The sequence below is a fragment of the Anguilla rostrata genome, chromosome 7 (assembly GCF_018555375.3).
Source record: "Anguilla rostrata isolate EN2019 chromosome 7, ASM1855537v3, whole genome shotgun sequence".
NCBI classification, from domain to species: Eukaryota; Metazoa; Chordata; class Actinopteri; order Anguilliformes; family Anguillidae; genus Anguilla; species Anguilla rostrata.
In genome coordinates, this window is record NC_057939.1 from 18,031,798 (window position 1) to 18,139,297 (window position 107,500).

General features: G+C 47.4%; 4 protein-coding genes across 12 annotated transcripts in view; 1 reads left to right on the forward strand and 3 right to left on the reverse strand.

The window, feature by feature from the left end:
• The window catches only part of adipor2 (adiponectin receptor 2), a 38,391-nt gene extending 31,177 nt beyond the window's left edge, over positions 1-7,214 (reverse strand). Inside the window, exon 1 of the mRNA XM_064343378.1 lies at positions 7,073-7,214. The gene's annotated coding sequence lies outside the window, so the exon portion shown is untranslated. The remainder of the gene's footprint in view (positions 1-7,072) is intronic.
• A 3,534-nt stretch (positions 7,215-10,748) lies between these two features.
• Positions 10,749-81,822, reverse strand: wnt5b (wingless-type MMTV integration site family, member 5b). 2 transcript variants are annotated; one of them, XM_064343382.1, is made up of 5 exons: positions 80,498-81,822; positions 23,874-24,025; positions 22,600-22,847; positions 20,055-20,347; positions 10,749-12,885 (listed from the first exon to the last, which is right to left on the reverse strand). In XM_064343382.1, the coding sequence occupies exons 2-5, from the start codon at positions 23,984-23,986 to the stop codon at positions 12,427-12,429; spliced, it is 1,113 nt and encodes a 370-aa protein (XP_064199452.1). In that variant the 5' UTR covers positions 23,987-24,025; positions 80,498-81,822; the 3' UTR covers positions 10,749-12,426. The 2 variants fall into 2 exon arrangements, with proteins under 2 accessions (XP_064199452.1, XP_064199450.1); XM_064343380.1 differs by having other exon boundaries at positions 80,464-81,821.
• On the forward strand, positions 40,606-43,408 carry LOC135259247 (F-box/LRR-repeat protein 14). The gene has a single exon (XM_064343379.1). The coding sequence runs from the start codon at positions 41,115-41,117 to the stop codon at positions 42,315-42,317; it is 1,203 nt and encodes a 400-aa protein (XP_064199449.1). The 5' UTR covers positions 40,606-41,114; the 3' UTR covers positions 42,318-43,408.
• A 4,616-nt stretch (positions 81,823-86,438) lies between the features above and the next one.
• The window catches only part of LOC135259249 (ELKS/Rab6-interacting/CAST family member 1-like), a 218,688-nt gene continuing 197,626 nt past the window's right edge, over positions 86,439-107,500 (reverse strand). For 7 of the 8 annotated variants that reach the window (XM_064343384.1, XM_064343386.1, XM_064343385.1 and 4 more), the window contains one exon: positions 87,343-94,400. In XM_064343384.1, the coding sequence (XP_064199454.1) occupies positions 94,263-94,400 (138 nt within the window). In that variant the 3' untranslated portion in view covers positions 87,343-94,262. Of the gene's footprint in view, positions 94,401-107,500 lie in introns of all 8 variants that reach the window. The other variant, XM_064343383.1, reaches the window with a different exon arrangement.

Consider the following 107,500-nt stretch of genomic DNA (forward strand, 5'->3'; position numbering starts at 1 on the left):
GAGGCGGGGTTGGGCGCAGGCAGAGTTCCGCTCCATACATCTCCCCAGAAAGGCAGGGGGCCGGGGGTCACCGCGTGCCGCTCGGCTGGCAGGTTTATTTACTGCGCAGGGCGGGAGTCCTCCTCCTGTTACTCCGTCGCTCGGGTTACAGCCCGGCGCGCCGCTCCTGTCCCTCTCCCTCACACTGTACACCCCCGGAGCACGGGCCACACCCACACAGCCACACACACTTTCCTTCACAACAGCTGGACTGGGGCAGGGCGACATATCACACCCATAATTGGGATGGGATAACGGTCACAGCCACCGTGAGGCGTACAGCCTTTCTTTTCGTCTTTTCCTCTCTAATTAGACCCGATGCGGTCGTAAACAACACTTCAGGGGCCGCGTGAAATGCTTCTGGAAAAAAACGTCACCGCCGTTACCTATTGTTGTGACGATAAGACGGCCAATCAGGAGCAAGGCCTGGCAGCTCCATGCGACTGGGAAAAACACATCGCATGATCGCATGGAAGCTGCACAAACTTGGTGCTGATTGGCTGTCTTATCAGCGCCCAATAGATTTTCTTCTCTCCGGAAGCATTATACCCAGCCTCTTTAGTTAGACTGTTCACTAACCGCTCTGGGTATAATTAAACAGAACAAGACGTAAGGAACGGTAATGGACCATATGGTGGATATGACCGTTAGTGCATTCCATAATTATCCTCGCGATACATCCTACATCTCTAAGCAGGATCCACACGGGAGGGCCTGGGGGTCGATCCCCATTGTTGTACCCCCTCCTCCAATTCTGACTCCCGCAGAGAAACCTATTCCCGGGCCTTTCATGCCGGATTCTTCTCAAAGAGCGAAAGGGTGCGGGAAATGTCACCGGACATCGATTATTTCCCCCTGGCGTCTGAACAGGCGGGACCGGAGACGAGAAGGAGCTGATATCCGGCGGAGGGGGGGGGGGGTTGTTTACACGGACCCCGGCCCCCGGGGGCCCGGCTGCCGCACGGAGCGAGCGGCGTTTATCGGAGACGGGGCCACACGCCTGGTAGCGCCCGGCCGCGCCACTGGCCTGCCGCGGTGAATCTGGGCCGAGCGGCGCTGGAAGGCTCACGCGCTGAACTGCCACAGAGAGAGAAAGAGAGAGGCTGCCACTGCGCTGCAGACGCCCAGAGCCAATACCCAGAATGCCCGTCTGGCCCTGGAAACCTGCCGAAGCGTCTCGCGTCACACCAGTCCTGAGCCCTGACCTGGACATTTACATGCTTCAACCCCACGACTCAGCAAAGACCCTGGCAACCTCTCTTCACACTGGATACCCAGTCAGTTAAAAGACATTACAAAGCTCTCCAACACAGTATAAGTGTCCAGTAATAATTCAACTCTACCAGTGTCTACATTCCAGGGAGGGACCAAATGTTAGCCTATCTGTTAAGAACTGATGCTGTTAGAGTTGAATTAACACTGGATATTTTACTGGTGCAGCGATGGACCCCAAACCCTGCCGTAGCCACACCAGTACGACCTGCCGCAGAGACTCATCCAGGGCGGCGTACGAATCCCCGCCTCACCGCAAACTGATGGGGGTTGTCATAGCGGCAGGATTGGCCTGCAAACATAACTGGGTGCTCCAAATAGAGAGAAGAAAAAAGATTTTTCAACAAAATAAAAATTGACATAACAGCAGAAGGGCTTGTGTAACTTGATTTCTGAAACACACTTGAAGAGTTACGTTTCTGAGGCTCAGCAGAACGTCCCAGAATGCAATGGGACAACAGCGTCAGAGGGAACTCAGCAATCAGGACCTGCGCAGACAGCTGTTTTAGTGCCACCCATTCAGACGGAAGCAAAGCCTCACTCAAGCGTCCCCTGCACACACAGCAGACGCTGCTAATTACCAGGGCAGCACTGGGACAGGTAAATCACTGTTCAGATGCTCACAATAAACAAGCACGTCAGCTGAAAAACTACCAAACCAGGCTCCTTTTCTCCAAGTGAGGAATATAGCTCTGTCAATACCCTGTGACTGCCATTCAGCTCCGAGAGATAGCACTGACGCACAAAAGGCAAGGAAAGGCCGACACGTGCACACACACACACACACACACACACACACACACACACACGTGCACACAAACACACCCACACACACACACGTGCACACGTGCACGCACACACACACACAAACACACACACACACGTGCACGCACACACAGGCGCTCACTTTCTTGCTGCTCTATATTCTCTTTGTTCCACAGATGGCCCCCGAGATTCTGCCTGGAACAGAGTTCAACACAGAAGCCCTGGAGGATTATTAATCTGTATAAGGGTGTAAACAGCACGGGCCCCTCTGAACAAGCTGCACATTCTCCCTGAAAGAGCACTTCCACCATGCACTCCAACCCTGCAGACCTGCTCCGAGACAACCTAGCGGTCTGTTCGCTGAGCGTCAATAGAAGGCCTCGCAGCTCTGGACTCTGCGCAGCATGTGACCCCGTCAGCATCTGTGCATTATAGAACACTGCTGACCCACTTCTGGGACGATCAATCAGAACTGCAGCCAGCTATCGGCCCCAGACAGGCACTTTGCCCCATGAAGATGTGCGGGGGCGATTGGTGAAGCACGGAGATAAGCAGCTGGGAAGAACTGCTGAGGGACAGTTGCCCCCCCCCCCCTACCCAGGTGCTGTATTGGGGGGGAAACAGCGCAATGGTCCTGGTGCGCAGCCCACCTGTCAGTGAGGCAACAAGCAGCCCACTGCCAACCTCAGATAAAAGCTGTACCTCCCACAAACCCCATGGTTCCAAAATACATGCAAACAGGACAACCCCCCAATGGCCTTCCAGGGGAATTTAATGGCAGAGCCTGTGACACACCCCCCCACACACACCTGAAACAGGTCATACCTGCACCAGCAAGTCACTCTGTGCCAAATGTGCCAGATGACATGCCCATCTCACTCACATGCTGAGTCTCATATGTAGCATATGGCTCAAATGATATACTAAATAAAAGCTTCAAGGATGTCCAATTAAACCAATGTAACAAAGTAAACGCTGGAAGTGCACTGTGCAACAACAGCTCAACTTGGCAAAAACATTCAGTTCTTCGAGATTCTGTCCAATAAAACTGCATGAGCTCAATTCCTGAAATTCTTCTGAAAGCCTTCTCGTGCAAGTGCGCAGAGTGGCTTGCTCCCTGGCCATTCCTCACCATTTCTCATTTAGCAACACAAATATTAGCCCACACTATAAAAAAAAAACCAAACAAAAAATACTTGTGCGTAGGACGACACAAAGGCCATTCTCAGCGGGGCACGCAGGTCATGTGACTGGTTCTGAGATGTGTGTTGTGCATGGCTGGATGCGCCCTCCAAAAACACTGGGCTCTTTGTGCCCCCGTCACATGACCTGGCGAGGCTCCAATGGGCCGTGCTGGGTCAGTCGGGCACGGACTGTGCGGAGGTCATGTGGGATGCTGTCACTGCATTACCTTACAGGCATGGAGCAGACCCTCGCATCCAGAGAGACGTACGCAGCTTCAGCATGTTTCACATGGTGTCCATTTATAAATATGGATCCACAGTACACTGACGCAATGCATGTTGCGTGCCTTGGAAGGAGGAAGTTTTCCATCTTAAAGCAAATGCACTTTTCGGAACGTACCTGGCCCCAAGCACATCCTAAACGTTTAACACGAGCAGGAATCGACAGCTTAAAAACACAAATGAAAGGAAAATGCAGACCGCCCCTACGGCCTGAGCCGGCAGACCCAGCGGCGTATACGAGGTGGTCGCACCGTACGAGAGCCGTCCCCTGTGGAGTACTTTCCTTGATTGGCGGAATTGTGCGATCCAGACCCAGCCAGTACCCGAGCCAACCGGCGACTCCCTCACCTGAAGGTGCAGGGCAGACCTGCCCGCTCGTTACGCTCAACAGGTGAGATCCACCCACCCGTCACCGCAATCTGAGAACGCAACAGTGATTCTTAATCTGATAATAAAAGCAAGATCCAACCGTCATATAACCGCTAAGACACTAACACACCCAAAAGTGTCCTTCAACCTGAAAGGACCGGTGAGACCTGTCCACCTGCCTCGTGGTGCATGGTGCAAAGAGCAAGGACTACGAGAGCATGAGTACAGTTTGCTTAAACCGTGTCAACCCACAGCAGCGACATAGCCCCATACACTGCCTGTCTGACCCACTTTAGACCTGGTGTGCACGCTAACACGCACACACACACATACTCACATGCACAGACACGCGCACACGCACGCACACACGCACGCGCACACACACAAATAAAAAGGACCTTCCAACCACTCTTGTGCTTTCATATTGGTCTCCTAATTCATCCGAAGCAACCAATTCAACAACTGCTATCATCCGCTCAAGCCTCAGGGGCAATAACTGAAACTGTTAGCACTGAAGAGATTCATTGAAGTGACTCTGATGCGGGGAATGTGAGGCAAAATCAAAATAATAAAAACTGCTCCCGCTGACATTTATTGTCCGGTAAGAGATTTTCGCAGCAGACGTGGAAATGCAGATGAAGACCCTGCAGGCCATATGCTCATGAAATGCACATCGCTGCCCCAACTATGACATCATGTTATAAATATTACATCACATTTACTTTAGTCAGTATTCATCCCAGCCTGGTCCTTTTTGTCTTCTTTACAACTGACATCTGGAGCACTTCATCTATCAGTTAAAATGCGCAAAGACAGGGGGGCCAGAATTGGGCCCAACAGACTTCAGGGATATCGGCTTCCTGAATCTACATAAAAAGTGTCACATCAACTGGACACGGCGACAGCTTCGCCTGGATGCTTCCATTTTCAGCAGCAAGGCTTCTGGTTAAGACGCTTACCCATAGGTGGTGTATCCGCTCTATTTTTAGGCAGTATTGCAGCACTGTTCACAAAGCACAGGGCAACAAGAACATGCTAACGCACATGTTCGGGAAAATCATCAGAATTAACATGGAAGCACGGCCAGAGAACAATGTTTGATGGCTGCGTGCACGCTGTTTCTGTCAAGGCTGTTTTCTAATATTTGCAAACATTGTTTGCATACATTTCTTTTGCCACTTTGTTAAAAAAAATTAATGAGGCCTTCCTTATGTTCCCACTCTCAAGGCCAATGACGCATTTAATCAGAAAATTTCCTTGAGCATTTTCATTTGTTCAACTAAATTTCTGAGGACATATGCAAAGTTTGCATGCAACAAGGTTCTTTGAATTTCAGCAAATGCCCCATCCCAATTGTAACTATAGATCAGCAATTCAGTTAAGGAACACTTATCAATAGGTCTGAGAGATCCATGGAACATTGTAAAGCATAACAGCTTTTAGTGATGTCAGAAATCTAAAATGCTGCCATATGCATTTGGAAATAGCTCTTGTTTAGCATAATAAAATGTGAGTAAGTATAAGAGATGTCCAACGAATTGATAGATGAATGTTATATTATGCAGTTGGCCTCGTCAAAAGAATGTTTTGTTCACTATCAGGCAAAGAAGCAATACTTTAGTTCTCATACTTCACTCTACTCAGATAACTTGGCAAGTAAAGGGCTTGAGAGCCCTTTGTTCCGCTCGACAAATGTTAGGGAGGTTCGATACTCCCCTAAATTAATGAGGTACACCTTTTGGTTAAAGTTTTTTCGAGAATCAAATTATATTTCAGGCACAAGACAATTTGTACTGGCACTCAAATTCTACAAGGTTGCTTTGGTGAGTGCGGAAGTCGTCTGGCGCTGATGTCATGTAACGACAACGCTAGACAGGAGGTAGCTTGCGTCAACCAGCTATTAAGCCAGTTAGTTACGTGAAACAAGTTCACTTCGCCAATATTATCTACGTGCAAGCTAAAAAGCGACAACTCATTTTTTTTTTACTGGATTCAGCTTAACTGTTAACGGTTAGCCAGCGTTAACTACGACAATATTCTCAACTATAACATCCAGTCAATCGAGCAATCCAATACACTGCAACACCAAATAAAAACAGCTCAAATACTAATCAGATGGCAAGCTATAAACTGATATTCACTGTGTTCTTGGTAGAACGCGGAAATAGTTTGACATTCCAATTGTGTGTTTAAATATAAATTAATGCGATCGCTCTTCTAATACCACGAACAGGCGACTGTTTAGTGAGCAAGCCAACATCACATCCAGACAAAGAAATTGACACGCAATTCCAACATAGCTTGCTAGCAGACTGATCATCACGCTAACGAAATTTCTAGGTACCATAAAGTAACGAAAAATGATCGAGCTCGTTCTATGTTGTTAAAATTAGCTAAATAGCAAATAATCAAATGAAGAGAATAGCTTTTGAAGAGAATGGTTTGAAAACCTTAAAATGTAAAAGCTGTAGGTAATTAGCTAGAAGTAGCCAGAATCGATCGCCAAGTGCATGGTTGGTGTTTTGCAGACTGTTCGTAGCATGGTTCGTAGGATTAACGTTAGAATACATAGGGACTGACAACCTAACCCTACCTACCAGACAGCTAGGTAGAGTGAGAGAAAATTATGAATTGTTCACTAGCTAGCAAACGTTAACTTGCTGCTAGCTAAGCTACTTTATTTCCAGTATCACTAGGTAATATAACTCAGTGTTAGCTTGCTGTGTAGCCAGACAACGGTTGCTGATTATTATGTGTTGTTTTTTCAGTCTGTTTAACGTGCCTAGCAAGTTAGCTACCAAAAAAAAAACAGTTTATAAAACAATGGTTTCTTGCTAAGGTTAGTTAGCTGTTCTTGCTGTCAGACAACTATGCTTATAACTAGTTCGTTAAGACACGTAACGTTAGCTACATTATGATGACGGTAATATTGATGTCCACTATTCAACTGATATTCAGCTAACTAACCTTAGCCTACAACTGCTGGCTTGGCTGGTTATGTAGTCTAGCTCGTGCTAGCCACGCTAGACATATTATTTGTAGCAACTAGCAAGCAAACTAGAAACGGGGGGATATTATATGGCGAGTATATATGCCCAATTCTAGTTTTCTACAATACAAAAACTATAAATGTATTTCAAAAATAGTTCAACTTAAATTACCTTAACGTGTGGCAGGAAAATGCTGTCCTTTAAATGTGACGTAGAGCCGAAGAGCTGTTAGCGTCGAGGCGAGATCTTCGAGTCTCGGGGCTGTATCATCGCGCTCCTGCAAACTGACTTGACTTGACATGACTCCTTGATGCCGTAGCGCTGCGTGTGACGCCCCTCGCGTGAGCGCAGCACAACCAATCATCATGCTTCAGCTGGGACAGGTGGCTCGCGGTTGAAGGTCACTAGCAGAAAGGCCGGCCTGTGGTCTTAGTTGATTTTATGGTATTTGTAGTTCTTTCGTTGGCCTTATTGTCTCTTATGTCTTACTGCATTTCATATTGTTTCCACTATTGTTGCCATTCAGTGTTTTTTAAAAACTCATTAAAAAACGGAGTTGGAGTATAAACTTGACACATGGTGATCAGGGGACATATTTTTGTCATGGTCCATTTATGTAAAGACTTTTCTACGGTCTATGGGACGAGCATGGAAATATCACGACCATCAAAACTTGAGGAAAAGAATCGTTACCAAGACCAAATCTTTTTTTAAAATTATTATTGATTAATTAATCAAGCCATTTAAAAAAATAGATTATTAAAGCACATCTATGAAACACTCATATTAGTACATTAAGAATGCAGTCAAATAATTTCTGGCATCTGTCAACAGTGCCTTTTTAGTCAGTCCCTTATGAACTACAATGGCACCTTATAACTGTGTCCCAATTCATGCTTATATACTGAATTTTTAATTTTATTTTATTAATATTTTCATGCTAGAACAGTTTTTAAAGGAACAATAAAGCAAATAAAATCTAGGTTCTGATTCTTTGGGTGAGAATCATAGGGAAGCAGGCATGGTACAAGGTAACGTTGAAATCCAAGGGCAAGGTTACACACGCCCAGACTAATTGACAGCAGCTTCTCCTTAGCCAGAGGCATCTTGCCAGTGTGCACACCCATCATTGAGAAAGGATCAGCAGTTGCCAGTATTGTCATGCGAGGGGTGAAAGGTTTGTGATTTCAGCAGAGGGCTCAAGCTCTTGGAATGAGACCAAGACAAAGAACACATCCCCCCTGTCACCCCACCCCCTAAATTTCATTTGTTGCTGAAATACATACCTGGGAGACCAGAGAGTTCGTAGCCAAGTAGTGCAGAATGTACACGTGTGTACTTTGGGACAGACTGTTCACAAACTGAATGTTAACCCTGACAATCACCCGGGCAAAGTCTAGCATTTCAGCGGTTCTAATCAATATGACACTTTAACGATTGAAATCCCACACGTTTTATTTTTAAGATTTTCTTTATCAGACATCTTACACTGGCTGTGGTTGACAAGTCAGCAAGCACATGGAAGGTGGTTGTATGGAAAAAACCACTCACACATACTCTCACCTCTTCACTTGAGTCAGCCAGCAGGTGGAAACCTGTGGGAGATTCCACATCCAGTGAGTCTAGTGAGGCCAATGTGGTTGCCAGGGCCCTTGTCATAAGCCCAAATCACCAGCATTCAATTCACTCCCAAACTGAGGATTCCAAATGACCTCTCTTTCCAATGGGTGACTACTGTTTACAATTGTCACAGTAAACATTTTATTTGCAACATGTAGGTAAACCTGGTAATTTGGCATGTCCCTCCTTACAATTTATGCCTGGGAGAGGTTAAGCTGTCTTAATTTGATGAACACCATGTGTTTCCTTTTGTGGCAGTTTTTCAGAAGTTAGTTTGTTAGAATGGTGTGAGTTCCTCTTTGGGAGCACCATGGCGTGAGTCAGTGAAGGGTGTCCTGAAGATCACCTGCTCAGGTATCCAGTTGTTTTAGGTCATCGCATTATCTCAGACATGCTTGACCAGGTCATAACTGGGAGCCAGGCAGTATCTATAAACCAGTGAACAATATTTTCATATACCACTGTGCATTTGGAAAAAAACACAGGTCCTTTAAGCCATATTAGATCATACAGTGTAAGACTAATGTTTTATTTGTGTGTGTGTGTGTGTGTGTGTGTGTGTGCGCGCACATGTGTCTATTTGTGAGAATCACACCCCAACAGCTCTCATGTAGAGCAGAAATGCACGTATGCCTTGAGGTGAGTGAATCAACAGGAGCAAGCAGGAACACAACTGTTCTATTTTCGGATGGCCTAAATGACAGAAAATAATTGTTTAAAGACCACTGTAGTGGGACGAGGGCACAAACAAGATGTCCCAAACTGAGACAGGGGCAGCAATGGGCAGTAGCAGTAGAGGGGAGAATGGGTCATTGTTGGGGAGAGAACGGACTGATCCAGAGGCCAAAAAACACAAACAAGTGGAGGGCTGTGTAACAGGATTAGCAGAAGAAATCCACAGGGGAAAGCAAAGATCATTGCAATTAACCAAGCACTGAAACTTCTAAGCTATTTCAGAGAACTATTTACAACAACTCTTTGTTCCACCATGTTTTTGTTCTAGTGGGAGAACATTTTGCCCCAGAACACATCGTCACTGGTGCGCCATCATCATTGCATTCACTGAGGTCGTGATAGCAACCTGAGACAGTGCTGAAACATCTAGTTAGAAACCATCCCCGTAGAGACAAGGGCAACCAATCAGCACGTGAATACTTTAGACATGAATGTGAATAACGAGATAGCTATTTGCCCATACAATATGGTGAATAATAATGCCCCAGAAACAGGTTTTCAAGGAGCAGTACCAACAGAGAGCAATTGAAACCAGTTCCTGAACTGAAACCAGTCTTACCAAACTCAGTCTTTCTTCTGTCACTCATTATTCTAAAATAGGGATATATGAATATAGTAAAATACAAGTACTTTTAGCATATGGGTATATTCATGACACAAAATTCTTTAGAGTGATATAAGTACTGTATTCATTCATATTACAATATAGTTTTTTGCTTACTTTTAACTTATTTTAGGAAAAAGGATAAAATCAGGGAGAGTTCAGACCTGTTTGGATGCTGAAACATGTGACACACTCCTTATATAACAGCTTCTGGTTAAATCCTTTAACAGTGTGATAGAAGTAGCACACAGTATACTCCCTCATATACAGTAGTGTATACTATTGGTGTAGCACCAAAAACCATTGCAATACCATAATATCAGAGTACTCCTGTGACAGCGTTTTAGTAGAGAGATACAATACTTGCCCACAGCAGTGGTTAGGCTGCGCATGAACTGTGAACAGGATTAGCCAACAGCACGCTCTCCTTTACACAGCTCTTAATCACTATGACAATACAATACCCTCCCAGGCAAGACGCTTTGCACGGTCTGCATCATTTCACCATTGGCTTTGTTAATTTTACACAACACGCTCTCCACTCTTCCAAGGGAAATGTACCAGGGCCCAGGCTGGGGTACTGAGATGTGCTTATTGACCGATGGTCTTGACATAAATGCAAAGCAGAAGTGTGGTTAATCTAACCACTAAGCAGAACAGCTGCAGGGACAGGGAAATATATAACAGCCTCAATGCAGTTTCTTTAACTTATCAAATGATGCAATTTGATTTTAGTTTAAAGACCTTCAGTCATACGACATAAAGAATATATCCATGAATGGCCATATAATCATTGCAGACCTTTCATTGTTTGACTGATAGGTCCGCTACTTTTCACACTTGAGAGATAATAAGAAATCTAGTGGAATAATTCAAAAGAAGGGTACATTTTTCAAAGGAATACAATAATTATTGTTTTAATGTTACTGGATTGAAGAGGAAAAAGAGATACATATACACACTGAGGATATAATCATGAGACAGTAGTTGTTTGAGATAATATAAAAATCTGCAGATGGCTTTTTGTCTGTTTAATTGGGATTACCTAATAGGACAATTATTTACAGGTTTTTTCAAAAACACTCATCAAAGGACAGGTTAGGTTGGGATTGGTCTCAATGCAGGAGGATTAAATGGGAACCAAAGAACCACTTTGTGGTAAAAAAATTTTTTAAACTGTGGATACTGATAAACAAAACAATATATAAAATGTATAACAGGAAAAGCAAGTAATACAATGTTCTTTTTTGCCAGTTTTCTCCCACTATAAATGTGCACCAATTTCCCTTTCACACTTTCCATACACACTAATACATTTCTCACACCATTTGCACCTTCTTATCAAGGCTGCTCATTTTTTAAATTTTAATCTCAGACTGAATAGCACAAGCAACTGTACTGTCACACCTGTGAGCTTGAACAATTTCCTGGATTTTTCAGCAGAAGAAATCCTTGACAGGATAAGTTTCTGACAAAAAGCCAGTATCCTTCAATGATCAGTATCTCATGTGGGTGGGTAACATTTTTTTTAACCAGCCCAAACTATGAAGCTGTTTTTGTCATGTGACTTGCAGTAAACCCATTTACTCTGTCAGTGCTCTCTGAAAGACATGAAACACATTGCGAGGCCTAGAGGTGAGAGGTGAGTATTTGGCGTGTTTTTTTGTGCTTTTCTGAGGTGTCCTAATTTATTAGGCAGTGTCTCCAGACCAGTCCAGGGGTTCAGTTCCACCCCCCTGTTTAACGATGTCCATGGGCATCTTGTCAATCATCTTATCTCCTGCACTTTCTTCTTTAGGATAAGGCCCCCTGGGCACTCCGTAATGGATCCATACAACCTGACAGCACAGGCAGGTCCCCTGCTCACCATCTGCTACAAAATGCAGGATGGCAGGGGCACCAGTAGGGGGCTCTGGGTCTGTGTCTGCACTGTGGAATGGGAGGGCAGTTTGATGTGGTGACACACATGCACTCAAGCACATGCTGTGGCCAAATGTGATAGTAAGTGTGCAAGATGCGCGTTGTCACATCCAAACATCTCAGAGCTATATGAGGGGCAGGGCAAGGGGTGGCCAGGGGTGGGGTGTCAGAACTATAGTCTGGTGGGGGGAGGGAGGGACTGAGAAAAACACCTAAAAGCAGTTTCTGAGATGACTGGGTGGAGGTCTCCCCTTTGTCCCCCACTTTCTGTCTCTGTGTGGAGCCTGCGAGAGGAGATTCTTCCAAGGGCATGTCCCACAGCCCACCAGAGAGGTCACGGTCTGCCCCCTGGAAATTCGGAGGGAGCCAACCAAGATGTAAGAAACAAGGAAAGAAAACGGCACCTTATTATCCTTGTGTCCTGCCATTCAAAGTTCCCCTCCCTTTTCTCGTGCGCTCGAACCAAGATACAAAGTCTTATTAAATTATTATCTTCTGTTTGTTTACTAAATTATATACTTTATTATTTATTATTATTATTTAAGTTCATGTACTCTGCTTCTCCTCTTCCTTGCCTATTGTCTCCTCAGCCCACCCCACCCCAGCACAGCCCCACGCCCTTCTGTCCGTCCAGCCCGCCACGCCCCTACTTGCAGACGAACTGGTCCACGAGGGAGGTGCAGCGCTTGCACTTGACGTAGCAGCACCAGTGGAACTTGCAGTGGCAGCGCTCGTGCTTGTAGGTCTTGAACTGGTCGTAGCCCCGCCCGCAGCACATGAGCTCGCAGCCGTCCATGCCCTCCGAGGTCTTGTTGCAGAGGCGGCCCTGGGTCCCCAGGGAGCCCGTGGTCTCGTTGCGGAGGCAGTAGTCCGGGCTGGGGTCGATGTAGACCAGGTCCTCCGGCGTGGGGGTGTTGAAGCGGTTGTTGACCAGCTCCAGCTTGCCCTTGCGCCCGATGCGCATGGCCGCCGCGCTGTCGTACTTCTCCTTCAGGAAGTCGCCCACGCGCCGGAAGTCGGCCAGCTGCAGCCAGCAGGTCTTCAGGCTGCAGGAGCCGGACACGCCGTGGCACTTGCAGGCCACGTTGGCCATGTTATACGCAGCCTGTCAGACAGAGAGAGAGAGGGCGGGAGGGAGAGAGAAACATTGAGATTCCATTTAAGTCATTTTGAGGAAATGGTAAATTAATATTATAGCACTCAACTGATGGCTCTCAACTAACTCAACTGCAATCACCGAAACATCTTCAAAGCACTTGCTAAGATACAGTCAATCACTGTGTTTAATGAGAGGGCATCTGAAATGGCCACACTAAAAAGCATTTAAAAGAATTAGGTAGAGAGAGAGAGAGAGAGAGGCTGGGAAGGAATGAGAGAGTGAATCATGTAAGAGACACTGTGTTCCTGGAGCAGTGTGGTTCCTTCAATGATTATTGATGCAATGCTGACCCCTTCTGGCTGATTCAATGAACTGCAGCCTAAAGGTGTGCATTTCAACAGTCAGCTACTTCCTCTTTGAGAGGATAGTCACTGTCCACAGACTGGTCTCTTTACATACCACTGAATGAGACCAGCAGATTGACCACTTAAGAAACAAAGGAGTGAATGGCCAAACGTCCCCACAATACACACAATGCTGCAATCAGCTGAGACTCCAGACAGACCACCTGCTGATATATTCACTAATACCCCCAGCTGTTCCAACACAGAAAAACGACTCTAAATAAACTTTACTCTTACATTTAACAATATACATGTACATATTTAAATACACATACATATATATATATATATATATACCCAACTCAATTTCTTCAGCATTGGTATTCAACCATTTTTGTTTAGGAATGAGCTCATTTTGCCATTACACCTGTAGAGAGAGACGGATCTTTCATATTGTTGAGACCAGCTATCAGTGAGTCCAGACAAGACACTGGTGAGCTGTCCAGACTTGCAGAAGAACAAACAGTTCAGACCCCAGACCAAAGACCGGAGACCCTGGCCTTCAAGTAGCAGGGAGAGAGACAGCGAGAGGAGAATCACAAGCACTGCAGGGGTCGCATGAGTGCAGGTCAGCACCACTGAAGCTCCACCAGCACCTCATCACATTCACACACCAGGACTTCATCACATTCACACACACTGAGCCTGGACAGTCTGGAGAGGCATTTTGAAACCAGAAGGTTGAGGTTTCAATACCCAAGCAGGGCAATGTTGCTGTTGTAGGCACCAGGCCATGTAGCACCCAACCTGCTACATTAAGATCCAGCAGCATGACTGGAGAACGTTAAAGCAATGGAACATTGCTCCAGAGAAAAAAAAACGTTTCCCAAACCCGCCATCTTAAAACTACCAACTACTGAACAACATTTGTGCTCCCAACTGTGGGAGGAGGAAGAGACAGTACGGCTATATTCTCTGACTCTCATAAGTGCTCTTTCCTTGTCCTTCCCCAAAATTCGCAATGTGAACCTCGTTAAAATCTCCATAGTGAAACAGACTGTTACAGCAAATGGACCTCAGAAGATCTTTAAATCCAGTGACAATAATGGATTCCGTTTGTTAAGTTGAATAAAGATAAGCATCTGCAACAGATTCCTGGTAAAGTAAGCGAACCGGTCCTGCTCAGTGGAAGTGGCGGTCTGGTCTCCATTCACAGCGGCGCGCGTTGTTAGCGGCAGCGGGGCCGCGGCAGTGGCCCGTAAACGCACATTCAGACCCCACAAAGAGAGCGCTGAACAGACTGCGCTGGAGCCTGACGGAGGACAAACGACGCTAACGCATCAACGCGTGTTTGCGGAGGCTGGAGCCACAACAGCGCATCCCAACCATATCTGAAAAGGAAACTAACACACCCTAACACACACAGACACACACACACACACACAAATCCAAGCGTCTTATCACTGCTTTCTCCTTTCTTCTCTGATTTAAGGGTGGGTCAAGCAGCCAATAACCCCCCCCCCCCCCCCACACACACACACGCAAACACACACACTTACAGCACATACACACACCTACAGACACACACACACTCTCCCAACTCTAAACCCTGAGTTCTGAGCAGATGAGTCTGAGTTTTAACTCCTGCTTTTCTCTTGTTGTTTTAGTTGATTAGGGGGGGACCCCACACCTCCCACCCCCCCAGCCTCGCCTCCCCCCCACATCCCAACTGCAGACAGATATGCGCTCCCTGTCTGTGCTCAGCCTTTTAAAAGGTCCCGCGGTGTCCTTTGTGTCTGTGTCCGGAGGGCCTTTTTCGCCCGTGCGCTTGGCATGGCCACATCAAAGGGGCCGCTCTGCCTTCACGAGGGGCCCTCGGTGGCTTCGGCCTCACACCTCACCGGCCCCCATTTAACAAGCCCGCTGCTGAGGGGCTTAAGGGCCGCCACAGGGCTTTCAAGTATGAGACCCCTCCCCTCCCCTCCCCCAACCCCCCTACCCCGAAGGCCCCCAGGGCTCGTCCACAGCTGCCCGAGTCCAAGCACTCCTCTGCTTACCTGTACCTGCACACAGAGCTCTCACACCTTCAGCTCACGCCCTGTCAGCAGCCTCACCTGCACACCTGCACACCTGGCTAGCCCACTAGGAAAGTGGTGGGGTGATGACTGATGTCAATACACTTCCTCTGCTCCTGGATTTCTCATGCTTTCTCTCTCTCTCTCTCTCTGTCTCTCTCTCTCTCTCTCTCTTTCTTTCTCTCTCACTCAGGGTAATGCCACCCACTATCTCCTCATAGCATCTCCTGATAACCTGAGACACTTCCTGTAGCAAACCCTTCTACCCCCCTTCTGCTCCCCTCCCCCAAACAAGCACACACACACACACACACAGGGACACACACACACGTACACAGGGTATCCACTCAGCGCCTAGCACACCAGATTTTGACCTCCCGACCCCCCTGGAACTCTGGAGAGTCCTGATGCCGTTGTAAATAAAAACCATGGGAAGCATTAGGTCTCACCCCAACCTATCAGCGTGTCAGAAAACAAAGCCGTATTCATCTTTCTTTTTTCAAGTTTTCCACATCACAAAGCAAAATGATAGAACGCGTTCCCTAATAAACCGTAAAACCGCAAGGTGACGCCACGCTGCAGTGAGGTCCTCCCTCCCCGTGAGAGAGCGCCTGATCGCGGGGCGGGAGAGCGGAACCGGGCTCCTTTTAAACGGCCAGCCCTGCCGGGCGTTCGGCCCTACCCGCCGGGCGCAGCGACACCGGAGCTCGCCGCAGGGTCCATCCATCTCTCTCAGGGACAAACCCCCGGGAGCTGGAACAATAAGAGCTGCCGCAACAGGCGAACAGAGAGGAGGCTGGGTAAACAAGAGCCCGAGAGGAGGGGGGACTGCGGAGCGGAGGAATCACCAAATACCTATACAAATTCATACAAAAAAAACTCCATCGTGGAGAAAACCACGGATTCATAAGAAAAGGCTCAACGTGATACATTAGTACTGAGCATGTGCTGCTGAGTTATAGGACTGCTTTGCTCTGCTCGGGGTCTTACTGATGAATAGACTCACAATCCTATACTGTCAGACCAGTAAGAGACTATATTTTAGCACGTCAGAAAAGCAGCGTCCAGATGGCTTTTATTTTAAGTTTCAGAAAGGATGAAACAGGAACGCTTTGGTGAAATGTGTCCGACGTTTCCCCTTTTCAATTCTCCTCACATTCCTGTCAGTTTCGACATCTGTATATGCGTGTCTGCATCTGTGCGCGCATCTGCGGGTGTGTGGTTCGTGTTGCATATTTTCCGTGTGTGTTTTTATCCGTATGTGTTGTGTGTGGTGAAGTATGTGGTGTGTGTAGTATAGTGCGTGTGTCAGGGGGATGAGGTGGGTGCTATATGTGTGTGTGTCTGTGTGTGTGTATGAGAGAGAGAGAGAGAGAGAGAAAGAGAGAGAAGGAGAGAGAAAGAGAGAGGGAGAAAGCGAGAGAGCGAGATAGAGAGGTAGAGACAGAGAGAGAAAGAGAGAGAGTGGGGGAGAGAGAGAGAGAGAGTTGGGGAGAGAGAGATAGTAGGGGAGAGAGAGAGAGAGAGATAGTCGGGGAGAGAGAGAGTGGGGGGAGAGAGAGAGAGTGGGGGAGAGAGAGAGAGAGAAAGAGATAGTCAGGGAGAGAGAGAGTGGGGGGAGAGAGAGAGAGAGAGAGAGAGAGAGGAAGCTCCCTGCAGTTTGCTTTGTGTGGCTGAGACGCTGAGCTGCAGCCGTCTCCGCTGAGCTCCTCTGTGCAGACAGCCGTGGGAGGGGGAGCCATTGTGACCCACAGAACCGGAACCTTGTAAGGTCCCTCCCCGTCGCCGGGGCTCACGCCTCTAAGCTGAGACGCTTCAGGGGCCGCGCTCGGCCCTCCGATACGCTCCTGACTCCACCACAAAGGGCCCGGCCCCGCCAAGAACGACAAATCCCCCGCAAACAAGCCCAAAAGAAAGGGCCCCGCTGCCTGCGGGGCCAAACAAACCAGTGAAACGACCCCCTACCCCCCACACACACACACCCGTCTTCACAGAGCCCAGCTTCCGTCCAGCATGAGCAACAAAAAAAAAAAAAAAAAAAAATCCAGCTGTCGAGCACTGATCTCCGGCTGTGATCTACCAAGCTCGAAATGGGGGGGGGAGGCTCGAAGTCCCCTGCTGGGGGACAGGTATCTGAAGCCGGCTGCGCCTCATTGGCCTCCGCAAACCGAAACTCTGATCTGATGCTAAAGATGTAATCTCCTCCATCTCAGCCCCGCCCCCGCCCCCGCCGGGACCATCCAGCCAGCACCGTCCAATCCAGGCCTTGACCTCTTTAACCTCTCGGAACTCCGGACAGGAACGCAACTCTGGAAGTTTCTTTAATGAGAGGGGAACGCTCTCCTCTGTAAACACCCTGAGTAAACGCACTTACTGGAAAACACATGCTGGAGGTATTAGAGCTGAAGATGGCCCATTGAAAACAAATGGGATTCCTGAGCACTGGTAAGAATACGAAGCTACTTTGGCGATGATGCTTCCTCGGGGTGGCTCTGTCGCTTATTTTGGGGGAAGAGCACGGACATTCCTGCGTCCTGCGCTATCGCCCTGGATTGACTGACATGTTCCAGCGCTTTCCGGGGAGCAATAAGCCGCCCGTCACAGGGACGGCCCATCTGGACGTGTCAAGAGGCCAAGCCTCACTCCCGTCTCTGTGCGGTGGGGGATGGGCACGGGTGCAAAACTGAGGTCCAGGACATGAGGCTAGAGATCTCACCAGCTACCAACTGGACCTGGCCCGCTATTCCGCCGACCTCAGACAGCCAGCTGCTGCCGGCCTGAAAGAAGGAAAGGAGTCCTGCGCACAGACAATAGCCGAAACGGCGAGCTAGTGAACCCGACGGGGGTTAGCCAGCATCATTTCAAAGGGCTCTTATATCCAAGTTCCCTTGGATTTTCTATCTCAGTGACCCTATTTAAGAGGACCTTAAACTCGGGAGTAATTCCAACGAAAGAGAGATTACTCCTTTGCACCCCCGCCCCACCCCACCCCACCCCATGAAAGCGTCTTTTAACACAGAGCTGCAAGTCCAGGGCTTTAGCCCCCATTCCGAAAGGAATGTGCTTTGACCCTCTGACCTCCCGGACTCCAAGGGCATTAGCCTCAATGCGTGGCCATTTGGTCACTTCCAATCAATTATCAATCCCCCACCCTGGCAATTAAGAGCGCCTTTCCCGCACACAAACATTCTGCCGTGTGTCTGTTTATTGATTTTTATTGTGCTTGGTTTGGGCGGACGCTGGGCTACAAGGCTTCAGTCACAGTCCCCCTTGTTAGTCAGCTACGTTGTTTGTTTAAGTGAGGCACTGGTTCCTACTCTGATGTCATTCAGATGTCGACCTCAAATAAAAATAAACCTGACAATTAAGAAGCTCAATAAAGTTAATTGATATCTTAGAAGTCGCCAATATTGTTGCCTCTGCTGACCATATGTGGTTGGATCCTGGGCCTCAACCCACTTAGAATGGAAGACGAAGAAAAAAACGACAAACCCAGCCACTCCCAACCCCTACTCCCCACTCCCTCTGTCTCTGTCTCCCTCTCTCTCATTGTCTGCTAAACCTATTCACAGAGAAAGGGAGAATTCATTTCAAGTTCTGTCTTTCCTTGGCCTAGCTGCACAGCAGCCAGTACCCTTCCCCACTTAGTTCAGAAGTCCAGCTAAAGGCCCAGACTGTGCCACAGCCTCAAACATCAAACCCATCACCTCAAAGCCCCTTACAGTCACCGCAGCACCCAGGCCTTTACAGTAGGACTGTCAGTATCCTGGACCAGAAATAACACTCAGCACCCTCAGCCAGAAAAACTAGACCCACATGCCAGCCCCAAATCTCCAAAATCAAAATCCAACTGAGCTCCTCCAGTTAAAATGCAGAATATGTGCAGGGCTGAAATTCCCATAAGTGCCCAACGTGGAAGACAAATTGTTTTTACCTTAAAACTGGCAATAAATGTCTGAGGTAACCATGTGAGTTAACGGTGCAATGAACTGCTTGAGTTAATGAATTCATGGTTCAGTAACGCAATGAAAATCAGCAGACCCTGTACACCTCAAAAGACCTTAAATGTGAACGGGGGGCTGCTGGGTAGCTCACTCGACAAAAGCTGCACTTGCGGCGCATGAGTGAACACCACGGTATCGGATCGAACCCAACCCAGTGCTGACTGTACCGACAGCCCCACAGTGGCGGCACATAATTAGCTTTGCATCACTCAGGGATATGAGAGGGATACGGTCAGTAGGCATATAGCATTGCTCATTGCTAGAGCGACTCCTGCTGGCCGTGGCGTATGTGCGGCCTGGGGTGTGAAAAGAAGCTGCTGGCTGGCAGGCGCGTGTTTCGGAAGAGAACCATGGTATTCCAAATTCGAGCGGGATTGAAAAGATGAAAGGAGAAGGTGGGACTCTCAGCTGACACATCCTGTCAAAGCAGTATCTCCCTGGGCAGTGCGCCCCACAGCTCAGGTTAAATCCTGTTACACTGTTACAGCAGTCAGCAGGGTACTCTCCACCTCACTGCACAATAGCGACTCCTCTGGTCAAGTTGGGTGCCTGCGGGAATGCAATCTTCCAGCGTAATATCTAACCAGCTTAGCTGGGACGCACATGCCGCTGTTTATTGCATGGGGATTCAGAAGCAATTGGACAGGCTTAGACGTGCGATTAGCAACAAAAATGGGAGAAGAAACAGAAGCAGATGTGGAGGGTTATTTGACAAAAGGAGAGGGAGGCCGCAGAGGCGCGGGTGGACTCACCTGCCGTCCGGCCTCGTTGTTCTGCAGGTTCATGAGGGTGCGCGCGTGCTCCTCGGAGCCCTTCGGGTAGTTCTTCTCCCGCTCGCGGGCGTCCACGAACTCCCGGGCGAAGCGGTAGCCGTAGTTGACGTTGTCGCCGCAGCCGCCCCACAGCCAATCGCGGGGCAGGTCACGGGGTCGCGCGGCCCGACTGCACCCGCAGGTGGACAGCTCCCCCTCGCGGCACGCCCGGCTGACCGCGTTCACCACGCCCGCCGCGCTGATGGCGTAGGTGAAGGCGGTCTCTCTGCTCCCTGACAGAGGCAAACAGGGGGGAGAAACGGGCCTGAATACGCCGATAAAACTGTCAGGCTCCATCCGTTTCCGTTTCCACAAAAACACCACCTCCTCAAACCACAAGGCATTCATTTTATGAGTGAAAAGTAGCCATGGAATTTGTTTTTCAAAGTAAAAGCCACAAAATGTCAAGATACAATGTGTAAATATAGCACGTGTCCTTAAAAAGCGCAGACAAAAACAAGCAAACCCAGAAGGTTACAGGTTTGATTCTGTCACTGCTACAGTGCCCATGAGCAAGATATTTATTCTGAATGGCTTGTGCAAATATCCAGTTGGATAAATGGATAAAGTGCAAGATGCATAAACCACCGTGGATAATGGGGTCAGTAAATGAGTGTTTTAGGGGAGTGCTGAGATGGTCTGCTTTCTATCCCAGCCCAATGCATTCCGTAGAAGAACAAAGGTTTAAGATTTAACATAATTTTGCTTAAGCATGTAGAAAATGCCAACTATCAATCTGTATGAGTCTCCCTGTGCGGCCAGGTGTTCGATGCTCCACCATGGCACTGTCCGTACCGTTATACCATCTTTATGTGTTACCCTCTCTGTTTTCTGCCAGACTAAATAAAAAACTAAAAATACATAAGGAAGGCAGAATGACTGCCAACCCTTTTTATATATATAAAAAAAGATTTGCAGAACAAAGCTGTAATGTTTTGATGCTTTTAAACAGAACTATGAATTAAAAATAGATGGTTGTTTTATAAATGTATATGTTTGAAAATGTGTCACGACTTTAGTTAATAAGTAAAGATGATCATATCTAATACAGCAAATTAACCCAATAACACTACATCCCAATAAGTACTTGATAATGCATGAAAACAGTGTTAGTATACAATTCGACACAATGAAACAAGGTGACCTTATTATTGGGATTACAAAAAGAAAAATGCATACAGTTTTCTAAAAAGACAAAAATTGCTTTAACCCACGTTTAAAAAAATAGCAAAGCAAGGGAGAAATATAGCAACAGAACAGTGATGTTGAACCTCTCTTGACATATTTGTTCCTTCATTAACAAAAATTAATAAAAAGGTAGTAACTACTTTGACGAATCAACCTATGAGTGTATTTTGATGTCAAGTGAAAATGTTCCTAATCGTTGGATATTGTGAGTAAGAAACTCGGGAATTCTTTAGAGTGCTGGCTGTCAAAACATAAAGATAAGTATGTACCAATGTATGGCTCCTCAAACACTTTCCATCTGCTTTACATATGTTACCTGGAATATTTGTTTTCAGAATAAGTCATCTGGAATGCAGAACCCATAGTTCATAAATACTTTCCCCATTTAAGAATTTAACCCGCGTACACTGCCGTCTGGATAATATTATTAATTTGGTCGTGTTTACTACTTATTAAGGTGTGAATCTGACCACTAAAGGACTGATAAGTCTTGATTGAAACTATGTAGAATATTGCTTAGAGGCGGCCAGTATCAGCCGAAGCCACACTCTCGAAAACTCACATGAAACGTCATCTTGCTCGGTTACGTACGCTCATAAAACGTGCACTGGTTACATATTCTGCCAGCGCGTCTGCGGCCTTAGGGCATTTTATTGGCCATTGGACCGAGACTTCAAATAGAACCCCGGATCTCCCGACTTCGTGTCATCGTGTAATTGCATTTCAAAAGGGGCTGCAGACAATGGCGGGCTAACACCTCAATATAAACCTCGCGATTGACTGCAAATAACTCCTTTGCTATTTAGAACGAGAAAGGAGGGGGTCGCTTGGTTCGCCCACCTCATCCGCATTGGACTTAAAGACACCTTACACCCCGTTTCCCTGCCGAACGGAACTAACACCCAGCTGTCGAAAGCGAAAACTTTTTGTCGATGGTTTATCAAGGTCGACAGAAGCAGTTACCGCATTTCCACAATAATACCGTCTCAACTTTTGACTGCCCAATCTAACATAACTTATAAAATAAATAAAGAAGGCAAAATATCACAAACGAAACACAGAAAAACAAGTAGGCTAGTTATTCTGTGTACTAATAAATGTATACTGAAGGTAGATACCCTAATATTAAATTGGCCCCTGTAAATATGCTCACATTACGTGGCTAATTGAGGACAACGCAACATAAAATCAACATGTCAAAACGGAAAGGGGAAAAAATTAATCATTGTAGACAAGTGTCGAAATATGAATAAATTAGCGAAATGTTAAACGAACAAGTAAACTTTGCGCTGTTTACCTATTTGCATAACTCGTCCAAACACGGACGTGTTGTCCACTGTACTGCAGTTCCATCGCCTCTGTTTGAACTGGTACTGACATTCCTTAATGCCGGTCTTGGCCCCCTCGCCTATATACACCATATGGTCCTGATACAGCTGACACAGTTTTCTCTGTCCTTGGGAAAGTCCGCTCAACTGACTACAGAGCGGTTGAGCGCCGATGATGTACATCTCCGGCCTCTGAATAGGGTTCATTGCTAAAGACCTGCAAAATAAAAGCGAAACGACAGAGAGAGAGAAAGAGAGAAAGGGAGCGAGAGAGAGATTTGATATTTTTTTAATGTGACAAACGAAATAGCCTCAATCGAATGGTAGCTATACAATACATGGCTTTTACAAATGAGAACTAAAATGCTTGGAAGCACAGTTGACGAAAAACACAATGACATCACTGTAAAATGTAATCGTTGCACAGGTAATATTTCGGTGTAATTTTAGGCATGGGTCGAGGTAACTGACACACGTGGTACCAAAACAACACACAGCTACTCTGTTTGTGTCAAACTTGTTTTCACGAAAAATATATCCGTGCACAGAGGTTACACCATGTTAGTGAATAAATATGAAGAATATTCGAAACACAGTCGTCTACATTTAACTGACACCGTGTTTACATAAGTTTTAATGAACTGGAATTAAGGTATATATAAGGTATATAGCCTACATACCGACTTGAAAATACAAGGTAAATCTCAAAGAATAGGAACGATGAGTGGCCACTTTAATAATTATGAATACCTTATCGTATGACGGCGAGTCTGTGATTTTTGCGATTAAATTCCGCACATTAATTACATTCAACAGCCTTCAGAGTGCTAAGGCTATTGAGTGAAGTGCGCTTTTTCGGATGGAACATCAAGAGCACTAAATATACTGTGATACAGTATAACAGGTCAAAGCAGCCACTTAAAAACAAAAAGAAATAAAATGTTTTTTTTATTTGTATTTTTGTTAAACGTTAATTTTCTTTCCTTCCAAATCCTGACCATTTGTGCCCCGGCGCTGCAAGGTAAATATTTTGACAAAGCCTCACATTTGTCTTGGGCTTCTCTGTTGCATTCGGCGCCTCGAGACTCTAGCACAGATGCAATACGTCACTGAATCGTACCTGCATGCCTATATGTCACCACAGCCAATCTCAGTGCATGAAAAACTCAGGACAATCAATGTATTAAGCAATCTTTTTCTGTCGTTCAGTTATGTAACGTTTATTAAGAAAATTCTGACTTACCACCAAGAGTTCGCATCCACCAGCACTTGTGAGCTACAGGCAATGAGTGCGACGACCAATAGTAAGTGTATCCCAACACTGGTACACTGCCCCTCGGTCATCCTGGTATTCATGTCCCCTTGAACCAGAGGTAGAAACGTAGCACTCCTCTTCTGAAACCGCCAGAGAAAAAAGGTAAAATTGTAATTTTCCTTTTGCTTGGTAAAAAAAAAAAAAAAAAAAAAAAATTAGAAACCAAGTGCCACTGGCAAACACTGCCTCTCCGTGCTATCAGGATGAGCGGTTGTACTGTTTGTCTAAGTTTTTACTCGTTTTGCATTTATGCATTAACTCGATTTTAAGTCCTAATTTTAAGCCTTCCTAACGCAAGCCCGTCTCTACATAAATCTTAATTCCACCAAAAATCTCATCCAGTGCTGTCTAGAGGAGAGTCCATGTCAGAGAAATATAAATTCGGACATCAGGGGAAAAAATCTTCATAAGTGGTTATGAACCAATTCTGAAATTATGGGAATGATCTAATCGAGGAACGAGAGGTGACAAAAATACTTGTTAGAGTCATAAAATAAGGCAACTATCACTTATTCCGTACGGTACGACCGTCCTTCCTCCTACTGACTCAGATCACTTTCTCAATTACACTCCGATATCCTCAACTCGCTCTCTTTTCTCAACTCTCCCTTCTTTCTCCTCCCTCCCCTTGTCCCCTTTTTGCTTAGCATAAAATAGGCAATGGGAGGGACGATGTAGAAGAACACGAACCGTCTCTGTCATTTCACAAAGCACGGGGACCACCGGAGTGTTAAGAAAACATTGAAAAACGCCAAATGGGCAGAGACAGTGGTCCGTTATAACGTTTGCAACAGGGCCAAGGGAAGCAATCTAGTCACCAATATTGGATTTGTTCCCTGGACTTCTGGAGCAGCCCATATCACTTACACACCCACGCGAGCGCGCGCGCGGACACACAGGGTTCAGTGACATAGGGTTACAATATCTTGCGATTTTCGTATTCGGCCGTTATCATCGAGATTCACAGTAGCAGCCTAACTGCGAATTACAGCGAGAACGTTTAAAGTGCTCAGTGTTCGGTATAAAAAGTGTACGTGTAAAGAAAAATGCATGGGAGGAACCTCCACTCACCACTTGTCGTCATATTATTATATATTTTATTTTAATTTGGAGGAGTGAGTGATGGTTCTATATTATGTTTTCGCTCTAAAAATGCTTAGGCAACAACGAATAAGTCATGTCATGTTAATGAGAGAGAGAGAGAGAGAGAGAGAGAGAGAGTAACAATGGAACTAACGAATTGGAAAATTTCAGTATTCTGTCCAGTATTCCCAGTTCAAGTGCGTATAATCCTTTTTACCGCCACTAGAATGGTTTGTTTGAATAAACGTGAGTGCTTTGTGAAAACGCTAATCTTCTCTAGTTATGAAAATAAAAGCAAAGCGCCAAACGCTTCACTACCACTTTATTTAAAACCTTTATAAAATCTCAAAGCATATAAATCAGTCTATACAATGACATTACCCACAAAAGAGAATAGATATTCCGATAAATGAATGATTTCTAAGATTAGAGTGGATTTATGAATAAATACAAATTATATTTAGCCTACTTTCTGTGAAACTTTGGTAACAAAACTTTGGTAACAAAACTATGTCAAATCAATTTAGGCTAGTTTACAGTTAGCTGTTTTTTTTTTTTTTTTTTAATGACGTCTTCTAATGCGTGTTTGAGAGGAGGTGGCTACGGCCTGTCCTTCTGTATGACCTGCCAGTGCAATATTGTTTTGGTGAATTTACAGGTTGTACCGGCTGTAAAAACAGACTGAGCTCATCCCGTCACATGTCAAAACGATTTAACAGCTTCAACCATTTCAAGACGAGAAGGTCCACACAGGTAAGCGGCTAATTTCCTGCTCTTTAATATTCTTTTCACTGCGGTACGCGGCCAGGTCAGAGTAGTGGCTAATTAGTAAGAGACGCCACTCGATTTCCGAACGGCGTCTGCATGATAAAGCGCGGGCTCGAGAGCAGCCTTTCATCCTTCGTAATCCACACACCCTTCAAAGCAGTGATCTGTTTTAACGCGGGAGTCGTCGCCAGGACAGCTTTTAAATATGCTGGATACGCAGCTACGTCAGATGTCTATCCCTGTGTTATGCATTACGAGTAATATTAAATACAGAAGAAGCCCTGTTGCCTTTGACATTATGTATTTTCTCAACTTAAGCAGTCAGAAGTAATATCTTTGGTGAATTGCATTACAATGCCCTCCAAACGTATGGGAATGATAGAGTGAAATTCATTATTTTTACTATATACTTAAGGCATTTAAGATTTGAGATCAAGAGATGAATGTGAGGCAAAACTGCAGACTATCAGCTTTTATTTCAGGGTATTTACGTGCATATATGTTTTAACATTTTACAGAAACAGCTGGAGTCCCCCCATTTTCAGCTGTGCAAAAGAAAGTCAACAGATGACTGACCGGTGTTAATTGTTGCTGGTGTTTCCTTTAGCAAGGATTGTTCACTCATACAAGAGCAGTGAGTGTCTAGTCTTGATGACAGATGAATCCTAAGAGCTGTGAAGAAAACCCCTAAAACAACGGTCCCTGACATCACCAGCAGTCTCCAGAGGGCAAGAGTGAAAATATCACAAGCCACCATAAAACAGAAGACTGAGAGCAGAATAATAAAGGAAGATGCAAACATCTCATCAGCAGCAAGAATCGAAAGGCCAGATTAGAATTCACCACAGAATACAGAGATGAGACTGAAGAGTTCTGAGACAAAGTTTCACGGACAGATATGACCAAATAAACCTTCATCGAAGCCGATGTAAAGTTGAAAGTGTGGGAAAAGGAAGGGAAAGCCCATGAACCAAAGCACTCCTCATCTGTGAAATATTGTGGAGGTAGTGTCATGGCTTGGGCATGTATGGCTGCTTCTGGAACAGGCTCACTCATTTTATTGATGATGCAATGGAGGATGACAGCAGTACGATGAATTTGGAAGTGTACAGACAGGTTTCGTCTGACTATGTACAAAGAAACTCCAGCAGCATCGGCCGACATTTCATCCTGCAGCAAGACAATGTCCTCAAACAAACTGCTTATGCAACCGAAGCATTCATCAAAAGTGGAAGGTTTTGGACTGGCTAAGTCAGTCACCTGATTCAAATCCAATCGAGCATACATTTCACTTTATGTAGAGGACACTTAAGACAGAAGTCCCCAGAAGCAAAGATCAACTGAAAGTGGCTTCAGTGAAGGATTGGAAAAGCATTTTCAAAGATACCAAACAATTGGTGATGTAAATTGGTTGTACATTTGGGCTACGCAACCAAATATTAGACATTATTGCTTTGCTTTACTTTTAAATTAATCTGTTAACTAACTTTTGCACAGCTGAAAATAGGGGAACTCAACATAAAACAGGTGCTTCTGTAAAGTTGTGAAACATACAGACATGTAAACACCATGAAATAAAAGCTGATTGTCTGTACTTTTGTCTCATATTCATCGTTTGATCTCAAATGAAAATGCCTTAAGCACATAGCAAAAATAACAAATTTCACTCTACATTTCTCATACTTTTATAAAGCACTGCATATTCGAGTGAATCTGCCAAAGACATTCTTGGCAAATTTGAGATGAAATACATTGGACTCTGGGCTCAAATGAATCCTTTATTGGCATGGTAAAGTGTCTTGCCAAAACAAATGACACTAATATGAGAATAACAAAGAGTAATATGAATATCTAGAACCCTTGGGACCGTGTCTTCATGTGCAGTGGGCCTGTAACTAGATCCGACACATTACTGTAGCCTACATAAGCCTGTGTTAATATCAACAGAAGAGATGGCTCCACTCCTGGGTCCTGGGGGTGCAGACAGTGCTGAACCACATATTCCAAAAGCAATTCAGATTATTCATTTACCTTAAGAAAATACCCCAGGGAACAATGAAGAGTCACCATTGCCAAAAAATTAACAACTGATCATTTTGCTGTATTTCATTTCATGATCATACCAAGGAAAAAGCCACATTAATTTCATGCTCTCTTTTTTTGATTGACAACTCTAATCCCACCCAAATTTGGAATGTTCAATTTGCCAACGATGTAGTCGCCTGCTCATATAGGGCCCCTGCTGCAGAGACCCAGACGTGCAGAGGGCAAGGCTCGGGGGCCCCGACGGCCAACAGGGGTCGCTTGAGCAGTGAAATCTGCTATTCCCGCCGACTGAATCCCACCCATACATCCCTTGGGCGACACGAAGCCAATTCTGGGCCGCCAGCCAAAATCGGCACTGGCACTGCTTTTTGTTTATTTATTTATTATCATTCTTATTATTATTAATAATAATTTTATTGATTTTGTTCAATTATCATTTTTATATTTATTACCTAAAACAGTATGGGCAGCAAAAACAGTAATACCTAGAGCTATGAAACTTGAAAAGAATGCTCCCCCACCCCCACCCCCTCCCGAAACCCTCACTACTCATGTTATGCCAATGATTCCTAGTGGCCAGATGGTGGCGCTGTTATGGGGCGATATGGCCAGATGGGGCGATATGGCTCAGGAGGTAAGAGCGGTTGTCTGGCAGTCGGAGGGTTGCTGGTTCAAACCCCGGCCTGGGCGTGTTGAAGTGTCCTTGAGTAAGACACCTAACCCCTAACTGCTCTGGCGAATGAGAGGCATCAATTGTAAAGCGCTTTGGATAAAAGCGCTATATAAATGCAGTCCATTTACAATTTATGCAACCATTTATGTTTTGACCCCTAACTCCTGAGCTGTGTGGTCTAGAATCAAAATTATTTTCCTTCAAGATTCCCTGCCTCATGCCAAACAAAACCTATATTCCCAATTCAATATGTGCCATTTTAAATTCTTTTGCAAAACCTACTTTTGCAAACTAGCCTGGGGCCATTTGGCTTATTGTCACCATATTAGACTTGAAAGAATCTCTGGAGTCTCAGCCTCAATAATTATCAAAAAAATGCTGACCTTTCAAAACAATATGGTCATCACACATCAATGAGAAAAATATATTCTAAAAAACCATTGGTGCTATCAGCCAATCAGATATCAGCAGCCATTTGACGGGCTCAGCAATGGACGATCATAATAAACTTGCGTATACTGAGTATATTGACTTCTTGACTTGATACCTTCTTCTAAAATTTGGGACTAGTCAGCCATTAGAGGGCTCTATAACAACTATGCAGGTTTTCAAAGAGCATATCTTTGGCTATAGTTAATGAAAAATCATATAACTCCCGTCAGTAGATCCTACTCCTTAAGATGAACAACTTTGCCTCAAGAAACAACACAGGCAACCATTTTGATTTTCCAAGATTTTGAATTTTTGACAAAACCTACTTTCGCAAACTTGTCCTAGGCCATTAAGCTGAGTGTCACCAAATTGCCTGAAGTCGAATAATTATCAAAAAAAATGTAGAAATTTCAAAACAACATTAATAAACAGTTGTGGTCGTGGCCATTTTTACTAAAACAGCTGTAACTCGTGAATGTTTTCTCCGAAAAACTTGGCAAATGTGACAGATTGCCTATGAGGCAGCATGCTAATTTAGGTGGCCTTTCACCAATAAGGGGTGCTGTAAGAGGAAAACAAGTAAAAATGCCTCTAACTCCTCAATTGCTTGACCTATCAAGCTGAATCTTTGTGCACTATGTCTTTGTGTCAGTCTGCCATTGGATGCACAATGATACAGTCATATCTGAAAAAATATGGCAGCCATCAGCCAATCAGTTGTCAGTGGGCATGTGACAGGCTTAGCTATGGTTAATCATCATGAAACTAGTATATAAATTGACCTCTAAGCTAGGGAATACCATGTAAAATTTTGGGACAGAGGCTGAACATGTACCATTTATCCAATATGTGTTGCCACATGCTGCTTGGATGTCATTAATTACCACTTGAAATTATTATTATTATCGTTATTTTTATTTTATGAAAACAGTTCTATGTGCCCTTTAATTGAACAGTCTGAAAAGGTATCTGCCGTCCAAGGACACGCACTGCCCTCTTGCGGCATAATGATGCACACATTCTGCTGAACGAATACTTCTTATATATGTTCTCAAAAAAAAAAAACTTCGTAGCCTTTTCGTCGCGTCTACTCATGTGTTTCAATGGGAAACAGGCATCTAAAAGAAAATTTGCATTTTCATTATACTATATTTTTAATGAAATGTCAGCTGGAGCGATATAAAACTTAAAGGAAACTTCTGAACATTGAAGGACAACATTGCGGTAGAGCTCTTGAGCAAAACCCAAAGCAATGCCCTGAAACAGCCAATATCCTGAAAATCTAAATCCTTTTATTTAGCAATTCCTTAAATACAAATGACGTCCAAACACATCACAAAGTGTACTTAAAAATGATTGCCTATGTTGTAGATTCGTAATTTACTCTTAATTCCAGATTACTTTTATGTTTCAATTTTGTAGCATATAGGCTACATGAAAATAGTACCTATAATACGCGCCATATAAACACTGAGTTGCAAATGTGGAAAATCATTACATAAAAAGATACGCCTTAGCGTCGATGATCAAGTAAATAGTTGTGGTTCGCTTGGTAAACACAAGGTGGCTCACTCTAGCAAGTAATCCACCCTCTAGTCCGGAAATTATTTTCTGTGGAGTTCGATGCAATAACTGTGAAACCAAGAGCAATGTCTGAAATACACGCTTATGTCATTGCCCATTCGTTTTTAACATTACCGTTATTGTTCAAGTAGCCTTTTGTCTCCAAATAAAGGAAGATAATATCCGATTTCGCTATAAAATATTTTAGAGGACTATTCTTTAAAATGCGGATGCATTTTTCAAAATATAATCGTACTCAATCTTCAGGAAAAAAATAATTATGCATTTAATCTGAAAGGTCTGATAAAATGTAGAAAACAAGCGTAATCTACCCATCCAGCAAAGTCAACGTCACCCATACGGTTTCCTATCTTCTCTGACTACTGGAAGTTGCAAATCAATGGTCTGTCGTCAGAGATCGGAAAATGAACAACTGAAACGCTCTCATTAAGCCGCGTGACGTCGCGTACCCCGTAGCTACTTATGGGGTGTCAGCCTCCGGCGAGGAAAGAGTTAAGGTACCTCTGCCCTTGTGGTGGCCTGAGGCCAAAAACTGAACAAAGCCTCCTCAAAGCGTCCTTAGAAGGACATTGTAGCCTTGGCTTCCTATACAATTCTTTTGTACTTTTATTTTAATGTACGTCACAACATTTTTTATTTTATTTTGAGGGGGGGGGGGGGTGTTGGGGGTTAAAGCTTGAATACGAATAACGTATGGAATCTGAGCGTCCCTGTGCCCATTTCCCACTTGCCCTCAGAATGTTGGGCCACACCGAGAAACAGAGCTGGAGTACCAGTTCTGGAACTGCGGCAGTCAGCTTCCTCTGTTCTCAAAAAGAGTTCATGGGTGGAGGAAGACATTTTCCATGAGGCCAAGGAGACAGAAGCAACCCTGACCGTAGCCCCAGAATGCAGCCAGTCTAATTTTACTTAATAAATAAAACACGCTGAAAAAGACGGCCAGGGCCAAGCCAGCCTCACTTAGCAGCTGTGTGTTAGGCTTCCTCCCGTAGGCAGCCTTACATGCTGGTCTGGCAAATGGCTGGCACGGGAGGCGATGATGTCACTGAAGGACACCAGTGTTGGAGGGAGGGCAAGTTATGATGTGAGTCACTCCGTCTAAGAGGACCTGCTAAATATGTAAATCAAACCGCACCTGAGAACTTCAAGCAAGAAAGACAAAAGCCTCAAAAGCAGGAGAGCTCCTTTCAATTTGGATCTGAACGTGCGTAATTACCATATGGAAGAGGAAAATGGGCTACAAAGACAGCTGTACGCCACCCCCTTCACACTCGCGCAGGCAAAAATACGACGGAAAGCCGTAAACAGCTGTGTGTGAGCCTCGTAGCAGACTGGATTTACAGTTATCACGGTCGTAATGTTCACAGGTCCACTTCTGCCCACCGCCACCTCCTTTCCACCCAAACCCTGCCCTGCCCCATTCAGTGGGCAAAAAGTCCAGAGTGAGGGTGCTGCTGAGTGGGCCACTGGCGGGGGGGGGAGGGTTGGCCAGCTGTGTGTCCCAGGGTGCATTGCGGCAGGCGCTGGGAGATCAATGGGATGGCAGCTCTGACAGATCTCTGTGGTGAGGTGTCTGAGCGAGCGCCTGCTGTATATCATTAAGTCTAAGTCTGCTCTGACTGCTGCCTGTGACTAACCCAGATAGCAGCCAGACTCCCAAATCAAAGACATGTGGGCTGCACACAGCTCTCTTTCTCCCTCTCTTTCCTTTCTCTCTTCCTCCTCGCCTTCCCCTGCATTCTCCCTTTCTCTCTGGCACTTCCCTTGCTCCCCAACTCACACCCCATCTCAGTGCTGTTCTCGTTCTTTGGGTGACACAGACTCTGTGTGCTCTTCATCCCATGGGCCCCGGAACGATCCTCTCTCCTCTTCCTCGTCTCCCTCGTCTTCTCACCCACTCCCTGACCTCCTCCTCACTCGCCCTCCTTGCCTATTCTTCCCCCTCTCTCCTCTCCCTCTCACTTTCTTACACCATGCTCGTTCCTTATGACTCTCTCTCCGCTCCTTTCTTCTACCTCTCTTCACTTTCCCACACATCCTTACTCAGCCCCTCCCTCTTTCTGCCTCTTCCACTCTCTTCCTCCCTCTTTCAGCCTCGCCCTCTCTCTCTCTTTCCCTCCCATCCTCCTTCCATCTCTCCCTCCCTCCCTCCCTCCCTCCCTCTCTCCTGATTGCTGGCAGTGGATGACTCAGACAGGCTGAACTAGCTGTGAAGTAGTGAAGGAGTGGGAGAGGCGCTCCCTCTGGCTGCTCGTCCCCGTGCCCATACGCTTTCTCCGGCGACTGAACAGGAAAGAGACGGGCGGACTGGCGCTGCATCAGTCGCTGCTCCATTATGGCGATGTATTGCCAGTGCTTTTTTTAAAAAAAAAAAAGCCCCTCAGGGTCTATTTGTACACAGTAAATAGTCTGATGCTGCTTGCAAGAAGGGGAGCGAGACGACAACAAAAAAGTGCTACACAGTCCCTTCAGAGTTTAGAGACCAGACGTGCTTTATCCACTGAGAAAGGAGTTCCTTGTCTGGACTTGTAACAGTGTCCCTCGTGGAGAAATAACATCCGTCCACAGCGGTTGCTCCTGAAAGCGATGGTTTTACAGTGCAGTGAAAAGGATGATGATTAGACCACGCAGGTCTTCACCCCTGACACCCATGCGATTGAAACATTCTCATTTTGGCTGTAAAATGAAGGAACTGCATTTGGGAGCAACTATTTTTCCTCATCGCTTACTTTTCACCGTGCACCAGAAATCCGGTCGGGACGTAAAGTACAAGATATTTTGACCTGAATAAAATGTACACGGTGCCAGACTTTTGAGGGACAGAATGTCACATTCTGGGCACACCGTCCCTTGGAGACACATGTAACAGACCTGGCCTGGTTAATGGGGAGGTCTTCCTGGGGGACCCTGGGTGTAATGTGAGCCAGGCACTACAGCTAAAGAGATCATGGTGCCGCAGGCCAGGCCGGGCTGGGATACAGGGAATCACTCAGCCATTCCCTCGCTCACTAATTCATTCAGTCACCCACAAATTCAAGCACTCACCAACACACGCCCACTTTCACTTTAGCCCACTCATTTGCACTACAATCACACACTCAAAATGACAGACGCATTCACATACATAGTGATATGCAGAAAAGCACATTCATGCATACATACACCAATTCCTTCAGTCCCCTACTCAAAATACACAGACATACTCAACTCAGTCTCTCAATCAAGAAGTACCTGGATATAGATACATAATGGCAAACTCACTCACACACACACACACACACACACTCACACACACACACACACACACACACACGCAGGCAGTCTTACAGTACGATATGAGGAGGAACACTTGCTCACCCGCAGCCACTGCAGTGTGTTCCTTTCAGGACATATAGGTCAACCTGATTGGATCTGTGCAGCGGTAACAGAGAACGAGCTTCTCAATCTACCCTTTATTTCCTTTCCAAGCTGTGCTCCCCCCCCATTGCTGGGCAATAGAGGGGCCGCGGGGGTGAGGGTGAGGGTGGGGGGGGTGGGGGGGCGTCTCACCCAGGCAGCCAGTGGGGGAGGCAGCAGGACTGGGCACACTGCCCGTTCTGCCCCTGGCACCATCTATGCTGGCTGCCCATCAGTCCCATGCCCGGAGCTCCAGTCCCCCTTTCAGCTGCGCCCCACTGTCTCCAGATTACACCCCCAACCCCCCACCCCCATGCAGGGGGTCTGCAGGGCTCATGTCACCCTGAGACCACCAAGCAGTTCTGGATCGGAGACAAGACCGCAGGAGCAAGCGAAACATCAAAAGTGAGTTCCACAATGGAAAAGCAGAAATAATGGGGGCGAAAAAACTACTTTAGTGTTTGGGGATCCAAGCCAGTGCTAGGGAATACACACAGACACAAACACACACACACACACACACACAGCTCCCGCTCAAACACACACACACACCACGGTGAGGGGAGGAGTTAGGAACTGCAGGAGGATTCTCTGTTGGCCTGGCCTGATTAACACTTCCTGGAACGCTTGGCGATTCCACCCTGGATTGAATAACCTGACCTGTATCGGAGACACTGCTAACTTTCTCTGAAGAAAGGCTCAAAGATGGAGCAAGAGAGAGAAAAGCCTCACAAGAACGTTGAGAGGGCAGAGATCATTATTGAACCAGTTTTAAAAAAAACAGAAAGGCCTCCGCGCAATTTAATTTCGTACTTGTTTGCATATCCTGCTATTTACGTCTAGTCATTTTTTTCAAGCAGTGTGCCTGCTTATAATGTTTAATTCAAATGCAAACAATGTACTCCAGCAGGGCTATATCAATTATTTACATTTTCATTACTCTGATTGAGAGCTGTATAGATGTTTGTGGCTCCGTCACCAGCAGCGCTGTCTCTCCACCCCAGCAGCAGGAACTGCGGGCCTGTTTTTTCCCTCTCTTCCCTCCTCTCTTGTGAAGAGCTGTGATGCTTAAAGAAGATATTTCTTGACAGCTCCAGAGCTGCTTCAACCAAAAATAAACCAGCACACACACACACACACATACATACATACATACACACACAAACACACATACGCACACACACAAACTGATTTTATATGTGTACATTCAAATACAGCGGGAAGGCACAGAAAGCAGACACATGCAGTATAATGGCAGTTAATTTTTAGTTACTGGCAACACACCCTGGCTCCACTCGAGGGTCATGGACCAAAGAGCAGAGTTCATGTGGCAAACAGAGATGACAGCTCCAGGGACAGAACACGCCCTTCCCCGAGCCACTCTCACTAGCTCCATTATGAGACACAATTATTCGCTTAATCGGCATTTGCCAAAACACCATCGCCCTGAATGGAGCAACTAAACAGGGAACCATGCAATCCCTGAGAAAGTCACTGTCATACAGATAGTCTGACTAATATAGACACCAACCAATAACACACCTAGCAAGAACCACACAATAGCTAGGAAAAACATTAAGTGCCTGATTTACTAAGGCCTTTAGCATGCGCAAACCCTTATAGCACAAGCAAAACCAATAACCTGACCAATGATTAGTCACGGCATTTGCTCTGCACCAATCATTGGTTGTGTTATTAGTTTTGCGTATGCTAAAAGGTTTTGCAGTCGTATGCTGAAGGTCTTAGTAAATCAGGCCCTAAACGAGAACTGGGAACAGCAGTGCTTGAAGACACTGACCATTAAACCCTAAAGATTTAAAGCTGAGTAAGACCATAACTGAGAGAAAGCCATCAGTATGTCTGTCAGAGAACAAGCTGAGCTAATTAGGCCAGGGAGTCTGACGAGTGTTTTCCCTCCACAGAGCGGGAATGCAGCGAGAGAGAGAGAGGGGCAAGGCTCCCGTCGGGCGAGCGAGGCAGGGAGCCAGTCGGCGCTCCGGGCTGGAGCCAGTCCTGGGCGTAACCGTCGCCACGAGAGGGCATTGGGTGAGCGGCTCACAGGCGTATTTCTCACAGCTCGCTTGCCCTTGACTCCTCCACTTGTTTGCAGAGTGCAGTTTCGACAGCCTTCCAGGTCCAGGTCCTTCACCGTGCTGCAGTTTTCCCTCTCTCTTTCCGTATGTCTATCTCTCACTATCTCTCACTCTCTTTACTGCTCTCTATCTGTTTGTCATAGCCTGCTCACAAAATAAATGCTGTAGTCCAATAGACGATGGCTTCAACAGGCTTTCATATCTTTCAACTGACTGACCATTACCCGTGATTACATACCCACCCACCATTGAGCGCGTAAACCACTCATTCTGCCTCACTGTTTACATGCTGTGTGTGTGTATGTGTCATCCTGTCTGTCTGCATGTGTGAACGTGTGCGTGTGTGTGTGTATCACCAGCACGACTCCAGTATTTATCGAACTTCTCCACATTAAATGCAGGTATTGTTGTTTTCCCTTGGCTGATGAGATGCACTGCGGGGTTATGATCCGTGTTTCATGCCCTCTTTCAGAGAGCCTCTTTTCGTTGGTACAGCGCTGACTGTGTGCCACACTCCTGGGTACAGGTGAACTCTGAGGGGCCCCCGCATGCTGTCTATCCACTGAGATACTACCACCTTCAGGTCAGGACACATGTTCATGAATCGCCTCGGAGTAAGATTGCCCATCCAGGACCAGCTTGGCCTTTCAGCTCTTATATGATATTTGGTGCACTCATTTCAGGGTTTAAGGTAGGGTTGAAGCAGTAGAACGTAGCTTGGAAGGGCACTGTCTAAAAGTACGATTTCAGAATACAAATCCACACATCTTGGAAGCGCTTATTAATTTAGAGGAGACAAAACTGGATCATTTCCAGGTCCCCACAGTATTCCTCATACGCACAGCAGTTATTTTCTACAGTATTCAGAATGCACAGAGCCGTTATTTCCAATAGTATTTCCTATGTGCACAGCTGTTATTTCCCTATAGTATTCCCCATATACACAGCACTTGTTTCCTACAGTATCTCTACATGCACAGCAGTTATATCCTAGAGTATCTCTACATGCACAGCAGTTATATCCTACAGTATCCCTACATGCACTGCAGTTATTTCCTACAGTATCCCTACATGCACTGCAGTTATTTCCTACAGTATCCCTACATGCACTGTAGTTATTTCCTACAGTATCCCTACATGCACTGCAGTTATTTCCTACAGTATTCCCCATATGCCCAACAGTTATTACATTACTGTGCTAGTTTAACGAGCAGAGGGGCTACTTCCCAGCGATCCCCTCACAGGGCCCAACTGGGGCTGTGGCTCTGCTTGATTTGAATAGATGGGGATGTCAAGGGGCTACTCCGATACCCCATCCAAACCAGGTCTCCACATCAGACGGGCATATCCTGTACCTTAGTGTATCACCACCACTTTGTGCCCACTGCTGCAACCAGAATATCTCATCCCATCCTTTCCGTACAAAAGAATCATTAGAAAGAACACAGGCATTAACAGCGCTGACATTAAAAGTACATCTTTTAATCTACCTACAATGCAAGGCGTCTGCTTTCATTGGCAAGCTGACACACACACACACACACACACACACACAGGCACACAGTACAGCACATCTCCTAGGAAACCAAACCCTGGAGCACAGTTATCAGCACAACTCCACGGCATGCAATTATCCAATTATCACCCTCTCCTGAATCAGCACATCGCATCACATGACAGGCGTTTTAGCTGCCTTTTTCTACACCTTCAGATTTGCATGTAGCACTTGTCCTTCCAGTTCTGTCTCTCTGTCGCCCGCTTTCCCTCCCTCTCTCTCCCTCTCTCTCCCTCTCTCTCTCATTATTTTGTGGAGGAGTCGAGCCAGCAGGACCAGCGGGGCTGCTTCGGGAGCAGCGGAGAGCTGGAGTGAGTGGCGGCGCTGTCAGACGGGCCACGGCGAGGACCCTGGCCGTACCGCCCTGTCACAAAGCTCTCAGCCTCTCACACACTAAGTGTTAGGATTGACTGCACATCCAGGCGCCAGCATCCCAGCTGACAGCACAGGGCTGATCTCACTGCCAGCGTGTGTGCGTGTGTGTGCGTGTGTGTGCGTGTGTGTGAGTGTATGCGTGGCTGCCAGCTATGTGTGCTTGTGTGAGGCAGACAAAGGAGGAGAGAACATGTGTGCATGTGTGTGTGTAGCTGCCAGTTTATGTGTGTAAGGGGTATGGGGCAACAATTAAATAAATTAGAGGTGTAGTGTAATCCTATAATATGCAAAGAAACAACAAAACAGAGAGGTTCTATTTTTCACATTGGTGTGGTAAAAAGGGGGAGACTCCTTCTTCACCCATGTTGATTTTGTTGCCGCTGTTGTTTGATGGAAAAGGGGGAGCGAGAGGAAGAGGATTGGTGCTGTCAGTAATGCTGCGTTGCATTTTCCCCGGTAAACACTGATGTGTTTGTGCAGCTCGTCTTCTCCCTTCCTCCGCGCTTCTGCCACACTCCAGCAATTTCTGCGAATGCTCTCCTGTCATATCAACTAACAATTGCCAATATTCTGCCTTCTGTATGCAGAGGAAGGCCTTGAAGTAACAGCATCCTCATATGCCACGGATTCATCCGCCGTGTAGAAAAAAAGTGTTTATGCTGTGTTTTTCAAAAGTAATTTATTGGGATAGGCAGAAACTGGCTTGTTAAGACTTTGTTTTTATTTTGTGGGTATTGCACTTCTGTCTTATCTTCCCTTTTGGACATTTTTATGAAAACTTTCTAGTGTGTAAGACAGTGTATCGATTTGACTAAGGATAGAGGGATAAATAATACAGACAGCAAAATAGAGATAGAGACAGATGGATATGTCCACTACAATTGAACCATGATAGCAATGGGAAAATTACATATATACGTTTTAAATTATCTGGACAAATACATTGAATTGCTATTATTATTATTATCATTATTTTTATAATAATATACTTTTTACTTGTAATAATACTTCAAATTATTCATGTTGTTGGCATTAATGTGGCAGTGTAATGCAAAGTTTCATGACACTGCTAGTGACACAGCGAACTGAAGGGAAATTAATACTCCATCAGACCATCATCTTATGACCTGGGACAAAACTACATAAAGCTGACAGAGAGCAGTAGACCTACATGAATAAAAAATGAGTGACAAATTTAACTGCATTCATGCAAACACCCGACAGAAAAAGATCAAAATATCCAAAAAAACACAGGAAATCTTTCAAATGTAGATTAAGATCTTTATATGTTGAGAGAACTTAAAAAACATAACTTCCAAAAGGTGGTAATTTTATTTCTTTTTTTGTTCTCTTGTTGTTATGCAATAAGTTTGGCTGCTGTTCTGTCTCCCACTAGGATCAATTTTTAACCCAAAATACACCCACAGTATCAGAGAGCGAGAGAGAATGTGTTGTGGGGTGTTCACAGATCTTTAAAGAACATTGCTTTGTTTTAAACCAATGCTGAAATGCACTGGGTATGCCTCCAAATCAACTAACTGACACAGTTAAAACAGAGGAACAGTAACACTACCACTGATCTTAGTTTTCATCATTTGTGATGGGTACTTGTGCTATCAGACTTTGGGACTGTATATGCCCTGTTCAGTTTCGGCACATTCCACACTATATTTTCTCTTGTGTGTTTTAGTAAGCGTACAGGGAATATTTCACAAAACTTGGAGACTATAAATAGGTTGGTGCACCATTACCAGGGGTATTTTAAAATAATTTACATTAATTGATGAACAATGATAAATAATTAAAATCATAAATCTAATGAAATCCTAAACATTTCTTGGGTGTAGAAATAAGCAAGCTGCTTGTTGGCACCCTCGCAGGTTGTAGGCAAACCCTCCAAAGATAATCGTTAAACAGAATTAGGCTACAACCCCTTAAAACTCGCAATTTGAATATAATGGATAATTTAACAATAATACTAATAATCACTATCAAAATAATTTCTTAATGCTTTCCTGATAGTAAGGATTAAACTGAACTGACTATAGTAACCTGGTGTGCATGCTCCCATGCTCCCGTCTTGAAACATCGCATGTAAAACCAAATATTCGTGCAACATCACAGATGTTAGGCTACTATCTAGGTCAGGCAAATAAAGTAGAAACTACTTAGGGCCTACCTGACGAACGTTGTAACTTAAAGATTGTATTTAAAAACATAAACAGAACAATTGTCAATTGGGATGCCATAAATCTCGTGTTTTGCAACGGTAAAGCATTGAAAAACAACAATTTAGCATTACACTCAACATAAATCACCAAAACAAAAAGCAATGGATTTATCTCGACAATTAAGGGGTTAAGGGTAAAGTGAACTGAATTGTAAGAAGTTGGTTTCCAGGGGAACTATTCTTACTGTTCCAGCTGAGCTGGGCAAAACCATTACCGTTTTAGAAAGAGGGGGAGTTCAAACCTTACCGAACTCGTTTTAGTACAATTACCTTTGTTTAAAACGATTGGGCAGACCGCTGTGGATTGTGATACAACTTTTATAAATACGGCTTCTGATTACATTTTTAATTTTCACAAAGAGATTACTCTATCCTTTTTTGTATCCGTTTTTTCACCCGCAGCGACGCGGTGCTGGCGGCCCTGCCAAGTCAGTTTGAAAAGATCAGACAAAGGCAGCAGGAAGCCCCTCGGCTTGGCAATGCGTGCGAGCAGAGCGCAAAGACAAACCGAAACCTTTCTCTTTTCGCGATTGCATTAGGAAGAGACGTTCGACCCGGCCCGGATTTTTACCTACAAGCCTAGAACGAGTATTTTTAAAGATCTTTTTGAAAATGTACGACCGTTTGGATCCCCCGGGTGACCGAGAAGGATTTGCTGAAGACAAAATGGGTTGTGCTGTCTGAGCGGTAGCTTGCGTTTCCCCCCTTTGGTTAAGGTTTGCAATGGAACTAGCTTTTTTGGCTTTTTGTATTTGAATCCTACTGCGCAACCCAGACGGATCACGTGGGTCGCGCGGAGTTGATCGATTTACTCAAATATATCAAAAGATAAACGGAAAGGGTGTAAAATATATTTTTTGCCTGGCCAATAGACGATACTTGAAATAAAAACAACGGCTGGGGTTAACCGCAATATTTTTTGTGCGTGTGTAAAATGGAGACGCACATTTCGTGTCTCTTCCCGGAAATTTTAGCCATGATTTTCAGTTACTTGGATGTGAGGGACAAAGGCAGAGTGGCCCAAGTGTGTACAGCTTGGAGGGACGCGTCTTACCACAAGTCGGTCTGGCGAGGGGTGGAAGCCAAGTTACATCTGAGGAGGGCCAACCCGTCCCTGTTCCCCAGCCTTCAGGCCCGGGGAATCAGGAGAGTGCAGATCCTCAGCCTTAGGCGCAGCCTGAGCTACGTGATACAGGGGATGCCGAATATCGAGAGCCTAAATCTTAGTGGCTGCTATAACTTAACGGATAACGGCCTGGGGCATGCTTTCGTACAGGAAATCCCTTCCCTGCGGGTCCTCAACCTCAGCCTCTGTAAGCAGATCACCGACTCCAGCCTGGGCAGAATCGCCCAATACCTGAAAAACTTGGAGGTACTGGAACTTGGTGGGTGCAGCAATATCACCAACACGGGTCTGTTACTCATTGCGTGGGGTTTGCACAGACTGAAGAGTCTCAACCTTCGCAGTTGCCGGCATGTGTCGGACGTTGGCATCGGGCATCTGGCCGGCATGACCCGGAGCGCGGCCGAGGGTTGTCTCAACTTGGAGTACCTAACCTTACAAGACTGTCAAAAGTTGACGGACCTCTCCCTCAAACACATCTCAAAAGGCTTGACGAAGCTCAAAGTTCTCAACCTAAGTTTTTGCGGGGGGATCTCGGACGCCGGCATGATTCATTTGTCCCACATGACCAGTCTTTGGAGCCTTAACCTTCGGTCTTGTGACAACATCAGCGATACGGGCATCATGCATCTGGCTATGGGAACTCTGAGATTGTCGGGACTGGACGTATCATTTTGCGACAAGATTGGTGACCAAAGCCTGGCGTACATAGCCCAGGGTCTCTACCAGTTGAAATCGTTGTCCCTGTGCTCTTGCCACATAAGTGACGATGGCATCAACAGGATGGTGCGCCAAATGCACGAGCTCAGGACCCTGAACATTGGCCAGTGCGTGCGGATTACAGACAAAGGACTTGAGCTCATTGCAGACCACTTGACACAGTTGACTGGAATCGATCTTTATGGATGTACAAAAATCACTAAACGGGGACTGGAGAGGATAACGCAGCTTCCCTGCCTTAAAGTTTTAAACCTGGGACTGTGGCAGATGACCGAAAGTGAGAAAGTGAGGTGAAACTTGTGAGATATAGAGGGAGACAGAGGGGAGGGAGGAAAGGGGGAGGGGTGAGTGGGCGGGGGAATTTTCATAATTAAAAAAAAAATGTTTGCTGAACTTCATAGTTAAATATTTTTCAATTTAATGCACAATAAAACTGTGACTTAAATTCCGTTAGACACAATAAACAATAATTATTAAATATATAATTTCTAAACTATTCTGTCCCATGAGACATTGTTTCTCAACTTTTAAATTCTTTTAAAAAGTCGCAAATGTTATGTTTACTTGATGCTCCCCCAGCATCTCGTCTAAAATATCTTGGCTACCTCGTTAATTCATTTTTAAAAATCTGTATTCTTTAGAAGAAATAAATGGGAGACAAATTGTGCCTAGGAAAATATCCCCTCCCCCACTGCCTCTTTCTATAGAGAACGGGGAAAAGAATGGGTTTTTAACTATCTTTGTTAAATTTCCTCCACATTCTTATCAGTTATAGAAACGTAAGTGTTTCAAACCCAGTGTTCTTAGTTCGGATTAAACCAAGTTTATGCAAAGACGGACAAAATACAGAATTGGGGGGAAATACAAAATACGTTTTTTGTTTTGTTTTAGCGCAACTTACGGGCCTCAAAGCCCGGGGTTCAAGCTTTGAGTAAGGCGTCCTTCAGCTGGTGTATTTATGCTTATGTAAGCAGATTTGAAAATTAATAGCTGTAATTCAGAGCGTCGTACTTCAAATTGAAGTGATTTCCTTTTTAACAGATAGGCTACCCCGTTTCAAATGTTTCTCGCTCAAGACTAATTCCGCTGTATCAAACATTCTGATTTGCTTCCTTCTTACGATAAGCAAATTCATTCATTGGCGGAATATCTGAGTTTGGGGGGAAAAAATCAACATTTAAAATAAAGGAGGATGCAAAAAAAGATTGATTTTTTTTCGTGGGTAACAAGCGAATGCGTGTCAGGCCTGTGTAACATGATGTATCGACCTGCAACATCTATCGAGTCCTGCTGAAAAGCTACTGTGTTCAAATGTACTGTGTGTGTATTTGTAAGAAAAAAAAATCCAAATTAAATTGTTTTATATTCTTACGGTAAACATGAAAGTTGATATTTATATAATAAAGATGGGGAGGATGAAGTGTTTTGGAGGAAAAAAGGCTTCTTGTTTTTACTTCCATTGTTTGGCTTGATATTTTTGTGGAAAAACAGAACAAACGACTAGATTTACGGTTTCACTGCAAAATATTATATTATCCTGAGAAACACAAGTTAATACAGGAATGTAAAAATGTTTTTGCCGCTGCACGCAAAAATAGCGTGCTAAGTTTTTATTGAGTGTACTCGGAAAAGGCATTATATTCAGAAAATGCCTACTGGAAGTTTACACACTGCCAAAAATTATAGAATGGTTGAAAGGCACATCTTGTAGGCTTGTCATTTTTATTTATTAATTATTTTTTACCAAGGGATGCAAGCCACATACTGAGTGGCTTTAATGAAACGGTTTGCGCGACTTTCTCATTTGCGAAACCGCCTGAATAGGTCTTCAGTAAAATATTTCTTGTCTAAAAAAAACAAATAAATTATAGTCTTCATATGAACCCTCCTGATTCAAATGTGTCAGGATGGACAGGGAAGTTAAAATGAATGCCTCCTATGTTAAAATGCCCGGGTCTAAGCAGTTGCCATTGTTGCTTCAAGTTAAGAAGCCAGGTTTAGATGTTTCTTCTCCATGCTCAGTCACGCATACCAGATCTGTGAGATGGGGGTCCCCTGGGAGTTTTCAAACCCCCCACTCCCCCATACCCACCAGCAACCCCCCTTCCCCACACACAGACACTTTTTAACATTCTTCACCATCATTCAAAGCATTTAAGCTCTCTTTTCTCACTCCCCCTCTTCCATCCAGCAGGGTGGAGAAATGAGGAAAAAAGGGGTGGGAGTTTCCTCCCAACAGGGAGAGAGGAATTTGTTCTTTTTTCCCTCTCTCCCTCCCCTTCATATTGGCCAAGTGTCCGTCAGGAGGGAGGTTGAGCTGTACACTTTTGAGATACTTCTGTTCGTCCTGTTAAGCAGGACATTGAGTAACCGTTCAGACAGGCACTCCCTGTGAATTGCGTTGAGGAATCAGGATTTCTTTTTAAATAAAGACACGATTCTTGCAAAACAAATCACACAAGGTCAATATTCCACAAATGTAACGGTGCCACCAGAAGTTACAGTTTTTTCCTATTCTTTAAAGTATCCCAGTATTATATTTTGACCTAAATGCTGCCTAGTTGTTGTTTAGGGTGTGTTTTAATATTTTTTGAACTGATGTTTTGGGCTCTTGTTTTGAGGAACAAATGGGGTCTTTTAAACTCTTGGGTCAAAAACTAATCCTGTAGGCAGTTTACAGTTGAAGTGTTAATTGCTTCCTACATAGCACAACTCCTCCACATTGTTGGAATATTTTAACCTGCACTTCCTTTCGCCAGTAAAATATCAGCATTTTGTCATTTGCGTTATGAATCCAAGTCTTTTAATAGCAGTTGGCGTATTGGCAGCAGTGTGCTAGTCTCCTCACTAGCTGTTTTAGCAGCAAGGTGCTACAAAGTTACAGTACAGCCCTTTGAAGTTTTTTTTTTTCCTGGGGGAGGGAGAGTGGGGAGGTGTGTGTGAAAGATCTTTATCTCCTAGCACCCATGGCTATTTTACAGTCCTTTGTGCTTTATGAGTTTAATTGCACAGTCCCAACCCAAAATCTGGCAAATATAACAAAGCTGTTTAAATTAAACCAGGATTTAATAAAAAAAAGGAATATGAAATCATGTATAATTTAACTTCCATTCCTGGGAAATGGAAGGGCGGGGGAAAGGTGTTTTTCCTTAAGGTCTGCCACACATTGATGGAAAATACCAAGGAATTTGTGAGTCATGGTTTAACTTTGAACTGCAGAAACTCAGTTGGCAGTGATAAAGTCCTGTCTGAATCAGAAAGACAAGGCCAAATGGTTTCCTTATTGTATGTCTTTACGGAGACCTACTCCTGTTTAGTGCTTCTCCAGAAACGGGTTTCCTGTTTGTTAGGAACAGGTATGCCTCTTAATTGCTTCACAAGTTGTCAGGTGTACATAAAAGATATTGTATCGGCTGAATGTTAAATTAACGAAGTTAGTTGCAATACCAAGAATCTTTTTACAATTTCATTTTGCGTTTAATTTTCCAAGAAAATTTTTTAAAAATGAAGTATGCTGACAGGGAATGTGAAGAGTTGGTGCTATTTGTTCAGGACTATTGAGAGCACCAGAGATTCCTCGGTCGCCCCAAAAAGGGATCTTTATACTGAAGTGATATTTTGAGAAAAAGATATCTGCCCACAGCGAGAGCTGCATGTAGAGCCTACTTGTACAAAAAGTACACTCGAGTAAAATTAAAGTTGGCTTAGGTTGATGCATTTGGGGTTCATTTTGCCTTTGAAATGCAACTTTGATACCCAAACCAAAATGCATGCCAGTGTACACATAGCTGGGGTTTGCTCCAGAAGGTGTAAATGTGTTCAGTTACTGTTACTTCCGACACTTTTTTGAGTGGCGCGCACACACTTTTCCAGTTGTTTATCTCGTGTCTTTGGTGTGTGTGCTTGCGTGTGATTTCCTTATCAGCACACTGGTTACCGGCAACATATAATCAGTTATGTTAAACGATGCTTCTTTAACTGTCCTAATTGTAAAGCGCGCTCGTAAGGAAACGGTTTGTGGAGGCGAGGCTGATTAACGGGGGATAACCGTCCGGGAGGAGAAGCCGGCGGCGGCGGCGGCGGCCCAGCCGGGGCTGGGCTCCGGGCCTCCCCTCTCCCCTCTGAGGGGAACAGCTGTGCTGGGGAACAGCTGTATCGCCTGTCGGCCTCCGCGGGCCGCGCGAAGCCTTCGACTGACGGCTTCATATCGATCGCGCTGTCTGCCGACGCTACGGAGGGATGTAAAAAGGAACGCGGGGGGAGAAAATGACATCTGGTGAAACGGTCCTCTGAGGTTGCTCCGCGCCTGCCGCGTAGCTTTTGATGACATTATTTTTCCCCCGGCCTGCCTCCGTTCTGAGAATGCTCAGCTACGCGCCGCGCGCGGCGACCCTCGTTTTCCGGGTGTTCGTACGGCAGTCGCGTTCTCGCGCCTTTCTGTAACGCGGTGCGCGCGGGGACGCTCATTTTCAGGCGCTGGAGAGCCTGTCTGGCTGGAGCCCCGTTGCCCCTGCCTGAGGAGCGCGAGTCCCGGGCTTGGCTGGGAAACCCAAGCTGTCTGCCCCGTGGCTGTGAGGGGCGGCCCACGGGGGCCTCACCTTGCCCCTCTCCTCACACGCAGGGAGGGGGGCCTTCTGCTGCCTCGCCATTAAAACCGCTCCAAGCTGTCAAAACACTCCCCGCGAGCGGGCACACACACACGGCTCTCACTCACACACCCAAACGCATATATAATTACACGGGCTCGGCCACATATTCACGCGCACGCACACACAAACAAACTGAATAAAACAGCAGGCACTCTCTCCTGCAGACCGGCTGATGTAAGGGTTTATTTTCCAGTAGGTCTGGCCTTGTCAGAGTACAGCAGTGCGAGGGTTCTGCCTTTAAAATAAGCTATGGCTATAAGGGATTTCTGTACAGTCTGTGCTTTGCTGCATTGGTGACAGGTCCTCCTGCTCTGCGGCTGATCCCTCTTTCGGACTGCTTGTAATTGTACACCGCTGGTGCGCATGCTGGGCGGGTGGGGAATGGGCCTAAATATGGGGGTTTGCAGTTCGCACAACTTGACAAATTTAAATAAAAAGACAGCCTGACTCCGCTGCCGCAGCTTGCTCTGGCAGAGCTGCTCTTCGGTTTAGAGGGCAGATTCGGCATCCAAGCCGATGCTGGAGTAGTGCGTGAAGTCCTACCGCTCGCTAGCAGCACTGCACACTTTACCTGGCCTTCCCAGTACATGGCTCAAAACTCTCCTGAAATTACAAATAGTACATCTTTAAAAAAGATATGTGATGTCCTTGAATGATATTTGAATGTCGCAAAGGTGTTAAAATAACTACACGTTAGTTTTTTGTTGTGGCGGTGTGTGTACGTGATGCAGGACAGGGATTTTGGTGATTACTGAGGCATTTCATCAGAGGACCTCCTTGGCTGGGCCCTCCTCTGTCAGCCAGGAGGCCGGGAGCGGGGCGCTCTGGGGGGGTTGGGAGTGCAGCAGGTGGCTGAGGGGAACGCAGACGCTGGCCGTATGTTAGACACCAGGCCTGTGCCAAGAGTGGAGGCTGCCCACCGCGTGCGTAGTGGAGGGAGATAAGATACTGCGCAGTGTGTGTGTGTGTGTGTGTGTGCGTGTGTGTGTGTGCGTGGAGGAGACTGTATGCTGTGTGTGTGTGTGTGTGTGTGCGCGGAGGAGACTATGCTGTGTGTGTGCGTGTGTGTGTGGAGGAGACTGTACGCTGTGTGTGTGTGTATGGGGGAGACTGCATGCTGTGTGTGTGCGTGTGGGAGAGACTGTATTCTGTGCGTGTGTGTGTATATATATATGGAGGAGACTGTAAACTGTGTGTGTGGAGGACACTGTATGCTGTGTGTGTGTGTGAGACTATGCTCTTTGTGCATTTGTGTGTGAGAGTTTTTCAGAGATGGAGTGGCGCACACGCATTGTGAAAATGGGACCGCACACAGTGTGTGTGTGGGAGGCAGGTGAAGGATTTGGAAACAGGAGTACCTGTCCGCTTCATTGTGTGTGTGTGTGTGTGTGGGTGGTAGAGAGGGGGGAGTGGGGGCTGAATTGTGTGTGTGTGTGCGTGTGTGTGTTCAGGGTTGATGAACAGAGGAAGGAGAGAAGGGGGGAGGGCAGAGTGATGGATGACGGACTGAGGGAGGAGTTCTGCTACACAAGCGTCTGATCTCATCTCCATAAAGACTCTGCAGCAGTGTCTGCCAGCATGACAACAGCCCCTCACAGCTAAGGAATGGTGTTAAACACCTGTTTTAATTGGATTGGACTGAATTCAAGACTACTGCTGTACCAAAAAAAGGCCAACTCTTCAGCATGGTCAACTCTAGCTGAAAATGGTTAACTATTGATCATATTCCACTTGACCATATTCCACTACATCGACTGAAAGTTGACTTTGCTTTTTATAGCTGTTGTCTATAATTATTTTTTTTAAGTCTGAAGAGAAATAGACGAGCATGTAAAATACCTAAACTGTATCGGTGAACAAAACGGCAGACCCCAACAGTTAAGAGTTTGGTTTCACAACTATTTCCATTTTAGGCCAAATTGTATGGTTGGGCTGGGTGGAGGGAAACATTCCACTTCGTGTAGAAGTTTCTAGAAAACAAGAGGGAGGGGAGTACTGGACACCAACATGTTAAAAAGGGAGAGAGAGAGAGAGAAAGGAATGTGCCGTGTGCCAGGAGAATGTTGTTTTTTTTCTCTCCTCCATCTCCCTCTGTGTTGTAGGCCGAGCCCCATAATGGAGCAGAGAGAGTGGAAAAGGCAACATTACACAACAGGAAGTGAGCAGGTCTCTGGGGCATTCAGACAAATAGAGCGGTTGGATCAAGTTTAGTGCAGCACTCCCTCGAGTGAAGCGCTCAATACAGGCTGCAGTTCGCAAACGAGGGGAGAAGAAGTAGAAGAAAAAAGGCCTTTTAGTCCAATTGAGTTTCCCCCCACCCCACCCCCTCTCTCTCTCCTGTGGAAAGATTTTGTCTTTCCAAATATTTTTAAATGGGACTAAATGTCTTTTCTTCTTTGCTGCTAAATTGGTGGCATAGGATAAGTATGTGAAATGCTATAATTATTTATATCAACATTAAGAGTAATCAAACTGTTTCTGAATTAAGCACAGTATAACAAACATTTTTCATTTGTGCAATGGCTATAAGTGGCACATGAGTGTAAAGCTGACTGCTGATATCTCTGTGTAATACCACAAAGGAGAGTGTGAATAGCATCATAGTCCTGCTGGTTTCCATCATTACCGAGTAGCTACTTGATCAGCTGAAGCAGCTGATCACTCAGTAAAATCACCACAAATGGATCCTTTGTACTAATATGGCTGCTGATTTGAAGGTGAACACAGAACCAGCACATCCTTCGGCTCTCCTGTAGCACGCTATAAAAACTGCGTCGGATGTCACCCTCCCGGTCTCACCGCGTGTCTGGAGGGTGTGGACATAAATATTCCCGTGAAGTCAGCAGATCGGGACGGCTGTCTCACCTCTCTCACGAGCAACTCTGGCGCACACAGCGGGTTATTCTCCAGGGCGCACGTTAGCGCTGTAATGACAGGCGTGTGAAATACTCCGCCTCAGCTGAGACGCGGTAAGACGGCGAATTTCAACCGGAGGCTGGCGAAGACTTTCCATTCCATGCAGAAACAGGGCCGTAATGCTGCATGGGCGTCATTAATACCCGGCGCTGTCACTGCACTCCAGCTCCTAATGGCATTAGCACAGCCCTGCGATCTGCAGCATCCCCATCACGCCGGAGACAGGAGCCAGAACCGACATCTCCGCTCACCATGACTCAGACACACGCAGAGCTCGACCAGGCTATAGGATTTTTTTTCTTTGATGTGCTCATGGCTGCTTCCATGCATATTCATGAGCTGTTTTTGCCTCACATCTTCTCAGAGCATGCACACACACACACACACACACACACACACACACAAACAAACACACTACCCTGGCTGGTAATCAGCAGTTTAGACCTAAGGTGTAGGTTGACCGATGTACTAAGGAACAGGCTAAGACAGATTGTTCGAAAAAGTTGCACGATTGGTTGAATAACTGCAGATGTGGCGTGTAAATTTTTAAATTATATAACACCCTAACATTCTGCCAGAAATGGATTAGGCCAATTTGATGTTTGAAGGGAAAAAAACAGTTGCTAAAAATCCGGGGGAAAAACTGTTAAAAAAAAGGCGGCACACGTTAGAGGCTCAGGAGCCTTTTTAGAGTGGGAGGTTTCGGGAGAGCTGGGAGGCCGGCGGGAGGTGGGACGAGGCCGGCGGGAGGAGGCCACGCGGTATGAAAAACAACATGGCCGCCGCGCCCAACGACAAATGCCAGAGGTCTAAATAAAAAAGCCGAGCGCATCGGAGGTTTGCGAGTCAGAGAGGAGAGACAACCTTGGGACGTTAGGAGCAGCCGTTCCCCCCCCGGGCCCGGTCCGAGCGGGACGGGGAGGCTGCGCTTCCTCCCGGAGATTTACGGCTCTGATCCGTGACACGGCGCCGCGGAGAAGCCGAGCGGCTCCCCGCTCAAGGCTACCGCCCGAGCCAGCCCCGGGAAATTTATAAAGTGCCTGACGCTATCGCCGCCCGCTATTCAGAGGATGAGCCTCGCTCTCTCACTCTTTTTTTTGTTCCTCGTCTCTCTCTCTCTCTCTCTCCCTCTCTCACTCTCTGTCTCTCTCTCTCTCTCTCTCTCTCCCTCGGTTCTCCGAGGCTCGTCTTTGTGCCTCCGCTTCCGTCGCTCGGCTATACGTGTCGTGTCACGTCCATTTTTGAAGGAGAATTCCACCCCCCTCCCCCAATTCTGTACCCCTCCTGCCTCTGACTTGAGGGGGGGGGCTCCCGTCATTTTTATTTTGGGGCCCGCGGAACGAAGCTGGAGGCCAGAGAACCCGCCCAAAAGAAAGGGCAGTTTGACAAACACAGCACAGAAATCCTATAGGATGCCACTGGAGGATCTTGGACCAAGATCAAAGCGCTCGATGTTTCCAGTATTGTGACTGTAATTATTTTCGGCACGCAGTTGCATTGTGGGAGCAGCAGGGCGAAAGGGTTGTGGCGCAGACACTGATGGTGTTAAAAAAACCTGCCCAACGACGATCTGATCTAGACAGCACCATCCTTGAGTATGGAGCTGGAGTATAGAGCAGTCCACTCCTCTGCTCCCTGCTCAGAAAGAGAGAGACGGAGAGGGAGGGGGGTAACATCCAGGAAGAGCAAGCCTTCAAATGACCCCCGTTTACCGCATTGATGTCAATACATCTGAAATACATACACTTGCTGCCGTTGCTGCAGTGACAACACAAGATTTCCATTAAACCCCAGCCGAGCAGGGAGTTCACACGGCCCCTGGAACAGGCCAAGCCATTGATTTCATATGCTGGGTAGTTGCACAATCACCACACTTTCACTAGTTATGAAGTTACATTATAAAACATCACCCCCCCCCTCCTCCCCTCCCACTAACTCATGATATGTTCCATATCGAATCCTTATGGAAAATACAGGCTTTTTACTGGATTAAAGTAACCATGATTAAAGATTTTGCAGTCGCAGACATGCTGTTTGTTTGTGAATGCTAAGTGACTTGTGAAAAAAAAGATTTTTTTTCACAGAGTGTTTACCAGAAATTCCTCTGAGACAAAAAAAAAGCAATGCTTCAGAGACTGAATGAAGAAAAGGGGGTGGATTTAGAGCAGAATTTTTAATATGTGGAGGAAAAAAAATAGTGAAAGAGTCGAGCCCAATCTGTCTGGCTTTAATTCAAAGCATACGGGCTGCCGCATGCCCACACAGTCCTCTCTGACCATCTTATTCATATTTAAAGGATCAGACCTAGCTGCAATAAGTGAAAACAGCTTTGCATACGAGATCACAGCCAATTAACTTTACAGCTTCTCCTTCTAAAGGACGTCTGTCCAAGATTTCCTCAAAAGTCGCCTTTCACAAAAAAATTAAGAAATATTTCTCCTGCTCACAACATTCCTTGCAGATCAAAGAGGGAAAATGTGAAGTAAGAAAGTCACAAATAAGCAAGTTTTCATTTATTTACAGCATACATTAAGTGCTGCTATATGTGTCTAATTCCTGCAATGATATGATTTATCCTGATTTGTTATCTCAAAAATATCTACATGCCTGAAACAATACAAGAACGAAAAAACCAAGATTGAAAACACTCAGGTGGATGAGGACTAGCATCTCCAGCAGATGAGGCTACACAATGTTTGTCACAGGCTTTTAAATTATTAACAGAGTCTTTCCAGCCCATTATAACACAACATGCTCTACACCGCTATACCCAAAAAAAGCACACAGTAACAACCGGATAAATAATTGTGCCTGATTACTAGCTTTACTTTTTTTTACAAGAAAAAAGACAAAAGAACAGAAATAGAGATGAATAAAATTCAATAATCTTATGACAGCCAGGCCTGGGATCCGTGCCAGCAGCAGACCAAAAACAACAACAGCAGCAGCAGCAAATGGCGCTGGGCTCTGGGAGAGGTGGATTGTGGGTAGAAACAAAAAGGGAGTGCTGTGCTTCTGTTTGCTGGTCAGAGCACCGCAGTCGAGCCGCTTTCTGGCTCCCAACAGGAAAATCTCGCCATTCTCCGCATTCTTCACACATTCCAGCTCTGGTTTCACCTTGCCGGCTCCACTCCGTCTCCTCCCCAAACCTCCCCAGCAAGACCCAGGGGTCAAGAGGCTCTCCCCAGGCTGCACCCCCCCCCCAACAAAAAGGCCCCTTCCTCAGCCGAAGTTATGTTATGCTTATGCCACGACTCTTTTAAATGAAGTAAACGTTACACAGCTCATCTTTTAAATGGCATTCAACAATCCCAGTGTTCTTTATGAATCCAGCTCCTTATCATGTTCTTCACCAAACTCATCCACTTCACCAACGGGCACTTTTGGAATGCTACCCACCCAGCACTTTGACACAGTAGCACTCTCATCTTGTCCCTTTGCGCTCTTGTGCTTACATTACATTGGCATTGACACATGCAACTAATAGATTACTCTGGGAGGCCCAACACATGCCCTTACTCTCAGCTAGTGTGAAGCAGTGCTCCATTTATATGAGTTGTTTTTAAATACGATATTTATAATGATCTTAGTAAATCTAGCGCCAGTTTAGTACATACAGTATTACTCATTTTCAGCAGATTATTAAAGATAAGCTATTCTAATATTGAACTTGTAAATACATCAGCTGATAGAAAAGGGTAGGATAGAGGCCTGTGGTGGGTTCACAGAAGAGTGATAATTGCTTGGCTCACCAGTCTAAGCCTGCTATTGATTAACCCAGCATTAGGAAGCTGGGATCTCTTCATAAACTCTGCACTTTCACAGAATAGCTCCAAGACGAGCGGAGCACCAGTTATTGAGCAAATGAGAAGACTTCAATACAACCAATCTGAGTGAAATGAGATAATCTTTACAGTGCATGCGGTAGCAACTCAACTCGATTCATTAAGTGTTTGGTACTTAAAAACGTTAAAAAATAAAAAATAAATAAAAAAAGCCCACTCTAAGCACATATACATAACAAAACTGGGATGTCATAAAACATGAGCCAGCCCTGTCACAATGTACAGGGAAAGCAATGCACGCAGCCCTGTATCCGGTCGATCTGAGCTCGTATTAACAAAGCATCTCAGAGTAGGTGTACTGACCGAGGATCAGTTTGGGCTCATAGGGTTAAGATACTTTGGCCCTAGATCAGCAGTCCTGCTCTGAGATGCTTTATGAATATGGGCTCTGATTGCCTTCCTTATAACTTATAGAAGGTTTTGCTGCAATATCTAGTTCAGTAGTGCAATGCCTGTTCTGTTTCACTTGTGTCTTGATTCTACATCCATATGTTTAACAGAAATGACAGGACGGCAGTCAGAATTCAGACACAGCACCTTGTACTCAGTGCTGCAACAACAGCATGACAGAAGGATATTAATCTTGACCTTCAAATCGGATCAGTCAATTTAATGCTTAACCATTAAAATAGGAGGAAAGTTGGCCTCCCCTTACGTTGGGCTCCTGAAGCTCCTCTTGCTAATGAACACCCAGCACCACAGCCCGAGGGTTACCAATGACACGACTCCAACATGGGGTTACCACTGAAGCCGCTGCCACGACAACGCACCGCCCGGCAACAAGGCAATTTAGAAAATGTTTCAATGGTCTTGATGAAACTTGCATAAAAGAATAAAAGCCTCTTTCAAGTCATCAGCTACTCCTGTGAACCTGATGAAAAGGCACCTCCAACAAGAGCAGAGAGATCTGATTATGGGGAACATGAAAAGAGACACTCGACACTGGATACGCCGAAAACGAAGCGGCCGAGGCCCGCTGCAGACCCCGTTTCATGGGGGAAAAAAGGAGGGCGAGCAATTGAGAATCGCCTCCGATTGCTAGCGCCGCCGCGTTTAGCCGAATTGCATTTCGACGGTACGCTACATCTCGCCACTGCGCACCGAACGGCGTCTACCTCCGCCCGTCCCCGCGTTCGTCGGTGCCGGGTAGGTCACGGGGACTGCTGACTTTTTTGGGGGACGGGAGGGAACGGAGGAGAAAGATTTCCGTCTCCCGTCTCCCGCCTCCCAAGGTGACCGTAAATCTCTCTCTACTTTAAGGAGCGCCATTCATCACGGGACGGGCCCCTCTTGCCCGCCGGTGCGGCGGGGCACTGCGGCAGGCGGCGGGGGCGAGAGCTCGGCGGGGCCGCTCGCCAGCCTGCATTGGGGCACGTTAACGGCGTTCTCTGCCCTCTCTATAAATCGTCCTTTAGGGCCGGGGGAGGCCGGCCCCCCACGAGCGGAAAGAATCCCGGCACACACTGGGGCTCCCGGAGCGAGGCGCACAGAGAGAGAGAGAGAGAGAGAGAGAGAGAGAGAGAGAGAGAGAGAGAGAGAGAGAGAGAGAGAGAGAGAGGGATAGAGGGAGAGAGAGAGGGGGAGAGGAAGGGAGAGAGAGAGAGAGAGGGATAGAGGGAGAGAGAGAGAGAGAGAGAGAGAGAGAGAGAGAGCCAGCGCACAGGAGCGTCCCTGAAAACTGATCCGCTCTCCGGATCGGCTTACACTGCCTGACTGCTGCCTCACTGAGAGAGAGGGAGAGAGAGAGAGAGAGAGAGAGGGAGAGGGAGAGAGGGAGAGGGAGCGAGGGAGAGAGAGAGAAAGAGAGAGGAAGTGGGAGAGAGATAGGGAGAGAGAGATGGAGGGAGGGAGAGAGAGAGGAAGAGAGGGAAGGGGGAGAGAAACAGACAGAGAGGTGGAAGGGGGGCTGGTCTATGAAAGGGCCTCAGTTTAATGTCAGTTTAATCTGGTATTTCCTCCTTGTGCAGTCAAGGATATTCCTGGTCTGGGTGGGAAACATTAATCCAATTCCTCGCATTCACAACACATACATACACACACACACACACTTACATAAAGATACATATGCACACACATACATGCAGACATGCGCACATGCACGCACACACACATGCACACATCTGCACACACAGATACACATGCACACACACATGCACAAACACATGCACACATCTGCACACACAGATACACATGCACACACACATGTGCACGTGCACGCACACACACACACCCATAGACACGCGAGCACACAGACACACACACACACACACACGTATAAACACAGACACACACACCCTCAGACACGTGCACACACACACACACACACACATAGTCTTGCGCACACGCAGACACACACACACACCCTCAGACACGTGCACACACACAGACACACAGACACACACAGACACCCTCACCCTGTGGCCTCCCAGCTGCAGTCTAGAGTCTAATGACCAGCTGTACACTCACCCATTAGACTTCTTGCTCCACCAGGTCTACTATATGAAACACTGTAAACCAGATTAGGTAGTAGGCCCCGGGGCCTGCATCCTCCCAAGCACTCCGCAGCCTGGCTCCCGGTGTCCAATCAGCCAGACACCACATACACACACGTAGCGGAGTACCAGAGGCAACAAGCCTCATTTTTCTCTGCACACATGTGCCAATACCCAGTCATATGCAGGGTCCTAGGCTAATTCACAGCTCCCTCAGGGGGGAGTGGGGGTAACCTGCGCAGAGGTCAGATTCTGAGGTCAAAGGGTCCCAACACTGGGAGTTCAGAGAGCGGTGACTCCAGTCCAACAGGGGGAACCGATTTTAATTCCAGCACAGGGCCAATAGGTCTTATCTCACTGACAACAAGCACGATGAAGGCTCTCAGTTATCAGTCTATGGCAAGTTTTCTTTATTGCATCAAATAATTCAGTTTCCAGGGCCCTGAGCAACAGAAGCACAAGCTCCGGATTGCATTAATTATGCCTTTATGGTTGATGGGAATGTAGATGGAGAAGGTAAATTGTTTCTGTGTGAAAATTATGGTTGTGTATTGCAGAGCGGTCACCTTGGATTTTACATAACCCTGGCCATATTTTAAACATCTTTGAAGCAGTTATTATTATTATTAATATATGGTTGTGAAATCAGCCATGTTGCTCATTCACATCGATGCCAATGGATCTGTGTCTGCTTTTTATCATTGTGTGCGTCACTAAAAACAGAAAAAAACATTTGGATGAGGATTTTAGGCAGATAGCTGAAATAGCTCATCCCAGTGACAGTACCTTCAGTTTCCCTGATGCGCCTTACCATCCTGACCTCTGAATGGACAGCTGCTCAGGGCTGCCTCTAACCCATCTCAAACCTCCCCCCCCCCCCCCGCCCCCCAGCCCCCAAAATGAAGGTCAGCAGCTGGGGAAAACACAAATGGGCAAGGCCAACATCATCTGGGCAACAGGAATGAGTATCTCATCTAATGAGACACACGGACAAGTCAGGACTCGGTGCTAAAGAGATATGCAATATTCCTCTTTCTTTCTCTCTTTACATATGTGTGTGTGTGTGTGTGTGTATGCATGTGCATGAGCGTGTGCGTGTGTGTGTGTGTGTGTGTGCATGAACGTGTGCGTGTGTGTGCCTCTCTGTATCTGTGTGTGTCTACTTGTTCTCAGCTCACTGTTGTGCTGGCAGTAGCAGTGTTGTGTGCCAGACAGCTGTGGCTTGGATTCAGTTCATAACAGGGCAATGCACCTCTCGGGATTATCCTCAGTATGAAAAAAATATATAATGCTTCTTCTCAAAAACAAAATCTGAAAACACTGTTATATTTGGGGGAGGAGAAGAGGATGGTGTTATATTTGGGGGGAGGAGGAGAGGACGGTGCACGCACCCCGAGATCTTTCCCCTTGCCCGGCCAATCACCTGCGACGGCCCGTGGGCAGCCGGCCAAAGAGGGGATTCGGGACATGTCCCCAGCTTTCTGAAGGAGGGGAGCGGGAACGATGATGGGCCTTTCATCCTCCCAACAGAATTAATCACCCAAGCCTTCAAGCTGCCAACCAGGAGTGGAAATTGTCAGCCAAGAGAGATTCTGGCAAGAGCCCAGGCCTCTCCCCGCAGGAGACTTGCTCACATCAAAGCCGGCCGCCTTCTTTCCCTTTTTCGCCCTCCTTCTCTTGCGGAAAGAGAGTGATTACAGAAAATTTAAGGAGGGGGGAAAAAAAATGCTTTCATGATTCAAAAAGCCTAATCAGATGATTATATCACCGCAGGTTTCTGTTGAGAAACGTCCCCAAGCCAACCCAACAACCTGCGCCGGTTCGCCCCCTACGCTCAGCTGTTACCTTGCTGAACAATCGTCCCCATGACAACCGGCAGCCAATGAGGTATTTGTTGCTCAGGTCAGAGTCACTCTTCACAGCGGTGGACAAATGTCTTTTGTAATAGTCGGGGTCTTCACAAAGCACAGGGCGTCTCTATCCTGGGCTGCTCCTGCAGTCTCTGCCCGTCTCTGTGGCTCTGTTCACTTGTGCTGCTAATAGTGGGTCAGATTTGGGTCGCGTTCAGGCTCTCACCCACCCTCATCATCCACCCTCAACTACACAGCACCACGTCAGGACTGGGTAACAGACGTTACTCCCATTCACACTGAGTACTGAAACATCCCTCGTAAGACAGCACAGTTTTTAAAGTCACCTGAACTGTGAGCATGTATATCGCAGCAGAGTTGGAGCGAGTTCCATTTTGATTCAGAAAATCCAATTCACAAATTATAACTTAATTTCCTGACTTGAGTTAATTGAAAGGGAACTGGTCCCAGCCCTGCAGTGCTAGAGCACCCAGCATGGTCTCCCAGGGGCAACCATGAAATGGTTAATAACATCCATCAGGTCCTGAGGCTTTACAGAACATACACGAAAGAGGAGAGAGACATGAGTACAGCAGTTTGCTGTTGAAACCATTTTGAAGATCCGTGCTAGCAATTGCATCTTTTCACGGTTTGACCCAAGCCAGTGATGTGATTGTTACAGTGAGGTTGTGTAAGACTCATGGTCATGCAACCTTGACAGAAACAAAAACAAGCCTCTTAATGCATGTCAGACCGGGATCAAATAATTATTTTAAATTCTTTAACCCTTTAGACACTGGCAAAGTGCCTGCAGATTACTAGCAATATGAAAACAGAAGTCTTTATTTCCAGTATTCAGAACAAAATAATTCATTGTTTGATGATTGTACACTTTGGCCTGATCATACACATTTCATTGAATATTTTCAAGGATTTGCAAGAGTAATTTAAAAGCACATAAAGAGTTAAAGCATTTCAAATGCATACTTGACACAGCTCTGATGCATTGTAATTTGTGTCACTCCATACAGCACTAGAAACAGGTTACTGAGCTGAAAGGAAGATGCATGCTGGTGGAAAAGCCTGCTCCTATGAAGACTTGGGCTCATATTCATAAAGAACCTGTTCCTATGAAGACCTGGGCTCATATTCATAAAGAACCTGCTCCTATGAAGGCTTGGGCTCATATTCATAAAGAACCTGCTCCTATGAAGACCTGGGCTTATATTAATAAAGAATCTCAGAGTATGAGTGCTGATCTCAGATCAGGTTTCGCTTGTCCATATCCTAACACTGCTACTTGGATACATTTTGCTAAACTTGACCCCACACTGGCTTTACTTTCGGAATGCCAATTCTATCCCTGATTTTCTATTCCCATTTTCTGATGCAATATGGAAGCCTTTCAGACATATTCAACATTTTGTCTACTCTAATACAGTTGTTCTCAAACTTTCACGCATTACACATTACTTTCACACATTAAAGGGGCAATTCACACTAAAAATAAATGTTGTTGTTTTACATTGAGAAAAGTCTTCACAAAGCCTTGTTTCAAAAATTACAATTTGCAATTAAGTCAATTGGCAGATGCTTTTAGCCAAAGGGAGAAAAATCAGTGCAAACAAGGAAGATCCAAGCAAGATTTTAGTTTAAGATCTCTTCAAAATCCAAAGATTAAAAAAATTAAAACAATGCCAGTGTTTGTTGAAATGAGTCATTTGGAGGCTGTATATGCAATACATATGCTATCCATAATGTTATAACCCCTGAAATGATCTGGTTTTCAAACTTCCTAGCAAGATAACGTGGCTTAGCAGTCATACATGATATGGCACCGATCTGAATTATTTTTGGTATTTGAATGATTTTGAACCTTAGCTGCATTTTCCTCATCAATAGACTTTTATTCATTTTGAAGCAAGGACTGAACTAATCAACCCTGTAAAAAATCAGCACTGTTTTAATGGCTTATTTTTCATATATAAGTTACTGTTTTTATGCAAACTCAGGATCCACTGTTTGGGAACCACTATTCTAGTAAATCTAATAAAGATATTCTGTTGTTTATGAGATAATAAATAGATTTGGGTCAAATTAAATGCAGCTCCACGTGATATATATATATATATATATATTCTCAAGTTAGGGGGCAGTACAATATTCAAATACCAAATGGAATTTAAATGCACATCTCAAATGTTTATGAACGCACAGCCCACCAGGTCCAGGGGTATTCGGTTTCAAGTGTACTCACCCCCCAAGACTGGCAGAATACCAACTTGGGAGATGAATCCCCTTCAGTTTCTCCCATAGAGCTGTCTCTCCATTTGCTCTTAATCTACAGAGAAAAACAGCAGATACAGCATGACCTGCTTTGAACTCCACTCCACTCAAAAAATCACTCAAACCAAAAGGCATCCATTTTGACCTTGATTTTTGTTAGTGGGCTTTACTGGCTGAGAGGGAAGACCTTGGGCACCGTCTCGATGGCGTGGGGACAGGGAAGCAGCCGCGCCTCGGCGTAGCTCAGGAGAGGCGCGTGAACGAGCGACACTGCAAACAAACCGATAGACAACCGCGTGCCGCTTGATTAAAAACACCAAACTGAACCGCGCTCCTGTTCTTCCCTTTCTGTCTCTCAGCACGCCGAGCTCCAGCTCCAGGGAGGCGTCCAGCTCCCCGTGTCTACCCCGGGGCCTGCACAGTTTAATTGATTACCTGCTGGAACTCGTCCAGGCAAGCATGCAGATTTGGCTGATTGCTGGCGGTGTGTTTTCTAAACCCCCCACCCCCCCCCCCCCCGACATTTTGTCTCCCATCGGGGGAGTCACCAAGACCAGGGCCGGATTTTTTAGCAGGGAGGAGGGGGAACGACGAGCAGCAGGCGACGTGGCTACTTATAGCCTGCCATAAATCAATCTGTCATTTTCGGTCATGCTGGTTGCGTTGCTGCTCACGGCAAATTAACCCTGTCCCTCTAAACTTAAGGTCGTTAAAACTTGGGCGCAGCTTGACCCACAAATAAGACGTGACAGCGTTTTTCATTCGAGGAGGGAAGGGGTGTAAAAAAGAGGAAAAGTGTCTGAGGGGGTGCAAAAAACACTCGTCCCCAAACACATTATTGAGGGTGTTTCAATAAGGACTCAAATATTTCTCAGCAGCCTGTTTCAGTGGGGAATATTAAGGATGTCGCACCCCTGCTTTGCCCTATGTCATCCTCATATCTCCACAGGTAGTGAGTGATACATACAGTGGACTGGATGCTGCTGAAGACCGATGGAGAGTGCTTATCCTACGCGAATCATGTCTGTTGCTGTCGTTGTCAACTGTTCTAATAACAGGAAATATTTATGTTTCACTGGTCACACCTTGAGTTTATTAATGAAATGTATTAGTAATTTCCTCTATTATGTACAAGCTGCTAATAGCCTACATATGGCATGACCTAGGCAATCAGCACTGGGCTTTCTAGCAGAACTACAAAACGAATACAGAGACTCACACAAAACTTACAAACACCACCAGACATTAACGGGGTAACAGGCTTAACCGCGGTGACCCAACACTCCCCCTGAGACTGTGGGACCACCAGGAACCCCTCGTCAGAAACCCGAGCTGTTCTATAGCACAGAGCCCCCAGGGTGATGGAGGAGTTCACTGAGGAGGTCACTGAGGAGGACAGGGAGGTTGGGCCTGGGTGGGTGGTTAAAGCGGGGCGATGGGGGGGCAGACAGGTTGGCGGGTGAGGTGGTCCACCCGCCAACCTGGCTGTCCACCTGTTCCTCATCTCAGACCTGGAGGAGCCCGACTCACTGGCCCTCCCCACGTCCCCACGTGTCAGCGAGAACGCCCCCCCCCGAGCAGCTGAAACAATGTTACCGAATCACTAACCCCCCCTCCCCATTACTGCGCCCTTCACTTCCACAGCTGGCCGCCATGGAGGCGGCAAATTTTATGTCACTGGAGCGTCCCGAGGTTTAGGAATTCCATCCACTGTCATCATGCCCCCCCCCCGACTCACATGTAAAGGGCAGGGAAGGGAGGCAAAGCCAGAACCCCCACCCCACCTGTCACCCCATCCAGGATAACCCCCCTTCCCCCCCATATGGTCCCAGGAGAGCCAGAAAAATCCAAACAGGAGAGGCATACCTCCAGAGCTGGAACGAATCGCCCTGATCGCCCCGTGATAGATGCATCCGCCAGCTGACCGGAGGAACGCGGGGTACGGGGGAACCTGCCCCCCAGTCCCGCCGGTCACGAGGGCCCCCTCCCGAAAGGCGCCGGCCAGGTGACGCGCCGCGAGAATTCCGCCCGTGTTCCGCCCGCGGCGGGGGCGGAGCCACCCCAGCCCGGCCCGCGCTCCGGCGAACGCACCCCATGCCTCGCGTGCGGCCGGGATTAATACCGCTGACAGACACCGCACACCCCCAACACCCCCCACCCCCCGCCCTCACTTCCACACAGCTGTTCCCCCTGGGTCAGGCGCCGAGGCAGGGGTGACATACTGAGCGTGGGCAGAGGAGGACCCCCAGGTCAGCCGCAATTACAATAACCACGGAAACAGCGCCCGGTGGTTTCTATGGCTGCGGCAGCTCCGGCAGAGACGGGCGAGGCCGGCTGCGATGTGAACGACGGCGGCGGCGCCACACTCAGGTCTAAACTGTGAATCACGCCTGTTGTTTTCGTTCCCATTTAAAAGCAGCTGGACTGAGAGCGGCAAAATGCCCAAGGTCCTTTCAATATGCTGTCAAGGTGACTTCCTGCAATGACGCTGGTTGTTTTTCTGACATTGTTTTTTTTCCCCACAACTCTCCCTCTCTCTCCCTCTCTCCCTCTCTCTCTCCCTCTCTCCCTCTCTCTCGTTATGCTGTGATGTCTCTGTCCTATCAGGAAACCATCCTCACAGAACCGAGCAACAGAGAGTCAAGGTCTCCTTCAACGTCACCTTCTGATTACGCTAAATTTCACCACTCCTGGTACGTTAGCCATCTCTGCGTAACATCGCAAACCCCAACCCCGAAATCCAATACCCCGCATTTCCACCGAAGCGATTCTACCCGATTCCACAGAGGGCTGCTCTGGTGCCTGTGACAGGTCACGGACCGGAGCTCAGCCCGAATGTTTTTTTTTTCCCCCTCCCCGGGGCTCGGACCCCCCGCAGTCAGACACAGGCCGCCTGCTGACGGGCTGGCTCTCGCTGACAGGGGAGCGCGGCGCCGCCTCGAACCCGCTCGGCTCCCAGCGCGCTCTTAATCCTGACGAGCGGTCATCGCGCGCGGGGGCATTTAATCTGCCCCGCTCCTAACGAGATCCGCCGTCGAGCCGCACCTGCCTTCCGCCCACAAATCCACCAGATCGCCTCTTTCCTAAAAGAGGCTCTGAAAACTACCCCGCATTACCTACACATTCTGTACTTTTCTCTTTTAACCGTATTCAGTGCATAGCGCACTAAGAAAACTCGGGCTTATCCACCCGAGAGTGAAAAGCAAACAGGCAGGCCGTGTTCTCTGGACGGGCTGGTCGGTAATAAACCTGAGGCCAGGAGACCTCCGCCCTGCGGCACACAATGGCGGAACGGAGCCGAGCCGTGTGCCAGCTTCCTGTTTTTCAGACTGTCAGGCAGCAGCTACGCGCTCCTGTCCTCTCTGATACCCACTCACACGGGCAGAGGATGCCTGCTGCTGTCTCCGATACCGGCCCGATGCCTCCCCCGCGCATCCGCATGCTGGGGGGGGGGGGGGGCTGTGGTCAGGCTTCCATGAGTCAGTTCAAGGGTTCCCACACAAAGCACTGTTTACGTTCTCAACAGGGAACAACTCGAGGTAAGGGAGACAAAAGGCACAGACGTATGGACTTCTAGCATTTGTTTAAATGTTGTGTAAGGTTAATTTGAGGTATTTAGCAGAAAGTCTTCAACAATTTTGCTTTTATTTTTTTATTTTTACATACAACCATTTTAGCTGAAAGGTACCACAGCAGTGTTCCACCTGGGAAGTGAACCTGGCACACCTCAATATTTATGACACCTTCATACGAGACCTCAATATTTATCTGATAATATCTCTGATATAATAGTTCAATATCTCAGTCCTACAATGTGCTCGCACTGTCTCATCCAAGGAGACACTCAGCAAAGCCAGTGAAGACGGCACATACATGACAAGTGAGAGCAGCATACATTACATGATGAAGTGCACTTGCTCTCCATACATAACTTGTGTATGGGTGAGTGATACAGGTAATATGAGATGGCTCTGCTTCTCTGTACTGCGGTGTGTGTGTGTGTGTTTGAAGGCATGCATGTGTGCGCGCGCGTGTGTGTGTGTGTGCGTGCATGCGTGCGTGTCTGTGTGTGTGTGTGTGTGTGTGTGTGGTATGTCTGAAGGCATGCATGTGTGTGTGTGCGTGCGTGCGTGTGCATGTCTGTGTGTGTGTGTGTGTGTGTGTGTATCAGGTCCTCAAGTGCAGAAACATGAATTCTCCTGGGAGTCCACTGTGTGACAAGGGACTTTAATAATGACAGTTCCTCCCCATCTCTCTCTCTCTCCCACTGCCTCTCAAACTCTCCCTGTGTGCTGGTTCTCTTCCTCCCTCATCCTCCCTCCCTCTCTGTTCTCTCTCTCTCCCTCCCTCCGCCTCTCCACACATTCCTGCTCTCTCGCCCTCCAGCACTCTCAGCTCAGAGTGTGGACTGACTGTTCTGGCAGCTCCACTCACCAACCCCCAACACCCCCCCCCCCAACAAACACTCTCCTCTAGGGCCCACAGACTCCCACACACATTTCCCCCAACTGACAATCCTGTCTCCTCTGCATCCCATAGACTCCCCACTATGCACACACACACACACACACACACACACTCACTCCTTTCCCCTAAGTGAAATGCAGGCACACAGCCTCAAACTGACACACAGACATACTATTCGCAAGGAAAAAATGCACACATATGCACAAACAGTAAAAAAAACACACTATGAAAAACACATATGCATATTTATACATTCAAACATACACACAAAACACAAATATAACTGCATTCATGACGCAAACACTATACGCACTCACACACACACACAGATGCATGCACACACACACAGCACAAACACTCGTTCCTGGATCCACACATATTGCGGCCATTTCTCTCTCTCTCTCTCTCTCTCCCTCGTCCTCTCGCTCTGTCAGTGTGTTTGTTACTTCTCCTCCAGTGTGCTGCGCTCCACTGCCCCCTTCCTCCTTCATATCAGCTCTTGTTTCGCCCCGGTCCCCTGGAGACGTCTCCCCAGGCCTGACCCCTCTCGCTGGGGGAGACTGGCTCTGCTCCCCCCCCCCACACCACACAACACCGCTGCTCAAAAAACCTTGCGGCCCTGACAGCAAACCAGAACTCAGCCACTCCAGATGCGTGATGGGAACAGAGCAATGACAAAGAGGATTTCAGCAGGAGCCTGTGGCAGCCAGTCAGAGCCACCTCACTCTCGAACCCCGCCGCTGGGGTCCCCGGGCGCCCCCCCGAGCCATCGGCCGCCACTATCCCGCCCCAACGCAGAACCGCCGCGTGACTCGCAACAACGCGAGATCGTTCTGGGGGGGGGGGGGGGGGGGGGAGAAGAAGTTAAAATCAGCTGGAAATGTCTTCTTAATGCGAAGTCATTAAGTGCAGAGGCAGGAGTGGGGGAGAGCCTGCCAGCCGAAACCGGATTGATGGCTTGACTGCGGTGCGGACCGTCTGGTAAACGGCCCGCGTGTGGCGAACACGACCCACCTGCTGATCGCTAATGGCAAACCCAGAGCCCAGGCCGGGCCCGCGGTCCTGGGCCGGGACCAAGAACGGCCCTGGCAGCGGAATGAACCGCCATCAGGGCCCGGCTGGAGACGCGCGGGTTCAGATTCCTTCGCCTCAGCCCGGGGCGTGAGGAGGGTACCGCCCAGAGAAGGCACACACAGAGCTCGCCAAAATGGCTCCAGATCTCCAAGAGCCAAAATGGCTCCAAATATCCAAGAGCAAAAATGGCTCTGCATTTTGTATTCAGGAGCAACTTACATGAGCAATTTAAATTGGAAGCCTGGTAGTTATGATTATTCACTAATTTACTGATGTTTTATTGTTCCTTTAAGACTCCTTTTATGGATCCATATCCACACAATGACACAATGCAAAACAATGAAAAAATTCCTTTCATTTGGTGCTGTAACAGCTATAACAGAAGACAAATGAAAACAAATCTACTGGTAACCCGGATTGGTAGGATGCAAAATTGAAGCCTGGGTGAGTGTTAAAATTAAAAGTCACATGGGGTCAGCAGAGAGGAGGAAGATGGCCACAGAACTGGCACAGGGCAGGGGAAAGGGGACAGATGGCACTTAAAGAGGTGCGCATTCGCAGGGTGGAGAGGTACTGGGAGACCAGGCAGTCACACTGTCTGCAGGCCACCCTATCGCTGAGAGGCTGGAGAAGGGAGGGAGAGGAAGATGGAGGGAGCAATGTGCAGGAGGACAGAAAAAGGAGGGGATGGTTAGCACGCTTTAGCAGTGTGCTGAGAAGATCAGCAGTAGCACTAACAGCAGCAGCAGCAGTAACAGTAACAGCAGTAGCAGTAACAACTGTAGCAGCAGTAAAAGTAGTGGCAGCAGTAGCCGCAGCAGCAGTAGCAGTAGCAGTAGCAGCAGTAACAGCAGCAGCACCAGTAGCAGCAGTAACAGGAGCAGTAACAGCAGGAGTAGCACTAACAGTAGTAGTAGCAACAACAGCAGCAGTAACAGCAGTAGCAGCAGCAGCAGTAACAGCAGTAGCAGCAGTAACAGCAGCAGCAGCAGTAACAGAAGCAGCAGCAGTAACAAGAGCAGTAACAGCAGGAGTAGCACTAACAGTAGTAGTAGCAACAACAGCAGCAGTAACAGCAGTAGCAGCAGCAGCAGTAACAGCAGTAGCAGCAGCAGTAGCACTAACAGCACTAACAGCAGTAACAGTAGTAGTAGCAGCAGCAGCAGCAGCAGCCTCCCCCCTGTCACTCTAATTGCCGCGAGCGTGGCTAGGCCCCTGAGGGGGAGCTGGTGTGAAATTCTGATATGATATGTACCATTAGCTAAACTGAAAATCCCCATGCAGAGGCCAGGAAGCCCCCCTGCTAAAGTACAGTATCAGAGCTGTGCCATAAATTACACTGGAACGACACACATGGGGGGCGGGGGTGCAGCCATACGCGGGTGGGGATCAGCCGGGCTGCATGACATCCTGAGAGGGGGGCACAGCAATCTGCTCCCTAGTGGACAGAGCACTCTAACGTCTCTCTCTATCTCTCTCTCTCTCTCTCTCTCTCTTGCTCTCTCCCTCTCTCTCCCACTCTCTCGCTCTCTCCCTCTCTCTCTCCCACTCTCCCTCCTTCGCTCCCCCTCTCACTCTCTATCATTCTCCCTCTCTCTTTATCTCTCTTGCTCTCTCTCTCCCCCCCACTCCCAGATTCGTCTTACCCCCTCACAGCTGCTCCACAACTCTCCACTCAAAATCCTGGGAGAGAGCGCCCTCTGTCTGCCACTGTACTAAACACAAAAAAGCCTGCTGCATTGTTTATACTGCCCCCCCCCCCCCATAACCCCCCAACATCTCCACCCCCACCTCCCCTCCCCACCACCTCAGCAGTCCCTTCACTGGCCTTTTGCACGTGGAAAAGGTGTGAATAGCCAGGAAGCAGCCAACCCTGTATTTTTAAACTGTTACAGCAGTTCCAGTAAAATTACCACAGTAAACAGCTACAGTAAAATTACCACTGGTGCCAAATCAGTGGAGAACTGGGCGACAGTCAAAATTTAAAAGCGTTGTGTTCGCAATACGAGACGAGTGGCCCCCCTGCAAAAATCCATTTCCCCGCGGTTCTGCGAGACTGCATTTTGTCTGGCTCAGTAGAGTGGGGTGCTAACATCCTCCGTAGCTTGTACTAGATGTAGTTTGTCGCACGCACTACAAAAGCCTTAGCAGCAGGAGACACGCCGGAGTTGGGAGAGATGGCGCTGATACGGGGAAGAGAGAGAGAGAGAGAGAGAGAGAGAGAGAGTAAGAGACAGAGAGAGAGAGAGAGAGAGAGAGAGAGTAAGAGACAGAGAGAGAGAGAGAGAGAGAGAGAGAGAGAGAGTAAGAGAAGGCACCAGCCGTATCTGGAGATTTAGAGCAAGATAGTGGAAATAAATTTCATTCAGCTGCAAATGAGACCAGAGACCGAGAGGAGGAACTGCTCAGTGGCTGAGCAAAAGACCCGGGCTGATAAAGCTCCAGTCGGGAGAACAGGACGGGGAGGGGGGGAGGGGGGGAGGGGGGGGGATTGTAATTATCTTTTCTAAGCACCAAGAGAAAAATTTAATTCCAAACCCCATCCTAGAAGATGAGGAAAATGTACAGTGAGGAGTTGGTGAAGGAGAACCTCTGATGTTTGGGGTATATAAATATCCCGATTCATCAGTCCCATGACTATCCTTATCTATTGTTACACCCCAGCCAAAATGGTGACATCATCAAAATGCTGGTTGGCCACTGTTTTCAAAGTTCTGTGGAAGAACTCACTTGCTTAAAATGCACAAGCACACCAAGTAAGTGGGTAAACACAGCCCAGCTCTTCAGTGAAGAGATGCTGTAGGTCCTTTAAAACACCTGTCAGCTCTTGAAGTGTCCCTGAATAAATATGAATAAATCACCAGATCAAGCACCCATCTTAAAAATGACAGTGAATTTGCAGTAACTACGGTGTGACCTCCATTAAAATTTGTCGAAACATCTAAATCATGTGACCCTTTTTTTTTTTTGCCTCAACGCAGGTGATGTTTGTGCAGTTGCCAGCCCTCACGATCACAGGTTACGCAAGGAGCAGCGACAGAAATGAAGAGCAGCGTCCCATCTGCTGCCGGCTGACCCGCCCGTCAGAGCCACTGCAGAGGGTACAGGACATAACCCAGACCGAGCTGACTCACTCACTCTCCTCCTTCTCTATCTCTCTCCCCCTGTCCACACTCCCTTTCTCCCTCCGTCTGTCCTCCCTCTCTCTCTCTCTCTCTCCCTCTCCTCACTCCCTCTCTTAATTACAGCATTTGGGGTCACAGTAAGAGAACACGACAGTGAGAGGGAGACAGAAAACAATCGATCAATCTGAAAGATAATGGAAACAATAGATCAGACAAGGGTGACATCAATTTTATAATGTAATGACTATATATATATATTTAGGGGTGCAAAGGGGTGCAAGAAAACTCCTGGTTCAGTTCAGTATACGGTTTTGGTGTGCCATTTTGTCTTTATATATTATGTGTTTTGGTAATGTCTTGATGATAGCCGATTTCAGCTGCAATGCAAATAAAGCTCCCTGATGCTGTTGCGGATTTGATTTGACCTGATTTGATTTGAGAGTGGGAGAGCAAGTGAGAGAAAGACAACCAGGCAGGCAGTTTCAAGGTCTGTTCTTTGTTAGCTGATCGACAGCACGGTGAAGCTGCAGTGACTGAGTGTATTCAGCACTGCCAGATCAATAAAGGTAGCAGCACTCCACACATCACTCCTCCTCCTCACACACACACACACACACACACACATGCACACACACACACACACACACACACACACAGACACACACATGCACACACACACACATACACACACACAACACACACACGACACTCACACACACGACACACAACACACCTACACAACACACACACACACACCACACACAGACACACACGTCACACACACACACAACACACACACACACACACAGCACACCACACTCTCCCTCTCACCTTCACACACAACACACACACACACACAGCACACACACGCGGCACACACACACACTGCACACACACATACACACACACACAACACACACAACATGCACACCACACACTACACATATCTCTCCCAACACCCCACACACACACACACACACTCACAAACACGAACACACACACAAACATCCACCCACTTCCTTCAGGAACATTGAGAGAACATCCTCATTTCAGCACCGGGCCGAATGCCTGTGATCCAAAATGATACACTAGGTCTAAACGCAGGAGGGACTGAACACACCCAGCCCATCACCTATTTTTATTCATCGCACCTTTCTTTTTTTGTCCTATTTCACCTAAAATCTGCTAACAGAGATTATAAATACAGCGAGATCTGAGCTTTAGGAAATTTTAGCTTGAGTCGAAAGCAGAAGAGTAAAATCTACAAATATAATGTGATGGCATAGCTTTGCCACCAAAGAACATGGGTCACTCACAACAGCACTTCACAAAACACTAAAAAGCCCTCACTGAAAATTATACACTCCCCGTTTTGCAGAATCATTTCTTGCCCCAAAATAATTTATTTTTCCGGCACACAACACACTGCAATGGCGCAACTTGACCAGAGAGGGGCAACCTTTCCTACCAGATACTCCTACTGTCCATGGCTCTCCCTCTCCCTGTCTCTCTCCCACTACCTTTTTTTTCCCTCTACCTCTTCATTTCCCCCTCTTTTTCTCACTCCCCCTCTCCCTGCATCTCTGAACCTCTGCCTTTCCTTCTCCCTTTCTGGTCCCCTCTCTCTCTCTCTCTCTCTCTCTCTCTCTCCCTTTCTCACGTCTCCTAATTTTCTCTCCATCACTCTCAGTCCCTCTCCCTTCCTGCTCAGCATCTACCCCCGGGCGAGATGCCTGTGCCCCGTGTCACAGAGCTCTGGAATCTCCCGGTGACGGACAGCGCTGTGGGTGCTGTTACACACTGTTACACACTGCGACACGCAGCTACACGCAGTTACACGCAGCTACACGCAGTTACACGCATGTGACACGCAGTCACGCTCCGCGCTCCAGACCTGTGGCCACCGGTGGCCACGTTGCGCAGGCAGGCCACACGGACAGGCCTGCTGGGCAGATGCATCCCGCTCCCCCATCTGCGCAGGCCCTGCGTGGCAGCCCCCCCCACCCCCACCCCCACCCTCGCTTTGCTTCTCCATCACAGACACACAGCTGGCGGCTGTGTCCTGTTCGCAAAGGCCAAATGGAAGCATAGCAAACTCATAAATATACAAATGCATGTAAACACACAGCTTTCCTAACATAGAGCAGCATAAATCTGCACGTATGCTTGAGTGCACGCACACCCGCAACAACAAAATAACTGCATGCATGTACTGTACACACATTTGCACTCATTCACAAATTAACAAGAAAACCACTCACACATACTCACACACACACAAGCTTTCAAGTAGACGCACATACACAGTACATCAACACACACACAGTAAACCCACACAAGCACACAAACACACACACACACACACACACACACAAACCTGCAGGTGTACCCACACAAAGAACCCTCTTTGCAACAGGTCATTAACTGCCTTCCTTACAAGACAGAACATTCCGGGTTCCTTCAGTAAACCCCAGATACAGCGCCGCCTTCTTCATAGAATCTCAGGGCCCTTTCCTTGCTTGCACTACATTTTTTTAAAAATGTACAAAAAATGAATCGATCGAAATGTAAATAAACAGGAGACCACACCAACCGCCGAAAACACCAGAAGGGTCCCATTCACGGCGCGCTGTTTGGGTTGGCCGGCCGGAGGGAGCGTGATTTACAACTGATCAACATGGCAGCCGGACGCTCGTGCCATATCACCCGGGGGTCACATGGTCTCTTTCACGCTGCCAGCGTGTCCCCGAACACGTCGCTCCCTCTCTGGGCCGTGGAGGAGACGCCGCCCCCTCGGCCCGTCGTAGACCTCCTCACCCCGCCCTCCTCGCTGCTAAATGGCTTCTGACTACAGGGCTCTAGGAAATGCACTCCGTCTCCACATTACGCATTACAACGATTATCCTCCATTTGGTGCTTTTTCGCTGCTGCCTGTTTGAACTCGATTCCCAGTGCAGACTCCAGAGCGTTAGTGTCTCACGCTCAACGCTGCACAGAGAGACGTGCCCATAACACGCACAGCCCTGATTTGCAGTATGGCCCACGGTGCGTTAGGCTGGTGATAGGACATTACCCCTGTCAGAACGCACCGCGCCTGTCACAGCGGGTTACCTCTGCCAGAGCGGGAATCCCGCGACAGTATTCCAGAAACACGGATACCGTCCTGACACACGCGGCTCAGAGGGGGCTTCATGTCCTGTTAAGCACTTCTGATCCATGCAACATGATATGGGCGTGTGTGTGCATGTGTGTGCGAGTGTGTGTGCATGTGTGCCTGTTTGTGTGTGTGTGTGTGAGTGAGTGTGTGTGTGTGTTTGAGAGTTTGTTTAAATGTGTATGAGAGTATATGTGTCAGTTTGTGTGAGTATGTCTGTGTGTGAGTGAGTGTGTGTGTGTGTGTGTGTGTGTGTGTGAGAGTGTGTGTGCACTATATGTACTGCATGCATGTACTGATGACTTGGCATAGTCTCTGCATGTTGCCTAAATCTGCTTGCATGCACTTACGCTTCTCTGTGAAAGAGCATCTGTTAAATGCCTAAATCCAATGCAATGTGCTGATGAACACACGCTACAGCTAGAACAGGTTGCATTACACATACGATACAGGTGGGTGTTCACATTCACATCTTACTCATTTCTTTATCTGTCTCTGTATCTCAAGGCCAATGGCATCACAGCATTAGCCTGTTCTCTGGTTAGCAGAGGCTCTTTTCTGATACGCCTCTTCATAGCACTGCGCTGCACACTGCACTTCTAATCTTCTTTAATGGCTGTGCTGGATTCCACCTTTTCATCAGAAGGAGAGAGAGAGTAAGTGAGGGAGGATGAGAGAGAAAGCGGGAGGAAGGGAGGGAGGGAGGGAAGGAACGAGGGGCTGAGAACAGAGGAGAAAGATTGACAGAGCAAAAACAAAAATCTCTGAAATATCCTGCCCTGTAAAATAATTCCACCCCTGTACCCCCACCCCACCCCACCCCAGTACCCCGTGCACCCCCCCGTCCCATTTCGATGTGTCGCAGTCGGCATGTTTCTGTAAACGAGCGCACAAAGAGGGGTAATCAGCCGGAAAATGTGCTCGGGGCGAGGGCTTTGGGTCTTGGCTTCATTACCCTGGGATTACACCCCCCAAACCATACTGAGAGAGAGAGAGGGTGTGTGTGTGTGTACAGAGGGCAAGAGGGAGAGAGGGGGAGAGAGAAAGCACAGAGGGCAAGAGGGGGAGAGAGGGAGAGAGAGTGAGAGAGGGGGGGAGAGAGGGGGAGAGGGGGAGAGGGGGGAGACAGAGGGGGAGAGACGGGAGGAGATGGGGGAGACATGGAGAGAAAGCGAAATTGTCCACATGTCAGGGACTTTTAAGCTTGGCAAGGAAGGACAAGGCAAACAGGGCCAGTGCCATAAAAACTGGACGTGGAAAAATGGAAAATACCAATAAAGATTTGGCTGAGAACCTGTAACGCGACTCCATAATAAAAGCAATCATGCCAAAGCAGCTGAAGAGTGGGGGCCCCTCAATCAAACCCTCCCTGTACAAACCTGAGACAAAAACCCTGCAGTGTGTTTCAAATAAAAAACCCTGCAGCAAATTCAGCCTTGTGGGTCTACAGAACTGCCCTGGTACTGCTTGCAAAACTGCCAGAGACAGCTCCTCTGCTCCTGGTTCTGGTTCTAAGTGAACTGAACAGAACCTCACTTCGATCCCCGCTCCAGACCATACACTGAAAAAAACCGCAACTCTAGTCTAATGCTCTGAGAAACCGCTTTGGGGCTGCAAGCAACTGCCACGATCAACTAAGGAAAATGTATGACTCTTCAACCTTTAGACATTTGAAATCCTTGTCTAAAGGTTCTGAAGAAGACAGTTTAAACTAAGGAATGGTATTACCATTGTAAGAGCATAAGGGAATTCCAGATACAAGCAGGAGTATTTTCCATCCGCGTATACCCCACCACAACACGCTTGCCCCCAGCACCCATCCCCCAAAAGCCTGCTGCGCCTGTGTGACCCCCTAAATCTGGGGCTCTCTCTGTGGCCCCCCGTCCTGGCACCCATCCCATCGGGGTGTTAAATGACTCTATTGAAGTAGTGTTTGCTCAACTGGGCCTGGGTAATTTTCTCCCTGGTTTTTCAAGCAGTTAATGACTCCAATTAAGTCCGCTTAAGGACCGGAGGGGGGGTTCGTGGGTCACCCGCAGGGTTCTCGCTGTGCCGGGTCACCGCGGATCAGCCGGGATCTGCTCAGCTATTACACCGAACTATTATACCAGGCTATTGCTCACCTCAGCCAATCAGAGGAGAGAACCACAGCACTGAGCTCAGCGCTCCCACAGACCGGCTCCCACAGACCGACACCAGCGTCAGGTTTTACATTTCAGTTCTCGCACGGAAGAAATCCTTCCAACGCACGCTTAACCCCGAGCAACCACAGACAACTGCATTCACATCGTATCCATCAGAGGATAAATACCACAAATTATTTTTGTAATAAAATCCCTTGGCTGAATTGAAGGCAATACAAAAAAAAAAAAAAGAAAACAAAAAGAGTGGCATATAGTTTCTGGCAAAAAAAGTTTTTTGTTCAGCTGAACTTGTACTAACATGTGAATTTAATTCAAATATAAACTGAGTTGGATCGGCTATTTGTATCTTTTAGATTATTTTTAAGGAAAAAATACGAACCGCTGTCTTTCTCCGATTCAGCAACACGTTAATAATGCTGTATAGCTGCACTTACTCTTAATCTTCAGAAAAGCTCTGCACCGCAAAGCATCCAGTCAGCCGCTGCTATCGAACTGGGTAATGGTTGGAGGCCAGCATTAATGATGACATGGGGGCCTGGGATTTTGCTGATTTTGTACTTCAGTGAAAGCTTAAAAGACCCGGCTCAATTGGCAAGAACCGTTTTCATTTGAAACGCCACGGAAATCCTCAATATTGTAACTCGAATACCCGCTCGTTTATTTTCCATTTACTATGGGGAGCTCTGCCATGTTTAACCAATCGCATTGGCCGCGCTCGAGGACGTTTTATGTCAGATGACACCGGGCACAAAACAGGGCGAGCACAAGCATGGCGGTTCTGCATTACGGGGCCTCGTGCTGCCAGCCGACACACAAAGATTCCGCTCTGGAGACGCGTGGAGACGCTTCTGCCGATCCAGCCTAGTCTCCGCCACAGCTGATTCGCGCAGGCACGGATAACTCGAGGGACAGATCTGTTGCCAGGTTTCTGCTCATTCCACCTGACAGCATTCAACCATTAAAATATTCCGGAGACAAACAAGGACAGGAAAAAGGCTGCCTTTTAAATCGAAGAGCACCGGACCATCTCCGCGAGCGCTTCTGGGGAACCAGCAGCATTCTGCTTCGGGTAGAAGCGAGGCTCATTTGCGGGAACACAGAAACACTCCATTCCTTGTGGCGCACGCAGAGCTGCACAATAAAAACGCATGAGAGCAAAGCCGCTGCAATTATGTTTATAGGTGGGATCTGCACTGAAGTCAAAACTATGGCTTGGCTCTGCTTTCCCCGGCATTCAAGTGAACTGCCAATTCTGGGCCGGTGTCCATCCACCCCTTATAAAAAACAAAAAAAACAAAACAAAGCATAACGGTGAAATCTATCTGCCCTGCTGGAACAGAAGCTCCCACTTTGAAGCTCTGTCCGCTTTTGCATATTAGATTAGGCTGGAGGAAACAAGGACCATCACACCCACAAACCACCCACCCCCCCGAAACTCATCAACAACCCGCCAGACGCAGCGTTTACAGCTGTGTTTACACTGGGCCCGGCCGCAGCTCGGAAGAGGAACAAGCGAGCCCTTCCTGGGTTTGTAAACACAACTGAGCCTTGATATTTTGCATCTGTGCTAATGAGAGTCAACCTTCACCACATGGACGGTAAAAAGGGACCGAACACAGAATGGGCTCAGCGAGGGGTTTTCATGTTCTGTGGAATGGATCCAGAAAGGAAAGAAAATAATCTCTCTGTTAAAGAAAAAAAAGGACTGAAATTTAAATTCAATCTGAAAAAGACTTTACCCAAACAGCCACACTTATATGTTCTCAACAAAGAAAGCCATTGATGAATTAGCCAATTTGATTGTCTAATTATTACCAGTCACTGGTAGATGCTGCTATCTCTCCTACCCTTTAAGGGAGGTGTGAGTTTCAATATTGCCCTTCATTTGGACAGGACAGATGAGGGGAAATCTACAAAATGCTACAAAAAGCTGTAAAACAGTAAATGTTCAGCACCTAGAAGTGTCTTTTTAAAACACTTAAATGTTGTTTTATTGATAAACACTGATACATGAATTAACTGAAATAGCTGCCCTTTCAGACAAACAAGCACAGTATGGTATTTTCTATCACATCACATCCAGTTATTTGGTCAATCACAGACTAACCCCATGATAAAAAAATAAATGAAATGAGTAACATCTCAGCACAGTACTCCAAAACATCCAGCTGAACAGATACATGGAGCGTTAGTGAAGAGGCAGTGACATTGATGGTGTGACGAGAGTGATGCCCCCCCCCCCCCCGCTCTATTGCTGTACCCCCACCCCGCACCCCCACACCACTACACCCCTCCTTTGCTCATCAACCGGAGTATGGGGGCTTCTCCGCAACCATCGGTCACAAAGGAGGCACATAATAGGGCTACAAGCTGGAGCTGGCTGGCGACAAAAGACCCAGCCGCGCTGAGCTGCCGGTGGGTTTTTTTTGGGGGGGGGGGGGGTTCAGAGAGCGTTCCTCAGCAGCAGCGCCGGGCCCAGGCGGGCTCACAGAGGAGAGCGTCTGCTGCGCTGTGTGGTCCTGCTGCTCCAGGGCTTAAACAGGCGCGCGATTAGCACTTAAAAGGAAAGGGCCGGGCGGCTGAATGGACTGCGGGCTCTGCAGGGCCCATTGAGGGGCTTTGTGTGAGGGGAGGGAGCGTGGGGGGCTGCTGACAATCAGGCAGCGTTCACATCGGTATTAGTGTGAGGATGAAAGCGGTGTGCAGGTTTCGGGGGGCCGTGCGGTGCCAGTGAATAGAAAGGGAAAAGGATGGCTCTCACTGACTCAGAGGAGATTTGTGTGTGTGGGTTGGGTTTGTGTGCATTGCAAGTTCAACTTACTCCCACCAATATCTAAATTTATTACAATGGGAGGGTGATAAATTCCGCATTCCAGGCGTTTTTAATCTGGAATTCGTTGAATCATATTTAAAATTCCACATTCCTGTTTTGCCCCTTCGTAATAGGTATATTTTTGTTGAATGTTATTATAAAACAATTTAAATAACCACCATCCAGAACAGAAAGAGCAGCTTTACAGGGAGATAAGAGGATGTGTGTGTGTGTGTGTGTGTGTGTGTGTGCGTGTGTGTGTGTGCGCATGCGCGTGTGGAATACCACAGGTCCCGCAGGTGTGCTGTTGAAGGTTTTATCAATAGGCATCAGCACTCTAAAGGGTTCCCATTGCTTTTCCAGGAGGGACACAGTCAGTGTCTGCAGGTTTTCATTCCAGCCGGCAGCCCGTCAATTCACTCAACACATTCATTCACTTCACTTAATCAATGTCTTAAATCAGTCAGATCCAACCGCGCTCCTCTGCCCTCACAGTGTTCCTGGCTTACACAGCGCTCCAGACCCTCCTCTCCCCGCCCCCACCCTCAGCACTGCTCTGTCTGTAACCCCTTTCTCATCCTCACACCCCCCCCCCTCACCCCCCCGACCCCCATGGGTTTCTCACTAGATGCATTCGGCGCATGATGCAGAAATAGCAACACCAATCTAACGTCCCAATGAACTGAAACGATCCTCAGCCTGATCCGCAGAGCCACAAAGCCCCTCCCCTCCAGAAAGGAATGAACTCTGACCGCTTGTCTATCATTACCCCCGAGCCAGGCCCGGAAGATCCTGAATGGTCAGAGCCCATGGGGGAGGGAGGGATTCCACATTACCTGCCAACGTCCAACAATGCGACATCGGCTAGCGTTCTGGGACCTTGATGACAGCCCCGTGACAGAGAAGGTATATCTGACCACCAACCCCTCCCCCCACCACCTCTATTTTGGTTTGTCTCATTGTCAGAGCTGGGGGGGAGGGGGAGGGGGGTTTGGGGGGGGGGGGCTGTCACAAAGGGGCCAGGATGGAATTCAGAACCCAAGAGTGGCCAATGGGAACGCACCAGACCTGTCGACCATAACAGCGAACCCTCTTAACCTCGCAACCCATTTAGAACGGTCTCAGCTGTCTTCCCGCTTAGGAGAGCAGGTAGGGTTTTGGAGAGGGGGGGGGGGTTTACTCCAGGGAATTGGAGGTGAGGGTCAGGGACCCTAAGATCTACATTAGTTCCCAAGTTCTTGCCCAGGGGAGACCCCCCCTGAGGAGAGGAAGTTAACCGTGGGGCTGTCTCTACGTGCCGACTCCTCTCCTGAGGCTACAGCAGACCCCGTTTCTGCCAGAGATATGACCGAGAGCTTTTCTTCTGCGCAGGCCGGAGGCCTTGAGACAGGATTTCATTCCGGGACTCCTCAGCTTCACAAACAGATTTTAAATAAAGGTGTGGGAGGGGAAATTAAGCAAACATGCCTGTGCGAAATTAAACAAAGGTTTAACCTGTCAGGTGTGCTACAGGAACAAGGCCCTTTGTGACGGTCCTCGAGCGCTCTGTCAAACAGCAGCACAGCTCTCCTGCAACCTTCTCATCGGCACACTGTTCGCCTCTGAAGTAAAAGAGCCCCAAGCCGTTTCCGGTTTCATTTCTGTCCCAGGTTCAATTCACATTTACTTTTTTCTGTTTAATATTGCAGTTGCTGGACTGCTGAGAATATCTTAATTTCTCATAAAATAATTCTGCCAAATGAAAAAAGTATTATTACTATTATTATTATCATTATTATTATTACTAATAACAATTCACTGTTCGAGCTGAAACTTTAACAACGTACTTTTCTTTATAAGTCACAATCACAAAGCATTGTGCAAAATGAAAAATATAATTGAGCTTAAAAATTTATTTAAAATTATTTTTAAAGTAACATTCTATTTTTCACAGAAAATAAAGAGATAAATAATGAGAAAAAATGATTATAACATATTAAACGACACTCACTGGGCTTCCCATTAAATAATCTCCCATTAATACAATTAAATACTTTACGTCAATGAAAAATTGAATGCATTGTATTTCACAGTTTCGGAAGGAGGTATAAGGTAGAAAACGATAAATATTGAAAAATCGCAAGCATATGCGCTGGGGAAAAACGTCACACGAAAGCATGGGAATATAGCGCACTAGAACTGCAGAGAATGTTAGGAAACTTACGGAGAATTTGTTCATATAGCACGCAGACGTCCTGTAGACTAACTGAAAGAGCATGTGTAACTGACAACAGAATTCAGCTGTGGTTATATCGGCAATATGTAGCCTGTGTATGCATTGTGCAAAGTTTCTACATACTACATACAGCATGGCAGCGCCTTCAGAGCGACGTCAACAAGTGTTAAACACGCACATTCATGCAATAATGCGGCGGAAAAACATATTGAGGCACTATATATAAATAAATATATAGGCTATAAATAAAAACGAGATCCATGTAGAAAAAGACTCGCCACGAAATGCGAGTGCGTTCCACTAAATTGCTATAATTGCTAATTGCTTTGTGTAAATACAAAGCACTTTTGGCCAAGTATTGTAGCTGGATTCGCAATAAACGACTCAGTTCTGCACCACTTACGTTGTGAGGACATACATGAAGAAAATATATCGGTGGACTGGATAGGCCTAGATTTAAAATAATTTATTAGCTTTAGTAGAATAAATTGCCTGGCCTGTGACTACGTGTTAGTAGGCTATGTGCGAGGCTCACTAAAAATATAAAGTATGAATACAAATTGGCTACATGACTACTATAGTGCAGAGTTATCCACAATTAATTAGCACGCCGATGCAAAGCATGAGATAAAAGCGAGGTGTGGATGTGATTTTGAATGGCTTTATATGGTACTCACATCAAACTAAGGAATGTTAGCTGGAATGTTAGTCCACAGGTTCCAAATGGAGTTCCAAAGAAATAATTAGCCTGTAATCTGTATGGCTCTCGTTCTCTTTGATGAGTGTATCAATTACGGAATAATTGAAAGAGCATGCGTGGAATGAGATCTCCCAACTACAGTTATGCATACAAGGATTATGGTTATCAATCTGAGTGTATAATCCAGACTCGTATAGGGGCGTAAATTAAGCAATAGCCTACTTTTCGATTTACCAACGAAAAACTGTCTGTCTATAGATGAGAGCCAACGGTTATGAACGGGTCTGCAACAAGACCTACTGTCAAGTCGTCAATATGTTTTATGTCGGCTGGCAGGGTAAAAAGACGACTCTTCTGACACAAACTTCCGACCCATTTTTGTCAGTCAGCATACTTTTTCACCTACAACAGATGATTAACTGAAGAAACGAGTCCATATACAGCACCCACTTATTTAATACGACTTGTTAGACACGCGCATACGCGTGCTACTAAAAAGTAACTTGCATCAACTGTAACCACTGAACAGGCGCTTTAAGCTTTAGTAAAGAAAAAGTAACTCATTCTCTTTGTACAGTCAGGACTTCTTCGAATACATCGTTATCGGATGCAGAAAGTTATATGTTTAACAGCACAGAAGACAACAATTCAAGGCCGCTGTGAAAGTTAGTTAAAATGTACAATGAAGGGGATGGATGGTGTGACTCTTACTTGTATCTTTTGGCTAAGTGACATTCAATCTCACCGGGATGTTCGGGGCTTCCAAACCTTAGTCCGAGATCCGCAGCGAAGTCTAAGTAGCGAATGTGCAGGTTTTTACAGATGTCCGTGAAGTTATTTTTTCCTCAATGAAATAGAAGTATGATGCTGGTCTCTTTTGAAGATATTTTGTTAAATCCACCTTTGTTAAATTCTGTTTGTGTTTTTCATTCAGTTATCCAGCTTCAGATTTCGGAAAAGTCTTTTAAAAAATTCTTACAGTCCCCTCCGAAGGTTCCCTCATAAGCGCTGGCTTCTTCGTAGCATGTAGGTTTCCCCATACACTGTAACACGGTATTTTGCACTGACACATTCAAATGCAACAGGTGTCAAAATTAGAGGTCCAGGCACCAGATCAGTAGAAACCTCTTCAAGGATATTTACCCCAGATTGTTTTCTTGTTAAAAAGTAAATACGTTTAACGCACTTGTATAAAACGACAATGTTACTACTATTCCGTCATAACAAAAAGAAAAGGCTATACTACTGGCATTCCGCTTTGTGAAAATATCACATATAAACAAAGGAACTTCTACGGGAGTCTGTAAATGAACTTCAGAGGAATGTCTGTCCGATTTAATTCAATAAGCGTGTGCGTAAACCAGTCGTACCATGCCGCGAAACTTTTAAAATAACTGCAGCAAAAAAAAAAAAACCCTCTTCGCCCCTCCTTTATATAAACTAAATACATATAATCTTAAACTTCAGAGAGTTGTGAACAATGTCTGCGCTAACTTCAAGCGTCTCCTTCCGCCCGTGTCGTGTGCATTCAGTCGTTCTGACTACAGTCTGCTGGCCAGGGGGAGTTTGAATGAGTTACGATAAGTTTGTCTGCTGCCCAACTTAATGCCTGCCCTCCTCGCTCGCTCCCGGAGAGATACCCAGAGTACCCGAGCCAACCCTCGAGAACGTGCGCACAGTTTAACGAGTGAAGTCTTTGGGGAGCATATTCTTAAAATGGCAACATGCAGTAAAACTTTACCCATTTGATTTTTTTGCCTAATGTACTACTCATATGTAGACTGGAATGTATGTTCCGACTCGCGGAGGGAAATACGACTTTAAAACGGCAGACATAACCCCAACCACAAACGACGCTAATCCGAATCCATCTTCAGACTTGTAGATCCGCACAGCGCTTGCGCCTTGAATGTTGAACGATAACCTGGTTTTACATTTGCGCGGTCACGGAGCGTAATCAGAAAAGCGAAGTGACACCGGTATGTAAGTAAAACGAAATCTATGTATATCCCATGCCATTACTTTTAGAAATATAATATCTGCGATCTGGTGTTAGTTATAAACAAAGTAACTTGCAGCGTGGTGCCAACCAAGGATGCAAGCATATTGCAGTTTATTTGTGTAAATAAGAATGCATAATGATATAATAATAAGAACTGATTCAGTGCGAAGCACAATGCGGGGCACAGTTCTAAGTGCAGGCCGCATCTGTAACAGCTTTGTTGGACCGTTGTGTTTAAGGAAGTCCGGGCCAGCTCAGCTGCCAAATTCGTTCTGGATTTTTGGTTAAAGTTGGATCACAATTCTTTTGCTATATGGGAAGATTTTTGATTTGGGGCTTAGGGGAGCTTTTGTTGACATTAAAAAACGATGATTTAATGTCACAAACAAAAAACTTTAAAGACCTGTGTGTGTGTAGTGTAAATCAAGCAGCTTCCTCATTTTTAGCTTAATTGTACCAATTGAGGTGACATTATATCTAAGATAGCAATTGAACACTTATTCACACTTCACATTATGTGACGTAAATTATGTCATCAAATTTGTTAAATCTATAAATAATGTTATTACATTTAGATTGATGCTATACTCATACACTCATCTGTGGAGTTACATGAGGTCTGGTTAGCACACACGTAATCTGTGGTCATTGAAAATAAACAGTCAGATATTAGGTCCTAATTATTTATGCCATTGCTCAAAATGAAAGGAATTGTGTATGTGTGTATGAGTCGGGGGGAAACCCATAACAGGTCAGGAGTTTTCCTTTGTCTTCTTCAGAAACGTCTTTAAGAGAGAAAGTACTCATTGTTCTCTCCCTGGGCGGGGCAGCGACTGCACGCACGCCCCACACGTGACCCGAAGCGTCGGGGCGATGATGACAAACAAATGTGCGGCAGGGATCTCCGGTTTCCCCTGGGCGATCCGGTGTCACTCGGGGTGCGGGTCCTCCACCCCCGGCGGCCGGTCACAGCCCACCCCCCCGGATCGCGTTTCCCTGCCGCTGATGCGCGTCACACATCTGGGCCCGCGCAATGCGAGCGGCGCTGTCTGCAACATCTGGAACAAGACATCACTCCGGCGCAGGTTTCCCTCAGTGTGGGGGGGGGGCCCTATCCCAGGGGGTCTGCGGAAAGGTGTTCCTCGCGATCCGCAGACTGATAGCACGTAGGCTGAGGACCGTTAAACCGCCAAGCCGAGGAGGACGCAGGTGACCCGTTCACCTTTCCCGAACGGCGGCCGCGATGAAGGCCTGGCCTCAGGATGAGTCGGCAGTCTCTGGGCCGAGGACCGTGATGAACCTCTGAATTTTTCTTTTGCAGGAACAGATTGCTTTTTCTCTCTCTCACTCTCCTGTTTAAGGCTGTAAGTTAAAAACAGATGAAGGGTCCAGATCAAAAGGATTTCAGGGACTTCATTCATAAAAATAGCGGCACTCAAGGTTTTTTTCTTCTTTTGCTTTTAAACAGAGACTAAGCTTTTAACAATCACCATGCCTTCTTTTCTTGATTATAGTATTTTTTGTGTGTGTTTTTCTTGTGTGTGTGCGTGTGTGTGTGTGTGTGTGTGTGTGTGTATGTGCGCGTGCGTGCGTGCGTGTGCGTATGTGTGTGTGTGTGTGTGTGTATATTGCCCAGAGCGCCATCCGTCCGTGTGGGCACCAAATGGGTCCACTATCACTAACTCCAACATCAGCTCCCAGTCTACAATCTCGCCTAGCACAGCAGAAAGGCTAGAGCTGGGCCTGAAACCACAGGTGATATATAAAGCACAGGTGTACAGCCAGAGGAATTGCCAGTCAGTTACTCTGTTTCCAGCTAGCCCATTAAGTAAATCCACGAAATAACTGCACTTTTTCAATAGCAGTGGATCACCCTCATATTTGTAAGCTGAAAACAGAGGTGCATGAATTTCGGTCAGAGGAGAATAACAGAAGCTGTTGGCAGGTTCAGAAAGCAATAAGGAGAGAGCTGCATACATTTTTACTTCTGCACACTGTTAAAGTTTCAAAACCAGCAGGGTAGAATCACATGACACACACAAGACCTTTAGAACAAACCCAACGACAGCCAATGTTGCAAAGCAGACATCGCACCAATGACTTATAAAGTCCTGCTTCTCACATTCTTTTACAACTTCATCCATGCTGATGTAAGGCAGGGGTCACCACACCAACAATGTTCATGGACAGCCACTGGGTTTTCTGGTTTTTGTCTTCATCTAGCAAACGGCAACCAAACTTAGACACGAGAAACCAGTTAACTGCGCAGCGAACCGTTTTAATGTTAGAATTAAAGTTCTGGGAAGCAATGAAAACCAGCAGTCCCCGTCCCTCTCCAAGACCAGGGTTTGTAAGAAATTATCTTGAGTGCACACTGATGATATTTAGCACCTACACTTGGACACTGCACAGCCCTTTTATCGTATTTCTCAACAGAGAATATCGATCATTACTGCACTTTTCCATCAGCTGCGCATTTTTTCTGTGCTGTTTTTTTTCCCGTCCTGCATCTGGGGACTCTGCTTTGATTGGGAAAGACTCTGATTCCGTTGAAATGGATTCCGTTCCCTTTTTCAGGCCCTGCTGGAAAGTCTGCTGCCTCCCACTACCCAGTCAGAACCTGTCGCTGTGTCCAGATACTGATTTTCAGGTCTTATTTCCTCATTTTTCTTTGATTGGAGGAGTCCTCTGCATCTTCTTCCCCAACCAGTCGGTAGCACAAACGTGCAAATGATTTGAAGTTTTAATTCCACCTGCTTCTCCCAAAACACATCAGAGATGCTGGTACAGCCCTGCACAATTTAACCTCCCCCCTCAACACTTTCTAGCTGGAGAATGTTGACATTTATAGCGTTTTGAAAATTGACAAAATATTTTTATAATGGCACAGATGATTAAAATTGGAATCAGGTTCACTAACTCTGTTAATATGGGCACAAGTGATAGAACATATGCATGGGGTAGTCTCAGTATTCTTGCTCTGTTGAGAGGCCTCATGTTGACTAAATGCAGCAAAGACGTACAAAAAATTGTGCTGGATTGTACTTCCTGAATTCACATTCTCCCTTCCTATGGAAATGATGTTATTTTAGGATTTTTCTCTCCCACTTTCTTGCAATCAGTGTGTTTTTGGCGGCCGTGACTGAAACCACATCATTTCCACACCCACGCACAGCCCTCCTTATTCCTTTCTCTCCCCCCCCCAAAAAAAAAGAAAAATATAAAATGATTCTCTCCTGAAAATACAGCTATATTTATACTTAAAAAGAGGAGGCCACTCTCCTTCTACCAATGCTCGTTTCGTAGCCTGCCAGGGCCAGCTGGAATGCCCAGAAAAGATGGGATACCATTGGTTTCCTGCAGGTCACATGACCTGCCTGGGCAGTAGTGAACAGAGGTCTGAGAGAGAACCCTCAGATTATGGGGGAAGAGCCCAGCCTTGGAGGCAGCTGGAGCAGAACCATGTCTGGGGCTGGGCCTCCACAGGGGAGCGTGCCTGAAGATTTGCACATTTACTCAGCGGTTTTCCCTGTACCGCTTATAGATTTCCACTCGGAAAATGTTTTGGCATTTTTCCCCACTTCTTAAAAATGTTATTATTTTGTTGATACTCCCTTTCCTTCTGCGGCACCTTTTGCCGTGCACGCTCAGATTTCAGAACCCAGCATGGCCACACCTAGGCTAATGGCAACAATGTCGGAGATTATAAAAGCAGTGAGACGTATATTTGAGCAGTAAAATAATTGAAGTGCAGGCGCTGCTGAGGAACAGCGCTCCCCCCGCCCCCGCCGACCTCCTGTCATCGGCGTCGCAGGCATCCGCGGCGCGCTCTTAAAGCAATGAAAACCGCAGTAAAAATTCTATTGCACTTGATCTACAGTCGCTGGCTGTACCTGCAAGTGACCCGGGAAGGTGAGCTGCCAACTATTTCAGAGGGTTAGAAAGGTGCGTGTGATGAGAGGTGAGCAGCGGGCCCGTGAGTAACACACGAGGGACGCTGGACAGGACGCGTCCGGAGGCCTACCAGGGAACGGGCGGTCCTGTGGCACGCTGTGGCCACGTGCAGTGGGCCCTGTCCAGCCTGTAAAAACTGCATTTAGTGCAGAGGGGAGCAACACAGGGAGGGTGGGAGAGGGCGCAGGGGGGGAGTGGGGGGGGAAGAGTGCTTTCGAGGTAAAAGCTTCCATTTCCAAGATGAGTTTCAGGAAGGGGGAGGAGGGGTGGGGGGAAGTGCAGTATCCTACTATCTAGAGGCGGGGGGGGGGGGGGGAGACTGAAGGTCCCTGAGGACACATGAAAGCACCATCTGCTTTTGCGGTTTACGGCTTGTGTATCAAGCGCGTGATCTCCGCCGGTGAAGGTGAGGATGAGTAAACGGGCGAGGTGGGGGGGGGGGGGGGGAAATAAACCTGCGCAGAGGAGGACGCAAGCGACCGGTAATCAGCGAGGGGGGGGGTGGGGGTGTTCCAGCGCTCTCAAACAGCAGGCATGTCGAGTCGGAGCCCCCGACGCAGCGCCGGTGGGGGGGGGTCGAGCGCGATGGCGGCGATTAGGGACTCAGCCGAAGGAGGAATGCACACCTTGATCCCTTCTTTTTATCAGTCTGCATGTTCTGAGAGGGGGGACGTGCAGCGTGATAAAAGCCGCAGCATGTGGGGGAAATAAACCACACGGAGAATGAAAAGGCTGATAATGTAGTGTTTATATATATACAAAGGCAAAACATGAATACAATACGTCTTTTTTCTTTCTGGTTTTTTTTTTAAAGAAATCTCCAGCGTCTTCACACAGATGGATAAAGGCAGTACTTTTTTTATTGAAAGAAAAAAAAACCCAAAAAAAACAATAAAGAACAAAAAGAGTTGAAGTTCTGAAGTTTAGTTTTTTTTTTTCTTCTTTTTCTATTTAAATAAAAGGGGAGGCCTCCCAACCAGCACTGTGCTCCTGAATGCTGTATAAAAAAGTCGACTCTTAAAAAGGATGGACCCGTACAAATCAAGAAGGCAGGGCTGCTGGAAAAAAACGACAGGAAGGCAAAGATGAAGGGGTGAGGGAGGCGGGGAGAGGGGATGGAGGGATGTGACACTCCTCTCTCTGGGACGGGGGGGTGGGGTGGGGGGGGCGGACCCTGTCATTACCGGCGGGGGTGGGGTTGGGGGGGGGGGCAAAGGGGGCATTATCCACAGCGTCCCTCCCCCCATTCACACACAGCACACTGTGTCCTGTGGGACGTGTGTGCTGGATGTTCTCTGAGTCTCTAAACTGAGCCAGGGTCGGGTCCCCAGAGAGAGCCCTCCGCCTCACTCCTGCTCAGGCCCCGCTTTGGGCCGAGGCGCACTGCACACGTGCGAACGCTCACGGCAGGCTGTCCCACGAGCGCTCACGAGGGCTGCGCAGACCTTATCTACACGTGGACGGGATACTCACTGATAACGGCAAACACGCACATACAAGTATTAACAGAGATTAGGTCCTAACGTGTTCTGCGATACTCTATTAACAGTCAGTATGTCCCAGGTCTTCCGCGTGCGTCCTTTTACAGGACCTGATCAAAAGTGTCGCCATCTTCCAGCACGGTTTTTTTTACATTTTTTTTTTTTACATTTTTATTTTATTTTTAAGTGTTGTCTTATTACAGCGATGGGACTGAACATTCACCCAGGTGACTGCGACCGATTCAGGTGAATGGAGAGGGCGACGGACTGCGTGCGGCTAGGAGTCAGAGATCCGTTCTCACAACCGCGTTCTCTGTATGGAACACTCCTGTGAGAGCGGGAAGGTTGAAGAGCATTTTCTAAACTTTGGTTGTTGATTAAAAAGGCAGGTGAAAACTTGTGGCACATTTCAGCACAGAGTTTCTTGGCACTGCAGAATTTCATACCTTAACCACACTTTTTTTAGGCAGTTTTATGGTTAGATGGTAACTAAAACGCAATACCGTTATTTCTAACTTAACAATTCAGGTTGTATGTAACAAATGTAAAGATAGAGTAAATGTCAGATTCGAAAAACTATTTCATACACCTTTTTAAGATAAATGCTGCTGATGTTGCCAATGAATATGAGAAAAATGAATAATTAATATATACTCATCTGTTTTTTTTTACAGCATGACAGCAAGTAAGACCAAATGGACTTTTTTTTAAAGGCTTATATACATGTGAATGTATGCATATTGACCAGCAACCCTCGTAGAATGGCATCACAGTCTAAGCATAGGTCTTGGCATCGTTAACCCCTAAAGGAACACAGTGAAGGCAGGAGCCCTCCCAGGACAGACACACACGTTTGCAGATAAAAAAACACACTGTAGTTTCAACATCGCAATCTCAGAGTCACACACACATTATCAACAGGCTGCAGAACAAAAAAACCAAAAACAAAACCAAATTAAAGGTATAGAAATCAAAAACAGAGATATACCAAGGACAGTACTTTTTCAACCACATGGTAACGGTTTCAGGATCTTTGTGTTTACACCTTGTTTTGACACGAAAAAAGGTTTTCGGACATCTATTATTGTTTTAATCTTTCGTTTCTTTAAAGACACGGGGGGGGGGGGTAGCCATTTTGTTCAGAGGGATCTCTTCCTACCCCTTGGACATTCTGTGCAAAACATTATATTTAACTATATCTAGCCACCTATGTACTCATATATAAATATATATTTATGTATATGCATATGTATACTTTAAAACATGACTGTCTGGGATAATTGTGCTGTCAACACATTTCAGTTTTTATTAACTCCAAACTTTTTTTTTTAAACAAACCCCAAATGAAATGCACAAGAAGTGAGCGTTCGCCATCGACCCCAGACAGACGGACTCGATACGCTGGCCTCGCCGGGGAAGGGGCGAGATCCACGAGAGAACGCGAAACGGGATCGAGACAACGGAACACTCAATATGGACCACAGACACACAAAACGAGGCTCACTGCTTTTTCAGTTTCTTCTTTTTTTGTCTTGTTTTACACGATTTACAACATCATTGGTTCATTTACTTAGGTTTATTTTTTTACTGTACGGATTTAAAAGGAAATGTATTCACCTATGACAGGATGGGCGTCACCAGAGTCACATGACCCCGCATGCCACGCCCCTGACCTTGTGCATTTTTTCTGTTAAAACATTCTTTTTTTATTACAAGGGAACCCAAACTTGAACGGATGAAAATACAGAACGTTCTGTCCGCAGCTCCTTAAGGATGCTGGGAAATCCGTGGTAGTGTTGAAATGAGCTGAACACTGTCTCTGTATAAATCTCATTTTCTCCACTGATCCTAACTTATAGCACCAGAGCACAATGTTCTTAACCTGGGCTGTGTTGGGGGGCCCTGCTGATCCCTTCTCAAATAACCCTGCCCTGACCTGCTCCGCAGTCGGCTGCTCCCGCTAGCGTGATCAGCGGCATGTCGTTCTGCGGCAAGGAAGGGTGCAAAAAGGTTTCGGAGAGAACGGTAAACAAACGCATCTCCCAAAATAAAGTGCCTTATCCCACAGACTCAAAGGAGCACTCTGTACATACTGAAGCGCACCAACACTGAGGAGATCAGGGGTTCAGCTGGGTTCCTTCGGTTCCTGTTTCGAGGGCGCGATGACAGACCCCTGCCAGTCACACGGAAGATAAGCTCGCTCACCGTTAAGCTGTGATGGTTCAGCGTTGCCATTATAAGAAACATGAAAAGCTTTCGTGGTTCTGTCACACTGTGCATTTTCCTTTCTTTAGCTCTTAAAGAGTCAGAATAGTGTGCAGTTCTTAATTTGGGAGCAAAGGCAATGAGGGGAAAAAACAATAATAATAATTAGACGAGAGAGAGAGCGCGGGAGCTCCAGGCGGATCTGGCCATGCAGGAAATGGGCGTGTCCCACACCGTTTACGCAAATTACAGCCCCGTAAAAAAAAACAGGGCCTGCAGTCCTTCTCTGGACACGAACACAGACCAACCCACCCCAAAAAAAAAAGCCCCACTCCCACTTCCACCCCCACCTGCCGTCTCGCTGGAACCCATCCGTGCCTGAACACGCAGGCCGTTCCAGAGAGAACTCTCCGGAGGCTTGCTCACAGCGGGGAGGGTGGGAGACACCCTGTGGGGGGTGGATCTGCTCCAGGTTATCAGCGGGTTTGTGAGGAATCCCCTTCGGCACTCAGCGCACTCGTGAGGAAGGCTCAACCCATCGTCTGCGCTCATGCCTTCCAGCACTGAGGGGGCATACATTTGAGGGGTTGTGGGAGACTGTGTTTAGTCTGCTGTGTTGGAGTCACTGGCAGCCTGATAATCCACCCTGGATCTCATAGGGGGAACAAGAAACAGATGCCAAACAAGGGGATGGGCTACACCCTCCACCATCACGGATCTGTGAGCCGACACAACAAGGGGATGGGCTACACCCTCCACCATCACAGATCTGTGAGCCTACACAACAAGGGGATGGGCTACACCCTCCACCATCACAGATCTGTGAGCCTACACAACAAGGGGATGGGCTATACCCTCCACCATCACAGATCTGTGAGCCAACACAACAAGGGGATGGGCTACACCCTCCACCATCACAGATCTGAGAGCCAACACAACAAGGGGATGGGCTACACCCTCCACCATCACAGATCTGTGAGCCTACACAACAAGGGGATGGGCTATACCCTCCACCATCACAGATCTGAGAGCCAACACAACAAGGGGATGGGCTATACCCTCCAACATCACAGATCTGTGAGCCTACACAACAAGGGGATGGGCTATACCCTCCACCATCACAGATCTGTGAGCCAACACAACAAGGGGATGGGCTACACCCTCCACCATCACAGATCTGTGAGCCTACACAACAAGGGGATGGGCTATGCCCTCCAACATCACAGATCTGTGAGCCAACACAACAAGGGGATGGGCTATACCCTCCACCATCACAGATCTGTGAGCCTACACAACAAGGGGATGGGCTACACCCTCCACCATCACAGATCTGTGAGCCTACACAACAAGGGGATGGGCTATACCCTCCACCATCACAGATCTGTGAGCCTTCACAGCTAGACGATGGGCTACAGCTGCCAGTGCGAACCTGTCGAAGCGGAGAGCCCTTGTGCCTGGGAATGACAACGGAAAGATGTTCCTCCAAACAGAAACTGAGCCCCTGCACTGCCGCCTCCACGTTCCCAAATTAACTTTATTACAGGCGTGACTGTAATTAGCACAGGAGCCTGCATGTGTACCCGTGGAAGGACGCAGTTTATTGTTTATTGAGTTACTGTTGCAGCACAAGGGCGGTAAAACGATAAAGAGATTAAGGGAAGAGAGCCACGGGCGAGCTGATAAGCAGCTGTCACGTCCTGGCGGCGCACCAGCGGCCAACGGGGCCCGGGGACGAGGGACTCTGCCCTAGACGCCAGACACGCAGGGCTCCCGCCCGAGCGCCAGGCCACGGCACGGGCCAGTGCCCTCCGTGCTGCCATTTAGAGTCTGTACCATGGTACTGCCCAGGCAGCTACCAACAGTACGTACCCCAATGCTGTCTCCTATAGAACACCATGTGGGGATCCCACTTCACCCCTAAAGACGTATAATAAGACTGGGATAGTGCGGTGCAAAAAAAAATCTATTTTATATCAAGGAACAGACACTGTATGACATCATATCACGTAATGTGGCAACAATACAGAAAGTCCGTAAATCCATCAGGGAGCACTACTGTTTAACTGCTCTGACGGTGGGTGGCTGGTCTGGACCCATTAATCGCTAGCTCTCCACTGCGTTTCCAGGGAGGAGCAGGTGTGTTTTTGTTTTCCAGTCGAGCCCATCCCGTTCCCATCTCAGGCTTTGCCCAGGGGGGAGGTCAGAGTTTGGTGGAGCTGCGGACGCTATCTGAGCGGTCTCTGAGGAGCGAGCGGGTCACGGGCAGGGCATTGGGGTTTGTGTGCGCTAGGGCATGATGTCATCGCCGAGGCATGCGCTCGTCTGGCTGTGACTCCTTCGGTGTGATGAGTCACGGCTGAAGGTCGGTGAGCAACCCGTCTGGTGCATTCCGGAGCAGCGCTCGAGGCCCGGAGACGCGCCCGTTTAATTAGCCAAGCCGCTAAAGCACGTTAGCATCGGAGAGCACGAGCGGGCTGCAGGAGGCCTGCTCACAGGGAAGAGTCTAGCCAACTGGGGGAGCGGATATTATACTCAATACCATTTCTGTTTAGAATTAACAGAGGCTCCACTCCTTTGAGAGAGGGCAGAAACAGACCTGTGTGAGCCCGGTGCGTTAGTTTGAGAAGGAAAGGCGTGGCCCTTTGGCCTGTGCTGCGTTTCTGAGCTTCAAGGTTGTTTATAAGAGAAATAGGAGGGGTGGTTTTGATAAGGGAGATCAAAGAGTGTTCACTTCACCTGTATGGTGGGAGGACACCTTTCTGTCTCCGCACTGCTGTGACTCATCCTCTGGCATCATAGTTTAATTACAAGCTTTATTTGGGGTGACATCACGCGGAATTATGTCACCTCTCTGAGGCAGCCATTTAGAGGGTTACACCACAGATTCTTCAGAACAGCGGTCAATGCCTGCTTCTCTCCCATCCTTTGTACCGCCAAACTGCACGAGTTTTTGGGTAATAACAGGAGTCTGCAGGGCTTTATTAGAGTTTATGAGTACTCATTAAAAAGGTGTGCCCAAGGACACACCCCTTCATGAATGTGCATAAAAATTGGAATGTTTCAGAGAGAACTTTCAGTGTAAAGAAAATTGCTGAGTAGCATCTGATTGGTCTAAAGAATCAGTGGTTACGCCCACTTCTCTATCAATGCATGTTGCATAGTGTGAGTCGTAGGGTATGTGCTGTGTGTAACCAGTGTGTGAACCATTGTGCTCATTACAGGTGGATGAGTGTGTGTGCGATCAGAAATGTCATTCGAAGGTGGAGAGCACACGCTCCACCACTGACTGGTTAGCTAAACCACCATTCCGTTGAGTGAGTTTTGGGAATACCAGGCAAAGTGAGACCACTCTTCCTTCAGTTACTCTGCAGAGCTACTTTTACCCAAGGACTGTTCTCTACTCCAATCAAAATGGCTCCAATTTCTCTCCTCCTAAAACAAGATGCATTTGTCTTAGTGTTAAAAACTATGTCTGGAAATCACATAAATTGGTGTCAAATGTAGTGAAGTTGACCTTTTTTTTTCCCCCCCCTGACCAAATACACTAGCGAATCACTGACCCACTACCTGCCCTGATACGTTAAGTTCTCATTAGGGGAGAAAAAGATAATCTAACTACGTCAATGACAGTAAAGAAATAGCAGCAAAAATGTCAAAATAAAAGGCATCTCATTTTCAGCTTCCAACTCTGTAAAGACAGTCAAGTGAAGCCGTAGTTTCCAAGATCCAAAGACGACGTGGTGATAAATACACTATTAGTCATTATGTTAATACCATTCGCTCCTGTAACACGCCTACAGCTGAAAACCCCTGGCTGACCCCTCAGGGTACTCTTAGCAGTGACCGTAATGCTGAAAGTGCATTCCTGACAGACTGTACGACAGCGAAACCGGAGTGTATCACACTTTCATTTACACATACACATACTAAAGATTATGCCAAAAAAACAAACAAGAAAAAGAACAAGAAAATAAAGTACACGCCAATGGTTTGTCTCTAAGGTTCACTCGGTTATGTTTTCAGACAGGGTGCAGGGAGTATGGCTATTTGAATAATCGTTCCTCAAATTAGAACCCTAGAATGAAACGACCCTAGAATGACTCTAATATTTTTTTTACCAGCTGAGTGACCCATTACATACACGTACTGTAACCCAAACTCCCAAAACCCTCCCAAAAAAGGAAGGAAAAAAAAAAACAAAAAACAGGTTGAAACCCTTTTCAACATCCTGCAGTTATGACCTCATTGTGCTCTCAACATTAAATGCTTCTGTTTTTTTTTTGTTTTTTCGTCTCCCCCCTTACCTAAAAACATTCCTGTTGGAACCGGACATGCAAGGGCACATTCTGGGGGTGTCTGTTGCGCGACCGAGCGGATACTACAGTTCCAGGATCTCCGCCTCCACATGTCCCTATTGGATGGGTGACCTGGTTACCCGTTTTGGGGACGGGGGCGGGGGCGGATGGGCGGAGTGTGCGCTCCGGAGCCGTTTGTGGAGGCCCCCCCTCCCTCTGCGAGCGCAGCAAACGGCCAGTCAGACGGACGGGACGAGGGAAAAGCCCGCCCAGTGCAGGTGCTGTTTAGTGTTGTGCCAAGCGGCGGACTCGAGTTCGCCGGATCATTCCGCTACCGTCTGACGGGCTGCTTGCCTGTCCTGGGGTTTGGCACTTACCCTCTGGCTGGCAGGGGAGAGGGAGCGGGGCGGGCCCCTGGTGTGTGTGTGTGTGTGTGTGTGTGTGCGTGTGTGTGTGGACGCGGGGAGAAGGAGGTGTTCAGAATCTGAAGGGATGCACGGAAACGGAGGAGAGGCAGCGAGAGGGCGGTGGGAAGAGGGCGGGGCCGGGGGCGGAGCCAGGGCCGGGGCGGGGTCAGGACGACTCCTCCAGCGCGTTGACCACCTGCTCCAGGATGTCGGGGCAGTGGTCGGCGATCTGCTGCAGGACGGAGTTGGCGTACTCCTGCAGCTCGGCACTCTCCCTCTCACACTGCTCCAGCTCCGACTCCAGCTGCAGGGAAACAGAACCGCGTTCAGCACCCTCCCTCACACTGCAGAACAGCGTTCAGCACCCTCCCCTCACACTGCAGAACAGTGTTCAGCACCCTCCCTCACACTGCAGAACCGCGTTCAGCACCCTCCCCTCACACTGCAGAACAGCGTTCAGCACCCTCCCCTCACACTGCAGAACAGTGTTCAGCACCCTCCCTCACACTGCAGAACACAAGCGTTCAGCACCCTCCCCTCACACTGCAGAGCGTTCAGCACCCTCCCTCACACTGCAGAACACAAGCGTTCAGCACCCTCCCCTCACACTGCAGAGCGTTCAGCACCCTCCCCTCACACTGCAGAACACAAGTGTTCAGCACCCTCCCCTCACACTGCAGAACACAAGCGTTCAGCACCCTCCCCTCACACTGCAGAACAGCGTTCAGCACCCTCCCCTCACACTGCAGAACAGCGTTCAGCACCCTCCCCTCACACTGCAGAACAGCGTTCAGCACCCTCCCCTCACACTGCAGAACACAAGCACAGCCTGCAGCTGCTCACATTACATCACTACTGAAATCTTTTCTGTAAGGTGCTCCTCTTATCACTACTGAAATCACTTTCAGTTGCTCTTCTTATCCCTACCTCTTATCTGTCCTTTTACCGCTGTATTTTTGCACTGTCCTTTATTTAGTCTTGTTTTCATTTCAACATTGTTCTTTCTTAGTTTTATAGTTTTTCTCTGATTTACTGCATGTACTTTGGCCGACACACAATGTAGGAAGTGTGCATTATTACACAATGAAATTTCAGGACTAGGCCAAATGTATTAATCCATCCCAGTGATAAAAACCAACAGTGCACAGACCATTAAAAGCCATTCCCATTAAATGATTACAGTGACATCTAACTCAAAGTAAAATGTAATCAGCACCTTTAAAGATACTACAAAAATGTCTTTTTAAAATGTTTTGAAATGAATGGGCTGAAAGCTGTAGAAATTTAATGTCAGGAGAGACGTATTCTACACATGACCTGCAAAACGTAAACGGGATTAGAAAAAGTAATTGTAAGAACCAGACAAATATCGTCAATGTATGAACTCAGTGCTGTTCTTATGACCTGCTACGCAGATAAACCTGGGAAAAGATTAAAACCCAATACCTGTAGCTAGCCAGGGAGATACAGATAGCCATCTCTATTCAGTTGGCCATCATGGCTGATGCAATTAGCATATTAGCATGTTAATTTAAATTAATCCCCATTACTGAGTTTACATTTCAAATTTTGCGTTCAGCACTGGCCAATACAGGGAGCAGATGTAATATTCTCGGCCAGTAATGGGCCAACGAGCCATACAGCTGTACACTGTACATCAGGATGGAAGTGCGAAAGGAAACCTATCACCACGCCTTGAGAATTATTCAGAGTGATTTCCCCTTTTAAACAGCCACACTGACAGCCCTGGAAACAATGTGTGAACGAGCGATGACATCATTCACAGCAGAGGCACATTTACTTCACTGAGCCATTGAGCGCTCTGGCCCTGGGAGAGAGGCCGAGCTCACACGAGCACCCGTGACAGCCTGTGTGAGTCCAGGGGAAGAGCGTAGAGGGCGGCTGGCTGCGACAGCGCTCACAGGGACACCGACTGATGAGGTCTCCTGCTAGCCCACGTGCCTGCCCTCCAATGCGTTCCCCCACCCCTACCTCTGAATGAACATTCCCCTGGGCCCTACCACCAGAGACTACACCTGGGGGGAGGGGTCACAGGTTGCAGGAAACGAGGGACAGGTGCACTCGTAAGGGCGAATGGCGGAGGAGGGGGAGGAGTGTGGAAAGGATGGAGAGGAAGGCTGGGAGTGATTTGTGCTTTGGCGAGCAGGGCTTCGAACCAGACGTTACGGAGAGTTAACACTCCCATAAACCTTACACACCGAGGCCTGTGTACCTCTCCCCACCTGTCCTTACTGCACCTCTCCCCACCTGTCCTTACTGCACCTCTCCCCACCTGTCCTTACTGCACCTCTCCCCACCTGTCCTTACTGCACCTCTCCCCACCTGTCCTTACTGCACCCCTCCCCACCTGTCCTTACTGCACCTCTCCCCACCTGTCCTTACTGCACCTCTCCCCACCTGTCCTTACTGCACCTCTCCCACCTGTCCTTACTGCACCTCTCCCCACCTGTCCTTACTGCACCTCTCCCCACCTGTCCTTACTGCACCCCTCCCACCTGTCCTTACTGCACCTCTCCCCACCTGTCCTTACTGCACCTCTCCCCACCTGTCCTTACTGCACCCTCCCCACCTGTCCTTACTGCACCTTTCCCCACCTGTCCTTACTGCACCTCTCCCACCTGTCCTTACTGCACCTCTCCCCACCTGTCCTTACTGCACCTCTCCCCACCTGTCCTTACTGCACCTCTCCCCACCTGTCCTTACTGCACACACTCCCCACCTGTCCTTACTGCCACCCCTCCCCACCTGTCCTTACTGCACCTCTCCCCACCTGTCTTACTGACCTCTCCCACTGTCCTTACTGCACCTCCCCACTGTCCTTACTGCACCTCTCCCCACCTGTCCTTACTGCACCCTCCCCACCTGTCCTTACTGCACCTCTCCCCACCTGTCCTTACTGCACCTCTCCCCACCTGTCCTTACTGCACCTCTCCCCACCTGTCCTTACTGCACAACCTCCCCACCTGTCCTTACTGCACCCCTCCCCACCTGCCCTTACTGCACCTCTCCCCACCTGTCCTTACTGCACCTCTCCCCACCTGTCCTTACTGCACAACCTCCCCAATGTCCTACTGCACCATCTCCCCACACTGTCACTTACTGCACCTCCCCACCTGCCCTACTGCCACCTCTCCCCACCTGTCCTTACTGCAACCCCTCCCCACCTGTCCTTACCTGACACCCCTCCCCACCTGTCCTTACTGCACCTCTCCCCACCTGTCCTTACTGCACCTCTCCCCACCTGTCCTTACTGCACCTCTCCCCACCTGTCCTTACTGCACCTCTCCCCACCTGTCCTTACTGCACCCCTCCCCACCTGTCCTTACTGCACCTCTCCCCACCTGTCCTTACTGCACAAACTCCCCGAGAGACACACACACACACACACACGCGCCCACACACACATGCGCACACACACACACACATACACGTAAGCACACACACGCGCCCACACACACATGCGCACACACACATACACATGCAATAAACCCCTCCCCCTTTCCCCTGCTCTTCTGCAGCCCTTGAGAGACAGCTGGTAAGGCCACTCCTCCGTGCTCTTTGTATGCCATTACAGAAAGCTCTACACTTGGAATCCATTGAAAACGTTTAATTTTCCGCTCATTAAAGAAAACCAAAACTAAAAGGGGGTATTTACGTTTTATAGCACCTTGGGCCTAACGATAATCGCAGCTGGGGTTATCGTAAGCTTTTTCCAAATGATTTTTTCTTTCTCATGGAGCTGTCTGTCAGCATAAGGGAGAGAGAGGGAGAGAATGAGCAGCTCCAGTGCCACGTCAGAGCTGGCACCAGCAGGTGCACAATGACAATCACACATACACACACACACACACACACACACACACACACACACACACACACAATCACACACACACACACACTATCACACACACACAAACACACATGATCACACACACACACACACACACACACACACACACACACAACGATCACACACACACACACACACAACCATCACACACACCATCACACACACACACGATCACACACACACCTGCCAACATACCAGCACGACACCAAGATCTGTTCTCGAGCGCTGCCACACAAGGAGAGAAGCAGAGAAGAGCAGCTCCAGGCCACACACACTACCCACACAGACACACATCACACACACACACACACACACATACCCACACAGACACGCACACGCACACACACACACACACACAACACACACACGACCACACACAACCACACAGACACACACACACACACACACACACACACACATACCCACACAGACACACACACACACACACACACACACACACCCACACAGACACACGATCACACACACACACACACAGACCACACACACATACCCACACATACCCACACAGACACACACACACATACCCACACAATCACACACACATACCCACACAGACACACGATCACACACACAGACACACACGCACGCACAGACAGACAGACACATGAACACACACCCACGCGCACATGCACACACACACACACGCGCGCACACGTGCACACACACCCACGCGCACACACGCACGCACGCGCGCACACATGCACACACACACCCACGCGCACACACACACGGGAAAGCTGATGCAAGAGTGCAGGTCAGAGACAGAGGCTAATTCCACTGAATTTCTCAAGGTGTTGTAAAAAAGACTCATCATAAACACACTCCCTTCAAGACCAGTAACCATCAACACAGCCAGATAGAGCAAGAGAAAGAGACAGAGAGAGCAATACAGAGCAAGAAAGAAACAGAGGGGGAGAGAGAATGAGGGGCAGAGGGGATGAGAAAGGGAGGGAGAGGGGATAAGAAAGAGGGGGAGAGAGAATGAGGGGCAGAGGGGATGAGAAAGGGAGGGAGAGGGGATAAGAAAGAGGGGGAGAGGGGATGAGAGGGGGAGAGCGAGTGAAAGCGAGAGAGAGAGAGATGACCACACTCATTTTGGACTCGGTGCTCCCTCAGTCTGGGGAAGGTCATGGGTTCTCACTGAAATGACGAAACGACGCCGTCCCGGGCTCGGCGGTTTGGGGGTCACGTCCCTCTTCCCTCGGGCCAATGTGTACTCAAATGTTTGCTTGCATCAGGCAACTTATAAAATTGCTTTTCAAATCTGAACCCAGGCCAGTGATTCAAAAACTCCACAGCGCAAAAAGTCCCATACAAAGCGGAATACTTTGCAGAGGCCGCAAAATTATTTTCGTTGGCTTTCCAACATTAAAATGTCAGATTTAACAAGGTTAATGCTAAAGCCATCTGTAACAATAAGTGGCGGTCATTATCCATGTATTTCTAAAAGAGCCGCTCCTTTGATCTGCCATCAGTAAGCTAGGCTCGGGGAACAATTCCGCAATTAATAAAACAAAACGTGAGAAAGCTCCGGCTGGACCCACAAAAATAACTGTCAGGCCAGTGTTATTACAACTGGAGGGCGAGTCCGCTCGCTGGAGTCGTCGAGTTCGCATTAGCGACACACCGCGAGACACACACACACACACACACACACACACACACACACACACACTAAAGCCTTTCCATTTTAGCCAATGTCAACTGGAACCGTAGCCTGGCCGCAGACGTGGACCGAGAGTAAGGACTAAGGTTACCCACAATCCTTTGGAGGGAGAGGGGCTAACTTTTCCACGGGTCTCTGCTTGAAGTCGGTTCAAGGCAGAATTCTGTTTGGCTGTTGCTTTAATGATGACCTTGTGCAGCCAGGGTTGCGGCCCTGATTGGCTGAAGGTTTGGTAGCAGCTCATTGGTCGCACAATGTTCTAGAGTTCCGCCAAGACTGACGGCCCATTGTGACACGTGGGCTGGCGGGCGATGTGGCGGCCAGTCACGCCACAGACTGCTGACCACGGCCAGACCCGGGGGCGCGGGAGTCTGAGGTACTCAAACGGCCTCCAAAAAATGCTTTTAATGCTAAATTTACTGCCCCCGTCACCTGCGACGGCCCGCCAGGACAGGCTTTGAAAGGTTGGGGGGGCGCTTCTGTGAAGGTGTGTGTTCCGATCAAGCGGCCCGACTTAGAAAAACAAACATGTGAAAAGCCTCTCCTGTTGAACCGTGTGCAGGAGGGTAAGTAATGAGGCCCATCCGTCCTGATATACGACACCCCTGCGTTCGGGGGGCAGGGGGGTGCAGCTTGGCAGAGAGCGGTCCTTCTACGAGGACCATTAAAATTTGACGGGGGGGGAGGGGGGCGCCTGAGTGTACCCCACTCCAGACATGTGACGCACACAGCCACTGCGCCAGGGAGGGGTGAGAGAAGCCGGGCAGGGGGGGGGGCAGGTCATTACGACAGGTACACCAGCGCTTTCAAAGATGCCTGATGCTGTGCACCTCACCCCCAAAGGCGGCCCTCGGAAGCCCTGGAGAAAAGGCAGGCAGGGCTGAAGGCAGCTCTGAGAGACCGTGACCGCACCAGCCCGCTATCTAGAGTTTCTTTAGTTTTTACGACAATGTATTTAGCAAAAAAGAAATTCCAAAGAAAAAACAGAGCAGTAAAGATAGAGTGTGAGGCCTAGCCGTCACCTTGCTTACCGGCGAGGCCCAGCGCGGCCTTGACCTAAAACAAAAAAAAGAGAAGAAGGGATAAAAAGGGAGAGAGAGAGAAAGGGCAGCGCCCTGGTTTCAGAGCAGCGCGGGTTTGAGCTGTGAGCTCCCTATCGCCTCCGCCTCTTATCCCTCATTATCTGCAGCTCAGCCCAGCCGCCAGGGACGCACGGGGATGGCGAAATAACGAGCAGGTAATGAACTGGACCCTCTCAGGGGAGAGGTCAGAGGTCAACCCCCCCACCCCCCCACCCCCTTCCTCCAGTCTAGCTCCCGCACCCTTACACCCCCCACCACCGAAGGTCATCAACTTAACAAAAGGACACAAATGGCCGTGTTAGCTTGATACGGACCAGGAGAGCCGGCCGCGGCTACGTAAACCTAGCGGACAGGCGGACGGACCCGGGCTGGAGGGGGACAGGGCTGAGGGTCTGCGGCACATTTAAATGAGCTCTGCTCCCTGCTCCGTGTGAGAGGCCAACGAACGGATGACCTCACGGCAGCGGGGCTGTGTGGTGCTTGTGAACACGGGCGGGTGACCGGGGGAAGCTTAGCGACAAAGTGTAACGAGCAGAACATGGTCCCCCGCTGACGGGCGCAGGGACGCTGCCCTAACTGAACCCCCGCGCTGGAGTGGATGAAAACACCACGCACACCCCATCCCCCAAATCCCTCTCACCCTCAACCCTACCCCCCCTCCCCCCCAGGGGAGCCTGCAACATTAGAGATCACACACAACAACCCTCCTCCCACATTTCCTACAAGAGGCACTTTGCTTCCACTGCATCCTTCATCGTTAATCATCCCCCTCCCCGCTGAACCGCCCCCTTCATCACTCATGCGTACGCCCCGCAGCCAGCTGTCAATCATCCTCTCAGGCCCCTCCCCCACCCCCTTTTACGGTAAGGGTTAAATAATACATTTTGAGGGGGGCGGGCAGGAGGGAGGGTTCCCGGGCCCGGTGGCGGGGGGCAGAGGGGACGGCGTGTCCGTGAGTCTGGCCTTCGCCTCCCCCAGCTTGTGTTCCCATTACTGCCAGGGGTAGAGCCGGAGGGGGGCGGGGCACAGCTGCTAGAACCATCAAGCCTCCATTCAATAAATCTACGTTAAAAAAAAAAACTTGTCTTCCAAAACTTGACCGTTATATTTTATTTTGAGAGCAAACAATGTTTCTTTGTGAAAGAAACTGTTCCCTTCGCACGAGGTGAAATTAAAAAGGGCCTTCCATCTTCGGGGAGCGCCCTTTGCATAAATAGCTGTTTTAAAATCTCGTCTTTTTAAAACTGGCTTCTGCGCCCCCTCCGACACCGCTGCGTCTCCCACACTCATCCCCCAGCAGCCCAATCTCACTCCTCATTTAGCCCCAACACCACCTCCATCCCCCTTTCCCCTCGTCCTTGCCAGACCCCTAGCACTGTGCTCATTACTAGCTTGTTTCTCCCTCGGTCTGAAGTTTCGGGCCCCCTCCGGTACCCTCTCTGGCTCTGGTAGGGGCGAGCTCTCCAGCGGTGTCCCGGTAACTCTCCTCACGCCCTGGCCCGATTCGGCCAGAGAACCTGGCAGAGCCCGAGCAACACTGCTGGAGCTGAGGGGGCTGAGGGGTTTTTACGGCTTCCTTCGTTTGAGTCCGGAAAGTTCCATACCCCCCCAGCGGGGCTAACCTGCGTGGCTCCTTAAAAGGCTGTGTGCATGTGCGGCACAGGTGGGGTGTGTGTGCCCACCCCTCCCCCACCGCCCCCCAGAAAGTTCCAGAAGGCGCGCAGCATTAATGCGGTTATCTCTGGAGTCACAGCCTGCTACGCCTTCTTCCTCCCCTTTAATGTTTTATGACTTTTCTGCCATAACAAAAGTAACTGTGTGTTGTGTGCGTGTGTGTGTGTGTGTGTGTGCGAGCGAGCAAGCGTGCGTGCGTGTGAGTGAGTGTGCGTGTGTGAGTGTGTGTGTGCGTGAGTGTGTTGTGTGAGCGTACGTGTGTGTGTGTGTGAGTGTGCGTGCGTGTGCGTGTGTGTGAGTATGTGTGTGTGAGAGAGTGTAAGCATACGTATGTGTGTGCATGTGTTTATGCGTGTGTGTGTGTGCGAGCGAGCAAGCGTGCGTGCGTGTGAGTGAGTGTGTGTGTGTGTTGTGTGAGTGTGAGTGTATGTGTGCGTGCGTGTTGTGTGAGCGTACGTGTGTGTATGTGTGTGTGTGTGCGTGTGTGTGAGTGTGTTGTGTGAGCGTACGTGTGTGTGCTGATGCGGGCGTGTCATGGCTCGAGGTTACTCAGGACGGATTACACAGTGTGCCGCTGTGATGATACACCAAGTCCGGCCTCGACGCCGACTGTGTTTCCATCTGGTCCCGTGACGGCCCGTTGGGTTGGCCGTTGGGTTGGCCAGGCGTGGCCTGTTGGGTTGGCTGGCACAGCCCCGGGTGATGTGATGCAACCAGTGTGCCCCGCCCCCCCCCCCCCCCCCCCCCAGCCTTTTCCACCCTGCCTCTCCAGACAGGCCTGAGCTCAGGCTATCCGCGGGAAGTGTCATGTATCTAAAAGTGTGGCGGCACAGCTGAGCTAAAAAGCTGCAATTTCGGGATTCCCTCAAACCCGCCGCACATGGGACGGAAGCCCTGGGACGCCCACACTCTGCCACGCTGCTACCCCCGGAGCGGTGCTACTTCAACACGCGGGCTCCCTAAATACAGACCTGTCCCGCGCGGCGTGCCTTTGGTTCAGGAGGGGCCACTGTTCAAACAGGAATACCTCCCCCTCTTCCCCCTCTTCCTCTGGGTCTGGCTGTGAATTACATCTGCAGGACAGTGATGACTGCAGTGCTGGTTCACATCTAAGAACATAAGTACGGGCAATTTCCAGAGAGCTAGTCTTTAAGTATGGAAGTTACTCACAGTAGTCTTTTCACCCTAGTGCAGTACACCTTTTAAACCAGAGACAGAAAAGTAAGCAGTAAGTAGATTTGTTTGAGAGTACGGTAGCATTTTACATTTTTAACAGGGTAGTAATTATAATAATTGTTTCTTTTTTTCCTGTTTTGTATTTACCTTTGTTACTTTTATCTGTATATGTCTTCCTGATGCGTGTTGTGTGGGCACTAAGACAATTTCATGCTCTTTCTAACATGACTAACATCTGAAACAAACATCACAACTGAGGTCATGCTGTGAAGAGAACATGATACTGCTATACATATTATATATTACATATCATGATATACACACCATGTATCATGATACACATATACAATATAATGATTGGGCTGTTTTTTTTAATACCAATAATGTTACACTTTTCCACCTGTGTGGAAACACACCTGTGTTTAGGCCAAATCCTTATTAGATAGTGGAGAGAGAGATAAAACAGTAGCTGGACTGAACTTAGTCTCTACTCACTACCTCTTCACACACCATACAAGACCTGGGGGGGGGGGCATTTCAACCTGACCCCTCCCTACTGCCAAATGCCCCGACTCCACCCCCACTGCTGATTCTAGCCTCCCTGTACAGGAAACGTGGGCCAAAGCTATATCTTCCAGGAGCCCGTCCAATACATGACATAACCTTCCCACAATCCCCGGGCACTTTCTCACCCCTCAAGCCAGCTGCCAACACGGGTTTCCAGAGAGGCACTCTGCCTCTCTCTCTCTCCAGCCCCCACCACCTTCCAAAATAAGTTATAAAGTCACGTCTACAGGCTGATTTCTTTTTACCCATTCAGCAGGGAAATTTGTTTTTGTCCATTTTCATTTCACACTTTTATTTTCTCATGCAGTGGGTACCAACATTACTTCTCGTTTCATTTAAATTTTATGGATGGAAACAGATCCTCTTTGCCCCTCACAAAACACAGGCTCTGTGGTGTGGTATGCCCCCCCCCCCCAGGCCTGCCACCCAGAGAATGGGTGAGCACAGAGATAAAGTTTGCACACACTGTTGTTTCTGCAAATAATCACAACAGCCTCTCTCAATGGACCACGTGTGATAAGACATCCCCAACTGCTGAAATAAGAATAAAAAAACAGTCATCGCTGAACTTTACTGGCTGGCTGAACTGGATTCAGGAACAGCTTTTGCCAGGAGCGTGTGGCAGATCCCAATCGCGACCAAAAAGAAGATTAAAATAACTTTCTTGTGTCCCCATCAGAACAAGAAGATAAAAGGAGAAAGAAAATGATTCAGGTGTTTATTACACATATTTTCTATGGGCTCTACGCCAGCGGGTAAATACACACAGAGTCTGCATCCTGAAGATGCTGCCAGGATGATTAAATGATGCATGCAAAGAAATCCCACATCACCTTTCCGAAATAAAGGGCAAAAAGACTGTCTAATTCATCTTCCTGAGGAATAAAAGCCATCATCAGACTCATTCAAGCACTACACCATTTGCAAGGAGAAAAAGCTCTTCCCCCTCCTTGTGAAAATAAGCCCATCATAAAGTTTTCTGAACTCAACATGCGAACAATAATTAGTTTATGACACTACTCCTGAACTGTCATCAGAGCCAATTGTGCCATTTGAATTAACTGTGGCCATTCAACAATTAGCATCAATGCATGCCTAAAAAGTTCTAAAAAGGCTCAATTTCAGATTCAGTGTAAACAATAAACAACACAAATTGCATTAACACACTTTGCTAAACAAAAACTTTTAACAAATAGGCCCATGAATTTTTATGCTACACGTAATGCCAGGAAGTGCTGTGAATATCCGACAAGAAACTGAAGCTGAGGGCAAACCTGTCATAGAGACAGGATTCAGACAGGAAGAGAGAGAGGGGGGGACGACAGACATTCCCTTTAGGAGAGGAAAAAAGAAGGAGAGAGTGGGAGAGAGATAAAAGGATGATATACTAGGCCAACAGATCCCTGGGGAGTGATGCAGACCATTAAATTGTGTCTCCATGGCAACTGGCACGGGCGGGCAGTTGGGTACAAGTTCCACCCCCGTGACAGGGTCTGGCTCTGTGATCGGATGCACAGCAAACGCTAGACTTCCTAAAACTACCGAAAAAAACCACAGAACATTTGTTAAAATCCTCTTTTCCCTCTTTCATTACCCTCAGGATTCTCCATTTTTAATAATATTGCGGTATAGCTGCAATCTGTTTACAATGATGACAGAAGTCAGGTTTACCTCTCAGATCAGGCAGATACCAACATGAACGTTCAACTATGCTTTTAGCATAAATGTTTTTTTTTCTTTTTTTTGAAAAAGACATTGTCAATTTCTCCAACCGTCAAATTTCCGGTGACTTTGGATGCTTTGAAGATGGAACTGTGGAGAGAAATACTTTTGAGGAAAATTACTTGACAAATTCTCTGTGTCTGCACAGACACACGCTAGCAGAAGCTTCGGGCGGTGAACACCAGTCACCAGTGACTATTGGCAGTGGGCTTAATGCCCAAGCTAAGCCAGCCAATCTGTTAGCAGCTCACAGATCGCTAGACTTGACAGTGAGTGACATTGAGCTAGTGGCTCAACGTGAAATATGGATGCATTCCCTTTGCTGTAAACTGATACAGAATGAGCTTCCTTTGTTTTTATTCTGCTTTAAGTATTTGGGCCGCTCCCATTAATTTTCCTAGACAGAGGGATATTTGACTACTTTCCACAACGCTCGGGAATGAAAACATTTTCAAAGATTTTAAAGCACCATAGAAATCCTGGAACGCATAGCTCTTGCAGTAACGTTACCTCTCACTTTAAGAAAGTCCAGTTTACATACATTCAACACGTTGAATCTGGGACCTTAGTTAGCGAATGTTCCCTGACTAGTAATCCAATCAGGACAGTATGAACTTACGCAGGGAGCGCATCATCGCACGGACCACAGGAAGTGTAAATAATGTGATGCAGACTCATCCATGTTGTTTGCCGCACGTAACCATTTTCTAAATACCACATTCGGACTGAGAAGTAGGAGGAATTTCAGGGGGTGACTAACAGTTTTCTCAATAAGAATTTTTCACGGTTGTGATTGGATTCATTGTTCCTCCATCTAAAAAATTCCTCACAAAAAGACTCATTGGTTTCAGCTGACACAAAGTTCCGTCAACTTGCCCGACTTGTGAGTAACTGGGCAGCTATGGGGCACTATGATCTGTGCTTGCATGGTCAAGTGCCAAAACGAAGCAGAACAATTTGAGTGGACAGCTTGATGTGCGGTCTTTGAAAGGAAAATGCTGCTTTACCATTTTCTCTGTTAACGCGTGCCCTTTCAGAACACACTGTCCTTGGCGATAAAATACCGCTCGCAATGGTTTTTAATAACCCGTTTTGAGTCATGTGACTAATCTCACAAAAAGGGGTTTCTCTCAGCAAATGGCTGAAAAAATGACACAGTGCTCTATTAGATGCACGCTCTATGGTCCCCAATGGCTCATCAATATCAATTCACTCCAAACTTACGCTTATGCCTTGACAGTATCTTTCCCTGTCTATCCCCCTCTCTGTCAGCCTCTTCCTCTTCCCACTCTCTAACACACACGCATGCACGCGCGCACACACACACACACACACACACACACACACACACCAAGCAGGATGGATAAACCTAGTGTTTGTATCCCAGGCTGAAGCCTTCCTCTCAAGAAAGCTTTGCAGCAGAATGATTCACCGATTGGCGCATGCAGTGACAAATCGCAGGGCACTTCTCTGGAGTCAAGCAGTGACAAATCTCAGGGCATTTCTCAGGAGTTGGGCTAAATCCCCAGATTTCTTATTTTTCTTTCCCTGCGAAGGGTGAGTGGGGGGGGCACAGCGACCCAGGGCAGGGGGGGTGCGGTTTTTTCATGCAGAAAGCAGGGGCA

Bases quoted from the DNA above. Each gene is read 5' to 3' on its own strand.
- LOC135259247 (XM_064343379.1), top strand. From the start codon at position 41,115: ATGGAGACGCACATTTCGTGTCTCTTCCCGGAAATTTTAGCCATGATT.
- wnt5b (XM_064343380.1), bottom strand. From the start codon at position 80,487: ATGTCACTTAGCCAAAAGATACAA. The intron at 20,348-22,599 runs GTAAACAGCGCA...TGCCTCTGTCAG, and splicing joins TGGACGAGTTATGCAAATAG to GGAGCAGAGAGACCGCCTTC. The intron at 12,886-20,054 runs GTGAGTCCACCC...TCTGTCTGACAG, and splicing joins ACAACGAGGCCGGACGGCAG to GCTGCGTATAACATGGCCAA.